Source organism: Neodiprion virginianus, chromosome 7 (genome assembly GCF_021901495.1).
Source record: "Neodiprion virginianus isolate iyNeoVirg1 chromosome 7, iyNeoVirg1.1, whole genome shotgun sequence".
Lineage (NCBI taxonomy): Eukaryota > Metazoa > Arthropoda > Insecta > Hymenoptera > Diprionidae > Neodiprion > Neodiprion virginianus.
Window position 1 is genome coordinate 2,554,802 of NC_060883.1, and position 144,179 is coordinate 2,698,980.

At 37.6% G+C, this 144,179-nt stretch overlaps 1 protein-coding gene and 1 long non-coding RNA gene across 2 annotated transcripts; both read right to left on the reverse strand.

Moving 5' to 3' along the window:
• Positions 1–19,173: 19,173 nt before the first annotated feature.
• Positions 19,174–101,842, reverse strand: LOC124308749 (hemicentin-1-like). Its single transcript, XM_046771762.1, has 12 exons — positions 100,906–101,842; positions 48,945–49,077; positions 46,573–46,781; positions 44,855–45,172; positions 39,823–39,971; positions 39,121–39,396; positions 37,756–37,915; positions 33,639–33,973; positions 32,635–33,001; positions 22,474–22,728; positions 21,472–21,746; positions 19,174–20,638 (listed from the first exon to the last, which is right to left on the reverse strand). Exons 1-12 carry the CDS (start codon positions 101,003–101,005, stop codon positions 20,495–20,497), a joined length of 2,721 nt encoding a protein of 906 aa, XP_046627718.1. The 5' UTR covers positions 101,006–101,842; the 3' UTR covers positions 19,174–20,494.
• Positions 101,843–128,472: 26,630 nt separating this feature from the next.
• Positions 128,473–130,601, reverse strand: LOC124308750 (uncharacterized). Its single transcript, XR_006909079.1, has 3 exons — positions 129,596–130,601; positions 129,174–129,483; positions 128,473–128,577 (listed from the first exon to the last, which is right to left on the reverse strand). It is a non-coding gene; the product is annotated as an uncharacterized LOC124308750 (long non-coding RNA).
• Positions 130,602–144,179: the final 13,578 nt, after the last annotated feature.

The window sequence follows — 144,179 nt, forward strand, 5'->3', positions numbered from 1 at the left end:
TGCAGGACGTTGAATTGGATTTCGTACCCCATGTTTCGGTCATGATAGGGATATGAAAAACTGTCAAACAATTTTCACCCTTTTATATCCTCGAATCGACAACGAGGTTCCATTATACGTTGGGCCGAGTATAATTGAGCCGTTCCAGATTGTAAAACTGGCATTAAACAGATTTTATTGTCGGTTTCTAGATACCCATTCGTCATTTGCTGCCCATACGGATATACATTATACACTTTTCATTGTTCCCCAAAACATTACGTTGAATATTTCGCAAACTTTAATCTCCACGAGATAACTTTGATTTTGACATCGAATAGAATTTAAAATTTATTTAAAACTCGGAGATAATAAAACTTTCGACAATCTGGTGGGAGTTTTAATTTGAATTTAAGTTCGATTACAAATATAGTATTCATTTGAAGATGCTGTCAACAGTTACAATTCCTTTTCTACCTTCATGAGGAAATTTTGTTACTTTCAGTAATTAGAATTGCTTTTTATGTCTATTGAAATAGCAATTTCACTCCGAACTTGACAAAGTTTCAGGCTTCAATTGAAATTCAATTAAAGTTTCCACGTATTTTCCATGAACATTAAATTTTTAGATTTCAAATCAATCGGCAATTGTGCTTGAAGAATTCATTCTCCAATCCAGATTAGAGACGAGGTTGAAATTGGTAACATGAACGCAACGAAACATTCAAAAAAATCATTACTTTGCAATTTTTAAGTGATTTTACAAGATTTGGGTTTTCAAAACATTATCACGTAATGCATTATTACGGCTTAATAAATTTCGGACAATCCTGAAGTTATGAAAAAACGATTATTCCTGAATATTCGTTATTCCGCTAACGTTAATAACTACAAACCCATGATCAAAGATCGAATCCTGGGCAAAAAGTTCAATGCCACGGTTAAAAAAATCGATAGGAATTACAATAAAAATGCAATAATGATAAAAGATGAACAGAAACTTTGAGTTCTCGTCGTATTCACTTTTGCGACCATAATAAAATCGTTGGCGCGAATGAGCTTTTCGTCGTTCTCCTTCGTTGATTGTGACTGTAATGAATTATCCGCGGGTTATTAATGAGTGTTATTACGGGGCGTGTGCGGAGGCACCGGATTTGACTGCAACTGCAGATCAAGCCGTATAATACACGCGAACGCAAACGCAAACACGTAGAGCTAGGGGGGCAAATACGAGCCGCCGCGCCGCGCAAGCTGCGTCTAATTCTGATTTAGATTCACCGCGTAGTAGCTGCGGATAGGCCATGCAGGGGCGGCCGTGTTCCCGGCGGTCCAGGAGCAGCGCGTGTCCTGCAAACCGGGTCCCGCATCCCGTTCAGGAAGCGGCCATAATTTAGCCTCAGTCCGGGTTAATCGTTGTAATTCCTTGATTTAATACCGAGTCACCGCGAATATCCCCCACGTCCGCCGCACCGCCGGCTGAATAATCGTTACTTTTCAGATCACGCTCATGCCCAATGGATGCAGGGTTTGTCTACGACGAGTTTCACCGACTCCCCGTTCCACCGGCCCCCGAATCATCGGGGACAACGGCGTTGACGAATCGCGCAAATAATCACGCTTTGTGGAAAAAAGTTTCACCTGTTCTTTCAAAATTTTACAATATATTAGGTATCGTTAGGATAAGAATTCAAATATTGGTCGAATTGTAACGCAAAATTTGTACAAGTGACATTAAATTTGTATTCTCAGTTAACTATACTTTTTACTACATCATTTATATAGATTCATTGTTGTAGTATTGTCAGAGTATCAATTATTGTAATCTAGAAGAACATCGAGATATACTAGACTTTATGATTATTCATGTAAAGCTCATTTTCATTCTGTCCGCAGAAATGTATTTTTTCATCATTGGGGAAAACGGCGTTGACGAATCGCCCAAATAATCACGCTTTGTGGAAAAAAGTTTCACCTGTTTTTTCAAAATTTTACAAAATATTAGGTATCGTTAGGATAAGAATTCAAATATTGGTCGAATTGTAACGCAAAATTTGTACAAGTGACATTAAATTTGTATTCTCAGTTAACTACACTTTTTACTTCGTCATTTATATAGATTTATTGTTGTACTATTGTCAGAATATGAATTATTGTAATCTAGAAGAACAATGAGATATACCTACTAGATTCTATGATTATGCATGTAAAGTTCATTTTCATTCTGTCCGCAGAAATGTATATTTTCATTGTGGTGAAAAAAATAAAATAAATAAAACAGTCGAAAGAAAATTACATTTACTTTATTATTTTTCAGGAGAATATGAATACTGTGAACGTAAAATTTACAAAAAAATAATCGAAAATTGACACGAAATATATGTAAATTTTTTTAAGACAAGTTGCTGCAGTTTTTAGTGAAATTTTTTTATTTACACTTATAATTGTAACTTGCATTGATACCTGAAATAAAAAATTCATCTAATATTGATATACAACCTCTGAGAAAAGTCTTTCACTCATTTAAAATCCAAAAATCCGATCCAAATCCAATCAAAATCAAATTTCCACTAGTCGACAACGAAAAATAGAAGAACATGATAGGAATGATAATAAAATTATTAGATATACACGTAAAATTGAAAGTTCGATCACATGCTCATTGGCTTGGGATTTCAATTCAACTTCTAAGTAATAATAATTTCATTTGCAGCGTAATGTGAAAAATTGCGGAGCACATAATTAATATGCCTACAAGAGAGTAAGGAAAAAAGACAAATTCAAGTGGTCAGAAAATAACAGAAAACATTTATTTTCTCCTCACGTAAAAAATAAAGAAATGAAATATGGAGTAAAAATGGAGTAACAAAGGAGTCAGTCGAGCGTGTTTCTGCACAACCAGCTGCCCGAACCACGTTATGCGAATTATTATTCCGTTGGTCCAGCATCGCGAATTTTTCCTCGTATCGAGCAGCCAGAGCGCAGACAAACTTTCCTTTAACTTCGCGTTAAGCGGGATTCGCGAATCGCGAAAACTCTCAACCCAGCAGCAGAGCCTACCTGAAATTTTTCCTCTCTCTTTCTCTCAGCTGCAGTCTCTTTCGGAATTCCTGCTCTTGCTGTAGTTGTTACTCATGGTGAACTCACCCAGCTTTGATTCGATCGTTTATGAAAAGCACTGCACCCTTAGCAGAACCGTCACACCGATTTCCAGATTTTCGTGAAACGCGTTTCCACTCATGCGTGTTTCTGTAGTCAAGCTCTTAACGAAGCTCGACGATTAACAAATAAGGAACATCGAAATGAAACCGTACCCTACAAATTATTTGTGAAAAATTGTATGAAAAAAAATTTGATACACTCATTAATTTACGGTAAAGTTTACTCTCCTGATTTTATCCGAATTGTTAAATTTTTTTTTCAAATTCTTGCAATCTTAATTATACAATAATCCTAATACATCAGTATCAGGTATTATTCTTTCAAACTTTTCGTCTCTTTCAGACACTCTTGTCTTTTTTACCTTGAGAATTTCTCTCTGTCGTTACTTTCGAATCAAAATTACCATAATCAATAAGGAGAAAAAAAAATCCGCTCATGGAATGAGAAAATTATCGCAATACTGCAGAAAAATTTCTCTTAGTGCTTTGAAAAATTGAAAAGAATTATAATGCACGTGAAACATCTTTTGCATAGATTGAATTTGCGGAAAAAATTTTACTCTGGGAATGTAATTTGCGAATGGATGTATATAAAATGAGTTGCAGCGGCGAGTGAGGTGAAAGGAAGGGAGCAGGCAGGGAAGAGAGGCTGTGAATCTTTATTCTATTAGCCTTTATCTCTCGTTCGCTACTCCAGGAGAGTTAACAGTCCTGGTTCTGGCGCAGGAGACTCCGGGAACAACATCGAGGACGGCAAGACACTGGTGGAATACGGATAAAATATTCATTATTCCTTCGGCTAATCCGATTGCTGATCAGTTAAGGAAAAACGTTGGGGTCGCCGGGTTAGGCGGTGTGTGTCTAACTTTTATCTCGGGAATTTGTATCCACCGCTTCGGATCGGCAGCCAAGTCAAAGTGCCTCGAAAATGCAATGATTCAAAGTTTACTTAATTTTTTTTCTTCTCATCTTCAATCAAAATGAAATATTCAGATGTAATTTTAGAAACAGTAGATTATTCAATCGTACTCCGTTTTTACATTCTCTCGAAAATAGTAGCAAACACTTTTCATCCAGGAGTGGAATATTTTTAATGGCACTTTTTTACAACACAACCAGAACTTAAAATCCACGGTTTTGTTTGTTGAATTTTGTGAGAAGAGATTCTGAGAATTTTTCGGTCTTATGATGATAGTTGTAATATGGTTCAAACTTTTGTTTTAAGATATTCTTGTTTGAGTATAAACGGTAACTGCGTTCTAATGTTGGTGTCGCAATGCTTTGATATTATCACTCGGAACTTTTGAAATATCCTACCATTTCCGAACACCTCCAACCATCCTATTTACCTATATTACTAGATTAGCTATTATATGAAAAGAGAAGAATTATTCACTTCGAAATGGGATTCTATTCGACGCGCGCTCGATGTATTCCATAACATTAGTATTCCTAATTATTTCAACAACTTTTCATTTGCTCTCTCGATCTTGAATTTTCGTAGGCATATAACCAAAACGCTGTTCTAGCTAGTCGAGAGTGAAGTATCTACGTTGGGTAGAGAAGCAAAATTGTTTTTCGAAAAGTATTCGGATGGAAAAAAATTCAGAGTAACTGTAATACATCACGGATGCGCTAATTTTGAACGAGATGAAATGGATGCTTCGTATATGAGATAGTATTTAACGCTGCGTAGTGATTTAAAGACCTAAAAAGGTGATAGGAAGAGAAAGAACGAAGCTTCTTAACACTTCGAGTGTATTTTAACACACATTTGAAAGATACGAGCAAAATTTTTCATCATCCAACTGTCGCAGAACGGCAGCGTTATCGGCTGACCCGTTAAGTAAAGGATATATCTTCAGTCAACGGCTGACCATCGAAGGGCCTGGCCGCTTGAGTCTGGAATCGGCAGGACAGATAAGGTGTGTATTTCTTGTATGAAATGTGAACACTAGAATCATTATACATCATATCATATCATCATACATCATACATCATACATCGTACATCATACATCATACATCATACATCATACATCATCATACCTAGTATTACAGTTCGAAACCAAAGTTTGAATTTTCGGATGTTCGGAAAGTGACGTCACCAATCTAAAATCGGCTAGCCGAGTTCCTCAGTCTGGTAACAACCGCGCAGTAGAGCGGACGGTTGAGAGTCGCGCTCCGCAAACTTCGAGTACCGGGTTCTCAACCTCCCGGATCCCGCGCTTCGGGTCCGCTACGTATTTCGAGTACCGGGTTCTCAACCTCCCGGATCCCGCGCTTCGGGTCCGCTACGCGGTGAAACTCGACTTCCAGGATAAGCGCTCCGTGGTTCCTGGTTCACGTTTACAATAAATTATTTCAATTCGTTTTTCGCGCAAGCTGAAATTCAGTAGCTGTCAGTCCGCTAATAAAATTTCTCGACTTCCAGGATAAGCGCTCCGTGGTTCCTGGTTCACGTTTACAATAAATTATTTCAATTCGTTTTTCGCGCAAGCTGAAATTCAGTAGCTGTCAGTCCGCTAATAAAATTTCTCGACTTCCAGGATAAGCGCTCCGTGGTTCCTGGTTCACGTTTACAATAAATTATTTCAATTCGTTTTTCGCGCAAGCTGAAATTCAGTAGCTGTCAGTCCGCTAATAAAATTTCTCGACTTCCAGGATAAGCGCTCCGTGGTTCCTGGTTCACGTTTACAATAAATTATTTCAATTCGTTTTTCGCGCAAGCTGAAATTCAGTAGCTGTCAGTCCGCTAATAAAATTTCTCGACTTCCAGGATAAGCGCTCCGTGGTTCCTGGTTCACGTTTACAATGAATTATTTCAATTCGTTTTTCGCGCAAGCTGAAATTCAGTAGCTGTCAGTCCGCTAATAAAATTTCTCGACTTCCAGGATAAGCGCTCCGTGGTTCCTGGTTCACGTTTACAATAAATTATTTCAATTCGTTTTTCGCGCAAGCTGAAATTCAGTAGCTGTCGGTCCGCTAATGAAATTTCTCGACTTCCAGGATAAGCGCTCCGTGGTTCCTAGTTCACGTTTACAACAAATTATTTCAATTCGTTTTTCGCGCAAGCTGAAATTCAGTAGCTGTCGGTGCGCTAATAAAATTTCTCGACTTCCAGGATAAGCGCTCCGTGGTTCCTGGTTCACGTTCACAATAAATTATTTCAATTCGTTTTTCGCGCACGCCCAAATTCAGTAGCTGTCGGTGCGCTAATAAAATTTCTCGACTTCCAGGATAAGCGCTCCGTGGTTCCTGGTTCACGTTTACAACAAATTATTTCAATTCGTTTTTCGCGCAAGCTGAAATTCAGTAGCTGTCGGTGCGCTAATAAAATTTCTCGACTTCCAGGATAAGCGCTCCGTGGTTCCTGGTTCACGTTTACAACAAATTATTTCAATTCGTTTTTCGCGCAACCCCAAATTCGGTAGCTGTCAGTACGCTAATAAAATTTCTGTAACTTTACAATCTTCTCATAATCTTTCTGGTAGATAATATCGATAAAAAAATTATATCAAACCTTACACATTATTTTTGATTTGTTCTTATGCTGAAAATATTTATTAGTATTCGTGGTATAACTCGAGGTGGTTGGCGGTGGTCGGAGGTGGACGAGGAGGAGGACGAGGAGGACGAGGATTTGTGCTGGGTGAGTAAAACACTTTTATAATATTTGATGGCAATTGTAATTATATTTCATCTGAAATATTACAAACTTGTCACGTTCACAATAAATTATTTCAATTCATTTTTCGTGCAAGCACATATTCAGTAGCTATGAATAATCTTATACAATTTATTATATTATTAATTAATTAATTAATATTCTTATAATATTTGATGGCAATTGTAATTATATTTCATCTGAAATATTACAAACTTGTCACGTTTACAATAAATTATTTCAATTCATTTTTCGTGCAAGCACATATTCAGTAGCTATGAATAATCTTATACAATTTATTACATTATTAATGAATTGATCAATTACATTAATCCTTACACAATATTTTTGATATGTTCCTATACTAAAAATATTCATTACTATTCCAGGTATTACCCAAGGTGGTCGGAGCCGGACGAGGAGGAGGACCAGGTGGACGAGGAGGAGGACGAGGTGGACGAGGAGCAGGCGGAGTGGGTCGTGGGAGAGGACCTCTCCTCTCCTCAGAGGAGGGGAGGGGGCGGGGCAGGGAAGGGGGAGAGGTGGGCGGGGAGGGGGAAGGGAAGGGAAGGGAAGGGAAGGGGCGGGGCGAGGAGGGGGAGGGGGGGCGGGGCGGGGGAGGGCAGGAGGGCGGGAGGGAGGGAGGGAGGGAGGGAGGGAGGGCGGGCGGGAGGGTGGGCGGGAGGGAGAGAGTGGAGGACGGATGTCGATGCAAGCCCTTTAAAGTTAATAGAGCAGTACCGCCCCCCTACACGCCCGCCCGCCCTCCCTCCCTCCCTCCCGCCCTCCCACCCTCCCGCCCTCCCGCCCTCCCGCCCTCCCGCCCTCCCCCTCCCCCTCCCCTTCCCCCTCCTCTCCCCCTCCCCCCCTCCCCTCCCCCACCCCTTCCCTTCCCTTCCCTTCCCTTCCCTTCCCTTCCCTTCCCTTCCCCCTCCCCGCCCACCTCTCCCCCTTCCCTGCCCCGCCCCCTCCCCTCCTCTGAGGAGAGGAGAGGTCCTCTCCCACGACCCACTCCGCCTGCTCCTCGTCCACCTCGTCCTCCTCCTCGTCTACCTGGTCCTCCTCCTTGTCCGGCTCCGACCACCTGGGGTAATACCTGGAATAGTAATGAATATTTTTAGTATAGGAACATATCAAAAATATTGTGTAAGGATTAATGTAATTGATCAATTCATTAATAATGTAATAAATTGTATAAGATTATTCATAGCTACTGAATATGTGCTTGCACGAAAAATGAATTGAAATAATTTATTGTAAACGTGACAAGTTTGTAATATTTCAGATGAAATATAATTACAATTGCCATCAAATATTATAAGAATATTAATCAATTAATTAATAATATAATAAATTGTATAAGATTATTCATAGCTACTGAATATGTGCTTACACGAAAAATGAATTGAAATAATTTACTGTAAAAGTGACAAGTTTGTAATATTTCAGATGAAATATAATTACAATTGCCATCAAATATTATAAAAGTGTTTTACTCACCCAGCACAAATCCTCGCCCTCCTCGTCCTCCTCCTCGTCCACCTCCGACCACCTTCAACCACCTCAGGTTATACCTTGAATAGTAATAAATATTTTCAGTATAAGAACACATCGAAAATTTTGTGTAAGGATTAATATAATTGAGTTATTGATTAAATAATTAATTGATAGTATAATAAATTGTATAAGATTATTCATAGCTACTAGATATGTGCTAGCACGAAAAATGAATTGAAATAATTTATTGTGAACGTGACAAGTTTGTAATATTCCAGATGAAATATAATTACAATTGCCATTAAATATTATAGGAATATTAATCAATTAATTAATAATATAATAAATTGAATAAGCTTATTCATAGCTACTGAAATTGTGCTTGCGCAAAAAATGAATTGAAATAATTCAATGTAAACATGAGAAGTTTGAAAAATTTCAGATAAAATATAATTACAATTGCCATGAAATATTATAAAAGTGTTTTACTCACCGAGCACAAATCCTCGTCCCCCTCCTCCTGAATCACCGAGATTACCCGCAACCACCCCTAACTACCTCCAACGAAAACCGCCAACCACCTCGAGTTATACCTCGAATACTAATAAATATTTTCAGCGTGAGAACAAATCAAAAATAATGTGTAAGGTTTGATATAATTTTTTTAACGACATATTTTACCAAAAAGATTATGAGAAGATTGTAAAGTTATAGAAATGTTATTAGCGCACCGACAGCTACTGAATTTGGGCGTGCGCGAAGAACGAATTGAAATAATTTATTGTTAACATGAATCAGGAACCACGGAGCGCTTATCCTGGAAGTCGAGAAATTTTATTAGCGCACCGACAGCTACTGAATTTCAGCTTGCGCGAAAAACGAATTGAAATAATTTATTGTAAACGTGAACCAGGAACCACGGAGCGCTTATCCTGGAAGTCGAGAAATTTTATTAGCGGACTGACAGCTACTGAATTTCAGCTTGCGCGAAAAACGAATTGAAATAATTCATTGTAAACGTGAACCAGGAACCACGGAGCGCTTATCCTGGAAGTCGAGAAATTTTATTAGCGCACCGACAGCTACTGAATTTCAGCTTGCGCGAAAAACGAATTGAAATAATTTGTTGTAAACGTGAACTAGGAACCACGGAGCGCTTATCCTGGAAGTCGAGAAATTTCATTAGCGGACCGACAGCTACTGAATTTCAGCTTGCGCGAAAAACGAATTGAAATAATTTATTGTAAACATGAACCAGGAACCACGGAGCGCTTATCCTGGAAGTCGAGAAATTTTATTAGCGCACCGACAGCTACTGAATTTCAGCTTGCGCGAAAAACGAATTGAAATAATTTGTTGTAAACGTGAACCAGGAACCACGGAGCGCTTATCCTGGAAGTCGAGAAATTTTATTAGCGCACCGACAGCTACTGAATTTCAGCTTGCGCGAAAAACGAATTGAAATAATTTGTTGTAAACGTGAACTAGGAACCACGGAGCGCTTATCCTGGAAGTCGAGAAATTTCATTAGCGGACCGACAGCTACTGAATTTCAGCTTGCGCGAAAAACGAATTGAAATAATTTATTGTAAACATGAACCAGGAACCACGGAGCGCTTATCCTGGAAGTCGAGAAATTTTATTAGCGCACCGACAGCTACTGAATTTCAGCTTGCGCGAAAAACGAATTGAAATAATTTGTTGTAAACGTGAACTAGGAACCACGGAGCGCTTATCCTGGAAGTCGAGAAATTTTATTAGCGGACCGACAGCTACTGAATTTCAGCTTGCGCGAAAAACGAATTGAAATAATTTATTGTAAACGTGAACCAGGAACCACGGAGCGCTTATCCTGGAAGTCGAGAAATTTTATTAGCGGACTGACAGCTACTGAATTTCAGCTTGCGCGAAAAACGAATTGAAATAATTTATTGTAAACGTGAACCAGGAACCACGGAGCGCTTATCCTGGAAGTCGAGAAATTTTATTAGCGGACTGACAGCTACTGAATTTCAGCTTGCGCGAAAAACGAATTGAAATAATTTATTGTAAACGTGAACCAGGAACCACGGAGCGCTTATCCTGGAAGTCGAGAAATTTTATTAGCGGACTGACAGCTACTGAATTTCAGCTTGCGCGAAAAACGAATTGAAATAATTTATTGTAAACGTGAACCAGGAACCACGGAGCGCTTATCCTGGAAGTCGAGAAATTTTATTAGCGGACTGACAGCTACTGAATTTCAGCTTGCGCGAAAAACGAATTGAAATAATTTATTGTAAACGTGAACCAGGAACCACGGAGCGCTTATCCTGGAAGTCGAGAAATTTTATTAGCGGACTAACAGCTACTGAATTTCAGCTTGCGCGAAAAACGAATTGAAATAATTTATTGTAAACGTGAACCAGGAACCACGGAGCGCTTATCCTGGAAGTCGAGTTTCACCGCGTAGCGGACCCGAAGCGCGGGATCCGGGAGGTTGAGAACCCGGTACTCGAAATACGTAGCGGACCCGAAGCGCGGGATCCGGGAGGTTGAGAACCCGGTACTCGAAGTTTGCGGAGCGCGACTCTCAACCGTCCGCTCTACTGCGCGGTTGTTACCAGACTGAGGAACTCGGCTAGCCGATTTTAGATTGGTGACGTCACTTTCCGAACATCCGAAAATTCAAACTTTGGTTTCGAACTGTAATACTAGGTATGATGATGTATGATGTATGATGTATGATGTATGATGTACGATGTATGATGTATGATGTATGATGATATGATATGATGTATAATGATTCTAGTGTTCACATTTCATACAAGAAATACACACCTTATCTGTCCTGCCGATTCCAGACTCAAGCGGCCAGGCCCTTCGATGGTCAGCCGTTGACTGAAGATATATCCTTTACTTAACGGGTCAGCCGATAACGCTGCCGTTCTGCGACAGTTGGATGATGAAAAATTTTGCTCGTATCTTTCAAATGTGTGTTAAAATACACTCGAAGTGTTAAGAAGCTTCGTTCTTTCTCTTCCTATCACCTTTTTAGGTCTTTAAATCACTACGCAGCGTTAAATACTATCTCATATACGAAGCATCCATTTCATCTCGTTCAAAATTAGCGCATCCGTGATGTATTACAGTTACTCTGAATTTTTTTCCATCCGAATACTTTTCGAAAAACAATTTTGCTTCTCTACCCAACGTAGATACTTCACTCTCGACTAGCTAGAACAGCGTTTTGGTTATATGCCTACGAAAATTCAAGATCGAGAGAGCAAATGAAAAGTTGTTGAAATAATTAGGAATACTAATGTTGTGGAATACATCGAGCGCGCGTCGAATAGAATCCCATTTCGAAGTGAATAATTCTTCTCTTTTCATATAATAGCTAATCTAGTAATATAGGTAAATAGGATGGTTGGAGGTGTTCGGAAATGGTAGGACATTTCAAAAGTTAAGGCTGACACCCACTGCACCGCGGCGGACCGCGGCGCACCGCCGAAATATTCCCAACCTGGAACTCGCGAAAAATTGCCGCGGTCCGCCGCCGTCTAGTGTGAACACCTATATGGATAACTGTATGAGCGAAAATTTCGCCGCCGTCCGCCGCCGTCCGCCGCGGTCTAGTCGGCGTCAGCCTTAAAACAACGAAAGAAGAAAAATTTCTAGCAATAACTCGCGTATCGCTTAATAGCCGTCAAGGTTAACCCTGCGAAATGAAGGCCGCACGCGAAAAGCTCGGCAACCTTCGTCATCGTCTACGCAATCGTTGAGCCATTCCTCAACGTCGACACAACTCGATACCGCATTGTTTTTAATTCTTACCAGACAGATCGATTCTCACCTAAAAGTATTTTGTTTGAATTGAAATCGTTTGTCGAGCCTTTCTTGATATTAAAAGTTTTCATTCAATCAATTTTCCCCAATCTTTCTATAATAGTTTGATCAATTTTTTTGTTTACAGCTGTGATCAGTGAAAAAAAGAATTTTGCGATTCTAGTACGCACGAAATATTAAAATACCACGTAAACTCTTAGTTCTATGTAAATCTAGTAAACTGAAATGTGAAACAATTAAAAGAGGAATAAGGAGGAAGAAAAAGTTGTAAGAACAGCGTAAGCGCACTTTTTTTGTATTGCAAGAAGGAAAACGAAGAAACAAATTATTTCGAGTATACATTGACGTAGAGAGGCTGGTGATAATTGGAATGTAAATTAATGTATAAGTTCGAATGAATATCATTAAGCGGGCTTAATTCCGAGCCGACCCCTTCTTTTTCACCCCTCAGCTCCCTTCTATTCTCCTCGCCTTTCCACAACGACTGCGCAGAACTTAATAGCTGGGAGCTCGACAATTAACGGTTGGGCTAAACGGTTGAGTGTATACGTATTGCGTGTATACGCCGAGACCTGTTGTGTACAAGCGTATATATATGCGAGGCATGCTGGTGAGTAAGGGTGGATACGAGCGAGCTTTACTTCGGGCTCGTTACTAATTCCTGTGGGGGAGAAGCGGCGGTATAGCGGCGATTTAAATTAACAGAAACTGCCGGAAAGCTACACCGTTTCGTACTCTATTCGAACGTGTTATCGTAAAAAAAGTACCCAAGAATCACGTTCGGCTAATTTCATTTCAGCATCAGTATCAGTGTCGATGTTTATTAAGGCCCATGGCAATATTGGACGACTTTGAATTATCTGTCTCGAAAAAGTTCAACAAATACGAAGACAAAAGACTTGAACGGGAGAAATTCAATACTTATAGCAAGAGAAACAGAGAAACAATAAACACAAGTACAGCGATAAAAAAGAATAATAATAATAATAAGTACTGAGCAGCGACGAGGCGGAAAGCATGGTAAAAGTATGGAGATGTAGGTCAGGTTACATAAAATATTAAAACGGAAAATAAAATGAAAAGTAAAATAAATAAAACCACCTAACTAAAAATTCAAATTAAAGTCATGATTAATTTCATGATATATATGTATATATTGTAAAATTAATGCTTAAAACTGCGTTCCGGTGCAAACATATCAATATTTACCGAGAGTGAGAATAAAATAACGACTAGCTTACTCCTAATCACTTCAGCCACTTTGGAAAATAGATTTTAGACACCTCGGTTCTGCAAAAATAAACATTTAATCTTCCTGAAAGGATATTTACGACCGTTTCGTTGAATCGATCTCCTCGTTTGATCCTGTTTATGATTGGCCTGCCTTTCAAACCACATTCTGCCCTTCTTCTTCACACTCAAATATTCAATTTCGATGATCACTTTTCGGTCCCAAAGCTGGCCATTTTCAAAGCCATGGCCAAACAGCTGCAATTTTAATTCCTGGTAAATCTTGAACGAAATCACGCCCCAGGTTTATCAAATTTACACAATCTAACCTCCGGTTCTCCACTGCGACTGTGCCTCGAATCCTTGAATCGCCTCTGAAATTGTGAATTCCGAAAATCATCTGATAAGCTGTCATTCTACTTCCCCATCAACTCCAGACGGTTTGCCATCCAAGTTTTACAAATTTACACAGTCTAGCAAGCGGTTTTGCAACTGCAGCTCGTCACATCGCGGTTGCAGAAACGCAGCGTTAATGGCTGCTCCATTAGCTGGGAATTGCAAAACAGTGACTTAAGATTAAGCTCGCCATTCCCTCACTCACCTCGGCAATAACGCGCGCGGGTGTCTACCAACCAACGTTCATTTGTGCATCAATTAAACCTCGGAGAGCAAGAGGAAGAAGATCGGTGTTGTCGTTGCCGGGGCGTTTTACGCGGTGTATAATGCCTGCAGCTTGTTGTAACCCGATGTAATTATTCCATCGAAGTGGCATCCACTTGTATAAATTAACCCTGTATATATACACACAATCTCAAGAGCTAACTGGTACAGATTGAGAGACTGGGAACTCCGGCGCTACTTCCGCTTCCTCTTCTGCTTCTGCTTATTCCGCTCTGCAGCAGGTTGACTTGCTAACAGTATTTGCCGTTCGCCTTATTCACATTCTCCCACCCTCCTGTCCTTCCTGTAACGCGACACTGACCCAACCAACTGCGAAAAACCCTCAACCTTTTAACCCCTCGTTCTATTTCCATTGATCGACTTCTTTTTTTACTCCGCTCGCTTCTATTTTATTCCCCGCCGCGGTTTTCACCCTCCGAAATCTGTACCTGTCTCCACTCTCTGTTCGGACTCTTGTTATTTTTATACATTCATTCCTTTTCACTGGTTGGTGGAATTCGTTCCACGGATTGATCCGGCCAGTCCGGACGCTTTGATCCTGTGGTAAAAAATCAAAATATTCCAAGATTATTCTTACAATATTCTCGGTTCAAACGCGGAGCTTCGAGCATGACAGCCTTTTGAAATCGAGGCGAAATTACAACCTCGACTTCTTCCCTGATGCCGAAGAATAAAACATCTTCGAACGACGATATAATATCAATCTCTGCAGAGAACCTTCCGCTCGAAGAGTGAAAGAGGGAAAGAGACGCGTTGCATGTCGGGCAGGAGTCGCGAAAGGGAGGCTGATGCAAGTCAACGAAGACGGTGCAAAATTCCCTCGATTGTATGTTAATGCAACCTCCAGCTCGTTGTGCATAAATATGCAGCGGTGACTGCCGGCAGCAAGCTGAAATGGAATAAGAGAAGGGAGGATTCCCTCCATTCGAGATTCTCGGTATTATTCTTCTTTTTATTCCGCTTTCTATTCTTCTCTCGAGCAATATTCCAAATCATTATATTACGGATAATAAGCGCTGGGTAATCGAACGCCATCGAGATCTTGTGCAGCTTCTGCTGCAGACCGACGAACCACCTGCAGATCAGCTTCCGTACGGTTACGTTTCTTGTAATTATAATTGCAGGTAGATTGCTTTCGCTTTGTTCCGTTTTCACGTAACAAGAATAAGACTCCGTTAAAACTAAAGGATAGAAAGTAACGGTGCGATATAATTCTACCCAAGCTTGCGGCTACTGTTAATTTATTAACGGACCATGATTCCGTAATATCCTGTGAAAATTGGTTTGAGGAATTAGTTTATTTGAAGGAAAATTTTCATTCTCACTATTCCTCCTCAAGAGTAAAAATCTAAATAATATCTTCGAAATTATTAACCGAAATTTTTTATAAAAACCCCAAATTTATACAGAAATTAATTGGTGGATCTTATTCGTAAATGAATCAATTTGGATAATTGTTTTTAAAGAATATATTTAAACAAAAAGGTTGGAGTCAGATCTACATGAGTCAGACCACCCACCACATGTTTTCTATTCGTGCTAGGCGCAAAAACTGCAATCTCAGTATTTTAACTAATTCTACGATCATTGTGACAGGTCAATCTACAATTCTGTGACAAAAAACAGTATACGGCTTATCCAAATTTCTTCATAAAAAATTCCCATCTCCAGCATTTGGCCCCACTTAATTTTTGTAGAATTTGAACAGAGTTCGATCAGTGTATTAATCGAGAACAATTCTTTTTTCTGCTTTTTTTAAACTGCATTTGTGGATATAATTTGTTCGCTGTTTGTGAACTCGAGACAGACGGTATTCGAAATGTAGCGAGCGAATTGAAGGGTGTAAAATTCCACCACGCTATTTCGTTTCGACACTATAATTTGGGGTGTTCCCCTATCTCCCCTCACGCTTTTTACTCGCGTGGTTTTTTTTTCTATAATTTCTCTCGCACGCGAGACGTTTGCGGTGGATTCAACGAAGTACAACGGAAAATACTGCGGTTTGACATACAGGTAGACGAAAGTATAAGGGGCGCGGGGATGAAGCGGTCGTACGACGGTGGCCGTTTGGGGTGCCATTTGCCCGATCATTTTCAGCTCGGAAAGCACTTTGCCCTGAACGTGACGAATGCAGATTTTACCCCTCCTCCGACCTTCGCACCAAGCCCGTCGCCGCGGGTTTGCACGAATCGTCGTAATTGCGCTTGAGAGCTCAGGCGTCATTACGATAACTCTCCATGTGTTTCCAGATTGCGGAAAGATCCAGATCGCGCTCGCAGCGTGTGCTATTCAATTTGAACGACTCGCTGCGGTCGCTTGATTCGTTGGCTGAAGAATATAACCACGGGTGTACGACTGGGAAAATTTTCCCTACGAGCCGGTATATTCGTCAGTCAACGTGGTAAGTCAACGCTTCACGCATCGGACGACTGAAATATCGACGCAAAATATTTCCTGCACGAACTTGTTGTTGACATGAATTGAAAATTTATTTACAATTTTTTCAATACTTTTTTTATATCAACACCGGCTTGGAAATTTTTAATTTCAAGGCCAGTGGAGCCTGCGGAGGTCGTCTCATTTCCTAACAGTGCGGTAAAACGACTTTGGCGCAGGCGCGTAAATGGAATTCTTGATTTCACGCACTAGGAATTTTTTTTGCGGATGCGCACAACTCGAATGCTCGATTTCACACGCTGGGGATTTTTTTAACGCGTGCGCACGATCGAATTACTCAATTTTACCCACCGCGTTATCAAGCGGACGTTACCTAGCCTCAATTTCAGGAGCTGTCAGTGGCACGTTCCATGATTACCAAGTCAAACTTCCATTCACAGATGCGGATGGGCAACTCATGGCGCAAACTGCACACTCATCGGAAATCGCCCACTTACCGCACTAACACTGTATACTCTTAATACCCCATTTTTACTAGAAAAACTATATTTGTAAGTACAGTAATATGAGTTTACTTGTTATTTCTTTTGAAACGCAGACGTTTTATTCACATCGACTTATTCTCTAATGCGCTTTCGGAATTTCATCAATTTCTTTACCGATTACCGAAGTTTTTTCTTTGTTCCGAACTGCAGCGTGCTTGGGTATTGATCACGCAATCAATCACAAGGCTCGTATAACTTATGTCCGTGACTGAAGTGGAGCCAGCTCAAGAACGTGACAAAAATTACCAATAACCGACGGTCTGGATATTTTTTTGGAACTAAAAACAAAACGTATTCATCTTAGAGTTTTTGTGCAAAGAATTATACGAAAACTTTCAGAAATGAAGGTAAACCAAGTTTTTATACAGATAAACTGAAAGCCAGAAGTCAATCAGGCTGAATTTCGTGTAAAGATTAATATGGGATTCTTCTAAAACTGTCAGCAACTGAACTCTTTTCATCCGAATTTGTCGTTTATAATTTGATTTTATGCCAGTCACAGTTTCTTTCAAAAACAGGCAACTCAATTGAATTTAATTTCGCTACTTAGCAGTTTTGGCTAACTGATTTTTTCGTCGTGCTCGTATAATTTTTTGCACGTATAAGCGATCGTATGCGTGATTGAAAAACTGTGTTTCACCATAAGTAACATCCTCGAATCGAGCTGTGCAAATCGAATTATCTTTACGGATGGATTTCTGCTGTAGATTGTAAACTGCACCGCGCCACAACCCGACTTGCAAATTCCTCAGAATTAGCGATACGCCTGGAGGAAGCCTGCCTCGCGGAATAATTCGTTGCCGTTCTGGGAAAATAGGATGGATAGAAACAGGAACAGGTAAAGAGACGGAGACGGAGACTCGGTTCAACGTTACCGCCAAATTTATGCAAACTTTGTAACAGCGCACCTTGCTGCCGGTGCAACTACTCTAACGAGATTTCTACCGCAACGTACGTTTCTATCTAAACACTCAAAATGTCTCGACGTTTCACGATATTGATAACTGTGGTATTTGTCGTTCGTTGTAAACTTTAGTTAATAACTTCCTTTTCTCGTTCTTAGTTTTATTTCGCATAATCTTGACAGATATTTTCCGGTTTCAAAAAATTTCTCACATTTTTACAAACGAAGGAAAAATGTTGAAATAAAAAAATCAAAAATGGTGAAAGAAGATCGGACGCTGGTTACGTTCGCATGGAATTCCCCATTATTTGCGTTCTGGACGACGACGAGGATCGGCGGCTGTACGTTGTTGGGCTGATCGAGGAGGTGGTTCAGGAGGCCCATCATGCACTGGGTTTCGCAACTACAGCAACGTAATAAACCGTCGGCAATAACCAGCCTGAGCTTCGAGCGAGTGCAGCGGCGTCAATCGCATGCCGACAATCGCAATCGCTGCGTTCGATATTCGGTCTGCACTAGCATTCAGGCTCTAGCTGAAACAGCTCGCGTGTAGAGCGTGCCTAATCGCTTCCTATGCAGGCCGGTCACTTCTGATACAGTAGAATTAATTAGCTGGCCCGGTAGCAACCGATATATCTCCTTTGCTCCCTACGAAAATCCCCTCCCAGTTATAACAACCCTCGTTCAGACGGGTTTAGGGGATGCATATAACGGCTGCAATTAGCCGCTCTGTTATAAATTACTTATTGTTAAATACAATATATTCTACATACCTGTTATGCTCATATGTTGTTTAGCCGCGTTTTACGTGGGAGATGAAAGTTTGCCCCACATGAGCGGATAAATTGATGAACAATATATATTATATCTTATATAAATAAAATAATATGTAATAAATATATAACTAAAATTGTTCCGTGCAAAATAGTTATTCAATTTTCTTTCAAACGTATTACGCAATTGTTTTAATTCTCAGAATACGGATTGATTGAATTTGAAATCAAGTAACGCATCTTATATTATTATAAAGACAAATTTGTGTTTGTATAATCTGTATCTATATTTATTCATTCATTTTGTTTATTTACAATATATAATAGCTTGTTGATTTTGTTATTTATTATTGTTATTATTATTATCATCATTATTTCTTGTATCCGTGATATTTTCCGTTTCTTCGATTTTTTGTTTTTTTGTTTTTTTTTTTTTTTTCTTTTTTTCTTCCACTTTCGTCATTTTCGTTTCTCTTTGTACAAAAATTTCTTTCACTCGTCTATGTATAGTTGTATAATAATAACAATATATGTATCGTATGTATTACGTAAATATATAGCAATAATTGTATAAACGGTCAAGTAGTATATGGGGATTGTTTTTTTAATTCTTTATTCTTTATTCAGGCGTGTAAAAGGGAACGGAAGCAAATTCCTATTTTTCATACACATTTTTCTTCTCCAAATTATGTTTTTGATTTTTATGGATTCTGCGTTTTTAATATTTTTTTCTCTTCACAAACCGCGTCGTCATTGAGACGAAATATTTTTGTTCTACGTGGAACGAATATTATTAATCAATGTTCATAGTATACCTGTGCTTAATAAGAATCGAATCGAATTTCGATGGTCGTACCCCTAAAATTTTTACATTTCCATCATTTTGAACCAATTTGAGGGGTGCGACCATCGAAATTCGATTTCGCTCTTATCAAGGACAGGTCTAATGTACATGCGTATAGAGATACTTCCGTTCCTCCTGTAATTCTTAACTAGGTAGGTACATACCCTTAGCATTTTACTGATAACGTTGGCAATGATGGTTAGATTAATAATAACAACAATAATATTGATAAGATTAAAAAATCGTGTGCAGCGAAATTGAGAGGGAAGAACTAAAAAACAGGTAAAAACAAATACGTCTGATAGAATGATGAATACTGACGACAACAATAATAATATTAACGTAATAATGATAATAACTTTTCAACGAACAACTTTCATTTATGATAATTTTGTATACATATATACTTATAGTGAAAAATACATGCAAACTATACTTTAATATGTATTTATGTATACGTACGGGAAGATATCATGTATTTTTAATTTTACATTTTCTTGCTCGTTACAGAGTGTCCGTATATTATGCAACACGTTCTTTTTTTTCTTTATTATACATAACTTTTCATTTCTATAAACAAGTTTTCAAAATTCGTTTCGAATTGCATCAATAAATCCCGAAATAAGAATAACGGCTACGTTAAGTAATTATTCATTCGCATAGTCATTTTATATAATATGAAATTTCAAACTTCAACGCGCCGCTCAAAAACTATAAATATATATATATATATATATATATATATATATATATTTTTCATGTATTAACATAACATATAACGGCGAAGACGGTGATGTACTGCACTTCACTGTTAAAAAATAACCGAATTATTGCATATCGTTTGTTGAAATTGAAAGAAAAAAATAAAAATGTTAACTAATTTTTTTACTTTTATTCAAAAGTCTGTCTCGTCGATTGATCGAGATATTTATTCTCACGTAGGTGACTCTCATTTTCCACCTCGTATTGATACCACTTTTCGTTGATCGTCCTTATATACAACTTTCCTGTATTCTATTCGATCTGGTAACCACTTCCGGTTGATGAAATTTCGCGTGGGCGGATATCGAGGACGACACCGGCCGTTGGGGAAGCCCCGCAACACCCTTGTTTGATCTCTGCAGGCTGTAGTATACCTGCAGCGCAAAACTAAAATATAGAAGCGAATAGCGTCGACCTCGGTTGTTATCAACAAATCCCCTGCATGCTCGAAAAGCTCCGAGAAATTGCGAGACAGAGAGAGAAAATTGCGGGGAAACAACTTCGCCGAACTCCGAAGCGACGAGCTGCCGCAAATTCTACTCCACCGAACTAGAAAGCTTCGGTGAAAATTTGAATTTCGATATTCCGATCAAGTTCGCATCGCTGTAAGATAATCTTGGTTTCTGGTTCGACGGAACACGGGATGTGTTCCTCATTTTTTTACCTTTCTCCTTTTGCTTCGTTATTACAGAGATTCGACATTATACAACGACGAGAGAAACGGGGAAAAATATTTTTTACATTAATTAACACCGTCGCAGATTAATGACGAAAATTCGGGGCAATGATTTCGATGAAATTGAACGTAGGAAGTTTCTGACGGGCTCTACAACTTTTTTCATCAATCATACAGCTTCTTTTACACCGAAGCTTATTTCTTCTGATCAGAAATAAAACGTGTATTCGGCAATGAAATCGAACATGCGGCAAAATTTGATGTCACGATTTTCTTGATACCGTATACGATGGAAAGTATTCACAAAGTTTAAAAATAAGTAACTGATTTGTTTTTATTTTTTTTTTATCCTTTGCGTAATATTTTCTACTGAAGTTATTTTCGCAAGAAATATTTCCGAGGTATTTCAGAGGTATAGAAATTTAGAAAAACATGAAAGAAACATCAAATTTCAACGACGATTGTTAAAAGAAACGAAACCTGTCTCGATATCTAATTGAACCGATTGAATAAAGTTTGAAAGATACTTACGTTTTGATTGTTTCGCTGATTGTAGGCGTCCATCGCCATCTGTTTGAAGTCAGCCATCGTCGGTGGCTGGGTGTAAGTGTTCTGATGATGAAGAGTGTGATGATGATTCTGAAGAAAATTCGAATCAATCTCGGCGAGTCGTGGATCAGGCTGAAGGTCCACCTTCCGTTGTACGGTAGGTTTTTCATCCGGCAGAACGTCGCCCAAACGTAAATCCTTTCTTCTACGCTGCGGTGGAGTTTTGTAGATAGGCGTATACGTCAAGGGTCTCCTCTCTGCGAAATTGACAACAGGCAAGAAGAAGAAGAAGAAGAAGAAGAAGAAGAAAAAAAGGAAAGAAAAGAATAAAAAAAGAATTGCAGGATGAATAAGCGAAATGAAAACCGCGAGATATCGAAAAAAGTGGGAATCGTAGTAGAATTTTAATTTATCACTAAATTTCAGTATTGGGAAAAAAAAAATGTATTTCAGTTGTTTTGAAAGAGAATTGATACGGTTTTGTTCTTTCATCGTTCATGGTTTATCGCACATTTAATATTCAAGAGAAAACGTGATTTCAAAGTCTGTAGGAATAAAAGATAAGCGTAAAAATATCATGCAATAATGATGTAGCATTTCGGTTCCAACAAATTCTCACCGTAATCAAGCAGACATATCCAAAGAGCAAGACTTTCCCCAAATACTAATAATTGAATCTAAATACCTACCCAGAACCGAAACGAACACCAAAAACAAACCGATCGGTCGATTCTTGTTACAAAAACAGTTAAAATTTGAAAAGTCAAACTATACTTCTCGAGAAAAAGTTATAATTAATCGATGAATAATCCTTTTGGCAAGTTGGAAATACGAGCATGAAAAACCGTGCGGCAACAAAAAAATAAAAATAAAGAAACAAAATTCGCGTATCGCGCGTGCAATAAATTGTTAAAGCAGGAAATTGGTGAAAGTCAATTGGCGCAATGCCTCGGGTAATAAATCATTCGCCGGATTCTGACTCACCGTACTCGTTGGGGATGATGTCGGGGTCCATGTCGTCCGGCGTCTGCTTGCTTCCGGGGTGCATCGGAGTCGTGACCCCGGCCTGGGTCGGCTCCCTGGCGATCGGGGCATGCTTCGGACTCTGCCCTCCGCCCCTTCCGGTTGTGTGCTTCCGGTAGAGAGCTGCCAGGACCCCCGCCACCGCCAGGGCGAGGAGCGTCGCCGTCGCCGCCAAGCCAAGGAGGACCGGACTCAGGATCGAGGCGTCCGCGTTCCCTAGGATCGGAAAGAGGGGAATCGGGGTGAAAAAAGTCGGAGGACACGCGAGGTGAAGAAACGTGAACGGTATGCTGTTTTCAAAAACAGAGAGATGGACGAAAGATTTGTCATATGTTTTTTTTTTCGACGGGATGTCATGGAAATTTTTTCCGGAAAAATAACTTGTACCCGGGATAATTGTTTTCTCAAGATACTTTTCGTCTGTCGATCTTTCCGATAAACTTCCACGATGATCACGAAAACGGCCGAATAAAAAATTTCAAACCGATAGGCCTTGGCGGCCAAATGAGAAAGTTTTGAAAGAAAGAAATGGGAAAAGAAATGGGAAAATACAAACGCTTACTTAGAAAAAGTAATAAAGAGAAGAAAGTAAAGGTTTGTCAATAAAATATTGAAAATCGATTGATTTCGCGATAGAACCGGAAGTTGAAATTAAACGGGACATGACAATTTTTTAGCTTTTTCATCCAGCTGTTTCCGAGATTTTTCTAAGACCCTGTTTTCACGGATTCTAGAGGTTCGAAAGCATGAAGATTCCTTGAAATCAGAAAAAGTGATTTGCGATCGTAATCCATACTTTTTACACATCTCCAAAGGTGATGAGAAGTAAAGAGTGATATACATGAATATTTTTGAATGATGAAGCAATGGACAATTTTTTGAAATAAGATCTAATTAAGGTAGAAAAAGCAGGATTCCTACACTTCAAAATCGTTACACTAATTCGACTCCGCGTATATTACGTATACCACGATTTAGCCGGCGTATAAACGATCTCCGTCGATAATGAACAATTTGGGTATATGGCAAAGAGGAGGGCGAGGATCCTGCGCGTGCTGCAGTTCAGCGCTCGGCTCTTAATTGAGCATTATTGCTTCGGGTCGGGGGTTATATTCGAGTGAATTTCGCAGTGCCGGTAATTGAATGGCTGACAAAAGAGAGAGAGAGAGAGAGAGAGAGAGAGAGAGAGAGAGAGAGAGAGAGAGAGAGAGAGAGAGAAATAGGGTAATGACACATTTCGCAGCTGGTGCCATGCAACCATATTTATATATATTAACCCTTCTTCGTCAGCTGCAGGCGCAATTTTTTCCACCCCCGACACATCTTGCAAAAATTTTTCTAGCGTACAACGGTCAAAAGTCGAACCTAGGTGATTTCTTTTTCACAATTTAATTGTTTCTCGGGATTGAATTCTTTTGCTATCCTCCTTCTTTCTCAATAATATTCATTTTTTTGAACTTTTGCATCGACACTTTAACTTCAAATTTGAAAACACAAACAAAGAGAAAAAAAACAGTGTTTCGAAAAGAGTTATTGAGACTTGTTGACTTCCGTATCTACCAATTTAATCGCTCATTTGAAACGTTTGTGAATGATGATGTAATTTAATGATTCATTTCTTTATTTTTCATCCGTTTTCGCTTCACCGGTGGGTGTTTCAGCCTCTCGGAAAGTGTCCTTTTCAACCGCAGGAAGAAAAGGGATGTATATATGTATACGTATACCGTATAAACCACCAAAATGAGGAATACAGCATCAACGTAGCGCGTGCAAAAGTTACGAGTCAATTCCCGTCCCAAATTCAAGGGAATAAATTTGCAAACGCCGAGAGTTCCGCGGACCTAAAAGCCAGTCGAAACTCTCACCTCACTTTATATTTCTCTCTCTCTCTCTCTCTCTCTTTCTATACATACATATATACAATATGTATGTATTCTTCTTCTCTCTCTTGGCCATTATTTGCGTCGCATAAAAATGTAACGAGCTATTATCGTGCGCCTAACGTTACACGAAAGGAGAAGGAAGTCGCGGTTAAAGAGCAGAGTGCTAATGCCTGGAAAAATCAAGACGATGGTGTGGCCGTGACTCGAGTTGACTTCGAGCAAATGAGAGTAGCAAAAATAAAAAAAAAATGCAAAAGAAATAAGAATGAATCAATTAATGAATTGCTTCTCTTTTCACGGTTTCTTCATTCGTTTAATCTGTTTACTTTTCATTCCTTTTCTTTTTTTGTCATTTCGTATTTCATTCCTTCACCCCGCTGATCCCCCCTTCTTTTGTTTTTGCAATATTTCCACCCTTCGCCTCTCGGTGCGTGATATAATGCGAATATATACTATACATGTACAATATAAGCCGTGTCGTCGCAAGGTGCTTTGATGTTGTATTGTTCGAAAGGAATTTCATTTAAACATCTCGGCAGCAACGAACAAACGAGAACAGAGACACAAAGTATCGCGCTCGGTTCTGCATATTTATTTATATACTGTGTATATACATATATGTATAAGTTGTGTAAAATATATTTACGATACATGTACCGAAATACGAAACTCTTTTTTTCACCCCCCAATCCTTGCCGCCTACCTTCGGCACGTTGAAGTCTAAGAATTTTCTCTTTTGTGTCGTTGTTGATATTTATAACAATTTTTTTGCCTTTCATCTCGAATATTTTCACCTTCACATTGCGCTGCTTTTCTTCATTGGTTTTCGTACGCATGTGAAATTTAGAAATTTTCGGGTTATATTGTAAACGTTTTTCGTCACTAAGACGAAGTAATTTTACGTTGCAACGGAGAAAAAAAAAAATATAATTTAAATGATCGTACGCTCACACTTTTAATTTATGGAAAATTGCATTTTCGTGATTCATTAAATTTCACGCCCGCTCAATTTTTGTTAATTAAAATACTCAATCACTGAGATATGGTGATCTTAGAATTCTGTAAATTCAATTTGCGGTTCATTGAAATATGTAAAATAACAATTCCGATTTTAAAAATGCAGTAAACAATTCATATCAGACAACGAATAAACCATTCGAGAAAAAGAAATGATTAGAATATAAAAAAAAAACGCAGTAAAAAATTTTAATCAGAATCGCCAGTCTCGATCAGCGTTTTCAGGTGAAAACTTGAAGCTCCGGTATTTGAATGGAATAGGCTAAAAAAACGTAGAAAGAAAAACTTTCGCTTGACATTCGACACTCGGTATTTGCTGTTGCTGCTGTTGTTTCTGCTTCCGCTTTTTATGGGATACAGCATCGGCCTGCCCGTGCTTTTTGTTTATTCTTCTCTTTCACATTCCACTGCGCAGTATTCGCTTTCGTTCAAATATATAATCATCAAGACTCGTCAGCTGATGCGAATAATTAATTAATAAATGTGACGTGGTTGAATTAAGTAGCGAAACTTTTATACTTTCATTAGCTCGTGCATACATCGACATTGATCGTGTAAATAAAATATAAAACGACGAATTAAAGGCTCTCCGCTAATTGTCCGTTCAATACGAGAATGAATAAACACCCACGTATAATAATATTGATGTACACATGTGATATGAGAAAATTAATTCCTCCTCTAATTGGATGTATTGAATTTTTTCACGTCTTTGTTTCTCCTCACTCGTTCAGCTTTCATCTGTAATTTACAACTCCTTCCCTTTTCCTCGCTCTACAGTTTCATTCGTTTCGTTTTCATTTTCTCTTTTATTCTCTTTTTTTCCCCTCTTTCCAGATGGTCTGCGACTACAATTGCCAGTGTAATAAATAATTAGCCGGCACGCGTTCTCAGTTGGAACTAGACAACATTAGTCGATACGCATCGCGCTTTCTTCACCCGTTTGATTTGCGTCTCGTGTGTATGTGTGTAATAATAATAATTAAAAACTCTTATTTAATGATACATTAAAGTTCGCTGTGAATTGCGCTTTCCAAGAATCTACATCACTGTTATTAATATCCCGTTTATCACTAGGCTCGTCGTTGCGTCCCTCCCTTTTATAAGTATTATCCACTCGCCAGCAGGCTAATTGCACGCATTAAATCATATTAATATACGAACACGTAGCTTTCTGCTTGCACGCGTAATAATTTTCCACATGCACACTCTAATGAAATAAAACGCAATTCAATTTTTCTCCCGTTCGGGAAGAAAAAATTATCCAATTGGTTTTCACTTCACACAATCATTCTGTTTCTCATTTAAATCAATTACCGTTTTTTACTCCAAGCTTATTACTTTCCTTCATCAGCTTTATTTCTAATTTCAATATCCCACTGTTCGACTAGCTGCGAATAAATTATCAGATCAGTAATAACCTTTGTTCTCGCTCTGTAGGACTTGTTTGCTTAATAGAAAAATAACTTGCCAATTAACCTGAGTAGTGCGATTCGTGTTCCGCGAAACCCGGTGGGTAATTAGCTTTATAATATAGATACGAATAAAATATAACGCCTCTGCGATAAAAATTCAACGATCATTTTATACGCCTCGTTAGAAGAGAAAAAAGGAGAAAAAAAAATGTAACATCAAAAGGAAAAGAAAAAAAAAATCGCACGGCTAATGGCAGGTATTACAGTTTGATCCCTGATTTGAATCGATCAGGTCTAATGGTAACGACATATGATACAGCTGAAAATGTCTAATGATCCGTAACGAATATTCCATGATCCACGAGTGACTCACCGGGGTTGTGATAATTTTTTTTTTTTTTTTTCAGCAAACAATAAGCTCGCCTTATTTATTTGCATATTTTCGGAAGTTTTATTAAAATAGAAGAGAAGTAATTTTTAAATCAAGTGTTCGTTTCGAATTGATTGGTGTTCATTTGTAACCCGCATGAGAGAGTTCAGTCCCTGGAAAAACGGTGAAACAAAAATAAAAACGACAGCGCCAATTATTTGCAAAGATAGATTACCGTTGTTAAATATTTTGCACGGTTAAAGTGCGTGATTTATTTCACAACATTGAGTGATCGATTCCTCAACTAGCTGAACGAAAAATTTATATCGTCTATGAAATTGCTTAATCAGATTCAATTACGCGTCATTTGTTAATTAATCGAATCGATTAAGTGTTGTATGCGTACAAGATTATAATCAACTTTGGATATAAATGAATAGAATATAATTGAGTTTTATGAGAAACATCGCTCGCCAGAAATGAAGATAGATTTTTTCTTTTAAATGTAACACTACGGGGGGGAGGGGGGGGGGGGGGGGGGAATAGAGTAAAAAAATGATTGAATTCCCGAATGAATTTGGATCCCCTTTCATGAAATTTGACAAGCAGATATCGTTGAGAAATATTCCACGTCAGTGACGCGGTAAATAATGTATACACACGGTTTTAATTGCGTTTGGTTCAGAGGCGTAGACGGTTTGTCAAACAATGCCCAGCGTAAATGTTACGCAGATAAATAATGATAGATATCGACAGCTGATAAGTAGAAATATTTATGAAAATAAATAAACAATGGACATGTCATCTTGTCTCCTTGTGTTTGTTTATTTCACTTCCGTTTCCTGTGTTTACACGAAAAATCACGGGAGATTTGGTTGTTTGAAAATACACTGAGTCGTCAAATTTCATAATTGTTAGGTGGTCTGTATGTTTGAATAATTGAAAGAACTTTAAAAGCAGTCGACGAGCTCGAAGAGAAAAAAGAATAGATTTCTTCTTCGTTATCCTTTACTTTTCTTGGAGCATGGATTTCTTTTCCTTTGCTTTTTCTTCTTTAATCCGTACCAGTGTTGGGATTAAATTCATTTATCTTAATAACGAAAATTGAATTGTCACACCTGTACGTACATTATAAATATAGATATACCTACAGCGGGAATTTTAATATCCGATAAATTACTTTCGTCCAAGTGATATTTAATTAACTTTATCAAAGTTTCAGATAATTTAAATACGTACCTCCTGTAGTTTACACGTACATCTCTACTTATTCTCAACGTGTATCGCGTATTATATACCTATGTGCGAATCTCATCATCATTTCTAAGAAGTTGTCTAAAAATTATTGATCTGAAACTTTGCCGCGTCGAGACAATGAAAAGAGAAAGACAAAGAAAAGAAAATGAAACGAAATAAAATGAAAGAAGAGTAAAGAATCGATAATCAGTCAGAAGAAGAAGCGATTCACGAGGATAAAAAAGAAGAGCGTAAATCCTTTTGACTCGTGAATAAGAAAAAATCGAAACTTTTATTGGGGATAGAATATCTTCCCTGCCCTTTTCACTTTTTCTTCACAATGGTCTGAGCAAACAATATCGTCCAGGGCGTCACCAATACCAATAAATTGATAGATGAACAAGTATATTATACACACACACACACCTTCGAAGCTCGGTAGCATCGCCCTTTCAGCTCGCGAAGGTAGTTAAGCTAATTAATACGCGGAAAAGCAAAATTGACGTTCAGTGTACGGGCGACAGGCGCAAAACGACACCCGATAATTAATCGTAAGGCGCGTATTATTACTTGCCGCGTCGCTTTTCCACCCCTGCTACTCGTTTCGCGCCAACCATTTTGCTTCGACGACACCACCTGGTTGACAAATTAAAACGGGCACAGCATCGAGTCGCCATACTTCGGTACCTCGGTACAAGGTGTAAGGTACCAATCCCCTTTTAAATATTAATTTCCCATCCAAAGTATTATAATGGTAATTACACACCGTATGCAATATTGTTTCCATCAAATTTATTCGTCTCAAATAAATGCCCAAGTTTTATGGATTCTTAATGAGGAAGAAGAAGAAAATTTCTCTAATCGTTAATTATAAATATCGATGTAATACCGTTGCTTTCGTAAACGGGAGAAAAAAATTCTTCGCGATTAAGACAATCCCAGTTTTATTCGATAAAATCCAATACCGCTCGATAAGTTCCCACCGTCGGGGCTGTAACGCAAGCCGGTCCAAAGCATCCGCTTCCAACGATATTGCAACTATTCCCGGGCTCGTGTGTGAATGGCTTTAGGATGCAATTCTCACAAAATTGACTTCTGCTTTCCAAGAAATTGAATCAATTTACAGAGGGAAATACGAAACCCGATCTAAGGATTCCGTTCCAGCTGTTTTCGGAAACCTGTTTCGCGAGTCTGTGCCTTCGACGTTCGGGAAGCTCTAAAACGAATTGAAACAAGCAGGAAAAATCAACTGGCTTGAACGATTTCAATATTCGCGAAAAACTCGGAAATGTTTCGACAGATTTTTATCAAAATTTACGCAGTTTTGAGTTCGATGAAGCCTAACCAACGTGCTAAATACAAGTTGATACTTTTTCAAGTTGGTGCCGAGAGGAGGAAAAAAAAACAAAAATGCACATTCGTGCAAATAACTCAGGAATGCCTTGACCAATGTCTCTCAAAATTTGGTAAACTCTGAGTCAAGAAAGACTGTTTTGATCGACATGAAAAAAATCAGAATCTGTTGATTCGTTCTCGAGAAGTGCAGATCGGACGAAAATTGATTAACCCATTTCGGCGAGGTTATATTCTCTGGAGTTCAAAGTTTTTCCTTTTTCCTGAGTAGCACCCGAAGCACAGGAATGCACATTCTTGCGCCACAGACTGGTAAATAGTTTCGACTGAGTCAATATTGCAATTAGTCGATTAACCGCGAGAGAGAGAGAGAGGGAGAGGGAGAGAGGAGAACGGGGGCTGAGTCAGAGTTTGTTGGTCGATACCGAAGGGTCTGCAACTCGGCAGAACCGCACCAGCTGCAGTAACAGCAGAAACCAGCTGCACCACTAACGGCACAATCAACGAAACAAATTACTGTCAATCAGCAAAAAGTTTCCCCCGTGCAGAATGTGGGTGTGGGTCGGAACTGTGCACACGGAGTCGTTACAGGAACACCGTGTTCCTAGAATTGGTTGGTAATCAACGCGCGCGTGGCGTGACTCCGAATCTCTGTGCAGCAAAATCGCCGATCAATTAACCCCTTCGCTTTAAATTATCGTGTAACCCGCTGCTACGATCGAGGAATAATATTTGCACAAAGCTTTTTCAAACGTCGAAAAACTTGTTTCGACTTCGTAGCGCTTTGGGGATCGCAAGATTATTCGTTTAATGTGTTGTAAAAAAAACATTTGACGTATAAGTTAAGTAACTAGATTAACACACGTCACTAGATTTTTAGTGATTTCTTTGAAAACACAGAGAAAATACTTTCAAGGACTGTACGAGACTTCGAGTCACTTAGAAGAACTTCAAGCCTGTCCGGTGAAAGAAGAAACAAACGACCCGAAGAAAGTTTGTATTGCCCATCTATGTACTACTTTGCGTCAGAAGACCAAAACATTAGAATCCTTACAACTGTACAGCGAATCCGTCTATTTAAGTTTAAAATTTCCAAAAATATACAAGCAACGTGATTATTATTGACCTCGCCTTGAGAATCAAACCGTTACCTTTACTTTTTCCTCCTTCATCCAAAGTGACAATATCGGAGCTGGCATATCGAGAAAAGCTGGGTTTACCGAGTCCAGTGGTCTTATACGAATTTGCCGGTGACTGGGAAAACGAAGAAGCGAATCAAGGGATCAAGTTCGGCAGCTTGGTCAGGATATCCGGTTCCGGATACGCGGCTAGAACGGCTGGTCAAGGGAGAAGGAGGAAGGGAGGGAGGGAGGGATTCGACGTAATGGACTCCCGCATCCCTAACTGTGTAATGGAAAGTCATTGGTAACATACGGTCGTCGGGTCAACACTGGGTTAATTCAGTTTACCCTCGATTTCGCAAGCGACGAGAGCTGCTGCCACTGCAGCCCTAGCAGGTATGGCTGCCGCCTGATGCCCACCCACCCCGAAAACAAACCGACTGCAAATATCGATTCCCGCAGTCGAACTGCATCCATATTGAAATTTAGTGGAGGCACCTCGAGCTGATTGTGAGTTAGAGATTGGCCCTCAGACTCGGGATTTCTCGGAAATATATCTGATGGTTCTTTTGCCCTTCGTTATACATCGGTGAAAAAGTAAAGGCAGCACAGTTTTTCGGCAAGATATTTGGTACATGGGCTGATTTTGATTCAAGGATGTGTATTGGCTGTACATTCTCAACCAAAAACTAGTCTCGTTGATAATATTGTATACTTTGTTAACGGATAAGAATCGAAAAAAAATTAACCTACAATAAAGACGATGAGAAAATTAAATTTGAGTAATAACGATGCTTAAAAGTTATCAACAAATTGTTTAAATAGAACACTGTTTAACAAATTTTCAGGGAACGTTTCTTTTTTTGTTATGTGAAATGAATTTCTTGATTTTATTTTATTTATTTAAAAAATTTATTGACGATTTTTGTAACATTATTTTCATGTCTTCTTTATTCTGGTGGATTTTTTCCGATTTTTATCTTATCTCAAAGTATTCAATACTGTCATTGAGGCATTGTATATTTTCGTTGAGAATGTATAGCCAGTACATCCTCAAGGCAATAAGGCAGTTTCGTCCCTATAGCCAGGTTTGTAGAATATCTTGCTTGTTTTCGGTTGTGCTATGAGTTTATTTAATCACTAAATTAGTCAGAGAGTATTAAAGTGAGTTCCCCAGCACTCAATTATTCGCAAAGCACTTTAGTACACTTTGATCACGCGGTCATTTACGTGTAATGCACGTGGCCACAAATGTCCACTACTTCAAAGTACCATTTTCATGTTCTCAGAAACGTAAAACTACATTTTCCGTGACTCAATTAACTTTAAAACGACTGAAGATGGAGATTTGATACTTTAAGAATGTACTCGGTTTATGTTAAGAATAAGAACTTCTCATCCTTGGTCTGATTCAACTTCCAAGATCTCCAAAAAAACATGCCGAACATTTCTTTCGCTTAACAACCAGGTGAATCAAAGTTCTAGGAAAGTATGATTACCATCTTATAGTTTTCTAACGACCTGATAACGTTACCAAATTTCAGGACCTAAACTGGTTAAGAAAATAGTAAGACTGACCAAGCTTCGATAGGACATCCAACGCATTTTACTTACCATCATTGTTATCAAGATCGAGACGAAAACCGGATTTTTCGGTCGTACGGATCGTCGCAACAGATGCACCGATTCCCACGAATGTTTTTCATATAAAATTAAACATGACTCACCAGTGGTGTACATGGCGACCCCCTTCAATGTAACGGGTTCCAAAATCGTGGCCTCGCTTCTGCCCTTGGCGTTGACCGCGTAGAGAAAGATGCGATAGCTTCGCCCAGCGGTGAGTCCCGCGACCTCGAAAATGGGCCCGTGGGGCCCAGCAGGCACGGTTTTGTTCCTCACTATCCACGCGTCGTCTTCTTCTCCGACAACGTCGATTTGGTACGCCTGGATGGGAAGACCTCCGTCGTAACCTTCGGTACACTTAACTGCCAGACCGGAACCCGACTTTGGTCCCAGATCCTCAAACTCTAGATGCGCTGATAATTCGTTGGCCGTGCAATTGTGCAAAGGATACGGCCGCCCTGCTGCTATCACCTGAAATATTCAGAAAAATCACTCACGTAGAGGTCGCAAATCGTTTGAAAGAAACACAAGATTCGGAAAAATCGGCTAAGTGAATAAGACATCAGACTGAAACTGAAATCTTGGTTTCCATTTTATTTACCAAAAATAACAATATTTTGTTGGGATTGATATTCGGCCCAAGATTGATAAGCTTTTTTTTTGCAGTTTTGCCTGGATAAAAACAGCATGGAAAAATTTGAATTGATGTACTTTGGACTTTCTTATTGTCTACAATTCGACAGTGTTTCAATCTGTCTCGGATCGTTATTTGAGAAACTGTTCGATCAAGGTTGCCTGAATAGAACAAGTCTAGAAACTTTAAAATATTTTTCCTTGGATTACTCGATCTCTGTAGCAAGGAAATGTGATAAAAACTGATTACAAGAATTGGATTTAAATGGGCAAACGGAAAAAAGTTCCATCCTTTCAATTGATGAACAACAAAAATGATATTTCCAGAACCCGGTGCACAATGAAACTTCATTCTTTTTTCAATATCTCTATTATCACTGTAGAAAATGTTTAATAAAGTTCAAAAAGAATTATACAATAATATGACCATTACACATTTTCATGAAACATCGTCGCCTCTTGATATTCGACGTACCTGAAACCGGCAGGGAGTGCGCTGCTTTCCGACCTGATTGCTAGCCCAGCAAGCGAGCATCCCATAGTCGAGTTCAGTTGACGGAGTGTAGTTAAGACGGGGTCCGTGAAAGCGTTGATACTCCCTGAGGCTCTCAGCTATCGATGGAGTCCCCGGAGATTGGACGTTGACGTGTTTGGGCTGAGCAACCTCGACGAGTTCGCCAGAGTTATTGAAAGTCCAGTGGAAGGTCAACGGTGGCGGTCGACTCTCGACGTTGCAGACCAGCGATACTGTCTCCTGCTTCAAAGCACCCACGACGTTTTCGGCCTTACCTTCTTTGCATACGGGGGCAACTGAGAACAGACCAAATAAGAAAAAAAATGTTTGAAAATTTTTTCAGGAGATTTTCTGAGCCGGATCGAGGAGTGGATCGGTTTCAAAGAGACCTTGTGTTGTACCCTGAGTTCCAAGTATTCAAAGACGTTACGGGATCTCGGAGAGTCTTTTACGAGACTAGATTTGATACGTGTAAGTCGTTCCGGGACCATGATCCTCGTGGGATTTTGCGGACAGCAATGGACTCGATACGATCTAAATGGTTTCACCTCGTCACCTGGACTCGAAGAGCGATTAACCCGAGGATTGCGAATTGTCTTTCGTTAGAACATTGTTCCGTGGAACGCGAGATGCGGGGTGAACGATAAAGGAGAAACCGGTAGTCCAAGGATGTGGAAAAAGAATTCTCGTGTCTCGGGTGATATTCAAATTCTACACTCGACCGATGCGGTGTGTCGGAGAAAAGTCTTTGCAGTGTTCAGGGAGCAGGAGCGTCTCCCCCCTTTCAAGACTTGAACCAGCTCGTGGACCTCAGGCGTAGCCCATAACAGTATAAATAAGAGAAAGAACGATAAACACAAAGGGGGAAAAAGCGGAAAGAGGAGAGAGAAAAGAAGGGAGCAAGACTCAGAGGAAAAGGTATGAATATATTTTCTCTTTCTTTCAAGGAAACTGAGATGCGATTATGGTCGGTCTCCCGAGGCATTTCTATGTCTCGTTTACTCGACGGCTGTACGTCGACGGCAACGTCGGCGAAGAATTCGAGTCTCCCAGAACGACGACGACGACGACGACGTTTTTTTGGATCTGTACAAAGCGTCAACAACCTCGTGGGGAAATCGAACCGACAATAAAAATGCAAAATGAATAACCGAGTGGCACGGTAGCTAGAACGCGATGGTTTTTTTTTTCACCCAGCCATGCACGATTGGTAAAGTTTTCAATATTCCCAAAGTTCAAAACAGCCCATCAAAACTCTGATCGAAATAGATCCGGTCGTTCTAATGCAATCGAGAAAACAAAACGCACTGTGCATCAAATATAGCTGGAAAATGGAGATGAAACCCGGTCCAGAAAGCGAATGAATAATGATGATCAAACGGTGAAATTCGACTGCCAGAACCGCTTCCAGAATCTAATGGGATATTGTAATTAACAAGCTGCAGATCGACTAACAAACAGTTTTGGGCTCGTACCTCTGGATGATAACCATGCACACTGATTCAAGGTACAACGTGTAACTACAAACTGAAAGCAAATGGTTCGGTAACGCTGTAATTCATTACTGGAAAGCAACATTGGTAGAGGAATTGCAGTAGCTTTGGCCAGCCGGTATACGGCAAAGCTTGGCTCATGATTTGCTGTACTGTCATGCAGAGAGGCGGTGGAAAATAACGAATTACGTGGGTAAATCGGAGGCTTTTGCTGCTTACCCATCATCGCAGGTTAATGCTGGGATTTGAACCAACGCTAGTGGCCGTAGGTACGCGTCGATGATTACGTATTGAATAACCGTAGAGTAGCCTCCGTTCATCCATTCGTTTGTTCGTTCAATCATTCAACAACATGTCATTCGATCTCGGAGTTTCATATTCGCAGTTTAGTAAGCGCGTACAAATTAGTGCTCAAATCAATGCTCTTAAAAAATCAGTGGAAACAGAATATCAGAAATCACCGGTGAATTTCTCTGGCCATGAGTCGAAATTTAAAATGGCCAGAGTCTGGACTTGATACTGTACCAAGTCTCAACGGCTTAAAGAGTCTTCGGACACTGTGTAGCTTAAATTATCCAATGGTCAATATTCTGGACTCCTCTTATTAGGGTGTGAAACAAGAAAATTCAATCGCGAAAACACGACGGACAATTCTGCGTTTCGACCCATGGAAACGATTGGACTCAACGAATTGCGAGTCAATTTGAATGTCTATGGTTCGGAGCTTCAACCTTTTCCCTTTTTTCTAACTACTGCTAACTAGAATCCAGCAAATGACAACACAGGTCAGCAGTAAAAAAAAAAAAAAAATTTCATCTAAACGGGACGTTTTTGGCAAATCTTTCATTTTCGATTGTTCTGAATCCAAAAGCGACTTCCATTTCCCTCCATCACGTACAGTATTCTTACAAAATACAAGATGTTTGCATAAAAAAGCCTGTCGATAATGATAAAACCCCCATTTTATTACACTTTAGGAAAAAAACTTGACCCGATGGAACTTTTTGAGTATTTTTCCCGATTTCAGCGAGTGAAAATCTATAAGAAATAGTATAAAAAAATTTACAAAGTCATTTCATTGCAGACCTGTGCAATCGTTCCCTACTTTCCGCACGGCGTTTTCCAGTCGTTGGTGAAAAATGAGGGGCAATGGATGGCATGCGCTGCCGATTTGACAGATAAACCCTGCATGGCGTCAGTTTCCACCTGCATTTCCAGGTACAATGTAGGCAGGGTTGTCTTATTCGAGGTGAGCTGACCCACCACCCTCACCTGCAAGCTCTGCGTCCTCGGGCATGAATATTCAGTCTGCGCTTTACATACGCTGAATATGTATCCTCCTGGGGTCCTTCCTCCCTCCCTCTTAGGTTATTTACAAGATGCAGATATACGCGGAGCGGAGCGACGGGCACATTGCGGAACAGCCGCATCCTAAGCGACGCGCTGTGTAACGCCGTGCGTTCCCAGGTGGAACAACCCGAAGCCACAAGCCTCTCGAATTGAGTCATCTACCAAAATCCGTCGCGAGACGGTGAGACGATATTTTCCAATTTCGATCGCGTTTTTTTTACGCGCAAAGTCACAGTTGTCTAAACTCCGGATACGATGTCTTTATTTCGAGACGCTTTTTGACTAGGGTTTTAGGTCGAGACTTTTCGAAACGAGAATTCTTGGGAAATCGTCCCTTACATGAGACGAGAAAAAAGTGTCGAGAAATCGAGAAATCGCGTCTTGATTGTACGCGACTGTAGATACTGTATCACGACCGAATAAATAATAACTGTTGATGAATATTAACAAGGTTAAATTTATTTCGCACTTTATTAACAGACTTGTGATTTTTTTTTCATAAGTTTTAGAAGTTTATCGAAAATTTGAGAATTCCCGGTAATTCCTGGTCGACAATTCTCGAGTCCCGAGAAAAAAAATGAATCGAGAAATTCGAAACCTTATCTTTGACATTGCAAACGAGTTTGAATAATTTGTGACGTATCGTCAGGAGAAAAATTCACATATTTATCAGTCGTTTTGAGTGATTTGCCAACAATGTTTAAAGTCCTTTGACAAATGATGAGTTATTTATCACAACCAGTTACAAACATGTTCAGTACACGTCTAAAGTGAATTTCAGATACGTCGAGTCACGCTTTTGACATTTGAAAGGTGCTTTTTAGCGACTTTTGAGTCGTTTCAAGAATTGTTGGTTTTCTTAAGAACCATTTCGTGTCAGTTGGAGTGATTTTGAGTCACGTTTCAGCCATTCAACGCCGTCTGTAACCAGTGTAACCTTTCTCCAAAAAATTGTAACCAAAAAATTCCTCTCCGCTTTTCCTCTCCTTCATTTTCTCGATACGAGTGTGAATATACCGAGTAAGCAGCTTCTGTCGCTACTCGTCACGTGGTTCGCCACCTTCGCGTTTTTCCGGGTCGAGCAGAGGATGAGTGACACGAGGGACAAGATAAAAAGTAAAACCTAGAGGGAACACTTTTCGCCCGGAGCTTTTTCGCGAAGCCTGAATTGCAACGAAGAGAGATAGCCGGGCGTAGGCGACGTGTTACAGGCACATCATTTTTTATTTACTCACACATTATCTGAAGAGGTACAGAGTTGCTCGCAGTCTTTCCCTCGCTGTTCGCTGCCAGGCAGGTGTACTCGCCTGCGGAACTCCGTGTAAGCCCTTGAAGCACCAGAGAGTAGTCGCTAAGAACTACGCCGGCCGTCGCGTTGTTCTTCAGCTCCTTACCCTGCCGAGAACAGAACGAATTGCGATGAATAAATTGAAGGAAAAAGGACCAGGCGAATTATCCGCTCATGCGGTATTTCATTTTGCAATTAAATTCTACGAGGGTTTTAAACGTTCACTGACCAAAGCACCGAAAGTCGTTCGAATACGTTTAAAGTTAATTTATACGAAGTGGAATTATCTTGACTCATCTGATGATTGTATGTAACTTGATTTTATTCGTGACGGTAAGCTAGTCTAAGTTGTCAGTAAAGTTAATTCGAGTGATTTCAAATCTTCGAGACATTTAAAATTCATCCGGAAGTATGGATTAAGTCGGTGTGAGTGACGGTAATTCATTTGATTTTACTTCCAATTTACTGGAGTTCCTGTGAAGTCACTTGAAGTTAGTTTAAATCAAGTGGAAATACCTTTACTCACTTGATTCCTGAACTTGATTACACAAATCAACCTAAATTCGCGAAGTTGTGAGGGAAGTCAATTCGAACGGTTTCAAGTTTTGAAGTTATTTAAATTTCCTCGAAAATCAGGTCACTCAAAATTACTTCAAATTAAGTTCATTTATCTCAAGTCACTCGACGACTGCACTTCATTATCGGATTAAACCTGAACATTGATATAAAGATACTAAAAATCAGCCTGGTCGACAATATTGAATACTTTATGATAAGATTGAAATCAGGAACAAGTCAACCAGAATAAAGGCGATAAGAAAATTGAATTTGAATAATAATAATGCCCAAACGTTGTCAGCAAATTGTTTAAATAAAACGTTGTTTAACAAATTTTCTTTTGTCATGTGAAATGTAAAAAACATTTCTCAAATTTCAATGAATGAGAACATTCTTTAAAAATTCATGTGTATTCATAAACGTTAACGAATTCATTTCACATGAAAAAAAAAAACCCATTCCCGAAAAATTCGTTAAACTTTTGACAACTTTTGAGAATTATTATTATCAAAGTTTAACTTTGCCATCGTCTTTATTGTGGTTGATTTATTTCAAATTTTCATCTCATCACAAAATATTAGTCATTCAAAATTCCCTAAAAGTAAAGATCGAGTAGCTTGAAGTACCTAAAACTTGTACGATTTAGCTGAAAATCTAGGAAATCCGTGAAGTGATTCGAACGCACGTAAATTATTCCTCAGTTCGGGACTTGACGCTTGATCAAGTCTTAATAAGCTCGATGATTGATACTCACGTCCTTGAACCAGGCGAGCTTGTACTCCTTCGGATTCGCCCTGACCTTGCACTCGAAGTAGACGTCGGCACCCTCCTTGATGTCGTCAGGATTCAGAGTTGATCCCATGCGCAGAGTTACTACGGGTTGATACTGAACATCGAGGCGCCATTTGTCCTCCTTCACGCTATCCGGTATCACCGGATTCTCCGCTCGACATGTCAGGTATTTACCGTCGTCGTCGATCGTCGGAACGAAACTCAGTATGCTCAGACTCTGGTTATTCTCCGTCGAATACTGAGCAGAAGGAAAAGGAATCAGTCGTCCGGGTAGCGGGTTCAAATATACGAGTCAATTTTTTTTAACAACGAACGAGGGTGAAGAAAAAGTGATCGCAGCGTCGAGTCGACATCAAATTAATTCGAGTATTCCCACCAGCGCTGCAGCGGATAAAAATTTCTACGATTGTTGTTGAAATTCTGCTGCTAAGCTACTCGAAGTAATGTGTCAGATACTCAAATTTTTTCATATATATATATCGAAGTATTCCACCTCAAACGGACTTACGTCTGACGCTCACCATTTTTTAATCAGTTTTAGATTTTTTGGACAATGGGTTTGATTTTCACCGCTCCCAAAAACACAAAAATCCAATTTTCAAAATTTTTCTTTCACATATATTTCAAAGAAGAAAATCTTCGATCTTATCTTCTTTTCACTCACATTTTTCGCCTTCTTTATCTGCCTGTTTGCGATCCACCACGTGATCACAGCCATCGGTCTGGATCCAGTGCTTCTGCACTCGACGTCGTACTTCTTGTCCGCCGATAAGCGCGGCTCCTTAGTCAGTATCTGAACTACCAATGGTTTGACTGAAACAGGTTAGCAAAGAAAAGGAAAAAAATAAGAAATTGATACAAAAGACAAAATACTTTTCATTCGACTCTTGTCGCAATTTATAACTATCTTATTCGAGCATTTATCCATTGAACCATACATACGATTACACTTTTATTCAAGCAGGAATTGGACTAGTGCACATATACGTACAAAAATGTAACTCAAAATTTCAATTTATAAATCAATTTCTTCTTCCCCTTCGTTTTTTTTTTGTTGTTTCTTCGTTTTTTAGAATTTGAAGCCTTACTGCACGTTACCTACTTCTGTGCTTATAAATCATATTGATTATTGAAAATATAAAAGCACAAAATCACCAATAATTTTTTTAAATTTTTTTCACATTTACATTCGTCAGGTTATTTTATTACACAAAAAAATAAAAAAACAAAAGAAAAAAAAAACCAACACATCGTACAACGTTAAAATTTTATTTTTATTTTAAATTTTCGTCACGCACGATTGGGCAAGCTCACCTTTACGTGCACAGGGTGTTGAAAAAAGGGGTGAGAGAGGGCCGAGGGGGAGGGAGGGTTTTATTCTGTGCTCTTAGTCGTAGATTCCGAGTGGCAGATATCAGCAACGCCTCTTGGGGTCCCGCAAGACGGATCAGTGGATCGCGTGGATCGCGTGTCTGGACGAAAGGCATGCGTTCGAATTCCGTGTTTCAGTCCCCACCCTTCCCGCTTTTTTCTTTTCCCTTTCACCCTCTTTCCACGGCACTCCGGATCAAACGGGGCGAAACGTGGATGCTCGAGAAAACGCGGAGGTGTAAAGGTAACGTTACACATACATAATATACAAGTGTGCAAGCCGGGGTAAAAAGCGAGAAAGAGAGAAGCTGAACGAACTATTCGAATCGACGATAAGACTAATGCAAACACGAGTAAGAACATTACGGGTGCGTATTATTCAGGGGTGGCTTGTAGATTTTATGATATATATGTAGCGTGATATAGACGTTTTAAGTCTACAAAAGTCTACAAGTGATAATATCCAAAATTGAACACGGATTTTTTGGTAATTTTTTGAGAATTTTCGATACGTTGGAATATGGTGTTCAAAAAGAAAGTGCAAAAACCAAAAAAAAAAAAAAAAAATGTAGGAGAAAAATTCGTGTGTCAGAATAAGAGATGAAAAATAAGATATTTGAGATTTTTAAAAAAGAGTAATTTTTAGATGGGTTTGAATAATGATAAATAATTCGAGTCCGAAAATTAACGGATGGAGGGAAAAATCTGAAGTAAATTCAGTAGTGATTTTTTGAGACCCGCAAAATCGTACAAAAATTCGTGAAGCGAATGAAAACTGGTAAGGATTTTTTATTGGTCAACTTGACACGGAAATCCCCGTATGTGTGTGTACGTGTGTTTTTTTTTCTGTCTTTTTTTTCAAAGCATGCAACTACCGCTGAAAAATGGGTGAAAAAAATCTCGCTGTACACTGCTGGAAAAATTGAACTAATCATAACGTCACAGCAGGTCCACTTTGTTTGTTGTGTTATTTGTTAAATGTCGGTTAGTGAATATGACAAACAATTTTGTGATTTTAACATTTCAATTGTCGTATCAACGTTTAATTTTTAATTTTCTGGGTTTTTTTTCACTTAGTAATACGTTAAAAAATTATTAAATCAACCCGAAAATTTTAGCAGACCTGCTGGAATATTTTTTTTCGAACCTTGTACGAGTATACTCGGAAAAAATGTAACTCCACTTTCAAACATTGAAATAAATTATTTATAGGCACGTGCAACGACATACGTGGAACGTTATTTATTTTTTTTTTTTTCTTCTACTCTTGTTTTTTATTTCCGAGGCAATGTTTTTTCGAGGGTGGATACAACTCAAACAGAACGCTTAACCCTGACCACCGTTACGTATAGAAACAAGTTTTTCGAGTCGTTTTGTAATCGTATATTAACCGGCGAATTGTTTTTTTTCTATGAATTTTTCGTTGAATAAAGTTACTCTGGGAATACTTCGTCAGATTATAACAATGATCTGAAAGTGTTATTTCCGAAAGTTTAATAGGTGAATCTTTTTTTCTTGTAGTTTTTCGAACGATTCAGAAATCTTAATCTTCTTGTTATTATTATTATTATTATTATTTTTTTTTTTTTGTGAAAATAATATTCAGGCTATAAATCAGTCTGAAAATATCATTATTTTTCTCTTCTCATTTAAAATTTTTTATTCCGAATTAGAACTTGATTGTTAAATAATACAAGTTAATTAAAACACGCTTCGACTTACACAGAAACGGTTGGAAATAAAGTTCCGTTTCTGAAATTTCATTGAAAATAAATCGAACTCGACAAAATAAAATTTTGTTAAAAGTTATGTAAATCAAAGTGAAAGATTGCGAAATATATAATCCATACGTTCTTTCTTCCGAGTAGAGAATACAACGACGTAAAAGAGGATGAATCGAGACTCGAGATATTGGTCAGGGTTCAATGAAACTCGAGTAGGCATGGAATGCTTGAAAAATGTGAGAAAAGGTGTAAAGGAAATGAAAAACGGAGTCAGTCACGGCGTGTCTTGGGTTTTGCTTCTTTTTCCTTCTGCTTCCGTCACATTTTTTACTTATCTTTCGTTATTGTGTAATTAATTAACGGAAACCTGAATATCTTTACATCGCCTTAAAAAAATTTGATAAATTTTGTCATCCATTATTCCCACAAAAAATAGAAGGGAATAGAAGGATGTGAAAAGAAAAGAAACTAAAAGCTAAAAATTAACTCACCACTTACGAAATACGCGTAGGTATTACACGTGATTCTAATTAACCACGTAACTAATTACAGAGGCACGGAGTGGAGGAGAAGAAAGTCGTAATTACATTCTGGAATAACGGGAGGCTAACGAGCTTTGAAACTTGGTGTAAAACGGTCGGCAAATATTTCGAAACTTCTCAAAATTCTGTGCATCGATTAAAAATCACATAAAATGTTTGAAAATATGTTGCAGTTTTCCAGAAATACTCGAAATCGTGTAAATTCTGTATAGAAATTTGTATAAAAATTATTCTGAAATCAACTGAGAATTTTTGCAATTTTGTATAATCATTATCGAGTCTCTCGCAACTATTTAAAATCATTAGAAATCCAAGGAATTCTTTTCTTTTCTTGCACTTTCACAGAATATATAATAATTTTATAAACATATCGTGTAAATTCGTTTAGAATCTTGTAAAATTTTCGAAACTTACAACGCAATAAATATTCAACGTTATCGTGCGAAGCTTTTTAAAATCTTTTCAAGTTATTATTCTAAATTTCCGAAATGACGTAAAATTTCGATGCTCAGCAAAGCCCTTGAAATATTACAAGTTTCGTGATGTTATATAATAAAGCTCCTTTTCCATTCAGTTTCGTTGGCTTTTTTGTACGGCTTTTGGTTAATTAACTGTTGATTAATTTTTCATCGGGCCAAGGTTGGCATATTTCGTTCGAATTTTCACAGAGCTGTTAAAAGTAGCCAACAGCAAACGGCGTCCGCGATATCGTTCACGATCTAAATCGATATAAAACGCTTGAGAAAAGATGTTAATGCCGATTGTTGCTTTTCCTTTTTCCATTTTGATGTTCTTGTTATTTTTTTTTTTTTTTCTTTACTCTAGTGATTTTCCGTACTTTCCTCTCAATCACTCGCAAGGTGAAATGCAAACCAAATGTGTATAATATAAGAACAACGAATCTTCGTTGAACTCTAAAAACGTCTTTCGAGCGTCTAGAAGCCCTTTAAGCTTTGTAGAAAGCTCAAGTTTAAATTAACTGCACTTCAAACTAGAAGAAATTCAATTCACCGAATAAATTTATCTGCGCTTATACGTGTGTGTTCAATTTAGTATGTATTTATTTATTAAGAATATAAAAAGAGGAATAATAAGTATGTATTTATACACCTACTAATTATTGGTATGAAGGTACGTAAGGATTTTTTTCCAAAGGAATCCTAACGATATCCCGTGGCATAAAAAAAAAAAAAATATAAGATGAAAAAAAAATATAATTTGTTATCTGTCCCCCAATTTCTTTGCCGCAGTTTCGTTCGCGAAACGGAGGAACGAAAAACTTAATTATGCTCATAAAAATGAACTGAAAGATCTTTTCTCAATAAAATTTTCCCATTCGACTTCTTTTCTTTCTTGTCTAAGGCTTCCTTCTTATTAACTTCTTTCCAAACGTCGATATTGAATGAATTCGTACGTTTAACTCAGCCTTAATTCAATCATTCGCTTCGTTCGTTAATGCAACCGTTCCTGAAATTGTTCAATATTTCATTCGTTCACCAATTACGTAAATTCGTCGTAAATTCGTTTATTCGTTCAATTGACGAATTTCTATACAATGTTTGCAAATCTGTGTGAAAAATAACTCATTGTAGGAAAATAAATGTTCCCAAGGGACTAGAAACGATTGGAAACTCGAACTCCCAAGAAAATCGCATTTCCAAAGCGGAAACATTTCACAACTCTTTGAAGGAATGAGCAAAAGTCACAGGGTAAAAATTTTCAAACAGTTTTCTTATAAATTTCATTCTCCTCTCAGCATTATATCCGTGTTTTTTGTTTCTATTTTTGTTTTTGTAACATCATTATTCCTTACTGTAAATGTACGACTATTGTTTCAAAAGAAAACGGAGAAACGAAGTTCAAACACAGAGCGAAACTCACAATGCAAGGTCGAAAAAATGTCGGAAATTTGCGAAAATGTAAAAAAAAAAAAAAAAATGAAAGAGAAGAACAACGTTGAAACCGTAACGATTATTGTAAATTACATTCTCTTCGCAGCATTATCGTTTCACTTAGCCGTCGTCCATGATTTATCGTTTAATATATTTAGGCTACTTACGGTTGACGTTGAGTATCAGAAGCTTCGACTGGGGCTGAACGAGGTTTGTGTTGCTCGCCTGGCAAATGAGCCGCGCCTTGAGGTGCTGCCTGCCAACTTTGGGGTATGACAAGTGGTTGACGGTAACCCCGGTGTCGGTTTTGTAGTGGTAGGACTCATCTATCACCGTGTTTTCGAGGAACCAAGTCAGCCTTGGCGGGGGTTTGCCGCCCCTCGTTTCGCAGATGAGGTTCACGTCGTCGCCCTCGTTGTACGGCTCCTCGATCCTCGATATATCCCTCGTTGTTCCATCGAGTATGATTGGCCTCTCCGGCGCGACTGTTGATCACCGAAATAAATCACGTGCGGTAAAGAAGAACTTCTTCATTGATAAAAATGATCAGACGAGCTCGGATATTGAAAAATTTTTCTACTTTGTTTTTTTTTTTTTTTTAATCGGATTACGAGCTTTTCCAATTTGCGCGACAAATTTTCGAAAATTAAATCGTCTCGTCAAGAAAATTCTTTCCCTGCCGGAGAGTTTATAAGTTTTCGAATGAAAAATTAATTTGGGGCGGTATAAAATATCAGAAAACTCGCATCGATCGGTAGAAAATTAAAACCAATCACCCTTTTGTTAGAAGCTGTTATAAATGTTCTTTATTATCCAAAATTAGGATGCAACTTTTTTTTTTATATCAAAATCGAAAAATACAATTTTGGATAAAAAATAAAGTTCAGTTTTGAAAATTCCAATACTTGTTACAATCCTTCTCGACTTTGTCACTCGGATAACAGTTTCTTTCAATTGTTACAATAATTTTGATGCCGATGCAACAGTAAAAAAATTGAATACCGCAGTAACCAGACAATGTAGAAGTATAATCAATCCAGTTACTCGTATCACATTTTTCTACAATCTCAACAATGTTACGAAACATTTCTGTTACGCCTAAGATAACCATCCAACTGGAATTTTCTAGTAACCGTGACAAAAGAAATTATTTCCGTGTGTACCGTAAGCTTAAATTACTTGGACAATTTTTACCAGAAACAATAATGAATTCCTCGTATGATAATTATTTCATTAGCTTGATTTCTTTGCGAAACGTTTACGCGGAAAAAGGGGTCAGAACCTATCAAACCTATGGAATTAGTTCTCTGCAGAGCAATACCATTTACGTGATTCAAATTCGTTGTACACTTTGCTAGATTGAAATGAACTGCGTTGTTCGGTTGTTCGGAGTGTAATCAATTCATTTCCATTGATCATTCGAGCCTCGATAGGCTTTAATTAGTAATGCATTTTATTTGATTGAAGCGATACCATTAGTTGATGACTACAACGAAAATATTTAATCTCTGTTTGGATACCGATTCGATGTTAAATGGTTTAAGTAAAAGATTAAATTACTATCAGAAATCTTACTTTCGTATTTTTCTCATCGTCGTAACTAATTAGAAACTGTCCACAAAATTTTTTAGTTGAAAAACAAACACGCGAGGATGAAAATAAAGTTGATAGAAAAAAAAAACCTCTATAAACCGGTCGAATATTTTTTTGTCAAAGACAATCGAAAATTAATTGCTTAAACAATTCAACTAATTTCAATTGAATTGTTTATAATCTCTAATTATCGATAGGATAATTAATAATTTTCAAGAAATCTTTTGCTTTTTAAAATTTCAAACTCTTCTATCGCCATATTTGTTGGTATGGAAATAAAAAATGCGCTCACCAATCACGGTTAAATTCATTTTTTGGTTTCTGGTCGGTGAATTTTTGAAGTCGACTCTGCACCGGTAGATTCCTTCGTCTTTAACTTCGAGCCTGTCGATGCTGAGGTGAGCCGGATTAGAAGCGGTGACAAAAAAGGCCCTGGGTCCCAAAGCGGTCGGCGAAGACCACAACGATGGGGAATAAAACTGGCGATCCCGCACATCGAAGCTAAAAAAACAAAATTCGCAATCACACAAATCGATATCCCAAATTAAGGTGACCTTAAAAATAGGTGAAAGAAGCGTCAGAAATTTCAACAAGTTTTACAGGATTCTTGAAACTCGATTTCAGAACTGGACGAATCCCGGAAATGAAATTTTTCAAATTTGTGCAGATTGTGGCGATTTTTTTTTCTTCGTTTTCATATCATTAAAAAAAGTACACGCTGAATGAAAACTAAAAACCGCAACTTTTACAATTCCACGTTTTTACAATTTCGTCAAATCTTTCGGGAACAAATTTTGTTGAATGTTGAATTAAAATTTTCACAATTCCTGTAAGAGAAGCGTTTTTTTCTTTTTCTTTTTTTTCTCTCTCTCTTTTTCCTTTTATCAGAATTGGTCAAATTATAGGGTTAAATTGAGATCTTGACACAATTACATCGCAAAGAGGCTGTGCTGAATTATCATAAATATCTGCAAATTAACATTTTATAAAACTGAGTAATAATTTACAGTGTAACGAAAGGAGACGAAAATTGAGTTCTCGCAGCGCTGAGACGATTTATGGTATAAATTTTGGGCAATCCTTGAGGTGGGATGATTTTTGCTCGGTTTAATTCGAGCACCGGGATGGAAAGAAGAAGGGGGTCGTAGTCACCTGGGGAGTAATCCCCGTACGTGATTGCATATTAGGCATCCAGGAGTGAACTCTGGCCTCTCGACACCGACTAAAAGTTAAATTACGTTCGGCAACTGCGCGGCGAGGCGACGAGAGAAGAGGAGAGGAGAGGAGAGAACTGAGTTTCTGCGAATCTCTCTTCTGCCTGCCCTGTGACTGACTGAGATCACTCACTCACTCGCTCACTCACTCACGGAGCGGGAATAACGAGGTCGATGTATAAACAGAAAAGGAGAGAGAGAGAAAGAGAGGCGAGAGTTCGCGAATTTCTTTTTTTTCTCTCTCTATCTTCCCTTTTTTCGTTTCTCTTTTGAATAGAGGTTTTATTCGGCTCGTACGTATCGTTCGTATAGAAACAAGGGTTCACAGCAGTAACTAAATTGTCAAGCCAATTGAAATTTAAATTGAAACGATTCCTTTTTGATGCGTAACAAAAGAGTTTGAAATATATATATTTAATCAAATTAATATGCTGGTTCGTTATTTGTGAAAAAATTTATTAATCACTGGTTAAAACATATTTCAGTGACGAAAAAAATTCTTATACATAGAAGAATAAAAAAAAAAAGAAGGGAATTCGCGACGACAGGAAAAATTAATTTTTTACGCTATTTAATTGATGTTTATAAAAAAAAATTTAAGCCTCCTGATTCTATTTTTTCCTTCATTTCTTCTTCGAATGGTTATTACATTGCTTCAGAGTAAATATCTTTCAAAGATGGGAAATTAAGAATCCTTCCAGCCAAAATTCTACGGAATAAAAAGTAAATAAACTCGTTGTACCTTACTCGCGTGTAATCTCGATTTTTGCCGATGTATCTTTATGATCGTAAAACGGGGATTTTTGAGAGCAGAGACGGGTGGAGGATGATGGGGATAAGATCGAAATACGAAGAGAAAGAGAGAGACTGGAAGAAAAAAAAAAAAAATAAATACAAAATAAGAAAAAGCAGAAGAGTAATAACACTGCAGAAAAGAAGAAAAGAAAGACGATTTTGCGAGCGGTCGAAATAGGTATAACGTGAGAAATAAAATTGGAACATATTTTACGAGAGCTGAAGGGGAAGAAGAGCAAGAGAAACGGGGGATGGTTTCACCCTCTCGGTTCTTCAGTGCCTGTAGCCGCGAGTTTGTACGAGCTACCATTCGTATTTAAGGAGTTGGGGGTGGATGAGCAAGAAGAGGAGGAGAGAAAAAAGAGGAAAAGAAAGAGAGAGAGAGAGAGAGAGTGGAAAGGGAAATTCGGTGGACCATAATTTTTTTCCTTTCCTCTGAGGCGCTCCATTTTTTCCGTTTTTTTTTTTCTTTCGCTTTTGTCCCTTGGCCCCCCTTTTTCTTCCTTCCCTCTTTACCGGGGAACCGGCGAATCAAATCTCCGAGGGATCCGCGCACCGTAAATCCGTCTCTTTCTTTCTCCCATTTCGTTTCACCCCCCATCACGGCTTGGGCTCGTTATTCTTCTTATCTAAACTCCCCGCCCATGGCTCCTACCTGTATATCGGCTCCATTCCGTCCCCCTTGAACCACAACACCATGAATATTGCGTCGTCCGGATCTGTCGGCTGCACGTCGCACGGTAACTGCACCTTGTCACCCGCGACACCAACCACGTCGATCACCGGTACTGAAAACGAAAAAGGGGGAGATGTTAGACATCGAATGATCATGATTCAGGGGTATTTGCCGCATTGCAGCATTCATTCGTTCGTTCGTTCATTCATTCATTCATTCGTCGAATCAATATTTAGTTCATCTATTCATTGGTCAATTCAATAATTAATTCATCTTTTCATTCGTGAATTCAATAATCGAACAATTTATTTATTCATTCATCAATTTAATAATTGAATAAGTAATTCATTCGTTCACTCATTCATCCCTTCATTGATTCATTCGTTCATTCCTTCATTCCCTTCGTTCCCTTCTTGGTCTATTTACGCTCGAAGAAACATTCCTGTGCTCACATTTATACAATTATCCACTTATTCAATCTGTCACCGAAGCGGTTTTTTTTATTAATTCTCGCAATGAATTATACATTTTTTTACTCATTATTCATTTATAGGTACACCCATTCATAGATTCATCATGCTATTCATTTATTAAGTCACTCGTTTTCTAACTCACTCGTCAATTTACTCAACCGTAATTCATCAATTTTGTGTCTATTCTCGATGTAATTATTTAATTCGTTCACGCATTGATTCAACGTTCACTCGTTCGTTCAAGTAATTCAATTCACTTGTTCAACAATTTTCAATATTCACGCGTTGTCTTCCATAAATTTTATAACTCAATGTATTCAATATTTCAAAACCGTATCAAAAAAAAAATCGACAACGAACCTCTGCAGCTGATTCAATCTCAAGCGCAAAAAAAAAGAAGGATCCAAAATATGCAACTGACTTATTGATTCGTTATCTGAAAATCCCGAGTGAATAAATCAACCTTCCCTACTTCATCCACAGTCCTCTCTTTACGTGCTGTAAATGCAATCATACAAGCAGAGCAAAGTGAATACAAAATATTTATCCACTTTTCCACGTAAGGTAGTTCGGCCGTTGCGCGAAGCGCAGTAATTTATTAAAAATTGACTCGACAACCGCGCTAGGTTGGTTTTACCGCCGGTAATCACTCGACGTTCGTTCGTTCTTTCATTGGCTCGTTTCGGAACTCCTTCGAGGAAACCAAGAGGATAAAACTCCCTGTAGATTTTGCGAACGTTGCCTGGGAGCACCGATGTTGTACAACTACAGTCGAGCTTGCCGCCCATACAAATAGCAATAATCATCCTCATAATGGAACCCGTGTACCATGATTGGCACCGAACACGCCACGTTCTCATCACGGCCATGGGTTGTGGGTTAGTTGTTCCGTCCGCAAACGCGACGATTCTTCAAAGAAAAGTGGCCAACTTGCTTCGCTCCTTTCCACCCCAATTCACCCAACTCCCACTTTTCTCCCGACCAACCTCTCGATCGACGCACACAATTTTTTCTCCTTCCAACAGCTTTCTTGTGTACATACAGGATGTATATGTATATATTCTTGGCATGCAGATTTAACCACCGAAATAAGAACGCAGCAAATTTTTTCAAAACTATTTTTCCTCCCGTATTCCGTACACGGTATAACGATATAACACGGTACAACACGAATTTCTTTAACCATGTATTATAATTCACTGCGTTCCGAACGTTTCTATAAAACGCCGAAATAACGATAATTCCGAAACGTAATCGTAGATCCCCCGTAACAATCACCCTGGACAAAGTACACGCAACTTGATCCGTGGGTAAGTTTGCAGCAGTTGTTTTGCGATCGAAGGAACAAGAGAGCACGAGCGTAACTCCAAGGTTTAAGTACCCAGATGTATCCCAAACCTAATCCAGGTTGAACAGACTATAACACGGGGAATAACGCAAAGCAACGTAACGTAACGCAACGCGGCCCAAAAGCCAAGCGACCAAAGTTGAGTTAACCCCCTGGTTAAAATTGCGGGTGATGTTTCAGGGCATGCCGCATTATCCCTAGCAGGATAGGTAAGGTGGATCAGAAGGTGGCGGAGGCGTCGAGTCACAGAGTGCCTTATCTCGGGGCGATTAGATTTACATGTAGATGGAGTTATCACAATTTAACGAACTCCGTCGCGTCGTATCCCTCCCTTCATCTCCGCGAGCGAACCAAACTCCCCTCCTTTATACGTAACTACGCAGGGGTGTAGCACCTCGTGTATATATATATATATACATTTACACGCACACACACATACATATATGCATATAGGACATGACACCTAAACCGTCGCCGCATAAGCCGCCTTTGTCTCAACACACCTCACTTCAGGTCTTAACTCCTTCTAAGAAGTTCCTTGCTCGTGTATAATAGTTTATATTATGGGCATGGTAAGACGGATATTGTACAAACCGAGGAATGGGGGAAAACTGTTTAGGAATTCGTTTATAAGCAGCTGCTGCAGGTGCCGTAATACGATGTGTTGGTGTTACGATATATTCAAATGAAAGTCTTGCGACGTCGCATTTTTTTTTTTTTTAGATATCAGTTTTAATTGTGCAGGAATTCAATTTGGATATTGAATTTAAGTTTTTAATCCTGATTCGGATTTTCATCAGGATTTAGATACCAATGATGTAGATAAAAATTCGATATTCAATTTGCATTTGGACTGCGATTTCGAACATGGTTTAGATACAGTATCAGACATTTTTTCATTTCTTCGGGTTTTCAATCAGGCTCTCATTTTTTTTTTTTTTTTTGGGTGTTTTTTAGAACCCGATTAAATGCCAATTTGAATCTATTAGCTTCGAGCTTAAACTTTTGGTAACGTTCGTTTCGTTGTGTTAGATTTTTATTTTTCATCCATCACTTGAATCCAGCCATTACAATTTTTCCCAGTAATTCATACCTTGAATCGTCAAGATAATACTTTGTTTCTTAACGCGCAATTTGAAAAGAAGAAAACCCCATAAAAACCATTGTTCGAAGAACGAATTCCGAGCACAGGCTCGGGAGAATCATCAATTTCGTAGAACACATCATTCCAACGCCCCCTACATCAGGAAGTTAAGCAGCGTTCGATGCAAACGTGTAAATTGTGAAGCATAATTTTTCCAAGCAGTCGATTCAAAAGCATTGAGCAGGTTTCAGAAAAGGGAGCAACAATTCATCCGAGTGTACCAAAGAGCGACGTATTTCCGCTCGCGATTTTTCCATTCAAGAAAACTGTCGACGAAAGCCCGAGTCACCCGCGAGCTTTGGAAGTTGGGGCGCGATTTTTGTTGAACCGTTTGCCAGGTTGGGGGTGTAATTTATCGGATAATGTGGAACGGCGGCAGCAGCGGTAAAAGTGGAGGGGGATGCGGAAGGTTCGCCGCATCGGCTGGAATTGCCTCGCTGCGCGAATGCCGCGGTTCGTCAGGAGTGGGGGAAGATGGACGGAGGAACGGCGGAACTGTGGAACACGGGAATCGGCGTACAGCGCCCTCTTCCCCTTTCCCTCCCCCCCCCCCCCCCCCCCTCCACGTCGCCCGAGCGGCCGGATTATAAGTTCGCATAAAGTTCGGGCCTCGGGTAGGCGGGCTTCTCCCTCATCCTTCTCGGGGCGAGGAACCCGCGGAACAATTTCATTTATCACGAGAAAAATAGCGGTTAAACTCCGTAAGCGAGTGTACTATAAACTTTCCCTCGAGAAGCGGAGAACGCGTCGCGTCGCGACGTTACGCGACGCGGACGCCCCGAGGAAGAGGGATGAGAGGGGGGGTAACGGGAATAATAAGGAATAAGGTGGAGGACGAGCGATGGGAATTCGGAATTCCGTGCGCGAGAACCAGTCGGTAGAAAAGGCTACTCGGAATCCCGAGGGAATTGCGTCGCGCCCTTTTCAACCAAATCGAGTGAATTAGAGCGCGTTTTGCCTGCGGGACACTTTTCGCACCTTATGCTTTATGCACAATTGAACTTAAATTGCGCCGTTTTTGGTTCAGGCAGAAGCACGAGTACTTAAAACTGTAACTTCAACTCTTTCCTATCAGAAATCGAACCGCTTGACCCTTTCATGCGTACATTATTCTTTACATGCGATTCACTTGAAATTTGGCATTCGCGGAATTTTGGGGTCACTGATTACGAATCCGAACTCGAAATTCGAAAATTCAATATGGTAGACAAATAAGATCAAGAAGTAAAATTTTGAAAGAATTCTGTACAATTTTTTGGTGTGTATTAAATTTTTGTAAAAACAGGTATTCGGATTTTTATGGTTGATTAGCAGAAAAAGTACGAATTTCGACCATTTGTTTACATGTGCTATGTTTTCAATAGATGAATAAATAAATCTTACATTGTTGTTTGGACTTTCAAATATTTCAGAGGCCATGTAGAACGAAAAAACTCGGCGGTTGTTATCAAAACAGTAGTTTAATAAATAAAAAGGCGGAAGGTTGAGCATCTCAGCGTGAATTAAAGGAAAAACCGATCAATTCGACAAAAATTTCGTGAAAGCTCGACTCAGAATCCAATTCAATATCTTCGGTACAATTGGATTAATCGAAAAATGGTTGGCATAGTGTAAAAAAAAAAACATTGAGCACTAAAATTCTTTCAAAACCGTTATACCAGTATTTACAACCGGAGCAGCAGATCAATGCGGAAGTCAAGCCCAATGCGAAACAGCTTTGCAGCTTTTTGCGAAAGCGCTGGACGTTTGCGACCAGTTTTTCGTTCACTTTTTCTCCCTCGTTCAGCTTTATCCCTTTGCTTGAAAGAGGGAAAAATCGTATCGTAAAAAAGTATGTTGATGCAAGAGATGGCGATGTAAAAAAAAAAAAAAAAATCCACGAGGGACGTCACTAACGGTTCGAATCGCTGAAAGAAATATACGGATTCTGCACGAATGCATGCATTGGTAAATCCACGTATACGCGAAGGTATTCAGATATAATCCATACGTGAGTTACACGTTTTATTTTTTTTTAAATACGGTGTGTCATCGTATGTCATAGAACTATATTTTTCGATCGTAATAAAAAATGAAAATAGTTAAGGACTGAGCGGTAACCGGAACTAAAAATTTCTCTCAGTGTATTCAGTTACTGAAATATTTCAGGGCTTAAGACAAACTGCAAAAGTTATTAGAAATAAGAGAATTAAATGTAACTGTCATGGCGGATTAAATAATATGAGCACAATACGTACTACTTCGTAGGATTGATATTTGAAATCCGACGTATATGTATGCAAAAAAAAAAAAAATGATATCACACATCACGCGTCGATCGATCCAAATATCGAAATAAAATTCAAGTATCGATCTCAATATCCAATGACTAAAATTGTACATTCTACGGTAAAGAACCTACAGAAGCCTCGAAGATATAAAGGCTATGGAAGACCTGTAAAGGTTTCAAAAATCTCCTACTCCGAATCTAAACGTGGAAGAAACAAAAATATCGGCCAAATTTAGATCTAGAATAGGTTCTCTTTTCGGTACAAAGATAGTCCTACCACGTCCTGCGAAACGCAGGGCTTGCAGGCGTACACGAGGGTCTACGAAACTTCGACTCGGGGCTGCAGCATGAATAGCCTTTTCACTGGCCGCGCCGTATCCAGTGGACACAAATCAACACCGTCTATACAGCGAGACGTTTTTTCTTTTTTTCTTCGTTTTTTTTTTTTCACCAGGCTCCATGGGGATGAAAGTTTTCTCTTTATTTCGACTTTTTTTTCGTCTTTCGCTTTTAGCGTAGCTGCTTTTTCCTCGCTTCCTACCCCCAATTCTATTTTATATCATTTCCTGCTTTTTTTTTTCTTCGTATTTTATGTTTCTCTCTCTCTCTCTCTCTCTCTCTCTCCGGTTTTTTTCATCGGATGTAACGTGTATAATGTCCCTTCATTCTGGACCCGACGTTCAGACTTCGTTTTCCACCTGGCACACTCGGCCAGCAAGTCCATTCCATTCATCGTCTGCAGTGGGCGGAGAAATTTCTTTTTTTCGTATCTTTTTTTTTCTTTTTGGGTGTTTTTTTTCTTTACCATCGGCCATTTTTCCCCGGATTTCCGCATTTTTTTTCTCTCTTTTCATCTCTTCTTCTCACTTTATTTTCTGCTTCAATGATGAATAAATAAAACTGAGATGAAAATATCAACACTCGAAGTGGTGGATTCCTATCTTCATATTCGAATATTATAAATAATGGATCCAACATAACGGACATCGGTATCAAAAATTTCGAAGATTTCGTTGTAATATCAAAATCTGTAGATACAAGGACGACGTCCAAAGTGTGAAATTGAAATTAAGATATCGATAAAAAAAATCCATCGAAATGAAATCAAGCAATTCGTTAGTCAGAATCAAAATCTTCTGTATCGTGTAGCGACTTGAGAGTTTTTTACTTTTACTGTAGCTAATGAAATAAAATTTTCATTCAATTTTTCTATTTCGTGGGATATGACTCGTCTCGAATTTTGTTAAACCAACACCAATCCGTGAGGTTTTTAACCGGAGTACGACTTACAGAGTGCGAATTACGGGTACGGTTTTATGGTTATTACAGAGAACAGCTCGGTGCAGTTGCCCTGTTAAAAAATCAGACTAAATTCCGCTTTGCAAGTAAAAGCAGTAAAGCGAGTAAGTGAGTCAGTAAGTAGGTAGCGATAATCGGGTCGCGTTACTGATTAGCTACAGAGTCGAATTGCGCCAGTAAAGTTGAGCTGTACGAGTCCATTGGTTACGAAAATTGACTGACTTCTTCATTACACTTTTTTTAAACCGACCCCTGATCGTCAGATGAGTTCATTTCGATACATGGACATGCCACGAACAGACTGGCATAAAATGTGACGCGGTGATCTGTAAATATCGGAAAAATTCCAGAATCCCTTTCAGCCAATTTTTTGTCATAGAAAAAAAAAAAGCCAATAACGTTCACTGAGAATAGAGTTTACATTCAATGTTAAGAAACACGTGTATTTGGTTATGGTGAAATAAATTTTTCGTTGTTATTATCAAATTTTTGAAAAAACTATTAACACGTTTCGATCGATCATTGTTTAGTTCATCCAAAATTTGATAATAATAACGAAATATTGACATCGCCATATCCAAGTATACGTTTCTTAACACTAAATAAACTCGTTTCTCAGTGTTGAAGAAAAATCTTGAGTTCTTGTGTTCATTCCGTATTTCGTTATATTTTTATGATACGTATGTAAGTATTTTTTTATAACAACTTTAATCATGTAACGAAATGAATTTGTGCAATTTTAATTAACTCGTGCATGTTCATGCGAATAAATTCATCTTGTAATTCCGTAAAAATTTAAAACAGAATTTTTAATATACAAGCCGTATGGCAAAGAAAATATTAGAAAAACAAAAAAAAATAAAAAACAGAATCAACCCTTGCACGATCATTAATTCTGCATGAATGTAATTACGACGCGTGTATTTTTTTTCTCCTTTTTTTCTTTTTCATTCCACCGCGTTACTGCCGTTATCATACCGTTATTTCACACACATATATAACTATAATATACGCAGATGCTTTTGAAAGTTATACCCAGGCATATCTGTATCTGTTGGTTTGTAGGTGTAATTAATATATCAGGATCATCATTCGACGGTATAAATCGGGTTTAATTATGTATAATATATCGCGGCGTTAGATAATACAGAATTTACACGCGTGTCGGAGTGCATGTAGAGGGAATTTCGGGCCATGGAAAGAGGTCGAGTGAAATGGTGCAGGTGGATGGGAAACGAATTAATTATGGCGAAACAGCAATTATAGCTTTCTGCCCAACGGAGGCGAAAACCGAACACGCGAGAAATTTAATTCCACCAAAACTCACCTCTATAATTCCTTTATCCCTGTCATAAGTTGTTCCACTTTATCGGTTAATTCGATTCCAATTCTATTCTCACGAAAATGGGTAATAATATAAACAATTTATTGCGTAAATGTGTCTATTTTTTTATTTGACATTAAAAAAAAAAAAAGAAAAAACATAAAACGAAAGAGTAAAATACGAGTGCCAACGACAAACGAAAATTTGTAATCGGAAGATGAAGTAGCGTGAACGAGGAGATAAATTAAATGTCGCGAAAAGCTCAGACTGTAACTTTCTTTTTTCCTTCGACAAAAACTGAGGGTGAGAAAAAAAAAAAAAGCTAAAACGGATGCAAAGGAAAAAAGTTTTCAACAAAACTGAATAAAACGGAGACGAAAAAAATTAAAAAAAAAAAAAAAAACAAACAAAATGTATAACTGCAAATGTTATCTACGTACATCTATCTGGCGGGCAGCAGCGGCGCGCGTAGCTCTGGTTGCGTATACGAGTATACGTGAATATATATCTATATACACAGATTGAACGGGAAGGGGGAATTTGGATGGTGGTGTAGGTTTTTTTTTTGGGTGGGGGGTGAAAGATCGAGGACGATTCCGAGCCATTTTGCCGAGGAAATTTATGGCTGAAATAATGTGGAAATAGTGGAATTCTGAGAGAGTTGGCGGGGGGTGGTGTTGGAGGGTGAGGGGGGACGATATGAAAGACGAAAAGAGACGAGGAGGAGGAGGAGGGTGTATTACGAGGATGCGGGCGAAGCCCGGCGCCTTTCACTATATATACCTATACATATCCATCCGCCTCGCTGTATATACAACGGGGAAAAAGATGATTCAGGCGAAACAAGGGTTTGTCTCTCTATACGGCAGGGGAAAAGGAGGGAAAGGCTGGGAGAGTAAAGGTAAAGAAGAGGGAAGCGGCGGAGGCATCGGTTCTTATCTCTCTCGCGGCGAAGAAAGTGCGGAGAGTAATGTACAAGAGCGGCGTGAGAGCATGAGAATTACGCGAATGACGGAGATTAACCGAGAGAGTGTAAAGGGTGAGGAGAAAAGCGGCAAACCCCGGCGAAACGTCGTCGGGTCAAACGTTCCGCAGACTCGATTTCTTCTTTCTTGTATCGTCGGGGATAAAGTTCAACGTTTTTCAGCGACCCGCAGATCATACGACGAACAAACGCCGAAGATATATATCGCTTATGCGACGATCGATTCTATCTTTTCATATTTCTTACTTCGTCTCGATTCGGGAATAATGCAATTTATTCTAGGATCTCTGCTTTTTGTCGATACTGTTGAAAATTATTGTCAATTTACTCGCACGTTTATCCTGCGAAAGATTCGTCAATTTACGATATCAGATTGGAAATTTACAAAAACGTTACAGCGACGTAAATTCGTTTACTATGCATTTGTCTTAGATTTACAATTAATAATTTTGAATTTGCTAAAATTGATAAGGAATAAGAAAAAAAACTCATTTGGATTCACTTAATTGTGTGGTAAAATTTGTTGCGTTTGTTAATTAAATAAACAGTTGATTTTTTATGTCCGTTGATATGAAGTCACACTGAAAATCGGTGCTGAATATTTAGATCAACCGTTATTTTCGAAAGTCTATTTGTAAGTAATAACTTTGGCGACACTTTTCAGAAAACTTATGTTCCGGAAAAAAATTGCCGTCAAATTATACGAATACGTTAGAATTCAAGGGTGGTCTGTATAAGAATACTGGTCAAATAATAATACTAGATAAAAAAATCGGTATATCTACGTTTATAAAAATTTATATATATAATACACCTACTCGTGGATTCAAGAATTATGATGTTCGATGTCCAAAAATCTAAATTAAAATCGGTATCAAACTTTATTACTTATTCAAAAATCCAAAAACTTGCATTCACTAACTAAAAATGAAACCAAAAAACCGAATTAAAAATCGCTATCAAACTTTATTACAAATTATTTAAGAATTAAAAAATTACTGTCCGCTAACTAAAAACCGAACCAAAAATCGGCATCAAACAATTTCCGCGTGTTAGGCGATCTGATTAAAATAAGTGACAATGAACCGAGTATCTTGACAGTCCGATTCATTGATAACCGGTCTTTGAGAGATTTACGTGTATATCGGCAGGCTCTGAAAGGGGTGTAAAAATCAATCCCTCCCCCCATTCTTCCGGCGAAAGGTGCAGAGGCAGCGGTTAGAAATTATTTAGCGTACGTGCGTGCGTGCGTGAGGTTGAAAAGAGGGGGTGTGACAAGAGGGTGGATGGGAGTTATAACTCTCGGCGGGTACCGCACGGTAGATATATATATATATATATATATATATATATGAATATATATATGTGTGTGTGTGTGTGTGTGTGTGTGTGTGTATACACGGGGCGAAAGCGATAGCCGGGGGTTTTTGCCTTGTGCAGGGAGTCGCGGGGGGAGGAGGAGAGCCGGGAATTCACGGGATGAAATATCCCCCGTCGGGCAGCATCCTCGAGGATTTGTCGGCCAGGAATTGATTTAGGTATAACGGGTAGGACTTAATCCCTACGGGGTCCGCTCTCCCGGATCCGTCTCACTGTTCCCTTCTTCTTCCTTTGCGCCTCGGATCTGGCAGGAAAAAAAAAGGAGAGGGAACAAGAAGAAAGAAAATAAAAATAAAATAATAATAATAAAAAAAAAGAATACCGCCGTTAACGCCCTTGGCTGTTAATATTGTATCACATAACGCAATACGCGTGTAACGTGATTCAATCCAAGCTTAAACAACATCCGGAATAATGATGTTCACGAATAAAATGCATAGTTAAAGGTGGAAATAGATTTTAGGACTACATTTTTAGTGATTTTCATGAATGGTTTTTTTTTTTCAACTTTTTTTGCAATAAAAAAATACTTCAAACAATGATATTTCTCCACATTTAGGTTCACATAGAAGAAAGACATGTTCTTAAAGTAAATTTGAAACCCTATTGATTTCAGATGAAAATTGTGGCCTCCAGAATTTACACATTCTGACGGTGACCTCCGATGGATGGCGACTGATATCATCTATATTTTCCGAGAAAACACATAAAAAAAATCACGATATTCATTTGAATATACGTATGAAATGTTGTCAAAGTTTCAATAAATTATATACTTGCCTCTCTTGCCAAAAAATTCATGAAAATCATTTAAAAAGCATAGTCCTGAACCTATTCCTTCCCTTAAGCTAGATGATAAATTTTCACGATCAAACTTGCGAAATGTTATCAGTTAAGGAATAAATCTGAAAAAAAAATTCTACAATCAATAGTATCTCATCGAATAGTTATATTTCACACCAATGATGATTCGTAAGAAAATTTACAAGATTTTTCATACACCTTGAAATGTTTTTCAATCGATACTTCGACAGTGAATACAAATAATTTTCGTTGCAAACACAGCAAGAAATGTAGAATATCATAATAATGATCTTGGTACGAATCAACTGGGTTTTATAACGAGGAATTGAACCGGTCATTAATCGGTGTGACGAGGTCAATAATATTGATAATAACGATAATAAAAACATTGAAATCGTAATTCAAACGCGATACTCAAATATGTATAATGTAAACTGATTTTATATGCAATAACAGGGAATAAAATGTCTTAAAATGTTTTATTTTTCCCTGAACACGTCGAGAGATCCGAGTTGGTGAATTTACGAGGACGTTGGTCAAGAGTCTTAATGGACCCAAAAAAAAAAAAAAAAAAGAAAGTAGAAGAAGAAGGAAGAGAACAAGAGGTTGTTACATACAGGGTATAAAAGGCGAGACTGTGGAAACAGGCAAAAGTTAAGAATGTTACATCCCCCTTTAAACGTGGCTTAATGGCCCGGTTTATAAGATATTGATTCAGTTCCCGTAAAGCTTTACCCTGTGACATAAATAATGTACCGCTGAGCCTATATAATTATTGGATATATATATATAAATATAAATCTTGTACGTGATACGCGATAATGCGTGCTCGAAACACCGCGATTATTATTACCCAGTATAAGAAACATTTTTGTCCTTGATTAAATATTTATTCGAATCGATAAGTTTGCTCGTATTTTTCTCGTCGATTTTTATTTTTTTTTTATTCTTTGTAACCGAAGAATGTTTGAAAAGCTGCTCGCGTATGAACGAACTGGTCGACGAATTATATTAAAATATCTTATCGATCCGTTTTACGTTGAAACAAAGGATAAAAAAAAAAAACCAAAAAAAATTGATGGTTGAGATCATTTGGATGGGTAAAAAATTCAATTTCTTTTTCCAAGTTTTACGACGAAACTCTGCTTTCGTTAGGAGATTTCTTGTAGTTTGTGATCACCGCGATGGTATAAACGTTGTGCTTCGTCAGTTTGTGAGACGGGTAATCTCATTATCATCCTCCCGTTAACGGGATTCATTGTTTAATATGTCCAATATTCACCTCGTTAGTGCTTCGAAAGTATGCATTACTCGGATACGTTCAGGGTGCTAATATCGCCCACCCAAATTAACCTGACCGTACAATAACTCGCGTTAGGTTGGGTCAGGATGGGCTACACTTGAAGGTAGATTCGGTGATAATGTCGAGGAATTTGGTGAAAGATTAAATATAAATTAATCGTAAGATTCATGGAATGATGATCCGAAATATCAAGTCGAGATTTTTTTTTTTTCTACAGAAGCACAAATGAAGTTGAAACAAGCAAATTTTTGTTTTCACACGTTTGTAAAGTGTCCAATTCGTCAGGTAAAAAACTTACGAGTATCACGTTCAATTTAAATTTTCAATGGGATAAAAAATGTCATGATCAAAAACGTCTGGAGCATTGATGATAAAAATATATCTTACGCTCTGTAAAATTTTTTGCATTCAAATACCGCGATACCTCGATTAGTCAATTGCCCGAGGAAGGGATTGAAAGCGGAAGCGACAGCCTCAGAATTAAATTATGATTGAAAACATGAATTATATCATCCGGTCCGTTCTCATTCCGCCAAGATATCGCATTTTCCGTATCTTGAGGAGCAAAAATCACAAAGTGTTCAAGCATAACTTGACACTACCTCGAATCAGATATTTTTTGGTAATATCACGTTTGCAAGGTACACTAATTACCATCACCGTTAAACGGTTTAAAGAAAACGGTTAGCCTGAGACAAGAATATGATAAACGTTCAGAGAGCGTACAATTATGATAAGAACCACGATAAAAACAGGAATAGAATCATTTCGGTGACACAAGAATAAATATATACTCGCAGCGAGGAATCTTAATTACTTTCCATCACCGGCAGTTGCGAGTATATAAGTAAGAGTAGTTTTTTTCATTGTTCATCAAGCAGGTGACTGCTGGACGAATTAGTAGTGGTCTACGCGTCGAGAATCGGACGATAAAAATGAAGGCTCGCAACGTCTTCTGGGTAATCGTATGTAAAAAAATAATTACCGAGCTGTCGGATAAAAAGCGTGTAGACCAAAGAAAAAACACTTCGGTCACAGTTTTTTGTGTTCAAAAGGAGAGGATAAAAACCCAATGAAACTCGAGGAGAAACCTCGGGACTGAAAGGACTTCGTTTGCCTTGGCGACTTTGAAATGATTTCACGCGTGTAACTTTCGCCCAAGATTTCGTCACTTTTACCCTCAATTACCGTTCTAATTATTTCATTCTCACCCAGTGTTCAACGTGATCGAAAACAGCGTGGAAAGCCCTTGGAACTTAATGATGGACGTTTTCATCGGCTTCGACGAGCTAAATAATACCGTTGAGTTCAATCTTTATACGACTTTGAACCCGAAGACGCCCGAGAAATTGTACTTCAACAACGATTTAGCTCTGTCCGAAAGCCATTTCGACGCCATCAGACCGATACGATTACTGATCCACGGGTGGCGAGACGATCGCGAATCAGAAATGTGTGTATTGATCCGAGATGGTGAGTACGCGAACGTTGAAAGAAAAGAGGGTGCGAAAATAGTGAGTGGAAAAGACAAAAAAAAAACAAAAAACTTGAGATCCGGGATCATTTTTTTTTCTTTTTTTTTTTAAAAAAAAAAACTTAATTTTCGCATTCTAGAGTTTCGAAAACCGCAAAGGTTCGTTGAATTTCGAAAAATTGATTCCTGGTATGGCGAAGGGTGATAAAAAGTAGAATAAAAAAAAAAAAAAGAAAAAAAAAACACACCGATCATAACATCGCTCTCCATTATCCAAGGATTCTACACCAACGGCGTGACCTTAACGACCCCGCATCAGCGAGGCAAAGTAATCCAGGCCAACCCCCGCCCCCCCGAGGTAAAACAGCATCAAGAGACAAGGGCGAGGGCCTCGGGTTGTTCTACGGACCGCAGAGCCTCCCTTAACACCCAGATGCGCTCTCCTCTCCGCCCCCTGCCTTGTAATTAAACAGCTGCGGTATCCTCCACCTTATTCTACGAACAATCGACATCAGCACGAAGAGGAAACACACGAGGGCTGCTAGCAGCAGTTCCTCTCCTTCAGCACTTGCTCGACAGCCGTGGTGCGAGCTTTTATGGTTTGCCGGACCTCCATAAAGGACACATTACCCCATTAGGCCCGCCCTCGGAGTCCCATTTATACACGTATATACATGTACATATTATATATAGGCTTGTAAGGACCGTTACTATGATCCCCGCGCCTCCCTCTCACCCTCTGCGGAACAAGAATGCTGACGCAATTTCGTCCCTTAGGTCCAGTTTCACCCGGGATGCATCGTCTCGGAATTTTTCAGCCTTTGAGATTTATTGAATAAATTTTATTTTATTTTTTTTCTTTTTTTCCACCCCGAGCTAAAGCAGTGTTTTAAAATCTGCCGGAGAGACGACTTTGAGAAAGTTTGTTCACCGGAAATCTGTACGTTGAGTTACCTGTTGTTTAATTCTCACGATCGTTATTGGTACGAAGATATTTTTAAACTTACAATCAATGTAGAAAACTGTTTGGATATCGGTATCGAGTCGCTGGAAAATTGTTGAAAATTCACTTTATTACGCGATCATTCATTTTATCCAAAATACAGTTTTCTACGAATTGTCTCAGAGATTTTCATTTTTCCGTCATGTTAGCATTGTTGAATATTTGATTTAACAATATTTCACTGATGTTAACTGTGATCGACAAATGGCAATATTGAATTTACCTTTGGAAAAAAAAAAATAAATAAACCTGTTCCGGTAGAATCTGTAGAAAATGATCTTCTGAATAAAATGAACCATCGTCAAAGAAAATCGAGCGAATTTTTGAGTATTTTTAAAAAAAATTTTTTAGTAAAGTAAATTCAAAAAAAAATACTGAAAATTGCACAAGCATCATGTACTAAGATTTTTCCACTACGATTAAACTTTTCAAAATCATACGAAATTCGCTCGGTTATCACAGAATTTGCAAACGTTTGAACGCGCGATGTTTTGTCACCAACTTACAATTGTTTAATTACGTAAATAAATTCTCGGTCAAATTGCGAGGCAAACAACGAAATTGAAATTCTTTTCTACGAGTGTTTTCAGTCCTTCATTTTTGATATTGGTGTTTTCTTGTATTTTTTTTTTTTTTTAAGTCTTTTTTTTTCTTATCTCGTTTCATTTCCAGAAGGAAAGAGTAGCCGCCGGTAGCAGCCTGCGGATACTCTATTAATTAATTCGAAGCGTGGCCGTTATTGGAGCACCGACCGCTCGGAAGAGGAGAGGAAAACCGATTTCAAATCGAAATGCCGCGTATCTCTAGCGTACTTTCGTTTCCCAAATTTCCGCGCGTACCGCAGGAAATCAAACTGCGATATATATTTCGGTTAGCCAGAGGTATTATTATAGATATGCGATAGATATTGTCTCTGCGAGAGACAGACGTGGACGCAGCTATCCATATGAAACATGGACAGTAGCCGAGGAATATTAATTCTGGATGAGGTTTTTTTTATACGGGAGAATTTCAATATCGTTGAATTTGTGATTCTGCGGGTGGATAATCCTGAAAAACTTTGACTCTTTAGGACTTTAACCGTGCAGAGGTTTATTATTGTATGAAACTCTTTGATTCGTCAGATTTTTGATTTTTCGGAACTTTGATTCTATAGAATTTTTATCTGATTGCACTTTTATTTTACGTAATTTGGAATTCTCCGGAACGTTCTTGAAAATTTTCATTAGCTAGAACTTTGATTTCGTATGGAACGTTACTCCATCTGTAGCATTGGTATTTTATAAAAATTGAATCGTGCGAAACTTTTATCGTTGCTTATAATATCGATTTCATTTCAGTTTTAATTTTTTAAAACCGTAATTCTAGACAATTTGTTATTGCACCGATCATTAATTCTCTGGCAAATTTCCGTAGAATTTTAAGACAGCAGAACTTGAATTTTGGAAACTCTCGATTATATGGAACTTAAATTCCGTACAACTTTAATCCTACATAGATAACATCAACGAGGATTTAACAGTTAACTGTTTGAAGGATATATTTCTCCTTGCAGTCAAATTAGTACGAGCGATTTGGATAAATTTTTATATTTTGAGTCCAGTATATTGGATCAGTTATTTTGAATTTTCAACTTTTGTCCTCGGATTCGTTTTTATCAACCCCAAAAACCCAACATTACCGAGTACCACTTTTCTAGTCCCCATAAACCTTCCCAAAAACAACATTTATTCTGTATAAACAGGCATTTTCAAAACTTTGTTTATTTATAGCGCTCACTATATTCACGGAATCCTAACAATCTTTCCTAAAACATGAAAAATTGAAATCTCAGAATTCAAATCATGCAGAAAAAACGTGACAGCGATATTTCAAAAATTGAAAATAAATCTTAAATAACCGATTCAAATAAGGTGCCTCACATACGAAACGCTGTGTCGCAAAGGGTTAAATTCTGCAATCCTAGCTTGCGTGATAATTTTGTCGTACTTGAACCGTAGTTACTGTAGAATCGATGCCCTCTGTAATAAACAGCCACAGGACGAAGGGCAGGCGCGAGGGTGTAATCGCGAATTATCGCCCGAGAGCACCGAGGAGGCAGGCAACGGCGGCAAAAGCCTTCGGGGCAATTCATCATCCTGACGGACAGGTTTCCTCCGTAGGTTCTGCGTCCCTGTACTTTACACGGACACAAATTTCTGGGATAGATAGAGACGCGGTTGCGCGAGTGAGAGTCTGGATCTGAACCGAAAACGTCGTCGTACATCCGTGGCTCGTTAAGGCGCAAGGAGCGAAAGGACCTTCAGGATCCCCTGCTAATATTTATCTTTCCGAAACCGGGACGTTCTGTCCGCAGGAGTCGTTGTCCCGGAATTCGGTATTCTTGCCTATTTTCGGCAAACAGGATAGATAGGATACACGTCACGCTTCGCGGTCCCTGCCCTTGATCTTTGGGGTCAGGATCGAAAATTCTCACAGCGCAATTTTCCACCGATGTATAATACATAAGACGAATTTTGGTAAAGTTTCCCGTCGGCGTTTCTGTTGAATTTGCATCGTTATGACTCGAGCTTGTTAGCGCGAGGTTTACTCGAAAGGAAAAGACAAATTTACTCAAAACTAGAGTCAAAGTTTTCGTAGAAGAAAAAAACCCAACAAATCTTTCATCGAAATTGTAAACATTAATTCGTTCTCTTACGGAAAAGCAATCAGCTGAACTCACAAAACAACTTTTTAATGAAACTATTTATTTTGATGAAAATTCAACGGAATTAAAAGATTTCGTATTTACACGTTATTAAAAGGTTTTCGTAACACTGAATAAAATTTGATAAGAAAAAAAACAGTAATAACAACAATAATTACTTTTTGATATTTCTTTGACGTAAAATTTTTCAAAATTTATATATATATGTACGTATAAATACTTGAATACAGAAATTGAAAAGAATCCTGTCTAAAATAACACGAGTTTGAGTCTTTTTCGTCGGATGTTATACGAGAGAAGAATTTTGATCGTTCACAAAAAAAAAAAAAAAGAAAAAAAAAAGTGGAACAAATTTCCCTGACAAGGAAACGAGACGTACAGAGTATATACACAACGAATAATTGTCGAGGTGAAGTTTCGCGTTTCAAATAATTGGAAAAAGGGTGGTGAGGGGAATTTTCACGGTGATCGTTTGCCACGCCACGGGTTATGTACGTGTATATAAATATATATATATACACGTATACATACATATGTGTTTTGTACTGCGAATAGGATTTGACGACTGAGCCGGGGTAATCGAACTTTATTAAGCGTGTACGAAACAAAACGAGTTAGTTGAAACAATTGTTCACCCTCGCAATTCACCCTGTGTTTGTATACAGTTAGAGGGGCATCCATGCGTGTATGTATGTATGTAAATGCGTATACCTGCACGTAGGATACATACTGCAATAACCCCCGGAGTCATTCATTCCCTGATCTAATTTTATTTCACCCCTTTTGGATGGATCGGCAAGCGTTGTGTCGAGGCTTATCGACCAAAACGTCGCCATCACTTATGGGGTTTGTTTGTTTGTTTTCTTTTTTTTTTTTTTTTGTTCACTTTTCTTTTTCGTTCCTAGTTTCACAAACTTTTATTTCGCAATTTTTTCCTAGCCCGTAGGATTGGATTTTCTATACTCGAATAATTTATTCACGCTTAATTTTGGTTTTTGTCGTTTCAATTTAGCTGATTACCAACACGAAAGAGACTTAGTTGAAAAAACAATCAGGAAATAATGAAGAGCACGAAAGTAGGAAGTCCACGGTTACAGATCGTAAGTCACGAGGTCATCTAGTACGCCTACTTTTACCTACCGAGCAAACTCATCCTTTTCCTTCCTATGTTAAATACACAAACTAACTGCAAGGGTTCAAATTTTTACGGTGCATCGCCCGTTTGTAGCAGAATCCCCAAAAGTTACTCATATCCTGAAAGTCGTCAAAAAAACGTATGGTAGAAAAAAAAAGAGTGAGTTTGCTCGGTCAATAAAGGTAGGGGATTACTCCCTGACTGTACATAATACAGAAACGTATTTCTTTCAGAGATTTCCGCGGCATAAAAAATTCCCACATTTTTCGTAAATGGTAAACCACCACGGAATCAAATGAGCAACGTATGCTGGAATGACATAAATTTTGATTCTCAATAGAATAATAGTTATTGGAAACGTATGACGATGTTTTCTTAATACATCTTTCTTCCGTTTCCTCTTATCCCTCGTCTTTTATCATTATTTTTTTTTATACTCTGACACGTTTCTTGGAATTTCACATTACGTTCTACGTGTCTATCTGCAATGTTATACGTTTGTTTTTCCCTTTGCTTTCCTTACATTCGCCTTCCAGCAGCAGCAGCAGCAGCTCTTTTCGCGCGGTTTTTTTCCGCCCCACGAAGCGGACATCTTGGGAAAACGTGGAGGACGATGTGTTTCCATCGCGATACACACGCGTGTGTTTTATGTGTATTTATATATACGTATTAATATATACATATGTGTGTGTGTGTGTGTGTAATGTGTATGTGTGTATATATCTTGTCGCCTCGCCAACTCGCGGTTCCCGAATGATTCACGATCCCGAAGGCGTACGTGCCCTCTGGCGTCTTTTCCGCTACCAGGTCTGGAACCTGAAAAATCTTACAGTAGCAATTTTTTACAGTTTTTTTTTATTCTTTTCCCCTTCTCTCTCTCTCTCTTTTCCCCCACACTTCTTATCACCCGGGTCTTCACCTCTCTATCTTCGATAATGCGGCTTGTCATCACGGTCGTTAATCACGTCCCGAAGATCGTGAACCCCTTACTTCCCACACTCGCTGGGAAGCTACGATATAAAATATATCTAATTTTGATTTTCCGTTTTTGGTAAAAAAAAAAAAAAATTCTCCCCTCTTCACTCCGTAATTTCTAACGAGAAATCAGCAAAGAAGATGAAATTTACTAGCATGAAATGAAAAGTGTAATAATTCAACGAAGACCATGAATTGAAAGAAGAATTTTGGTACGCGAAGATTGTTCAAAATCGTTAAAACACGTGTCTTTTATTTTCGAGAATTTTCAAAGCTGCCTAAATGATTAACCGTATAAGGTGAGTACAGTTGTTTAAAAAAATTTCCAACGATTTCTCAGAATTCCGTTACAAATTTTATAATTGTTTCAAACAACGTTCCAAAAAATTTTCTCATTTCAATGATATTTCGGAAAGTTTCAAACGAACAAAAAAAAAAAAATATGTATCAAATTTATTTTTCTTACACTTCGGTTAATCATACCAGAGGGAGGAAGAAATAATCGTCAACGACGTCACCGCGCATCGCTCGGAAAGATTGATCGATGCGTTCGGGTAAAATCGACGCTTTTGGAAAGCGTTGAACCCCCTTTTCGACACGGCGGCGTAACGGAAGGGACCTTATCTTCAACTTGCTCGTCGTTATTCCCGAGTTCCGTGTTCATCGCTCGTTAATTACCCTCAGAGCCGGTCGGGCGAACCCCGGGACGCAAGGTCCGAGTCAATTCCTGCAGACCGGAATAAGTAAACTGTCCCCAAAACCAGCCCTCAAAATCCCTTTAAGTAATTAGAGGCCTCGCGTATTACACACTCGTTCTAATGTCGCGGTCAACGGATTCATAACTGACCTTATTCAACCTTCGCAAAGGCTTTGAAATGAAAAATGACACGCGATCCGGTTCATTTTCATTAAATAGAACGAAGATTCCCGAAATATCATGTTTTCATTCCGAAATATACAACGATGTAATTTTTGATGTGAAAATTGTTTCGTACCAATCAAGTATCGGTGACGATTTATAAAATCTTTGCGGAAAATCGATTTCTTACCCCGAGTTATTCGACTTTCCAATAAATATTTAACGTCATCCGTTACGTTGTTGTTTTTTTTTTTTTTTCTTTGCAGGTTAAATAGATTTTGAAAAAAACAAGCTTGGAAATTGATGATCCTGAATGAGACACACAGCAAAGCGTGTACAATACGCAAACAATTTTTAATTGGCAATCATTTTTTACCTCAAAACCAATATTTGTAATTGAGTAATTAATATGAAAAAGTAGGATGGAGTTTTTTTTTTTTTTCTCCTCCTTCTACGTAAAATATATCGGACAGGTTTTAAAAAGCTGATTTATATTCTCTCTTTCGTTCAACCGTGAAGAAAGTTAACCGGTCAATTCTTCGTAAATGATCGAAGAAAGAGAAGGAAAAAGAAGAAAAAAATTAAAAAAAAAAAAAATTGTGGCCATCTCCGAATTTTTTTGTCATTTACCATTTCTATTCACAGTAAGATCGTACAGGTTATTTTGCAAAAATTATTCTGCCAGCTCGAGTCTAAATGAAAGGCTGCGCCGTAATAATCGTCAAAAAGGTTCCTCCCAATTCTTTCACCCTCACATTATGGATAATAAATTATCATATGTAATACGGTGAAGGAGGAAAAAAAGAGAAATGTAAAAAAAAAAAAATAAATCAAATAAATAAATAAATGCATAAATCGGTCTGCGAGAAACATAAAAAAAAAAAATATGAATATCGAAGGGATAAAATTTGATTAATCGAGACGATTCGTCCGTTGCAGCTGGGGGATCGAGATTATCCGCGTTTCGGTAGAAAATTATTCCAATTGGAGGTTGCTAACGGGGGCGACGATTACACCGAGTATTCCGATCGTTTCCAGAGGGTGTTTCTCTCTCGGCCTCCTTAATTCCTCGGCAATTCAACTTTTCCCCAAAGTTGGATTTTGGCCCGACGCGACGTCGTCATTTCACACCGGGTTACCACCCTGTCGCATCGGCTCGCTCCTTCCTGTACAGCTCTTGATTAATCCCCGAAGGATTAGAAGAATATATTCCTGTCACTCCCCCCCCCCGCCCCTCCTTTAAACGATTACACGACCCCTCAACGACTTTTATACTCGTTCTACCAAGGCCATGACTAATCGGGATTCGAACCAACGATGAATCAAAATTGCGGATGACCCGATGACAAGATTACGAATTTGTAAGAATCGAAGAAAGGAAAGTTATTGGAATAAAAGATCAGTTTTCTCAGAGTTTAATTATATAATGTCAGATTTCGTGAGAGTAATTTTTACTTTTATCACAGGGTTTAATCACTGCTGCGATTTATATCATTTTTTTGATCTTTGAAATACTCCGTAATCGCTTCGTATTCGTCGTGTGTTTCTTTGTATTTACTCTTGAAATCCTTATCAACTTTGCAATCACTTGTATCATTTGTAATTACTTGGTAATTTTTTTTATCTTTTTTGCAATCTTTGCAATCTGAGCAATTTTATTTTTCCACATATTGTAATATTTTTGTAATCTTTGTAACCGTGTAACGAAAATCTCGGCAACCTTATTCTTGCAGCTCTTGCAGTCATTGTAAAATTTTCGTACTCTTTGTAATCGTGTAACCATCTCGGCAATTTAGTTTTTCAAAATTATTTTGCAATCTGCGTAACATTTTTATAATATCTTTGTACCCTCTGTAATCAAGTTTTGAATCTTCGCAATCGTAATCGTGTAATCAGTGTAGGCGATTTTTACCCAACAATTGACTCCTCACAATCACCGTTTTTTAAGAAAATAAGAAAATCAGTTTCTTTCTTACCGCGTAAAAATGATCGTATGGATTACGCACGAAAATTATCGTGATTGAGGCTACTTTTTTCAACAGCTTGTGTGAAAGACTGACAAATATGGAGGGTCCTCGGTCGACGGGGGCTGCACCCAATAAATCCAGCCCTGCGATTTGAAAGCAGCTGAGAATGAGGGCCGGAATAATTTCGCCTGACGCACCTGAGTCCGCCGCACGGTTGAGGCTCTGATTATATCGCTGGAAACTCGTCGACTACCCCGATCAATTTTTTTTTTTTTTTTTTCTTTCTTACAAGGGATGAGGAGGGCCGCGCCTCGCTTATCTGCAAATGGAAAATCGCTAAGAGTCGAGCCGCAGGCGTGCGGGACGCGACACGACACTGGGACGGCCTTTGTGCTCCTCCTGTTCCTCTTCCTCTTCCGCCTCGTTCTTGGTGCGATCACCAGACTGACGAGTCAGATATCCTGGTGCAGCCCCTCGCTTTAGGGGGTGTTTTCTAAGCCCCCGTTGCCTCGGGCCTGTGACTCGCTTCTTTTCCATCTTTTTATAAAGCTGATTTAATGCTCGAAGCAATGTTCGAGATTTCAATTTATATTTATGTTGATCGTTGATCGTGGTTTGAGTTCTACGTTAGAACCGTAATCATGTGGGCTTATTTTTTGAAAAGTAATTATATTGTCAGTCACTATATTGCGAAATTCAAGAGGCGAGAATAAATATGATGACGATGATAAAGAAGCGAAATGAGTAAAAATTGGATTTTAATTACGAGTAAAAAACAATTTATGGATGCACAAAAACTGATTTCAGTCATAAAAACTACTCAAATCAGATAGTGAATTTAAAACAGACAAAGAAGCACGAACACCATGAAGAAGTAGACAGGTCTGAAAACTCCCTGAAAAACAATCGATAGTCACGACAGAACGAGTAACGATATTTCTTCAAACTGGTTCATGTTTTTGAAAAACGGTTTCAACTTTCTTTGTGATTCGATTCTCCATCATCTTAAGATCATTGGATATCCATAAATCATCTGAATCATGTTGTCTCAATGTCAGTTCAGCTTGAAACTATTTTGACGTTACGAAGTCCGAGTAACGATACTTTCTTGAAATGGTTCAAGGTTTTGAAAAGCGGTTTCAACTCGCTGTACTTCGATTCTCTATCATTTCAAGATCGTAAAATTTTCATAAATCATCCAAATCACATTGTCTGAACGTCAGTCAGGCTTGAAACAATTTTGAAACGTTTAAATCCTTCGACCGGACCACCACTTCCAATGCACTTCATCTTCCTCTGCTACCTGGGATCGTTTCTCGCCCGTCCTAACTATCCTGTGAAAAACCAGTATTCGTCGTAAAAATAGTTGAAATTAGACCAGTTCAGGTCACCTGGTTAGCAACCAACCGTTGTGTCTGTTCAACCCGAGTGATCTGAATACGGTGTGTACCGTGTACACTAGACCCGAACACTTTTCATACCCAATTCGAACATCAGCTCTTTTCAATACCAGCAGCGGTGCCATCAGTGGACCAATTAACACACCCGGAGTTTTGAATGACGTTGCATCAGTGAAGTATTCCGTTGGGTACCCGAAGATCGGAGAGTCCCAAAGCAAACGTTACATCGGCCCGACTTCACATTTGTGCTCTCCAAACCGGGACCAACACGGTGCTGCTAACGCAATGAAGCCTCTATTCAAACATGATCTCTTCACCGCGAGAGTCTCTCTCTCTCTCTCTCTTTCTCTCTCTCTCTGCAGCTGCAGGCCACTCAAATCCACGGCAAAACTGTAGGCGCACAACTACAGAATCGCTCCCGGTTCCTGCGGGAGTTACTTGAACGGGCAAAGATTATTATACGAATCGAGCTTTACAAACTCTCTACCCACCGATTCGGTACTCACTGACTTTTACCAAGACAGACACCTGCTGCCTTCTCATTCCATCCCTGAAGCGCACCACAGCTGAATAAACTACTAATGATCATAATCCTCCTAAACTCCTCGGCAAATGTGACTTCTTTACCTTTTTTTTTCTTTTTTATTGCCTCATTATGATTTTTCCTCGTTAATTCATTAGTGTCCTTCTTCGAGAACTTCTTCCATAACTCATAATTTTCTTTCGGCTATCAAACTTGGTCTGATCCGAGTCACTTTAACCGTCCGCGTTCGATGCTTGATCGAAAATATTCACCGTGATAAAATTTTCAATCGTTTATACGATTGGGTTATTTTTACAGTTATAAAATTACTATTCCATGCCACCCAAATTTTTAATTACCATTTTGTAAGTCGACGCTTGATTATCTTGCAATACTTTTTCGTTCAACATTCGAATTCTACGATCTGTCGTTGACCGTACGATCGATTGAATATTATCGAGCATAGAAGATCGATAGGTCGATTCAACGGAAAGCGAATTCTCGGTAACGTAACATGAATATCCGTATCAACGAGGTTCGAATCTCCCATCGGTTCAATAACCAATCAGCGTGTAACTTATTGCGTAGATTCCGGTCTATGGATCGATTTATTTGATAATAGCAAGTGTGCAGACAGCGAGATAAGAGTGTAAGAAGAGGAAAAAGAGAAGAGAAAAAAGTTGTACAAATGAAAAGGTATTGATTTTCAATTTGTGTCTTGAACTATGATGGGCCGATGATCGACGGCGCGTATCGAAGTTCATCGGCAATTCATTCCCTGCGCACCTGTTTCCACAAAGTGTAATTAATTAAACGAATAATGAGGGTCAGCCCTGATTGTGAAAAATTTCATCATCGCTGTTCGACGAATCGGTGATGAAATTTTGACATGAAATTACTTCCTTTAACGTCGACAGCGTTCTTTCATACATCTCTGAATCTATGTTTGTGTGTATGAGAAGAAAACGTTCAACGAAACTCGCTGCGAGTTTCGTATTTCCATGGCACGTCGGTAGAAGCTTCGAATTCTCGTTTTTACGACCCTCACTTTATAATTTCTCTGACACAGATCATCCCACTCCGTGCTGTATATATTAGCGGAAGACTTTTATTATTTACCGCATGGTTTATGAATACACTGAATTCCGGCCCGCTCGCAAAGCACAATTTTCGAAATTTAAGGATGCACTGGCTATAAATTTTCAACCAAAAGTGAGTCTCAACGACAATATTCAACACTTTTTAGGATGAAAATCGGAAACAAAATCAACCACAACAAAGACGATAAGAAAATTAAATTTGAATAACAATAATGCCTGAAAGTTATCAATAAATTCGGTTCATTTTTCCCGATTTTTAACTCATCATAAAGTATTTTATATTATTGACGAGACTTACTTTTGGTTGAGAATGTATAGCCAGTTCATCTTTAAGTAATATTCGCCTGACTTAAGAGCGACGGAAAAAATTTAGAGGGATGAAAAAATAGAAGTGTAACAAAGTAGAAGTTTCAGGAACGCGGAAACAAACTTCATCCTCTCTAAATTTGAATCAGTCAAAATTTATGATCACTGAAAAATAAAAAATCAATGAAATGTCAGTGTATGTGCGCAATTTTTTTCTATTGGTCACTTATGACAGTGAGTACGTTCGCTAATTTAAATTTATCAAGTAAAATTACAAAATGTAGAATGTTCAAATCCAGAAAGGTCAAATATATATTACATTTCGAGATACGTGCTATTGAACGGATCGTCGCTTTCTTCAAAAATTCCTTATAACTCATCCGTTCTATCTAGCGATTTTTCTAAATTTCCACCCATTGCACTTTCATACTTGAACTTTCCACATTTTCAATTTCCTACATTTTGCCTAATTTAATTTTGTGCAATCTCATTCCACGTTGTATCGCGATAAAATTCAATATTGTGTGACCGGATTTTTCACTCCCAACCGGCGTCTGTATTTGAATTCGAAAAACAGAGTGTAAAAAAATACTGCGAATCCAAAGAGCGGCGTAGAATCTAAATCGGTAAGGAAAACGTCTCCCTTTCCTCGTCTCGCGGCGTAGAAAAGAAAGGTCTGAGGATGAAATCCTTGAAGAGTGGTTTTCGACAGGCGTTCGCTTGTCCCCAGGTTCTCCCTGAATTCTTCAACGTAGTCCATCACCCGAAACTCGTCGACGACACGAGCAACGTCACGACGGTTTTCGCCGTTCCATGCAGGCGTGACGATTCTCGGCATCAGAAGCACCAGGATCATCCTCGCTCTTAGCTGAGATGTTTCTTTCCGCCGTCTCCGAGGGCCCGTAATTCATTTATCCTCAACTAAGAGGGGCGGACGACGTCGAGGTTCACGAGGGAAAACGAGTTCTTCAGGTGTTGTCGCTTCGCGGGCGTCAACAGCGCAAAGTGCATCACCTTCCTCCGATCCGTTTACTGATTTTCATGTTTCGAGGATAGGATGAAGAGGGAGGGAGAACGGAATAAAAGCGGGGAAGAGGTTGAGGGGAATAATTCCAAAGATGACGAGGAAGAAGGAAAAGAAGAAAATGCTCGAGAAAAATTGAACTATTACAACGAAAATCGGGAGGAGGAGGAAGAAGAAGAAGAAGAAGAAGAAGAAGAAGAAGCTGAGGAATGACGACAAAGGGTGATAAATTATGGCGATAATAATGCGAGAGAAGAATAAAATGTGGATGAAGTGTCAAATTCAAGGAATTATGAAGTTCATAAATAATTACGCGGACTAGAAGCGTGAACAAGAATAAAATGTCGATGATCGACGAGAGTGAATATTAAAAATGAACGTTCAAGAAGTGAGTGAAAAAGTGAAAGAAAACAAGATGAATCAAAAGATCTGTGATATTCAAATTCTGAATTCCCAAGGAATTTGGAAAATTTGATGAACACTCTAAGACAAACAAAACAAAAGAAACATAACGTGGACAAAAATCTATCCAAATTGCCAAGAATTTGACAGATGAATGTTTTCTCTTAGGAATAAGAAAATGACAATAAAATGCGGTGGAATACCAATTCCTCCATCCATGCTGAACGAAACAAAAAGAAAAGGGACAAAAAAAAAAACAAGCTAGGAGAAAAAAAGAAAATAACGTGCAAGCAAAGAAGAATGAAAGCCTGCCGTGGTTTTCGCGACGGGGTCTCCGGACGTATACATAGAAGAGAACCTGCATCATCATCAGGGTTTCTGAGTTGTAGTGGCGAAGCGAAGGGGCGAAAGTTGGCACGCGTCCGGCATATATTTACAATACAACCGTACTTTTCGTGTTAAAAAGCTGGGAAACGACAGCATGGCGGAAAACACAGGCAGACTCACAAAAGAGACGCCAAATGTTACCAGCTGTCGAGCTGCTTTCCTTTCCTTCGTCTTCTTCTTCTTCTTCTTGTATGCACAACGAATACGCGATAGCGTCACGTGGCTTGAGCTTCACAAGGTTTCAGACTCGGCTCGTAGTTGGATGACACGAAAAAACGAGAATGAAAAACCTTCGATCTGAGGATAATCGAAAAATTACTTTCTTTGGAGATTTTCTAATCGACGATGAGTGCGCAAAATAGTACATTTTTACACTAGTGCGGGAATCGAACGAAAATATTTAGTCATATTACAGGAAAAGATATTTCGATGCGCGCGTTAAGTGCGCAAAACTCGATTTTCCGTACCGAAATGATTGTGCAAAATAGTACATTTACGCACTGGTGCGGAAATCGAATATCTATTTACTCTACAGAAAACGATATTTCCATTCCATTCCCGTACCAATGAGTGAACGCACTATTTTTCGCACTCGGTTAAGAAAAAAAAGCACGCGCGACACGTGCCAAGCATTGAAATACGCGTATGTATCTTCATTTCCAATTATCGTTTTGCAGCCTTCGCGTCGCGATAAAGAACTGAGAAAAAAACGAAAAGAGAGTAATGAAAAAAAAAAGAAGAAAAAGCGAGACGAGGATACGTAGCAGAGGAGAGAACATAAAAATAAAAGAAAGAACGGAAGGAAAAGAAAAAACTGAACACTCGAGTGGCAGCAGGGGCCGTAATTACTATAAATCGTATATTTAATTGCCGGTACAATTAGCGTCGGGGAAAAATACACAAAGTAGAAGATAGGGCGAAGAAGAACGACCGCTGGGGGTGCCGGACGATCGTAAATATAAGTGTCTACTCCGAGTACCGCAGTGTGTAAAACTTGCTTCCGGTCTTACTCGTTACTTCTACATCATGCGGTATTTTGTCCCGAGCATCATTCACCGTGAATAATCCCATGCTTTTCCCAGAATCCGGTTTTCTCGCTTCGGAACATCTCGAATCGGACAAGAAATCGACTTTCTTGTCATAAAACTTCGCGTTCTCTGACATTCACAGAAATGAATCGAAAAATATATTGACAATTCTGCAATTTTTCTGCAATTACAAAAATAGTGACGCTACATTTTTTCGGCTCAATTTGAATTTCGCGTAATCAAACGATTCTGAATCGTTGCTTTTAGAAATCTATAAGTCATAATTCTCGACTGTATCGAACGATTATTGCATTTGTATTTTGGAAGTTTCTATAAAACGTTGTCGGAAAAGAAAATTTATGAAATTGGGGGGTACGGAAATTACAGTTGGTAAAATAGACTGAAGCAAAAATAATTTTTCAAACTAAAGTAAGAAAATAGTAGAAAAATTATTTACTACTAATTTGTTCAAGAAATCGGTGTGAAATTTGAAAACCATCGATCCTGAATATGTGCTGAAGATTTTTTTTAACCAAAGAAAAAAAAATAACATAAAATCGTGTGGCTATCGTGCAGATTTTTTCCACGCGATGAGGATGCGAAGGGTGGAAACGACGTGCGATAAAAATGATCGTCGAATCGTTGGTTTGGGCTTCGAGTATGAAGCAATCGAGTCGTTATCGTTGAACACGCATCCGTTATATTCGATCCCCATCACAGATACAGAGATATACGTGTTAGGCAGGTTTTCACGCAGCCAGTTATCGTTCAATTTTATTTTTCCCACACGATTTTTGCAAAACAATGATGGGATTTTCTCCTCCTTGTATTTCACCCCCCCCCCCCCACCCAATCCCAACGAACGACTTTCGAAAGAAAAAGAAAAGAGGTTTCTCATTCTCAACGTCTCTGAGAACTCTGAATACTGAATACCAAACACGTGAATATCGATCTGTCTTCGCAATTATCTCGCAAATCTTCTTTTCTCTCTTTTCTTTTTCCTATTTCGTCTCGTGTATCGGTAGAGAAAAACACTATCGAGTTTTGAAGTCGAAAGAGCACGAAGAAATCAGAAGGAGAAACGCTGTTCAAAAAAAAAAAAAAAAAGAAAACAAAAAGAATTGAAAGAGAGAGTGAAAAGAAAGTAAGTAAAAATACGGCAAGAAAAGCGAAGTTGGGACACCGAATTTCCCGCTTATTTTCTGCTCAACTTTTGTTCGTTGTATATTTTTAGAAAGTTGCCTCTCGGGTAATTTGAGGACAAGCAAACTTGCAAACGTATATAAGCAACTTTTTGAAATCGTGTTATTCTTGCTTTCTTTCTGTCTTCTTCTTTTTTTTTTTCTCATTTTTAAATCAGAATTATTCCATCCTTCGTACAGTTTTCACAATCCTTCACACTCAAAATTCTTACTCAATATTTAACATGCTTTTCAACTATCTTATTTACCTACAATTTCAATTTTCGTTATTTTCTTTTTAGTGACTTTCTGTGTTTGATTAATTTTTTCCGCTTAGACTTTCGTAATTCAATTTACCTCTCACGAGACTTCAAGTGGTTAATTTCCATTTTTCAATTCCCCACCGTCACTGACATCATTATTAACCCTTACGCTGAACACCAGCGTCAAAATTGCTATTTCATCGTAAATTTCCTGTTAAAAATTTAAATAAATAATGAAATATTGTAAAAAACGTTGGTTTATTTATTTTTTTTTTTTACGAAAATTCAACATTAATCACTCAAATAAATAGCTTTTTCTCATCGTGCAGATAACCCTTGTTTTTCTTCTCTCTTGTTTTCTCAAATATCCGTGTCTTCAGAATTACTCAGTCAATTTTCACCTCAAAATATGTAAAATTCAATGAATTATAATTCTTTTAATATCAATGCTCCAATTTGGGGTACTTCATTCTTTTCTGATTTATTTTTATTCGCGTTTAAAATATAATTTTGCCAAAGATAATCAATTATCTTCAAAATATCACAGTTGAAGAGTGTTCCACAATTTCTTTCAACTTCATGTGAATAAATTTCTCCGTTTCTACGCAAATGATTTTCGACCCCGTCTAACTTTGCGTTTTTATTTCATTATTACCGCAAGGACACGGCAAGGATTCAACGACGCCGCAACGTCTCGCGGGACCCGGCTGAATCTTTTGACGCGTAAAGTAATGAAGGCTAATGGTTAATTAGGCGCGTTGGCTAGCCGCGATAAGGTTTCACACCTTCGGTCCACCAAGACTAGTCCCTTGAACCCCGTTAAGCGACAAACTTCTCCATTAGCGGTGCAGTAATAAACAGTCAGACCACCTTGAAACTTCCCCCCCTCCCCCTACTCTGACCCGAAATTTTCCCTAATCCAAGAATCTTCAGTTGTACGTGATGCATGCTGAGAGAAATTTTTAGTTTCGGTTACCGCTCAGTCCTTAACTATTTTCATTTTTTACCACAATCGAGAATTATAGTTCCAGGTAGAAAATGAAAATTAGTTTCGTAGCGGTTACCGGAAAGTTTGGTATCCGTTACTATTCTTTCTCATTACGATTATTGTTACTATATTTTCTTGCAACTGTTGCGAAAATTTAATGCTCGTGCAACGATAAATTGACGTTAAAGCCTTGCTTAAATAAAAAGGTATAGTAAACCTCAGAAACTGAGTTTGCGTTGCAATAACCAAAAAAGGATCGACGATAGCGCAAAATGTTTACGCGTACCTCGTTTTTCGTCATTCCAACAATATTAAAACACTTTTTTTTTTAACGATACCTGTTTTGCTGAATTTTTCTAGTTACTATAACAAATGAAATTTTTCTCAGTGCATAGTCCGGTAAAATCAGGAGATAGAAAACAAAAAATGACAAACAACAGGATCTTCTGTAAGATACGTCAGTAAATTTTTCTGTATTGATGGTCAATATTAAGTTATTAATTCATTAATTATACATGCGACCGTATCAATCGCATTGATCGATTTTGTTAAAGCGAACTTGAGGATGATAAAACAAAGAGAGAAAAAAAAAAACACAACAACATTGAAGCATCTGCGAATGAATTTGGAGACATTAAATGAAAAGGAAAAAATTTTCCCATCCATAAATCCGTAAAGTCTTTCTCTTGTCGAATAAAATCCTGATAAGGGTTGAATTTTACTCTTCAAACATGCGCCCAAGATTTTCAAATCCGATAAAGCCGGAACGAGGGAAAGAATACAAAAAAAAAAAAAAAAAATTAAGTAAAGAAGCGAACTAAACGTAGAATAATAATAATAGTAATAAAAATAATAATGAAGATATGAAATGGCGGTTGGATTTATTATTATATATAATTTACTCACTTGTTAAATAACGGTGCGAGTATACGAAACGTATGTATAGTAAAAGGGGGATAATTAGCCCGTTTTGCAGAGGGGCGTTTAACGTGTACGTAGCAGCCGGGCAGGCGGGGGTTTCGGCTGCGGTATAACGAGATTACAAACTTTAATTATAATTTATATTCATTACGATCATTAATTGGCCCCTTACACATTATTATACGTGCGAGCATAATATACACACCGCAGTTTGCGTGTAAGTCTAACAAACTGATACGACAAGTGCATTACAAAGTGAAGTATAGTCTGCTCGTCTGTAATGTAAATGTATATAAACTGACTCGACTGATGAAAAATTTCAAATTTTATGTACAAGTGGATACAATGTGTAAAAATTTTTGTTATAAAAAAAATTATTCTCCTAATAGATTCTCTTTCGGGTAAAATTTATCATCTACCCTAATTACTTAGCCGTTTCTCGCATATTTATATTCACAACTGACGAAAAATTTGATTGATATTAAACGCGATCATCACCTAAGACAATGTATTATTAATTGTATTCCTGAGACCTGTAATCGAGTCTAAAATTTGCGTTACGAAATAAAAATGCATGTTATTTGTCAACTGAAAATATTTTCTTATTCAAATTCTGACGAATTGTTTTGCAAAATTCAACTTATTTCGCTTATTCGACCAGCCTTGTTTCTATTTTATTCCAATTACCTATTCAAATTCAGAATGGCATTTTCTTTCAGCTACTTAACTCGATATTTCTTCTCGTTGGCATTCTGACGGTGCAGCTATTTTCTGTAGTATCGAACGATACTTTCTGTCTTCCAGCGCCTCCGGCGCTTCGAGCCAGTTTTGTTGGGTTTTGGCGCAGAGAAAGAGTGAGAAAGAGAGAAACAGACGGAGATAGAGAAAGGCGGCGTGACGGGATTATTTTCTTTATTTGTATTCACGTCTCGCGTCTAGCCAAAGGCTGCGCAACGAGGGGTTGGAAAAGGGGGCGCGAATCAGGCGAGCAAATAATTGCAATACGAAAACGAGAACATCGATACTGCTTCTATGCGCACGTCTGTCTACGTATCTATATACAAATGTACGAACGGCGGTAAGAATGAAGAAACAAACGAAATTTTCCACCCCGGATTCAACGTTCGTATAAAAATAAAATAAATATGGTTATAACGTGTATGCATGAAAAACGGAAGTAATAATTCATTATATGTTTGCAAGAAAAAGGTAAGAAGAAACGATAAAATAATACCCAAGTACGTGAGCTGAAGCGAGTGTTTATGAATTGAAAATCGAAGGGAAAAAGAAATTGAATCATGAAAAACTTACAAAAGTAGAGACAAATAAAATATATATTTGGTTCAATGGGGAAGTTTTGTAGAAAAAAAAAGGTCCTTGACGTCAAATTTCAGAGACTTTGAGATTTTGTGTTTAGAATTAAGATAGATCGTCCGTACTTTCGAGAAAAATCTTATATTTATTTGTTGGGAACAAATTTGATGTTCCTCCTCTGTCGAATTTCGAAAACAACCCAGTGTTGAAAATTTCGTTGCATTCGTACACGGAACAGTGAATTCACCATAAATTTACCGTTCCTTAAATTCACAAATACATTAAATTTACTACGCAAATTTAGTAAATTCAAATTACTTGTTTTTTTTCTGTTTTCCCTAGAAATTTTAGTAAAATGAAGAATTTTGATTGTAAATTCAAGACGAATATACACTAGTAAGTAACTTACGTCACCGCTCCTGATTTATAAATTTTCAACCTGATTTTCGTAAATGGAAAACAATATTTTATCAAATACCGAACTCGTAGTAAATTCACAATAATTTTTTGACATTGCGCGTTACGTCGAGCTTTGCGGTATCGTACAAATATTTACGAATGAAAATACGGTGGCCGTTAATATTCATCAAAGTTGAAAAAAATACGAGCGGTAGAGCCTAAGGGGAATAAATAGACACTAAAAATACTAATCCAATAACGGGGAACTCGCATAGCATGGCATGGCGGAGCAAGCAATAGCGGGTGAGCGAGTGATTGATAGAACCCACCCTCCCGCCACCCCCTGCGCAATACGCGAATATACCACCCCGGGGAAAAAGTTTGACTCACTCAAACGTCGGTGGTCCAGGGGTCCGACCGCCACCTAATGGCCCTGGTACATCAATCAGGCCGATCCCACGCCCCGGCCAAACCGTAGGTATGTACCTTACACCTACCCAACCTACTGCCAATTTTTCGCCAACCCACCACGATTCTCGTTTCATTGAACATACACTGAGAGAAATTTTCAGTTCCGGTTACCGCTCGGTCCTTAAATATTTTCATTTTTTACCACGATCGACAAAACATGGTTCTAGGTAGAAAATGAAAATTAGTTTTCTAGCTGTTACCGGAAAGTCTAGTATCCGTTGCTATTCTTTCTCATTACGATCACTGTTGCTAGATTTTCTTGCAACTGTTGCGAAAATTTGATGCTCGTGCAAAAATAAATTGACGTTAAAGCCTCGTTTAACTAAAAAAGTAGATTAAACCTCACAAACTGATTTTGCGTTGCAATTACCAAAAAAGAATCGAAAATAGCGCAAAATGTTTACGCGTACCTCGTTTTTCGTAATTCCAACAATATTCGAACAGTTTTTTTTTTACCATACCTGTTTTACTCAATTTTTCTACTTACTGTAACAAATGAAATTTTTCTCAGTGCACGCTCGTTCTGTTCACCTCCCTTCCCCCTGACTCAGGTGCTTGAATTTTCACCTGCTGTTCGAAATATTTTTACAAACCTACAGCAGAAAGGTTTCGGAAGGTAGAATAATTTTTGGTACCATTTTTGTTCTCTCTCTTTTTTTGCCCAAATTCTTCATTCATTTTCACAATGATTACAAGTTATCAGTTTCACGCTTTTACTAATCTTTCTGGCCGTTTCGTGGAATCTTGGATTCGAACTGTTTTGGAATTTTTTTGTTACACGCATTATTACGTACAGAAATTCCAACTTTATACGTTAGAATATTATCGATTGTTTCTTTTTTTTTATATCTTGTATTCTTTTTTTTTTTTTTTTGTTATCGGTGAACCAAACAAAATATCAAAAAATTATTCGATTACCTGACATGTTCCCGTTAAAATAGCAAAATCCTGGATGACTTTCAGCCGGTTAAATTCGCACCGAATTCACACCACGGTGGATTATTTCCGTCAACGGAATGACATTCGCGATTTTCTTTTTTTTTTTTTTTTCATTTTATTTAATTTTTTTTCTATCGTCATTCTACTTTTTGTACTTCCATCTTGATTCCTCTCTATCTCTCTCTCATGTGTATATAATACATAATATATCTTTATACACACACGTATATGTACGTATGTATTCTATTCGGCTATTTCATTCGTTTATTTTTTATTCCGTTACGAATTATTTTTTTTACCTCTGGCCCCTGTGTCGAGGGTTAAATAAATTGAAATTCTTTTTGGCCCTCTCGCATTCTCTCTCTCTCTCTCTCTCTTTTTTCCCCAACGCATCTTTTCACCCGACGTCCGCTCGTTTTCAATTGTATTTTCAATTGTTTTACGGTCGTTTGATGACGCGATGGTTATACGCGTTTCACCCGATTAAACCTACGTGTAGGTACGCGGGGAATTTGATGAAAAAAAAAGAAAAAAAAAAACGTTGACAAAAAAACTGTCTTGCTTTAACCTCAGCTTCACGTTTTCACTCCGCGTCTGATACCTTGGCGGAAAATTCAGCCCTAGAAAACCAGTGTTTTTTTTTTTTTCTTATCTCTTGTCTTTTTCTTTTTCTTCTTACGATTAGATATCAACGAACATACGGATCTGCACAAAAATTCGAGAACTGAATATAAATACAGAAATAACTGTGCTGAAGCTGTGTCAAAAGAATTCTGAATGGAAAATCATGAATCTTGCAGAATTCTAATGCAAGAATCGTCTTTATATCATTTTACAGTCAGGTTTTTTTTATCATTTGATAAAAATCGATTTTAAACAGTCACGTTATTTCAGAGTTGTAATAATTCTCAGTATACTTAGTCACTGTGATTATTTTCATTTTTGGAATTCAGTTTCATTTTCAAAAAGGAAAGAGTTCGAGCGGTATGAAATTCTCGCATAATATAAAATCGCGTCAAAAATTTCTGAAAAAATATATTATTGACGTTCGATTCGCTAATAATATTGAAATGGAATAATGCGTATTAATATACGATTCATGTACGAAAGTAAACTTCATAATCGATTCTTCAAAACGGCAAGAATTTAATTTCTGAAGAAACCTAAAAATCAACCCTGATTCAAATGACTTCCTAAACCGAAAAAAAAAGAAAAGAAAGAAAAATTATTTCGAACAAACGAAAGTTTGCTTGTAAAAGACAAACAAAAAACTTTCCCCATTTAAATTATACACGAAATATAATAAGAATCAGCTTACGAGTAAGAAGAAGTAAAAGAAGAGAGAGAGAAAAAAACACACACACGCACAGACGGTGCAAAAATTCAATTTCCTCGGATTTAAAAAAATTCGATTAAACGAATCTCGAGCTTTTCGAATAACGTATGTTCAAAATTATACATCCGCACTGCAGTGTGAGTATATTATGTTCTTATAAATTGTATTCGCGAAATGCGACACGCGCGCACACACAAACGCTCACAGATAAATTCTCGTTCCTTTATCAACTTTTTTCCGCGAAACGATATCCGGGAACACAGATATACAAGGTACGTAGCACGTAACCGGATGGATGGGTGGACGGATGGATGAAGCGATCGGCTCGGATCGAATCGAATCGAATCGAATCGAATCAATGGCGGAGAAATGAACTTTCTACTCCTTATAGAAGTGTGTGTGTGTGTGCGTGGTATTTTTTTTTCTTTTCTTTTTTTCTCTCCTTGCTTCCGTTTGTTTTTTTTTTTTTTTCCGTTTCCTCGTCTCGCGGAGAAACGAAAGGACGAAGGAAAAGTTTCTTCTTCTTGTTTATTTCCAGATCAAGATCGAGAGATGTACTCCCACGTCAAAGACACGTGTGTTGGTTGTACGCGACTCGATCCTCGCGAGTCCAGAAAACGCGATTTGGGACTTCGGAGAGGCTAAGCGGCTCCCACGATTTTCACTCCCATTCACAGCCGCATCCTTTTTGCACACACACACACACACACACGCACATCAGTTTCCCTTTCAGCTATCCTCGCATCCATCTTCTATCGGATGCCGTGTCAACCGAATCTTACCGATTAAATACGCTTCGAGAAAATTAACTATTTTTTTTTTCTTCGCGTTTTGTTTATTTGCCATCTTTTTTTTTTTTTTTCATCCCTACCCGTGATGAAAATACAGAAAGATCAAAGCATCCGATGGTCACGGTATCGAATTTTTAACACTTTCACTCATAGCTGCAAGTATTCTTACCAATTATTTTACATCCATTTTTTTGATACTCGGAGAACTTTGAGAACATATTTCTTTGGACTTTTTTTTCTTATTTCTGATAGTGTACTAATAAATTTTCAATGCTCCAATGTAAATCATTGCGGTGTAATGTAAATTATTATAGTTATGAAAAAAAGAATTCATTTACGAGAAATTTACCCCTCTGGACACATTCATGATTTACATAAATTATAAATTTTTGGGGTCACCGATTTACGAATCTGAAATCGGATTTTAAAAATTGAACATAGCGGATCCAGACCATAATTTGCATCATTTCTTCTTTATTTTTTTTTTTCTCTTTTTCTCTTCTTCTTCTTCTCAGTAAGAATAATTTTTCAAAGAGGTAAAAACTCATTCTGTTATAAAGATTTCTTCCGGTCAGTTTCGTTTGAAGAAAAACGACGAAGCCTTGACGAATATACGATTGACGAATTTTCCCCCCACGATCATCGCTATCACAATTTTTTCATCCTTCTCTTTCCGTATTCCCGAAGCCGCGGATCATTACGCGGCATCATTCTAATTACTTGGGTCCATTCCCAGCGCCGGTGAGGGGTGAGGGGGAGGAATCAGTGATATACGACACTATAAATGCTATCTTCGTAAATAAAAATGAGCGAGACGGAGAGTCGAGAGAGAGAGAGAGAGAGAGAGAGGTGGGTGAAAAAAAAAGGAACGAGAACCTGCGGATGAAAAAGTGACTAAAAAATGTTGGAAATAAAATACTAGGCGATTAACGACGCTCCTTATTGGCCGTTTAATAACCGGGCAGCATGCGCGGCAGGAAGACGATCTATTCGGACGTTTGTAATGGTAAAGATGGAAAAATTCCCAACGTGAAAGCAGCGCGAAGCCGGCGTGAAATAACGTAAAGAAGAGAGGGATACTCGGTGATATAAGTCGATACGAAACTACCAGACTACCTGGATAGGTGCGTTTTACCAAAGCGACATCTCGAGTGCACGTATAATGGATTTAATTTACGTCTCGGGGGCCAATTTCGACGGGTAGGTATATTTTTAAATCGTAACTCAAGCGCTCGTTTCACAATACCGAACGAGAAATGTGAAGAACGACGAGGATGAGAAGTTGGTCACGTTACTGTAAGCGGCGCATGTTTGAGAAAAATCGCCGACATTTGACAAACCATTAATAAAGAAGAGATACTTTTATTTTTAAAAGCCAACTACTTTGATAAACATTTTTTACATTATCCAATAATGATATGTATGTATATATATATATATATACATCAGCTGACGGAGTGAATGATTTTTTTCTCCTTTTTACAAATCATTTCACATTCGTCGTAAAGTTTTTCCCGAGTAATTAATTAACCTTAGAATTTGTTGTACACCCGATATTCGTAATTTTTATCAAAATACCAAGTTTCCGGTTTTTTTTCTCCTTGTTCAAGCCAGAATTTTTATCTAGGATTTTCAAATTTTTTGTTCCACAAATCATCGTGATTTTTTTTTTTAACACGAAGTGAAAATTTTCACACGCTATGAATTATCCATTTTTGCAGAGAAATCAAAGTTTTTGTCAAATCTCGTCTGAAAGTTTCAACAATACCGATTATCGAATAATTCTAACACTTCTGTCTACAAGTTTTTAGCAATTTGCTATCGAAAATCTGTTTGTTTTTTTTTTTTTTTTTTCCACGCACCCAAACAATGTTTCAGAATTTTCTTGGATAAGTATAATTGAATCGTTCAAGAATATTGAGGTAAAAATTATCCACGATCTTCCTACAAAAAGCATTTTCTCTGTGCTACGACAATCGGTTTCAGATTATTTATTTTTTCTTCTTACGATGTAAAAATAATACACAGAGAAAAATGTTTACTCGTTTGGTAGAAAAACAAAAAGAAATTCTTGACGTAGTTTGTTAGAATCAAGTTGACTGAGTGCGAATCTGCACAAATTGTAAATACAAGTAACGTTAAACAATTTTGAGCCTAAAATTGTCAACTGGAAACCGAACAAGAACGTTGATTTAAATTTGAGAAAATCCAGAGAAATTAAAAGATCAAAACTGAATAAATTCTTCTCTTTGATAGAGAGATTTTTGAATTTCACCAAAGGGTTCGATGTTTTTCCCTTATTTACTTTCTCGGTATGCATTTTTTATAATTTCATTATTCTTTTTCCGCTAATTTGTCGAGTGAGTTATTAAAAGTATAAAATCCCATCGGCGTTGATGAACTCGAGAAGTGAAGGAAGTGAGGTGAGGGGTTGAAGTATAAAGGGGAGCCGAAACATGGATCTCGAGGCTACAATTAGCAACTACATCGTTCCCTCGTTGTTAATTCCGTAAAATGTTGATATTTTGTTTTATCTCTACTCTTTCCATCTTTCTCATACCTGCTTCAAGCCAGAAGGCCATAAGCAACAAGTATAACTGATGAATATAATTAGTCGTGGAGGAGAAAAATCACCGTATAGTGCATTTTGTGTGATATGATAAAAACAAAACAGTTAAAAAATATACCTAACAGTATGACGCGTTAGAATGGAAGAAAAATATGGGGAATTCCATGGAGATTCTGACCCTCGTCATTTCTGATTTTACTTTAAAAAATTTCTGCAATTTTCCCAACTCTGAAACAGCAGCCTGAAATTTTTCAAATTTTCAATTCAACGGCTCAATTATTTATTCATATTCAGAGTGATTTTGAAAAGGATATTTTGTAGAATTCTCAAAAACTTCAGAAACTGTATTTTCTTGTATTTTCTATTCCGAACATCCCACGACCAGGTCATTTTTTTAAAATTTTTTTCCCAGTCATTTGAATTTGCTGGTCAACTAAAACATTCTTTGAACGATCTGAAAATTTACGAAAAATTCTCAAACCTTCAATTTTTCACTCCTTAGAATATTTCTAGATCGATTCCATTATACATCGATTTTTGTCTATTTTTAGGCACATTCGACTTTATTTTATCAACTTCGTAATGAAAAATAAAAGTTTTGAGAATGATTTGAAAGCTTTCAGACCGTTCAAACAATGTTTAAGTTGATCAAAAAAATTAGAAGCATTGTAAAGAAAAAAACGAAAAAAAAAAATAGCAAAAATAATCGACCCATCTTGGCCCCGATCTTGAAATGTTTGTAAAAGAAAATACAGTTTTTGAGAGTTTCAAAAAAAGATCCTTTTCACAATCACTCTCAATATTTATATATATATATAACAATCAACCAGTTGAATAAATAAAATCTGAAAAAAATTCAGGGTACTGTTTAATAGTCGGGACAATTGCAGAAAAAATTTTCAACAATATTAAAAAAAAAGGTAAGTTGAGTTTCCCACGGAATTAAAAATTGTTGCTGCTTCCGTATTCAAACAATTTTCCAAGCGTATCATTTCTTTTCTTTTTTCTTCTCGTTCCCTCAAACCTCAAATAATTCTCCTCTTGGCTTCTGCCGGCTCGATTTCGTGTTCGAAAAAGAGCAGAGAACCAATAAAAAAAAAAAAAAAAAAAAATTAAAGGAGAGTATAGATACAAGATACGCACACTTGCATACCTAGGCTCGATATAACGAGTATCATTGTTTTTTCGTCACGGTACGTAATCACTCGAGTGACTGGCACCTTGTCCTTCAAGTGAATGAAATGCGGCCGGATCGGTTACTGAGGTCGAGTTATATGCATATATACGTACATACGTGTATAATATATATATAATGTATACATATATACACGTACGTATTATATACGTCCATATCTTATACGTTGTACCTACGTTACAAATCAGAATCTTATTATACACGCGAATGAATGTTGACGTGAAACGAGTGCAATGCAACGGTTGGTCGTTGTTACGGTACAAGCAATTTGTGTAATATCCGGGACATTCCACGCCAATTCAGTAACGCGGTCGTCAAATCGTTTTATACAATTTATGAAACAGTTTTTTTTTTTGTTATTTTCTTACCTGTGCGAAATATAATATTATCATTATTATTATTATTATTATTATTATTATTATTATTCATAGGTACGTAACGCGTCTACGATTTAGTCACCGATTTTTTATTTTATTCAAAATTTTATCCTCCAACACTGTTTTGAGTTATGATTTTCTTCCGTTTGAAGTGCAAAGAATGATACGAAAAATAGAAAATGAGAAAACTTCTTTCCTTTCACGTTGATAAAAATCAATTTGGATCGTGTGTTTGAGATGGGTCTTACTGACGTAGGAAAAATCCTTCAAAAAAATTGAGAACTATCATAGTGAACCGTTTACTAAGTTAACTTGGAATGCCTCATACACTCGTATCTGTTAAAAGATTTTTGCAAATTGCATTTCACGTATATATATATATATATATAAAGAAGCACAAATTCACGTTTAACGTCTGTTTTTTTCGGTAAAAAAATTCATATAATTTTATTCTCAACATTTTATGAGTACGTAGCTTTGTTTTTTTTTTTTTTTTCACAAACCGTACACTCAGATCTAATCGTTTTAAAATGTCACATAGATTTTCCCCGTACGATCTGTTAATCGAAGTGTGAAATTGAAGTTGCAATTAGATTTCGTTACATTGAAATAAGATACCTGAAACTTTGTGTTCGTACGTTGTAAGATGTAATACAAGTGTAATGAAAGTAGAAGAAGAAAAAAAAAAACCATTAAAATGGTTTAAAATAAAAAAAAAAAGTGAAACGAATACTTGGTAAGATGAAAAATAAGACGAAACGGAGGAGGGGGGAAAAAACGGTAAAAATGAGAGGAAGTTGAGTTAAGAAGAGAGAGAGAGAGAGAGGATTACGAAGGCACCTGCAGGGTCACTTTGTCGGCGGCGGAATTCGGTGCGCGACTTGGGATTAACGGCTAATGCAAGGTAAGTGGATTTTCGGACAGTGTGCCTGATACCTTTCGTGTCTCTGTACACAGAGAGGTAAATGTAAACGTAAACGTAAACGTAAACGTAAACGTAAACGTAAACGCGGAGTTTGAGTTTAAGTTTAAGGCCTTCCTGCCTCCTCCTCCTCCTCCTCATCTCACTCACCCTGCATATCATATTGCTCAAGTATTACTTATACTTTGCGGAGTTTGGCTTTCGTGTATTCGTATAACTATAATCTTATACGTATGAGGTATTCCGTGTTAACTGAGAGGACATTTTCCCTGACCCCCGCCAATTTGCTTCATTATTTTTTATACGATTCTAGAACCTAAAAAAAGCACTCGCCATTTTTTTCAGATTTTTCGTCCCAAACCATTATTTTTTAAAAAATATTACAAACATAACATGTGTTTTGTATACGTACAAAATAAGAAAACTGATTCCTATAAAATAATATTTAAAAAATACAAAAAAACAATTCTCCACCCTGATCTATGGCTCAAAATGTTTGTTTTGGGACCCAGAAATTATGTGAATTTTTGGAAAAAATAAAAAATGGCGTTCTTTTTAGGACCGTAAAAGAATTTGTAACATTTTTTAAAAAAGAATAGTTGGGAGGAAAAATCTAAAAAAAATGGTAAGAGCTTTCTTTAGGTTGTAGAATCGTATAAAAAATAATGAACCAAATTGACGGTGGGAGGGGAAAATGTCCTCTCAGTCGGCATGGAATACCTCATATATTGAGGCGCGGATCGTGTCTTACATTAATATATGCTCACTGCATTCCTCTACGTATTAATTTGTAGATTCAGGTATTATACTTACTAGAGTAATTAGCCGTCGGGCATATGCCTCGCCTTATTATTATACATATATATTATATGTACCATACTCTTACAGCGCGTAATTCCTGCGTATGACGGTATTTATTTATTTATTTATTTTATTTTTTTTTGCCATTTTTTCAATTTTATTTTTTTTTTCTTCTCGTACTTCATCTCCTAAAGTTTTTCGATGATTTTACTCGGACCCGACGTAGGAAAATTTTTTACATCGATTTACAATCGAAACGATGGAAATACGTGGAGACAATTAGTCGGAAAATGAAAATGAAACGCGTTTACCGATTTCCAAAGACTTTATTTTGCTTCGAACTGAAAGATCGAGCTTTTCATTTCGCGTTTGAAAGTATGAAAACTCTTTCTATTCGTTGTTGAGATTCACGCTTTTGAAAAACAGGTTATGAAAAAGTTGCTGAGAAACTGGGAAACAATTAATATCTGCCGGTATCAATAAAATTGCTACAAATAATATTATACATTGATTAAAATTGGAAATAAGCGTTTTTTTTTTGTTTTTTTACCAAATTTTTCGATTTCTCTGTTATATCTTTTTTCCTTCTTCCTCTGGTTACAATTTTCTTATACAACTGCAATTTTATTCCGCACTTTGATCTCCATAATTATTATATCACGAGTCAATTAATGAACCGGGGGGCCCGATTGAAGTATGAGAAACAAATTGGACAAGAGAGAGAGAGAGAGAGAAAGAGAGAGAGAGAGAGAGAAATATCGAAAAAATAAAATAAAATAATGAAAACGGAAGAAGGAAAGCAGCAGCGACAAGGCAAATTACGTAATTGGTTGGCGCTGCTTCAGGCTGATACTGGTTTTCATTTTCCCTTCATTTTATTATTATTATTATTATTTTTTATTTTTTTTTTACTTTCCTTCTACCTCTCCACGCCTGACAATATACAATATTTACGTAAAATTGAAATGTATAACAAATACTGAGTTGAAACGTAAGAAGAAAAAAATAAATAAATAAAAATGTATAGAATATAATACGTAAAAAGGAAAGGCAACAAAACTGTGAAAAAAAAAAAAGAAAATAAGTAGATAAATAAACGAATGAATACGTTGCCCGGTAAAACGGAGACACGGATCGTGATTCGGTGGTTTTTTTTTTCATCCTCCATTCATTTTGCACCCTATTATAAAATAACCCAACGTACGAATAAAGGTTAATACGATCTATCTTGAACGAGTATAAAAGAAAAAACAAAAAACCCCCAGGCTACAAACTGACAATGAGTGATAAATGAAGTACATGCTTTATTTAACGCTGAAATTTAAAATAAGTAAAATATTATGAAATATATATTGAATTTTTTTCGAAACAGAGGGAAAATGTTGATTGGGAAAAGAAACGAATCGCGATTAAATTGTATACAAGCAAAGACGCGTAGATTTGTGATGGTGTTTGAAATCGTCGTTCTAAATGCGAGAAAAACATCAATTTCTCGTTCTCAAACCTCGGCCTTAATCTCGCATTAAAAAATTTTTTATCGCTTATTTATATATTCTCATCTCGTGAAGATACGCGATCGCTGCTGCGATCCGGTTTTAAAGAACTCGTTCTTCGTTAATTATCCCGCCGCGACGAACGAGAATCGCAAAAATATTTAACGAGTATACGACATGATAAATAACAATGAGAAGATGGAAAAAAATATATACATATACATATATTTGCTCAAATTAACACGAAGGTTTATAATTAGATATCGACTTAAATCGTAAAAATATATTCTCTCGTTATATAAAATTTAAAATCTAATCAAAATTTTCAACACATTTCAGTCCATAAGTTATCAATAATTTTATACTTGGATTTTTTTTTGTTTTTTCTCACCCTCAAATCAACGATCAAAATAATTTTATAAATTCCGCGGAAACGAGTAAGCTTTTCAACGATAAAACTACTCGCTGACCGCGCATCTTGAATGAAACAGGATTAATAAAAGAGAGAGGTATAAGAAAAAAAGAAGGGAAAGGAAAACGAATTTCTTAGCCAGAAGACGACGCGACGTCTCGGCAAACGAACAGGTGATTTTTTTCTCAGACTTTCTGCCTCCGAATTTTTCCGACCCTCGACTGCAAGTTGATTAACTTTTTGCGTGCTTTCGCATGTGTCGGATTATACAGAGGATCGGTATCACCAGCCTCGGCTTTGACTCGAATTCGACAAAAGGATCTGCTTTCGTGTATCTCGTGGATAAACGAAAATGGAGCTTTTAAATCCCCTTCTCCTTTGTCTCCGTTGTTTTCATACAATTCCGATAAAATATTACTCCCAAATTTCAATTTATCTCACGTATTAAACAGGCGATTTGGAAATAAAAAAAATAAATAAATAAAATACAAAAATCGTAATCTGCAATTTTCGAAATATTAGAACGTAACGTTTTATTACAGTTTAATAAATTTTGGACAATACTGAAATTGCGAATAGATCATTTTTCCTAAATGTACCTTCAAACCTGTTTTCGTTTTTTTTTTGCTTCTCTTATATACATATATATCTGTATACAAAAAAGTTGATTTAAATGGAACAAAAGAGATAAAAGTGAAAGAAATCAAATTTTCAACTAGGAATGAAAACTAAATTCGTCAAGTGCGGAAAACCATTTCTTCATTTCTTCATTTCAAAGTCATTTCTTTTGAAAATTGTATTTTTATTACACGACGATATTTGCATACATCGTGCAAAAAAAAAAAACAACTAGAAAAGAGTTCTATTACTTCTATATTTCAAAACGGTTGATAAACTCGTCTAACTAACAGATACTTCGAGATTTTTTTAAAAATCCGTCAACGTAAAAGCAAAAAATCAGGATTGACTTCGACGACATTTATTTCTTTTTTTTTCCTCTCCTGACATCGACAAAATTTACAAACTGTTCACGAGAGAGAAAAATCTTTGTCTGCTTTCTTTTGGATTTGAAACAACAACGTCGAATGGAGAGAATTGAGGGAGAGGAGATGGTAGAAACGTGTCGTAGCTTAAAGTGGGAATAACGAGATAAAAATGTACGGCGTAACGTATAAATAAATATATATATTATATATATTATATATATCATATATATATATATATGGAATAAAAGATAACGTTTTTTACGAAATCGAAACACGTTTCTAATAACGGTCCGCGAAAGTAAACGCGCGGCGATCACCTTTTTCCTTTTTATCCTTCTTCCCGCTTTTCATTCTCTGCATTCCGTCTTATTCTATTCTCTTTCTGATTCGTCTTCCTTTCGTTATTCTACTTTAGCCGGCGGGGTTAGAGAAAATAAACCGCGTGACAACGGGTCATGGTTCTGTCCTCTATCCAAAACCGTCTTAAGACGAAACTCACTGCCCTTTGTAAACTTGTCCGTAAAAAAATACAAACAAAAATGAGTACAGGGAAAGTTATTTTTCCCGAAGAAAAGCATCTGAGCGGTTTGAACCTATAAGTGATTTTGGCAACGAGAAAAGCTGATGCCAAAAGATAGAGAGAGAGAGAGAGAGAGGGGGAGAGAGGGTTGAAACGACATGAATCAACCCCAAGAACTTGGATATGGGACATTCCACGTGAAACCAACAGATCATCGGCCTGTTTTCAATTCAATCCAATATTATTTTCATAGAATTGTTCATTTCAAAGAAAACGAGAGAAAAGTGGTACCTGTAATTTTTAAAATTATTGAAATATGATAAAAAATTACGTAATTTCCCTAAATAAATTATGTATTTTATTTAAAGTTCCTGTTGAGTGAGCTTCGATTATTATTGTTTTATTTGATTTTTTTGCAAATAAAGCAACGTTTCGTTCGTTTTACTCCGATTTTGGAACCATGACATAACGATATGTTTTCAAGTCCCCGATTTTACGAAAAAAAGTTTCATCGATTCAAAAAATGTCCATCTTCATGTCAAAAATATTTCCTCAGTTCACGAGGTCACCAGTGCTTTTACAAATGGGCGAAAAAATTTCGCTAAATTATTGGTATTATTTTTGACCGAAACAAACCAAAAATCCCAGAGGATCAGGCTGATGATTTGAACCGTTGGTTTGACATGGAATGCCTCATAAACGTATGAATATCATACACATCCTATCTGCGTACGTTTTTTTGTATGTAATATACGATTCGTTGATCGTTCGTTTCTTAAATTTGTACAATAATAATTACTCGCAACTCGAGATCCTCTCGAAAACAGCTGTTCTTGATCGTTCGAGTTTTGCAATAAGAAAAGTGAAATGAAGAGTAGATAAAGAAAAATAACTAAATAAAAGGAAACATTGGAACAAATTGTTAGATTACGAAACAAGAACATATATAAGTATATATGTACGGACACATGCATGATTTGAACTTCTTAGATAAATCTTGATCAGCAATACGCGCTGCGCAGCAATTAAACCGACAGTCGATGATACATCGTTCGATCTATCTATCGATCGATCGATCGTTTGCAGTTCGTATAATTATAATTTTAAAATTTTGTTGTTATAAAATCGGTTTGACATTTGAATAAAGAGAAACTAACGATTAACCACGATGAAAGTAATTCGCTAAATTTTATTTCTACAAAAATTACAACAACATTATTTAATTGTTGAAATTTTTTATACCACTGTGTAAAATTTTCCATATATTTTGCTTCAAAACGCAAGGTTAAAAAATCAAGCTGCGTAATATGAATAAAACCGCCTTCGCTTATGGTCGGATCGTTTGAAGTGCGTTAGGAGAGAAGAGTGAAGATTGGGAAAAAGAATAGAGAGTAGGGAAAAAAAAAATAAGTATACACGTACTTACTACAACGGACCGGAAAGACAAAGAAGAACGATAAAAATCTAAAGGGTCTTTATGTAACAGCATTTAACGTTTACCCAAACTCGTTCAAACTTTCTCTGTCTCTCTCTCTCTCTCTCACTCTCTCTCTCTCTCTCTTGTGAGTTCCTACTGCTGAAGTAGCAAAGGAGCCCCGAGTGTCTCCATTAAACTCCTGCCTGCATTCAAGATGGATGAATCTCGCCTTTTTCTCTTCTCTTTTCGCTTTTTTTCTTTAATCAACAAAATGAGATGGAAAATAAAAGGGCGGAAAGAGAGAGAGACAAAAAAAAATTCACAAAACTTATGATTATATACGGATGAGTAAAAATAAAAGTAAGGTAAGAAAATTACCGAGTAAAAGAAGAGGAAAAATAATAATAATAATTTAAAAATAAAACAATAAATAAATGGAAAGATGATTCAAATGAGATTGATGATATTTTCTTAACTCTTACTATTTATTTATTTGTTTCTTTCTCTCTCTCTCTGTCTTTCTCTCTCTCACTCTCTCTTGCTCTTCTTACGTTATAAAAATGCCTGCCGCGATAAAAGATTCAGGATCACGTAATTTCTGATTTGTCGAAACGTTTGTACATGTATAGACAATATGATATACATACATACATATATATTCTTTGCATTACGTATTTTATGAACATTAAAATATGATAACCGAACAGCTTTCATTATTCTTCGTCATTGTCGTTTTCGGGTTTTTGTAGATCGTGCTTCGAATTTATTATTTCTCAACGTTGAGGAACAAGAAGAGAAATGAAAAATAAAAAATTTCGTCACGGAATCACGTACGAGACGAATAATAACATCTCGTTCTTGTACGATACAGCTGAAGCAGTTTTGATGAAAAATTTAACGAGAATATCGAATAACCGTAAGAAAAGACAAAAAGTTGATAAATAGAGTATCTGGAATATTATCTTGTTTGATTTTTCCTTACGTATTAAATTCATCAATAATTTAATTAAAATCCATGCGATTCAATTCAATGAGAGATAGAATTTGTGAATTCTGAAAAATTCGATGGCTTCTTACGTGTACAGAAAGAAAAAAAAAAAACAGTGTTTTGCGAATTACATGATTAAAATTTATCTAGAATCTAGAATCAATCAGTCCAATTTTCATCCTTCTTCAATTTTAAAACTCAATTACTGAGACCGATTTTCCTGGTTGCTTTGTTTACAGTTTTAAAAATTTTCAAACAAATAAACAAAGGAATGACTAAAACAGTCATTGTGTCGATTCTATGAATGTTTGTAATTTCGTATCGAGTGAGAATAAGTAGAAAATGAAGCGAAATCATACAAGGATCAAGCATTGCATGTAATTTTTGGTCCTCTCCCATCCGGCGCAGACGCGTTAACGAGCAATTAATAGTCGACTTCCTCCAACGCGTTGTCGTCTGTAAAGGGGTGGGTTTCAGGGCTGGCGAAGGTGGCTGCGAACGTGATCAATGAGGGTTGGGATCGGAGGAAAAGGTTCAAGAGTAATCGTAAATTTCTTCCGGAGGTACGCACCCGCAGCCTTTCAGCTTGTCGACGCGACATTTTGGGGCTCCTCGGTCATAATGCCGCATGAGAAAAGAGCCTCGATATTAAACTCGGAAAATGTAACACACGTGTGCATTAAAAACCAGGTATCAGGTTGAGCCCACGCAACCGGATGATCACAATCGGGATAAAAAAAAAGTGAAGCGATGCAGTTTCTTTTTTCTTTTTTGTTTGATTGTGATCATTTAGTTCTATCAGCTTAATAGACGTTTCCAAATCCTGACCAAAGAAATCGGTACATCGCGACGAGTTGTTTGAATTATTTCCCGAAAGAATCCGAGGAGTGGAAGCTTAACGAGAGAGAATAATAAAATTCGGTATGGAAAGCGAGAAATCACGCAAGGCAGAGAAATATAGAAAATTTGATGGCAGAGATGGAAATATTCCAATGACATATGAAAAACTTGCGATGGAAGGAACGAGGAAATTAATAAGCGAGAGCAGAAGTTTATCGAGAGAGTTTTGAAAACATGGAGTACGTAAGAATTGAAAGAGAGGAAGAAGAAATAAAAATAAAGAAAAATAGTGACGATCAGAGACTGGAAAATGTATTGAAAAATTCAATTTGAAAATGTCGTACAACAACATTTTAGCTAGAGATGATATTTATCGAGAGAGTTTTGAAAGCATAGAGTACATAAGAATTGAAAGAGAGGAAGTAAAAATAAAAATAAAGAAAAATAGTGACGATCAGAGACTGGAAAATATACTGAAAAATTCAATTTGAAAATGTCGTATTACAAGATTTTGTCACGACTTGTCAAAGATTTGAAAGCTAGGGTTAATTTCGTATCATTACGCGTGCGAGGTTATGCACGATAACGGCGAGGCAATTAACTCGTTGTACATTAAGTTAAACGTCACGTACGTAGCGCGAAGCTAGGCAGGGGTAAGATGTATGTATTATATACATATATACATATACATATATATACAGACGTGTATTGCGAATAAATTGTTATATACCAGAGTCTGCGATAAGGGGTAAAAATTGAGTGGGTAGGTAGACTAGGTACCAACATGAGCAGCTCTGCATGCATGCGGCAACGTTCAGGGAGCAGCATGGCTTGCAAGTAGTAACGGCTCGACACAAGGAGGAGCAAAGCTTACGCTGGAGGCAATTATACCGCTGCACACTGCACCTCTTGGCGAACACGTATGTTATTATACTTCAGCGAATAAGGTGTTATACGGGGCAATTATCACCGACACGTGTGTGTGTGTGTGTGTGGTTGAACACAGTTGTTCATTCCTCCAGCTCTCGTGCTCGAGTCGCATTTGTGATCAGGATAGCCAGTTATCCGAGAATTATCCCGGTTCCATTACGTTTCACTAATGTGTGAAAAAAATTGTCTGTTCGTATTTTCGAAAAAGTCGAAACTTAAAAAATTATTTCTAGTAAGCTGCACAGCATCTTCGAATCGATGCGAATTTCTCAACGATTTCAGTTTTCACGGTGTGATATATACATATATCAGGATAAGCTAATTCACACGGGGTTTGAATAATTTTCTGGGGGATTCGAGCAATGATTCGGACAAATTCGATTAATTCTGATGTATACATTCGGTGGTATTTCATCGTATTGAAGAAAATTTTCGTCGAGGCTAAGTCATATTTGAACTAAATTCGGTCAAATATTAATACGAGGTTGTCGTATTTGTTCGTATTGCGTTAAAATTCGGTCAAGGTTCGGTCGTATTTAAACAAAATTCAGTCGAATATTATTATCACGATTCATTCGTTGTCAATCGTATTTTATTATATTCGAGCGAAATTGGATCGAGGCTGCGTTGCATTCAAATAAAATTTGATAAAATGTGTTTGTAATTCAGTCAAATATCCTCAAAATATATTTAAAAAGTATAATCTGATCAAGTATCGATTGAATTCTAACGTATTAGAATATACGGTTAAACTTAATAAAGTCTCGTCGAATCCTCCGTGAAATCTCGTTTGAATACAATTTAGATTTAGTCGATATCATAAACTCCCATTAAATATTTCTGAAAATCACGTTCAACGGCTTGAAAAATATGACAAAAAAATCAATCAAGGTACATCAAGTTTCAAAAAAAAAAAAATCATTCGAATGACGAGTGAATGTGAAAACAAAACAAAAAAATCTACTTTCCACAATGGCAGACCGTTTTTACTCCCGTTAACGTAGGTACACCGCAGACGGATGACATTCTCGAAGTTTCCATTAATCAATCTCACCTCGAGGGCATGAATCACGATTGCAATAGTCTGTAGCCGTCGTAACGACAATACGCCGTCGAATCCGAATCCAAAGATTTTCACCCAGTCACCGCAAGTGTGACGCGAATAGTTTCCTCTCATACATTTGTAAACGAACTCGAACGAACATTCACGGACAGATCGACCCGTGCCCGCATAAGCGAGATAATAATCACCATAATATACAACTTACTCGGCTTATCCAGATCCGACAATATATCATCAAGCTGGGGGTAAACCTCGGTAGATCTTAACACCAGGATAATCGTCGTACCAATTACGCACCACCACATTTTCCCTCCTTTGTTATAAGCTGCTCCTAATTTTCGTATCCTTGTTGTTGTTTTATTTATTTATTTATTTTTTTAATTTTCAAATTTTCTCTTCACTCATTTGCTTCAATCTATTCTCGTTATTCTCGTCGAGCCCCGTTCAACACCGACCCTACGTCACTCAACCACCACCCGCACCCATCACTATTCGTTCACCTTCACCCCCTGCAGCAGCACTCGGCTAATCAGCGATCGTCATAACCGCCCGCCTTGTCTAATCAACCATTACTCCCGCAATTTCTAACCCCGCACTATCGTCGTCGTTTTTCGCTCGCGCACCTGTTGGTCGAATTCGTTCGCAATTCACCAATTGCCCATCTCTCATCCCTTGCTGCCGCCGCAGATTCGCTCCGCTCCTGCACCCCGCCACTGTACGCGATATATTCGCACATCCAACTCCCCGCAGCGCTGCTCGATGTTTCAAAACTTTCCTACCTTCCGTCCCCGGTATGCCATTTTGTTTCTGTCTGGTATTTACCCTCTTATCGGAAAAATATATACGGGCTTTTCAAGTTGCGTCTTTTCTCTCGGGTTTCCGGAGCCTTTCAAACTTCCTGACTCACAGTTTCTTTACTTCAAGGAGTATCCAAAATTCACGCCCTTGTTAATGGGTTCAATTATTTTTTTTATCGTTGTTTCGTTTTCAAATATTTTTTTTCTTTTTTCGCTTCAAATATATTATGTATTTTTTACACTTGACGGTTGGTACGTTAAAAATTGTTTCGGTCAGTGAATTATTTTATCAAGTATACGAAGAATAATTATCTCGTTCACCAAATGAAATTTTTTCGAAAAAAAATTACACTGCACACTGGATACCGATTATATATATTCACCCCTTTTAGTTTAAAGTCAATGATACATTTTATAAAGATTATTTACTATATTTATATTATCTATGGAGAAACGGAGGGTCAAATCTTCTTCAATTATTGACAATTTTTAACAGGTATAAAAATATACGTTCAACACATCTTGCGTAACTTGACCGAAAATTTATTAAAATGTTCGTTCACTTGTGTAAGGTTCATGACAATTAGTTAATTGATTGATCAATAATTAGCGTTAATTATCATTGATTAATAATACGATCGATAATTTTCACCGATTCTACGTATCTGTTGTTTATTTATTATAACAATCGTTATCACACACACGGAATATTAATTTTCAACGCCAAAAGAATTAGCGAAATTTAAGAAACAAACATCAAAATTTTTGCAGTAGAATTATATATATTTTTTTTTTATTTGCTTATATTGGTATTTGAAAAAAATCTGGTAATTTGTTAACAAACAATATTGAACGAAATGTGTACCGTCGATTTGAAAATTGCGCAATAATTTTCCGGGCAAACGTTCCGGCGCATATCACGCACGACGAGCGACGCAGCAGTTGAATGAGAGGAGGAGGAGGATATACGTCCACGTCGAGTCCTGACCCGGCACGGCTCGGTACTGAAGCCATTGAAATCCGCGGCGACGGTTCGCGCCGTGTTGCGCCTTCCGACGCCCGACGCCCGCCGCCGCGGCGGCGGCGGCGGCGGCGGCGGCGGTCTCTCTAGTAAACGCCGCCGCGTCGGCCAACCTCGGCAATCATCGCACGCCCCTCGCCGATGCAGGCTGGACCCCCCCAGGGCGTATTTTCCTTACCTACGATTTACTAGCCTCTACGGTTAATCATCCGCCGCGTCCCTCCTCTCAGGTAACCGGCCAGCGTGCGATCTGCAACCGATCGTCCTTCGATCGCCTCTTTCTTGAATACGCTTCGGTCGATCTGAAGTTTGATCGGATTCCGAGCCTGTTTGCAGTCTAACGTGTCGATTGAATACCCACATGATAGGTAAAATATCCTGGGGATAGGTTTTTGGATCTGGTGAAATGGTTTTTGAAAACCAACGTTTTGCAATTGTTGACCAAAATTTGCCGGGTTCCGAGCCTACTTGTAGTTTAGCGTGTCGATTGCATACCCACGTGATAGGTAAAATATCCTGAGGATAGATTTTTGGATCTGGTGAAATGGTTTTTGATAACCAACATTTTTCAATTGTTGTCCGAAATTTACCGGATTTCGAACCTGCTTGCAGTCTAGCGTGTCGATTGAACATCCACATGATAGGTGAAATACTTTGGGAATAGATTTTTGGATCCAGTGTCACCGTTTTTGAAAAACTAAATTTTTATATTACAGGATATATCATATTCCGTTGTCGTTGTCATTGTTATTTAAAAGTGATGTGATCGAATAGTATTGAATATAGAATAAAAAACGACCATTTGACCCAGTTCAACCAGTGAATGCTACCAGTGAATAATACATTTTTTTTTAAATTGTCCACATCGTATTACTGTATAACGTTGATCAAAATAAATGTTACGGTTTCACAATAACCACAAACGCGCTGATAAGTACAAAAGAAAGAGAAAAAATGAAGCAAAGAAGAGAGAGAGGGAACTGGACATCAGCAAGGAAACGTTGATGGGGGAAGCTTAAGGATTAAGCCAGGAAGTCAGACATCGATCCCTAAAGATCTTCAGGTTTGATAATACGCCAGGGTTCATGACTCCTGGAAGTTTCGGGTTCCGTTTAGGATAAATTTTCGGACCGTGGTTTGGCACGGTGTAACTGAAGAGAGAGAGAGAGAGAGAGAGAGCGAGGATATCGGGGAAGGAACTCGCCGCTTTGCAGCCTTGTCCGTCTTCCGGTTATCAAACCTGCGGATCTTTGCCTCGACCGAAAATTCTCAGGCATCGGAGATTATACAAGTTACAAGACGCGATCAAAATCGCGTTTCTGGAAATTCGGTAACAGGGTATCAAAAATGTTTGAAAATAAAGTAGACTTTATTGTTGAAGCAAGAAGACGAGAGAAAGCAAACTGGTTCGATATACTCGGAAATAGGTTTGAAATTTTAACGAATTGCACACGTTACGTTCGAATTCAATGTTTTCGATTCCAAGGAATTTTTCTAAAACGTCGCTGTTCATTATTTCACATCTCTTTCGCTTGACATAATTTCTGTGAAATTGTACGAAAGAAGTGAACATAACCTAGAATTGATACGGTAGGCAAAATTCGGTATTCCGTCCAATTAGGATACAAGAAAATGAGAACATGAGTGAAGAAAAAAAGGCGAAAAAGAAAAAAATTTGAAAAACGTTTGATCCGTCATTATTTCCACCCTTTGAAGAAGGAAGGGCAACAGCGAAATGAACAGAGGGACACGTGTGTACAGTTTCAATAAAACCATTGGAATTTTCCAATTAGTCTCCACCTCTGTATTTGTGCAGACGGATGACGGAACTGAGACAAAGATTGTCAAATTGGTACTCGAAATTGAACCGTCCCCAGTGTACAGTAACAGATAGCGAGCGATTGCAATATCCTCATTTCTATTTTACCCGTTTACGCTTTGACGATTAGTAACCTGCGGTCCGTCGATCTTCAAAGCGAACGGTTTTCATCTGCAGGTAGGGTATAAATGGCAGAAGCACTGCGGTGGTGGCATTACAGGCGCACTCGCAAATTGGAAGATTAAACGAGAACCCGTTATTGAAAAATAGCAACTATTATAATTATCGAGCAAATTGTTGTACGACTCGTGCAAAAGATTTCGAATAACACGTTGTATCCGTTTTTAATGAGACACGAAACGCGTTTCTCCCTGTTCTCAATTTTTTTTTTCTCAACGAATTGCGATGTACAATCTTGTAACAAACAAATTTTTATTCTTCTGTAACTGGCTCTCGCTATAAGTCCGCTCGTTATAAGGCTGTTCAAACTATTCAGCATGAACCGCATCGTTCTTTCAGCAAATGCGAATATACGCTCTCAGGATATATGATTTTCTATTCAACCATTGTTATCTCTTGTTATAAGTCCGCTCGTTGTAAGGCCACTCCAGCTATTCGACTTTTGACGCATAATTCCTACAACTTTTTTGCTTCCTAAGCAAATAAAAGTATCGTATCCTTTCTCAATAACACGTTCGGACCGTTGACAGACGTCTCTCGATATATTGCCGCTCGTTATAAGGCCGTTCCAACCGTTCAGCACTTGATAAAAAATTCTGCATTAGAACCAAAATGTGAACCTTTTCAATAAATATATTTTCTCTGCAATTGAAGCCATCTCTCGTTATATTGCCGCTCGTTATAAGTCCGCTCGTTATTAGGCGACTCGAATTATTCGTGATCTCGTAACGAGGAAACCGTAATGGGTGTGGATGCGGAAGGAGATCCTGTAATCCTGAACCTTCCCTCTCCTCTCACCAGTTTCGTAAGCCTCTTAAGTTTTCCCGGCGGTTCTCCGCACATATCCAGAGATTTCCGCAGGCCGCAGTGCAAGCGGGAACATCTCCCGTCCCTCCGGCACTCCCGTTTCATTTTCAATAAGGATTTTCAGGTAGCTTTCCTCCCCTCCTTCACCATCTCGACGCCGCCTTCCCCATTCGGAGATTATACGACATTCCAATCAAATTACACCGGCTTATATAACCCACCATCCACTTTTCCCTACGCGCCGAACAGCTCGGCGATGGAAGCTTTCGGACTTTTCTTTACCCCTCCGTACATGTAACCTTGCCGTTTCGCTTTTTCATTTTCTTCATCCCTTTTACGATAACGGGGTCTCATATGTTGCATGTGATAAATATTGTTTAATACAGGCTCGCATCGATCATAACCTTTGTGCTTTCATCCCCTCGCCCTTGTGTCTTCAGACCTCCATTTTCTAATATCTGCATCGAATGTCTCTCGATATTTATATACGACATACACATTTTTTATCATCTAATAAATATCAAGACCTGTGTTATCTGATCATCAACTGATATCTGTAGGTATATATCTACAGATGAGGTGAACCGTAAAAGAGTTTGCCTGACCTGAGCTTACTCAGAGCTGCTCAACCTGATCACGGTCTGCTGGGTCATCAGGCTGGCCTGATAAAATTTCAGCAAGAGACGGATGCCCGGATCATGGTGGCGGAATTTTTGGGGATCAATCCGAGCAGCGTGTCTTCTTTTTTCGGAAAAAGAGAAGTCGGGAAATTTACATACAACCGCCAATCCATCCATCGTCGATACTGCATCCGTATTGTACCCAGAGTTAGTCGGCCACGCAAAAAAGCTCGGAAAGTAGAACAGACTAAGTAAGCGCCGAAAGGGAAAAAGGGAAGAATAAGTTCGAGTAAAAACGAACAACGAAGGGGGGTGAAAAAAAAAATAAAATAAAATAAAAATAAGCACAAACAAACTTGGAAAAGAACAGCTCTTCGAAAACAGTCGATTCTCTTTCGCTTCGATGAACTTTATTAGGTTTTGTACATACATAAACCTCGTGCAAAGCTTTTGTACGCCACACGAACTGTTGCTGCCAACCGGCCGCACGATTCCAAACGTGGCTTTATGCCGTGTAATTCGCGTTGTATAGAGGGTGAGACGTTTTCAAATGGCTCTCATCGATTTTGACGCAATTTTTTTTTTTAATATTTCACCCTTGGAGGAGGAAAATCCGCCCTGATATTGGACTACAATTTTGTACAGGAGTGGAAATACGATATTTAATTGTTTTGATAATTAATGTTCTTCCAGTGTCACGGAATTTAAATACCTAGTCGAATCTAATCGTAAGGAAAGTTGATAAAGCGATTTCTTTTTACTATTTTTAACGTGCGCGTAAAATGTCAAAACGTGCTACTCAATAATACGTCAATTTCTGTTTTTATTCGAAAATGTTTTTCTTTTATTCTGACCGTCTTTTTCAACATTCGACAGAGAACTGGAAGCAACAGTAAACTTAACCCCTGGACAAAAAAGAATTGACTGCAAAAAACCGTGCAGACAGAAAACAGTGATAATATACTGGATAACGAATTACGCGAAATTCAGTGCGGCATTAAAAAAGAGAAAAAAAAAAAAAAAAATTGTAATAAACTAAAAAAATAGCTTCAACGTCTATCAGTGGATATAAATTGATTATATATGTATGTACGCGCTTATGTATATAATACATGTGCAGAGAGAGAGAGAGAGAGAGAGAGATAGAGATAGAACGTTGTGCCTGCGTTGGCGTTATTTCGGCCTGATGAATTTTTAGTTAATATCCACAATTCAATCTGAAAATGGGAAAAGCCTGGAAAAACGGGGAGTTTCGAGTTTCGGGCAGCCACAGCAGCTCGATCCCTCTCCATTTTATCACCCGTGGGGGCGTTTTGCTACCCAATAGAGAAATTTATAGCTCGTACATGATTTCCTGACTTATGCCCGTGTATGTTATGTACATATACATATATACATGTGCCCACGTATATGTTTATATAGATTATACCCATCTACTTTGTACGTATCGGCGAAGTCGCGTGCTGAATAAAATTACGGTCAACTTTTCGTTACAGGCTTAAATTGAAGAGGATAATTAAAAAAGGCTGTAAGTCTTCTTTTTTGTCAACGAAAATCTTATTTATTTTGTCTTTTTTCCACAAAGTATGAAGGTACCGATAATGTTATTTGAATAAAAGAAAATTTTTTTTTCCAACAACGGCACTTAAAGCCTTTTTGAATTCTCATATGCAATTATGATTTTATCTGTATTGAAAAAAATTTTTTGCTAATATTTCGCAAACTTATTATGCGATCTGCTGCAATGTAATCGACGAGTTACGACAAAAGTTTTTACGTGACAAATACTTTTCAAACTAAATTGTTTTGTTTCTTATTTTATTTTATTTTTTATTCCTCTCCCGACTATCACGAACGGTTTTTAAAGTCATTCAATCCTGCTCCATCAGCCTCTTTTGAAGACTAAAAATTAAATATCATGTATCACAGATTGTTGCACACCTTTACATTTATTTACAAAGTACCTTTACCTTTATCACCATTTGAAAATTCGATATATTCACTTATTGGTCAATAAAGTGACTCGACAATAACGATTAATAAAAATATACATAACGAAGCTCAGCTCAGTTGATTTTTAGTATCAATTTTCAATTTTCGATCTACTTTTTTTTTCCAGTCTGTCAGAGATTCGGCAAATACTCAACGTCGGCTACGTCGATGCAATGATTTATTATTATCATTGTTGTTGTTATCATTATTATCCCCGCGTTATTTCACACAGATTATACGTACGCATAGATTTATATACCTATAAATAAATATGTTTCGACCTCCCGGTTGATGCGGCATCTCCGTCACGTTTTACAATTTATCTCTCTTTACCGTCGACCCTTGACGCGTGAGCCCTTTAATTATGCATGCCTACGCGGTTTTCTGTACATGTGCGCGAGTGTGCGGTGCATTAGTATGAGGCATGTAAATTTCTAACTTATATACATACATGCCGGTTACGTATGGTTAACAACATCATGCGTGATTCAGCTCACGGGATTGCTCATCAAATGTCGAATTTCTGACCCACGTTTCGATAATTTATCGATTAAATAACCGGAGAATAGTATTAGTAGTAGTAGTAGTAGTAATAATAGTGATAAAGTGTATCAAAGTGTTATAAAATAATGCTTCATTTTTTTTTTTTTTTTCCAATCATCGAAAAAAAAAATGAAAAGAAAAACGTCTACAGACGAAAGAACGATAGATGAACGAGGAGAAATCGAACGGCGGTTACAAAAGTTGAAAAAAAATATCGAGTAAAGCTGATTCAAATTATTGAAAAGATAGAGCAGAGAAACAAGAAAGAGGGAGGAAATAATAGCTCAATAATTTGAATAAACGAAAAATCAGAACGCTAGAATATTATATAAAACAGATAAAACCTGTTCATCTTAACGCAATCAATATATTATAACGTTTCATCGCGTACATACGTATATATCTATAATATATATATATGTATTTTTTTCTTGGGCAATTTGGTGGGGCATCGATCGATTGATTGCTCAAAATCGTGCGTGAAAACTTAATTGCGTCTCGAGCCTGCAGCTTTGGGTGAAACTCAGTTATCGAATGTACGTAACGTATACATATGCATACATGTCCACACACTTATATATATATATTGTAAGCATATGTATGCAATATGTATGTATTTATATCACGAATTTCATTCACCGTGTCCAATTGCTAATATTAGTACACACGCAAGTGTATTCATATATAAATATATACATATACATTATACTAACTCAATGTCGTGAAATTATATTTGGAAGATCTTGCATGCAATATTGGGTCATATTCTCCGTTTTAAATTTTGCTTACCACATATGCCTTTACACACCGTGATTTTACGCAGCATACGTTATTATCATTATCATTGTTATCATTATTATTATTAATATTATTATTATTATTATTATTATTATATTAATAATAATTTTGACAAGTCTCTCGCGATATTTTCTTTTGATTCGGATCTATTTTTTTTCCTTTTTTTTTTCTCACTAACTGAACGTTAAAGTACGAATCTATTTGGATGATCCGCGAAAATACAACATAGTTTCGATGTTTAATTTTTGGGAAACAAAATTTATTTAACTCAATCAACGATCAATTTTCTATCATAAATGTTGTGCAATTACAAATTTTTATATATATACATATATATATATATATATATAGTATATGACTTGATGACTCTGAATTTCATAACAATTTGTAATTGCACAACATGTATGATAGAAAATTGATCGTTGATTGAGTTACATAAATTTTGTTTCCCAAAAATTCGACATCGAAATATATATATAGTTAAAAAATGTGTATTCGTAGAAATATTAATTTTATTATAATAATCACGATTTCGTACGTTTTTCATTTTCTAAAAATCAGAACTGATCATCCATCTTCTCACGAATGCCTGGCGGTGGAAAATTACTTGTGAATTGTTGATAAATATCGAATATCGGGAAAAAGAAAAGAATATGAAAAAGATTAAAAGAATGAAATAAGGGTGGTTCGATTTACATTTGAGGCGCTTCGTCTTTCGTTTAATTACATTTTTTTTTTGTCTTTCTTCATTCCTTCTTTCTCGAATCGAATTACTCGAGTGTCTCTACGTAGCTACTTTGCGTCGTACAGTTTCACGATCGGATCGTACTTTCTTTTATGGGTGAAATTCACCTCTCATACTTTGAAAACATCGTCCGCTGCTACTCTCGCCCCCCCCCCCCCCCCCAAAAGTCCAAGTCTTTGATGACGGACGTGCAGAGAGGCTGTAAATATACGCGTGTATACGTATACTGCTTTTTTATTATCCCATGTATTATACGGTGGATTTGTATAATTTAAGGAGCCCGATCTGCCTACAGACGATTATAAATTTTCTTAATACTCTGCTCGCCCCGCTCGACACAAATATAATATACACCCATCCTCGTTACATCTGGATGCATGCCTCGAGATATACAAGATCATCGGTTTCGGATTCTCACGACGTGCGGAAGACGATGGAATGTTTTATTTAATTTGCGTTTGTTACGAGAGGAAAAAAAAATTGCACGTTTCGTGAAAACACACTGAGAAAAATTTTATTTGTTACAGTAACTAGAAAAATTCGGTAAAACAGGTATCGTTAAAAAAAACTATTTGAATATTGTTGGGATTACGAAAAACGAGGTACGCCTAATCCTTTTGCGCTATTGTCGATCCTTTTTTGGTTATTGCAACGCAAAATCAGTTTCTGAAGTTTACTCTACTTTTTTAATTAAACAAGGCTTAAACGTCAATTTATTCTTGCGCAAGCATTAAATTTTCGCAACAGTTGCAAGAAAATATAGCAAGAATGATCGTAATGAGAAAGAATAGTAACGAATACTAGACTTTTCGTTAACAGTTATAAAACTAATTTTCATTTTCTACCTAGAACTTATATTTTTATACATATATTTTATATATATATATATAATATTTTTCGATCGTGGTAAAAAATGAAAATAATTAAGGAGCGGTAACCGGAAATAAAAATTTTTAAAATATGATACATTTTCCTTATAAAATCTAAATTTCCAGAATACGATTAAATCCTTTACTTCGTCCTCTTCTCGGTGAGGCAAATTTACTTCCCAAATTTTTCCTGAGCCCCCGCCCCCCTCCCCGTTTTTTTTAAACTACATTAAATCAACCAAATAAATTTCGCAGCAGAGCCTTTGCGACAAGTTCGTTATATATAAATTAATAATACAGTTAGAGTTGTGACATGATTTCGTTCGCGGTAATTCGATCGCCTTCGTTATATTACATCGGAGATCAAAGAGTCGAGAATTGTGGAACAGCTATATCTTGTGTTAACAGATCGCGCAATATTTCCTAGTCATTTCCCAATAATCATTCGGCGTATAATTATCACGATCCTTCGATGAAAAGTACAAGTTGCGGGCCGATAAACCGCAAAACCGCAGTTAAACTTTACGAAACTGCAGAATCATATCAAGTCTTGCGATCTCTCGAGGTGCTTGCAGAAACCACCTTGTCATATTCTTTCCTCTTTTTTCCTTATACTTATCCTTATTATTCGCAGGATTTTCCGTACCATTATCCATATGATTTGTACAATTTCCGTGTCCTTATTCATATTATTTTTGTTCAATTTTCTTTATTCTTATCCTCATCACGCGTACGTTTTAATTGTCGAAAACTCTTACAAAATTAAAATGAGCTTACACAACGGATGACATTTTCATCGGAAATTGAAGATTTTCATAAATTTGTTTTTCATATGTGGGCCACGACAAGGCGAAAAAAAAATTTCAAGCTGGATGCATCAATTTCAAGAAAAAGAACAAAGGTTCAATAGAAAATAGAATTCATTTCAAAGTACACCTAACCGCATTTTCCGAAATTTCTTTTCTCAAATTTACTGATTTAAATTTCGTCAATTTCGTTTTTTCATCTCCTGTAAAATTAATTTCATCAAGCAAATTTCAAATTCAAATTCACAATAATCATTGAGAATCTTTTCTCTTTTTATCCTACATTTCAGATGTAAATTCAACTGTTTCTTTCACTCTTGAACCGAAATTCGAATACCAGCTCAACTATAGATACGTATGTATATATATATACAGGTATAATAACGGAAGTCGAACAAACTTTCGTCCTTAAAATTCTACTACATCCTATTAACTATCGGGATTGTCGCTATTAACCGACCAATATATAATAAAGCTCGTTGATTAACAAGATGATAAAAAATTTGTACAGGCCCAGAGCGGCTAACTCTACCGCATCCGTGTGTGCGACGATAATAATCAGATAATTAGAAAGCGGAATTAGGGTTCGAATCCTTTCGCGGTGTGCGTTTATCCATGTACATTGTACAACTACGTGTATAATATACATGAATATGTATATTTTATATACCCTTAAATTGATTGAAATGTACAAATTGACTAACCGATTGAAAATTCTCTTGATTAAAAATCGTTGTACTTCGGTGAGTTCGTTGAACTTTTTTCCTCGGGAGAGTCGAATTAGATTTTCGCAAATTGTGGAGTATTTTTTCATCAACTGGTAAGTAAACAAGAAAATACGACTTTGTTAATTTTTAAAGAATTCATTTACGATCAAAACGAGCCTTGTTCGTTAAAATCGTTTAAACGATGCTATTTTTTCATTATATTTATGATTTGCTCCCCAGATTTCAGCAATCAACGATAATTCTGCTTTGACAGTACTTAAAATTTATAGTTTCTTGACATTTTTTCCGTTCGAAAGGAACACTGTTTAAATTAAATTCGACCCAATGAACTTCGGTTGCATTTTCGAACTTTCGTTGTATATTTTTATCTACTTAATTCTTGTACTGGACTGTACGTTCGGTATATTCTTAAATTCCCTTCTGTCACCTTCCTTCTTTTACTTTCTCTCTCTTTCTCTCTTGATACCCGTTAACGCGAATGGGATGTTTATACACGTATCAGTGTTCGGCAGCTGGTTCCAACCGGCGAACGAGGCAACGCTGCGATTCTAATCTTGGATTCACGAAGTAATAAGTACGAAGCATAATATGTATGGGGAATTCCATGCGAACCGAACCAACGCCCGACCCTCGCAATTTTTCACTTTGTTCAAAATTGTTTCTGCAATTGTTCCAACTCCGAAACAACCCCCTGAATTTTTTCGAAAAAAAAAAAACAGCTCGTGTGAATTTAACTACACAAGTCACGTGGCACATGAGGGTGAGTTTGTATTTAAAAAACGTGTCTGTCAGGCAGTTTTGTCATAGTTTTGAAAGTAGGCGTTAGGATTGATCGGTATTTATAGACGTAACAGTATAAGCGTAGCAATAAGTGCAGTGAGCAGTGGGTGGTTCACTCGGTTTTCAAACTGGTTGAAGTTTAGACAGGCTGAACGTTAATACCTCCTCTAATCTTATTGCCTTCTCTGCGTATCTCTACGGTTGCGTTGTCGCATCCGTATATATATATATATATATATATTGGAGGTATAAAGCAGCAGGCTGATCGTGAGTATCGTTGCAGGATTTATACGTATATAATGTAGGGCTTGATATCTGATTGTTGTTATGGGCCAAGTTTGGTGAAGGAAGAAGCTGAAGGGGGGGGGGGGGGGGAAGAATAGTGCATCTGATTATATACATATATACATTGTATAAATGTAAATGTATACGTGTACGAATATGAGGGGAGGGGGGCGGATTCATCGTATGATCTAAAGCTATAAACGGATGATCGTAATTTTTACTTTCAACGGTGTTATAAGTTCGAAAATATACTATTCATATTTATTACCACCTTGTTTGTATAATAAATATATTATACGGAGCCTTATATGTACGTATGTATATATATATATATATACACGTAATTCATTAATTTTGTTGCCAGATAATAATTCTTGAGTAATAATATACAATAAAGTTTTAAGCTACGAGTATTTTTCGGACAAGAGCTCAAGTGCGGTATGGGGAAAATATTTTTAGAAATTTTGTATTGATAGAACTTTCAGTTTTGTTTTGTTTTTTTTCTTTATCATCCTTATCGATTAAATCATTCGTCAAAATCGTCGAAAAACATCGTTTCTAAAAATTACGGCAGACTTATGGAAAAAAACTGTTCAATATTTGTTCACACTGGAAATTCAATCTGGTTAATTTATTCACGTTCTCTGCGGAAATTCGAGACAATTCACGAGCTAAGAATTCGTTCTGAGGTAAAGAAGATTCGTATTGGAAAAAAGAGAAAAAAAAATAAAAAAAAATTTTACACAACCAGTTGAAAATAAGAAATAAATATAAAATAATCTGCAGCTGGTTTAAACGTTATACAATCAAGTGAGCGTGGAGTGTATTTTTTTTTCTTTTTTTCTTTCAGTTAATTCAATGTCCGTACCCACGTCCTAAGCACCTTTTCTCTTCAAATCTCAACAAATCGAGGCAACGAATACCTGAAATACCTGAGCGTGCGAAGCACCGCGTTTGTCAACGAGAGTATTGAAAGAAAAAAAAAAAAAAAAAAGAAAAATTTGTCACGTTTTTCGACGATAATTTTTACCCGAATGAGTAGGAAAAGAAAAATAATATACACGTAGAAATATACATATATATATATACATGTATGCATACATGTACGTAAGAAAAGGATGGGATATAATTTGGTGGTGGAAGTTTGTCGCGCAGCTGCAATAATTCATCGGATCTCCGCGGTTTGTGGGTCGCATTACCAACCGTATATACCGTATATGTGTAATATATAAATTTTAAATTTGCATTAGACGTGAGAAACCTTTTTAACGCTTCGGTATATTACCGTATAACTAATACATGCAAGTGTTTGATACGGGTGTGCACATTTCTCCGATTATAGTCGTAACGCCTATACGTAGAGTTTGCCGCTGGTGAATTAATATTTTTCTAACCGATCCTAATGCCATTAACATGTTTACCTTCCTCCATTATCCCCACCGTATTTTATACACGCTGACATGCCGCAATGCTACCGCTGATCCTGCCGGCCTGAGTCGAACAAGAATAAGAAGAAGAAGAAGAAGAAGAAAGAGAAGGTTGGAGAGGAAGATGACGTCGTAAATATGATAATCACATTACGAGTTTAAGTATATAACAAGTACATACGTACACGGGTATGTAAACAGGTATTTATTTAGTGTGTATATTTAATTATTTATGTATATATATAAACATATATATTATTATATATATATATATATATACATATGTGTGAGGCAGGTGTTTGACTGAAACACCTTCGTCTTCCACATCTTCCGTTTTTTCCGAAATTCTCACACTCTCTAATTCTCGTATATGTGATTCCTGATTCTCTCCAACTCCCTGCTGTGAGAACTGTGTCCGTGCAACTAGATATATTTGTCTGTAATTTATTCTAACCCAAGACCCCGAGTATAACTGTACGTTTTATTTTTATTTTTATTTTTGTAAGTTTTGAATTATTTGAGGCACGCAGAGTTGTCAATTTCTGATAAATTAATTTGTGAATAATAGGTTTTAACAACTGCGACTTTTATACGTTTTTCGATTTTTTTTTCCCATGTCCTCTGCTTTTTTTAGTCACTCTGTTTATTGCCCAGTTTTGTTTTTACTTTTCATCATCGAAAATTGATGTATATTTAAGGAAAATATTCGTTTCGGTAGAAGATCACTTTTTTTTAATTTTTATAAATCTTGACGCTTTCGAATCTCTCGATTCCGAAAAATACAGGTTTTTCGAAAAATGTCGGTGTAACGGCTTGTTTAAAAAAAAATTCTCGCGATGATCTCCGAAACGGCTGGATGAAAAAATTTGAAACTTACAAGATTTTACAATCGAATGAAATAAAAATATGAGAAGAAATGAAAAAACAAACAGACAAAAAACACATCTTTTCTACTGTATTTTTTTATATTTTTATTTTGAGAATTCTGTTCAATAGCCGGATAATAATAAACGAATTTCTTCGATCTACTCAATTTCTTACATTCACGAGTTGAAATAATTAACCTTTCCGTATTAAATTGTTCAATCTTTCTTCCGGTAAATCTATTAATAATTGACCCTGAACAACAAACAGCAAATAAATAAATGATAAATAAACAGTCGTCGAAAATATGTAATCAAGCATTCTGCCGTTTCCGTTTCTCTTTCTAATCGATGAAAATATACAAACCAGAGATGCAAAAGCGAGATGAAATCAACGACTCAGTTTACACATATTCTCCCCTATTCAAATACCTACATCCGTGGTTAAACATAAAGGCGTTCGAGATTTCTCTGAAAGATTGCTTTCCGCCACCCGGGAAGGTGATTAATTTCGTATATCTTAAGCCGTACGTATAAGCATCAAGCAGCAGCAGCAGCAGCAGCAACAGAAGATCAATTAGTTGTGCATAGAATGGGAATTGAGTCGGCACGCTGTAAGATTAAATCACTGTATAAGGTAAATGTATAAACTCACTTTACGACAGTCGTCTTATATCCTCTCTTCGAAATCATCGTTTAATCAAGACTTTGCTGTAAGGTTGTATTATATATGGTTCATTCTACGCGGTAATTCGGTAAACTGTTCACCGTAAAATTTTTCAACTCTGCCAAGCATTTTTTCTACCTTAGTGCGACTCCAGAAAAGCTTCCAAAAAAATTTCCACATTTTTTCAATCGCTCGTCTTTGTCCTATGAATTTTTAAAACCCATCTCGAAAAAAGAAACGAAACATTTTTACGCAATATTCAGAGTTCGGGGCCGCGTTTTTTCTATTTTCTTTTTTTTTTAACCTCTTTTTCTATTTTCATACCTGCTAGAAATCTATTACAATACATGCCGCATTTCCGATTTGATGGCTGAATTTTTTTTTTTATCTCTTCTCTGGTTCTGAAATACACTCGCAATTTTTGTTCAAAATTTTATAACAAATGTTTAACAGGTATGAAGACAGAAAAAATCGATTTAAGCAATTAGATAAACATGATTTAAAAAAACAGAAAAAAACAAAAACGAGGCCCTCGGTCTTAATCTTGCGTGAAAATGTTTCATTTCGGAAACCAAACGTTTGTGTTTCATGTTTCATAAAAATGGATTCGGCTGTTTTTGATACGGGTGTAAAAAAAAAAAAAAATCCTAGGGTAAATACGAGTGATGAAATTTTTTATTTTTTTTTGGAACCTTTACAAAGGTCGTACCAACGTAGGAAAAATCCTTGGTGACATTAACAAATTTCATGGTCAACCGTTTACCGAGTTGGCATGGAACGCCCCGTATAAACATAGATTTTTTGTATAAATTTCGATTTAGTCTCCATTGATACGGCTCGTCTCATTTACGTCTGGAGATATTTGTTTAGTTTTTTTTTTTTATTCGTTTGTTTGTTTGTTTGTTTGTTTGAAACGCAACGATGAAAAACACCAGCTCTCAGAGCGTATCGTTGCAATCACGTCGGCATACAGCGACCTTAATTATTCAGTCCCAGGAACCCGCAGCTCACGGTTCAAAACCACCTTCCCTTCCTTCCCTCGGTATTTATAATTGCCCACCTTGATTAGCCCCCATGAATTTACCTCGAGCCATCCCGTCGCGTCGCGACTTGAATTTTTTCAGGTGAAAACGTATATTCTATACACATATACATGTGTGTGTGTGTGTGTGTGTGTGTGTATATGTTACAGAAAACACAAACGCGTCAACGAACTGGTTTTTTTGAGCCCGACCTTCTTCCTTTTCTTCTTCCTCTTTTTTTTTGCTTCCTTTCCTCCTCACGATTACATTACCACAATTTTTATCTTCCTTATATATATATATATATATATGATTCCTTATATATACATTTTTTTTTTGTAATTTTTCTTCTTCTCCTCCGACATTAAAAATCTTTGAATTCCTTTATTCTTCGACAATTTAACATAATAAAAAAAAAAAAAAAAAATTGACACGGTCGTCAAGTTTTTACGGTATCACAGTTCCTATTAATTTCTACTCGTGTAGCCCCGAAATCGGGAACTTGTGAAGCGTCTATCGTACGTCGCACGAAGGATAAACGTATCATTGTAACCGTGTAATGTGTGTGTGTGTGTGTGTGTGTGTGTATACCTGACGTGAGGTGTGATAATAAATGCGATACCGTGTGTAGTGTAACGAGATCGCGGTGGAATTGAACTGTTCATCTCTGCGCCGAAGTCTAACCTTAAACCCGTCACATTTACATGGAAATTGGGCTTAATCTTATTTAATTACATTCAAACATATTCTCGGCATCAACGGCAACGCCGCTACTGTGTATATATATATGTATGTATGCACGTATATAACATATGTATACGTATGTAACGTGGCAAAAAGTATACCTTGGACTTATATACACCTGATCTTGAGTATCAAACGATGGGAAGCCACGGATGATAATTTCAAACCGTCCAAGTAACGAATATTGAAACACGAGACGACGATAGTAAAAAAAAAAAAAAAATAATAGACATTCAAACAAATAAGGTGAAGTAAGAAAAAACAAAAACAAAAAAAAAGAAACATACACTAGTCAAATTTTATCTCAAAAAGCGATAATCTTAAGCAGAGTAGCTATCGAATTTCTTCTGTTGTTGGATAGAACGACGTGAATCGGGAACAGAGTTTAAAAAAAAAAAAAAACACATGATTTAATGTTTGTTCCTATTTCGGTTGTTAAAATTTTTTTATTTTGCATTTTACAGATCGATCAAGGTTACAAATGCTTGTATAAATTTGTTGAAATCAGTCTAACGGAAAAATCAAAATTCAAGATAAAAGAAAAAACGACAAACACATCAAATGAACGGGAATTATGAATGAAAGATGAAACTACTAAAGTAATAAAATTCCATGGTAAAAAAAAAAAAAAAATAAATAAATAAACACATAAATAAATAGAAAAGGATGAAAGTAGATGAAACAAAAATATCGACGCGAATCGAAAACGAGAACTAAAGAAGTCTGTAAGTATTATTTTTTTTTTTTGTATCGAAATAAAATGGCACTGTTACAGCATTTTTTCAATACTGTTCCTAAATTTTTAATATTTAATTCGTCAATCACGTGACACGATTCGTGCCTTCCGATGAAACGCGTACATGAATTCACGTCGTGATAGAAGCTGGGTTATGGCATGTGTATTATATAGGTGGATATTTATTACACGTTCATATGGGGCTGCAAGTATCGATTGCAATCGGCGAGGTTGCCTCGCGTAATTCACACTCGGTTCTTCTCGAATATAATTACTCCGCACACCTTACTTATATGTCTGCCGGTTCACACACGATACTTTCGATTAATAAAACCCGGCTCGATTATACAGGGTGTCTCTGAAGTAAGTGACCGAATCGATGGGGGTTAATGGAAGGATGTAGCGATGGCGAGTAAGCTTAAAATGATCGATCGATCCATTATGTCATATTATTTTTAAACTGTGCATATGGAACCAAAATTTCGTAAATTGCAGTACGTAGTCTTAATGGCGGAAAAGTATTTTTGATAATTTACAGTTTCATTCAAGATATTTTTCAATTTCAGGTGAAAATATTCGTTTAACTTTCACGTGTTATATTAAATAGGTACTTACAATTAGTAAGTAAGACAATGATAATAATTGACACTCTAATCGCATGAACTGATATTGTATTGCAAAAAACAAAGACCGATTAGAAGTAAAAAATAATCGAGTCGTTCGATCGATCGAGTTTGAAAAATAATCGATGATTTTCGTTCATTCTTAAGAGAAGGTTGGCTGAGTAAATTAAACCTAAAGAAGACTTGATAGCCGAAATCGCGTTCGTGAGATACGATTGGTTAAAAAAACGTTCTGTGACGACTGATTTTTTTAATAATATTCGATATTGTAAATCATTTCTTTTGAAATTCTTAAATTTCATTTGATTCGTCTTGTTGATAAGCGCACTCGATCGCTGATGCGAAACATAAAGCTTTGAAATTTGAGAATCGCAAATAAAAGTATTTCCAATATCAAAATTTTATTGCTAAAACCAGTCGCTACAAGACGATTGTTTAACTGGTCGTATTCAAGTTAATTTACTCGGCTCAACTGCTTCTATTACCCTTCTGAATCTGGTCACTTATTTCTGGAACACCCTGTACGTTTCAAAAACTAACGACATTATGTATACATATATACACATATGAGATATGTGTGCAATTTATATCCACTTTTATTCCATACTGTATATACTGCCAGATGCTGCAACACTCTGTGTAACAGAAACGAGTGACAAAAAAAGATGAAAAAATCCGGTATCCAAAGGTGTGTGTAACGTATATCGCATATAAAATACACCGGGTATAACTTTATGAATATTTTCAATGAAAAACAGAGATAAATAAATAAACAAACAAGGCACACCAATTTTGAATTGCAAGAGAAACGCAACTGCCTGTGAATTGGTTTCGTTTAGTTCGATCGGTATTTAAAAATGAGAAGATTTCATTCGAGTTTCTTTCTCATACGTGTCGTTAGGAGAACGGACACCCGGTATAAAACACTTACGGTACACATCTTACCTAATAGAGAAACTATCAATGATCTATACACGTGATATTAAGGTATTTATCTAACAGCGAGGAATGCCTTCGTGATGCTGCATGGGAAAAAAATTAGACCGTCCTCTGACCTCGTGTATCACTTCGATCCCACCGCTGCCACAAAACGTTATTTGTTTAACAAACATTCGCGAATATCGTCAGTTGCGCGTTAAGCTATTTCGAAAAAAAAAAAAAAATAGATAAAAAATTTGCTCCTCTTCCAAACAGGTTCAAAAGTTCAAATATAAAAATACGCGTGTTGAAATTTGAGCTCTTAATATTAACGTAAGGAGATTGTACTTTTCTATTTCCCGTAAGATTAACACGGGAAAAATGGTTTTTGCTTCTTCTGGTTTTTATAACCAGCTAACAATGCGTCGTAAAGAAAATTCGCAGAAATATTTTGTTGTAGAGAATTGAACGATCTTGCGCTTATTTTTTCGGCAATTTTTCGTTGAAAAAAAAAAAAAAATATAAAGATTTCAAATGAAAAAACAGCTTCCATAGTAAGATAAAAAATATTGTGTCGAAATTTGAGACGGATAGTTTGGAAATCATTCCTTTGAAAGAGTGTCCACCGTTTTGAAAAATCACTTACCGAGAAAACCGTTGAAAAAAAATGTATAACAAATAAAAATACAACGTTTAAAAGAATCATTTTTCAGTCTTCCCGAGTGCTTCGATTCGACGTAAAAAAAAATTTGACCAATCAGCGTATTTTGACCATCGGAAAAAAAAAGTTCGCAAAAATCAGTTGTTTTTGTGATTCCTTAATATTTCACCGAACTTCGAAGGGAGAAATTCTTCGATTTTCTCCAAATCGGAGATCGAAATTTATTCGTCGACCAAATTGTCCGCCGCCATGTCTCCGCGTCCTGATATCTCGATATTCCGATCCCTTATCGGGATCTGTATCTCCGAATACGAGGATCCAAACACCTGCCTTTACGGGCGTGGCGTCGAAGTCTCAACGCCTCTAATCGTATAATCTATGAATCGGTAGGCATTACACGTGCTTACGATTCTTGTACCTACCCGGTGAGGAAATATCTCGAAGTTGTTGGTAACGCTGCCGAGGTGAGAGGATCGGTTAAAGGTACCGAAGAAGTATCGAGTAAATAATTGGTAAGACGCGAAAGAGGAGAGAAGCAAAGCGTGGTTGTGAAGTGGAAGAAGAAGAAGAAGAAGAAAAAATAAATAAATAAATAAATAAGAAAATCGTAAAATCGTAAATATTGAGGAAGAATTTCAAAAAATGATCAAATAAATGTATGAATGAACGAACGAACGAACGAATGAATGAATGAGACGTCAGCTCTGTGACTCATTATAGAAACGCAGCTGATGGTATTTGCTCAGCGCGAGGCTTCCTCGAGATATTATCGTTAAATCAAACATCGAACGTATGTACGAGTCGAAGTGGCGAAACGAACCTAACGAGAAGAAGAGAAAAAGAGAGAGAAAGAGAGATAAAAAATGTGAATAAGAATAACAAAAAATTCATAAGCAATTTGACGGAACTCAGTTCTTGTTTTTTTTCCTTTTTTTTGTTCTTTTATTTAAAGCTATTTCCGTAAAGTTTCCGATTTATAATTTGTAAGATCGAACAGCGTCGAAGAAAATTCTTCTGTCTTTTATTTTACTTCGAAATTGACGGAGAAGATAAATTTTTACAAGTTACACGTTTGAGATAAGGAATTAAATCTCCGATGAAATGAAGATGGTACATAAAATGCATAATACATTCGTAGATCGTAATTAAGATGCGGGAAATACATTTTTTTTTTTTCGTTCTTTCTTGTCCTGTCTTTCTTTTCTTTCCGATCATGAATAAATACACAGATACATGCATATTAATATACGTGTATATGCGTAACCTTGAATGCGATACGGGGAATAAAATTACGGAGAACTTTTGAGAGAGCGATGCGCGAAGTAAAAAAAAAAAAAAAAAAAAAAAAAACCAAGAAATAGAAATAAGAATCAAAAAATAATTAATCGAGTAAGTTTCAAATTATTCCGTTGTATATATCATGGTTATGCACGCTTCTACCCTAATTCTTCATAATAACCATATACAGAGGCTGCTTGCACTTGGTGCATTTCGATTCACCGGAGGCTCACCGCAGGAGTCAACGAATTAATGATGATTACACGTTGAAACCAATTACCCAAATCGTACCCTCATCCTTTTGATCCTTTCAAAGTCTCCGATTTTATACTTAATACCAGTGTTTTTTTTTTTTTTTTTCCAATGTCATTCTTCAATTCATGAAATTTACGTCAGGCGAAAGATAAATCTTCAAGTTTAGTTTTTTCAAATTTTAAATTCCTACACGCCCCCCCCCCCACTGTACAAAAAAAAAAAAAAAAAAAAACAACAAAGTAGTCAGCAAGAGTATTTCACGTACCTGATAGATAACAAGTCGGACAAAAATCAATTTTATATTCCATTTCTGTTCGAAATTAATCACATATCAATTTTCTCATTTTTCGATAATTCTTACTATCAGAAATTTTATTTCTCTTTCCGATATCACGATACGTGTCAGGAAAATTGAAAATCTCTGTAACCTCTGGCAATAATTATTGTGCGGTAAGTTTCTACATTTTATTATCTGTCATAAAAAAGTAAATGTCTATGCAGTGTACTGAAGAGAATTGCAAAATAGCAATAAATCTGGTACGAATGAAAAAACTAAATAGACCAAAGAAATAAAAATAAAAATAAACTAACACACGTACGACTGAACGATCGAGAGAGCATTAATAATTTTTTGTACAAGCTTCGCTTACACGAAATAGTGGTAACATTTTTTTTTTTTTTTTTATCGATCAATTCGCAGGCTATATTTAGTTTGGACGCCGTGTTGAATATTCGGTCAGGAAAAATTGAAAATATCGCGAGTAAAAGTATTTTAAATTCCAAATTTATTCGTCTATCGTTTGATTTATTTGTTTTCTTCTATTTTTTTTTTTCTCTTCTTTTCGCAAATCGTTACAAAACTCAAAAAGATGAAAGTTTGAAAACGAATAAAACCTTATTCTGTAATCATAATAAATAATAAAAAAAAAAATTACCGGCACTCTTTAATAATAAGACAGAGTATTGAAACTTTGAGGATCTTCTTTTTACAAGGTTAACTTGAGATTTTTCATCTTGGAGAATAAACATCTTTTTGAACGATCAGTCTAAGGTACACGCATATATATATATATATATATATATACACGTAGATGTAGGCCTGCGTGTGTATACCTATACATGTATACGTATAAATTGGATACGAACACCCATCGAAACGGTGAATAAATAAACAATGGGGGATTTTATCGGGCCATTAGCCGGGCGGAGCTTCGCGTCTATTTCGAATTTCCTCGGTGGATCGATTCATGCATCTTGATGCACCAGAAGAGGAGAAAGATAAGACGCAACACGAATCGGCAATTCTGTTCGTGAGAGGAGGAATTCTCATCTCTCTTCTCGATTCTCCTTCCAGTATCTGCTACTCAACGATTCGCGGTACGGCGCCACTTTCGACTCGTTAATTATATCAAACCGTTACTCGAGGGGCGGAAGTGAAATTTCGAATTTAAAAAGTTTCGAAAGCGCCAAATTCCGATTTTTTTTTCGTGGCGAAACTTTAAGCGAAAAAATCAAAATCTGACGAAACGTCCGAGTTTCGAATCGTTCAAAACTCGACGAATCAAAGTTCCGAAAGTTTAAGTTACGATTGAACAAAGTTCCTAAAAACAAAATGAAAGTAATCTTCAAATTTATAATATGCGTGGGGAATTTTACGATTTGATAAAAAGTAATCAGGTCTACCATAAATTCATCGGTCGAAACGAAAGTAAATTGATTTCGTATCGCGATTTTTACTGAATGAACGAATGTTGCGAAAATATAATGATAAATTTCTATTTTTCTTGTTGTTATTATTACATCTTCTTTTTTGGTTTTTCTATTTTCAAATTTGGGCACTTGTATTTCGATTCGATCATAATATTGCCTGTAAAGAAGAAACGAGTTTCTTCAAATGCGATCTTTCAGAACCTCGTGCATATCTGCAAATTCAATTTTAATCACTGATTTCAGAGTAGAAATAAAATTTCAATAATTGGAAAAAAAAAAAAAAAAAAACATCGCGGTATAAAATAATGCTTATAGAACAAAATTTTATACATCGAGAGGTAAAATCTTTACACCAAAAGCTTGTAAATAATGTCCCAAAATAACATTTCTCACAATTTCGGTCAAATTTTACCGGCGTTATTGAGCTTTTTCTTTATGTATTTGTTTGTCTTGTCTTGTTTTTTTAATTTTTTTTGTTTCCGTGTTTATTTTTTCCATACAAGCGAATTCGCGCAAGTGGAAGCGACGATATCACGGATCGCTTGCGCTTCTCGTACCTTCCATAAAAATCCACGACCCCATATACGGCTGCACGCGTCGTTTCCGCGTCGCCTCGAGGCGCCGGTTTCACCGCAATCATGACGCCGATTATCACGCGTTCGCGCCCAAAATATTCACTCCGGAATATCTCTGGTGTTGAATCCCTATCGCGTCCGACGTCAAGGAGGAACCGGATTTTCCCGATCCCTTCTGGCTACGCGCGGTCCTCGGTAATCGCCCCTGTTTGTTTTTTTTCTAATTTTTTTTATTTTGCTCTCCGCTAACTACGTCGAGCCTCGCGGTCAGTCGACGATGAAGAGACGACGACGTTCGGGTGAAGCGGTTTTGTTTTGCCTCTCGTAACGAGGATCCAGATTGTCGGAATTCCGTTTTTTAAAATGTAGTTTTCCTTGACATTTTCCCAGTTCCATTAAGTTACTAAAACCTAGATCGTTCAGCTTGTCAACTCTATATTCGGTTCAAATTCAATTCTAATTGACGAAAAATATGATGTACAACAAAATTGAGTACAAGCCAATTTGTTTTTACGACGAAAAAAAGGATATTCCATTACCTCAAATAATCACTTCTAATTCCCAAGATATAAAATTGATATTTCCAGTTGTTTCCACGACCAAATTAAAAATCCCCTGACATTTCCGAGTTTTCCAATCTTTACAGGCGTTGTAGCCTTCACCCTGTATAAAATGATGGTTACGATACTAAGAATTCGAAAAATTTTCCAATCAAATTGTCGCAACTTTTTATTTCCTTTTCGGTCCTGGGGAGGAGGGGGGGTTATTTCAACCAACGACGTACAGAAGCAAAGCAGAAGGTGCGAAAAACAAGAAGCAGGGCTTCCTGAATTCCCTGAAACGCGTTGAGCCGAAAAAGAGAGCGAGGATGGCTCGCTTCGCTTCCTCGCCTCACCCTTTCCTCCCTTTCCCCCTTACGCCTGTCTGCCAAGCTCCGTTCTCTCACCCATTAAATCTCAATTGATCGAATGATACGATGCCTAGCCGGCTAGCAACCCTCGCTGAACGTTCGTCGTCTGCTGGATCGGAAAATGGTAATTGTGGGGATGAGAATATGAGAATGTGAAAACTCTTCCGTTCTAACCCCCCTCCCCCCTCAACACGATTTCGGCCACGGTGCGACGAAATTACCAACGAAATTTCAAGGGACTTCATTGCCAATTTATTGTCTTTACCCTTACCTTACATATAATTATCATCGACGAATTGAAAACCGTTTGATAAAACTATTGTCATTGTTTCTTTTTTTTTTTTTCTCTTGTCTTCATTCAATCGATACAAGTCTCGAGGCTATGAAAAAGAATTTTTTCAGCAAAATATGAGGTCGGGTGGTGGTATTTTTTATTTTTTTTTTTAAATCCTTTTTTTGTGAAAATTTAAGAACTTGGGAAGAATTGGAAATCTAGGACGGAAAAAAAAAAATAAATAATAATAAACAGCAAATACCGGGCCAATATAATGTTAGTTATGAATTGAAATAAATGAAAATTTTCCAATGTTGGATAGATTTTTTTTTCACAATGGAATAATTATAATGTTTTCGTTAAATCAAAATTAGACTAGAACTAAAACAGAGATTTGCGATGGAAATTTGAGTAAATTCTAAAGTTATCTTGATGATCAATTCTTTCACTATCCTAACTATTTTTGTTAGTAAATAAAATTTAGCTGTCCTCAAATATCTTCCTGGAAATGTTCCACTCTTCGAATTTTCTCGCTTCAAAGACTAACTAGAGAATTTGCAATACTTAGTATATGAGGCATTGCTCGCCGACTGTACCAATGTTGAATATCAGACTTTTTTGTATCATGCACTACAATAAATTTGCAAGTCGTCATTCATGCGACCGTCTACGACTCACTTCTTCCTCAAATCAGTATATTATATCCCGAAAGAGGAATATACCTAGTCTGTCGACTCGCATCCTCCCGTTGGCAATTTTAAAAAATTTACACTCAAGAGCTGAAGTGTCTACGAAGTACGTCGAGTGTGAAAGAACAAATAGAAATAAAAAAAGAAAGTTACGGTGAAATAAATACAACAGCTAGCGGCAACAGCAGTGGAAAAACAAAACAAAAAAAAAAAATCCCCAGCACGTTATGCTAGTTGCCCCGAAGCTGTTCGAGGCTGGCTTCAGAAATGCAGGTTTACCCTTTTCTCGGACGAGTAAAGGAGGTGCAAAAATAAATATACCAAGAGAATAAAAATGCAGAGTACGAAGTAGAAGGAAACAAAAAAAAAACATAGAATTTGAAAAAAAACGAAGGAGAAATGGCAGAGCACAAGACAAGGGAGAGAGAGAGAGAGAGAGAGAGAGAGAGAGAGAGAGAGAGAGAGAGAGAGAGAAAGGGTGACTGCTGCACGCGTGCAGCGGCAACGCCTCGAGGTCTCCGTGTCGTTTTCTCCTTCTTTCCTTCTCTCGCATTCAAAGAACACGAGCCGTGCTTCGAATAACGTTATGCCCCTTACTTCAGAGCGCGCATTCGCAGGTATGTATAAGGTTTATACCTAGATGCGAGAGCGACGAGACGCTTGTTCCCTGTTCTACGGTTCAATTTTTCCACCTTTTTATGTCGTAGTTTTTTTTTTTTTTTTTGTTACTATTTTCTCACTCTCGCTCTCTCTCTTTCTCTTTCAGCTCGCGGCTTTTCCATAAACAATTCCCACCGTGAATTCTCACCGGATTGCACTCTCTTATATTATATACATGTCATGTATATGTGCGGATGTACAGGATCAACGTGGCGAGTTGAATCGCATCGTCGTCAAACTTCTGGCTGACACGATTTTGTACATACATATACGTATAAGGTGATTCGTTTCACATTTCTTATTCGCAATTATATTTACCATTCTTCTTCTTTGGCATCTTGTAGAGGGACAAAATATAATCCGGACAAAATTGCGGTACGTAGTAGTTGTTAGTTTTCACAGTTTTTATCAGGTATAAAAAAGTGACGGTTGAAATGGGAGGAAAGGGAGAAAATTATGACAGACATTCAACTGATCTATGAACGTAAAAATAAATCGAAAGTTTCCACACGATGATCAGCGGGTGGCTGAAACGGTTATTCAGAAAGAGGCTGAATAATCAGCGACGAAAGGTTTGCTATATTCTGACAAATTTTTAAAATCAATCGATGATAAAATTGCGGACTAAATCACATAAACCAGAGTTTCGGTTCAGCGCCAATTTATACCGAGAATTCTTGTTTAGTTTGAAAGCATAGTCAACTTCGGAAAAATTTTACACGCATGGTAGGTAGAGTGACCGATGCGTAGCCGCCTACCATGCTATTAAAATTTTTACGACGTTGGCTACGCCTATAAACTAGACGAGTGGCAATTGTCGAGAGAGTCCTTGCTACAAGAATTCTCAGTACAAGCAAGCCTGCAGCAATCCGAACGAGCAAGGAACGTGCAAAATACCGTGTTGGCAAACAAATCAAAAGCAAATTAATCGTACCGATTGGCTCAACGGTGAAAATTCCCACGTTGAAATCGACACTTCGCAGCTCAGCATCCAGGGCCTCGTTTCTGCGACGTTTGGAAACTCGGAATCTCGGAACTGGTACCACAATTAATCGCTGAACGTGTCCCCTCGTTCCTGTGAAAAGCATAGAAATCGATTAGTATCGTCGTTTAATTTACAGGCCATCCGTGCATATCTAGTGAGGCAAGTAAGAAAGGCGTCTCAGTGTTTTATAACGCAGGTTTTATTACACAGAACAAAAAATCAATTTTGGACGAGGTCTATTCGTCGGTGAACTGCTGTAATATCTGACTGCAGTGAAGAGAATTTCTCGCATTTTCACAGATTCTTATCGGTGCTTTTCACGTACGAAGCAAGAACGTCGTCCCAGCAGAAGAGCGTTAGGCTCGAGCAGCTCGGATGTTCAGGGTAAACAATTGCAGGCAAAACAGCGTGAATCTCGGTGTCGATCTACTGAAGTTTGTTCGTCGCAGAGATTCTCGTATAAGAAATTTAGAGAGAAATATCGCCGTTACATTGACCTTTTTCAGTCTGCTCCTCTCGTTTATGAGTGGTAAACGACGTACAGAATATGTTATACAAAGATGCATGAATTTCGCAATGAAAGGTTGTCGATGTTTTGCAGAGAATGTGAAAACCATAATTCTACACATACATGGCATAATAATACACAGGAGGCACTGAAATCAGGCGAAAAGACATAAACTTACACGTTATTGCGCCGTATCGCGTTCTCTTCGGTTTGGCGTCTTGTTGTGAGTGAAGTACGCCGTAGCTGCAGTCGGCCATTTTGTGTTGTCGCTGACATTCACCATCCGCAGCCCCGAATCACAGAAGATAATTACCGGCGATTGTTCTCGCACCTTCGACAATCCTCTACGACGTACGAAACGCGGTTGATCAGTCCGAAGTATTTTTCGGAACGTTGCGACTGCCGAAAGTGAAGAAACACTCCGTTTGTCCGACAGACGCGAGCATTTCCGTTAGACACACGATCAAGGGCAGCGCCACTACACGGGGCTGACAGATTGTGAAACAAGCGGCGATGTTATTGTAGAGAGGATAATCTCCGAGCGTCGTTCAAGCTCGACACGTCACTCGGTTTAAATTGTACACGTAATTGTATTCGTACCTGCGATATGTTCGATGTTATTCCATCAAATTTCTCGGAGCGATGCAACGCCTCTCGATTCTCCTCCGGCATTCGGTGATGAGTGAAGTACGCCGCGGCTGGCCAGCCGATCGTCAGATTTTTCTCAAGCCACGTTCAGCCTCCCCGGTAACAAAACCACGGCAGATACCGACAGGTGAATTTCCCAGCTTCGAGAATCTTCTACGATGTGCCAAACGCGATTGATCAGTTCGAAGTCTCCTTCGAAACGTTACGACAGCCGGAAGTGTAGAAACTCTCGGTTTGTCCGGGATACGCGAGCATTTCCGTTAGACACACGATCATGGGTAGCGACGCTACACGGGGTTGACAGATTCTAAGACAAGCTACGACGTTATTGTCGAGAGGATAATCGCCGAGCGTCGTTCAAGTTCGACACGTCACTCGGTTTCATTTGAACATGGAATTGTTTTCGTACCTGCGATGTGTTCGACGTTATTCTACGAAATTGTATCAGAGCGTTGCAACGCCTCTCGATTCTCGTCCGACGTTCGTCGATGAGTGAAGCTCGCCGCGGCTCGCCAGCCGATCGTTAGATTTTTCTCGAGCCACGTTCAGCCTTCACAGTAATAAAACCCTCTTCGAGAATCTTCTACGACGTGTGCTAAACGTGGTTGATTAGTCCGATTGAAAGTGAATAACGTCCCCATCGTTACGCGTGATAAACAAACTCGAGAAGAACTGACGACGTTGTTATTGAAAAGAAAATGGCCGTGTGTTGGTGAGACGCGACACATCATACGGCGTGATTTGTTCTGTATGTCAAGTAAGTACTTACGCACCTGTGATTCGCTAGACGTCTTGCCATTGATTGTGAATTAGGTCCCGAACGTGCTCGGAGTCTGGTGTTGAATGAAGTGCGTCGCGGCTGGTCGGCCAATCTTCACATTGTTATTCTCGTGTCACATTCAGTCGCTAGAATCACAGCGGATACGCACAGGTGAGCGTTCTCACACCCTCGATAATTTCTCACGATGTACGAAGTGTAGAATTGATCATTCCCTGTGTGTTAGAGTTGGTGCATGGCATGTACATGCATATTCACTTGAGCAAGCAGAACAAATTACACCGTGTGATGTTTCTCGTTCAACAGCATGCGACCATTTTGTTTTCAATAACAACGTTGTCATTTGCTTCCGAATTTGCTTGTCACGCTTGTCAACGACGGGGATTTTATTCACTTCCAGCATCCGGTGGACAATTTCAGATTAATCAAACGCATTTCGCACGTCGTAGAAGATTCTCAAAGATGCTAAAAAACTCACCTGTCGGTATCTGGTGTGATTTTGTTACAGTAGAGGCTTAATTTGGTTCGAGAAAAATCTAACGATTAGTCAGCCAGCCGCGGCGAACTTCATTCATCGCCGAACGTCGGAGGAGAATCGAGAGGCGTTGCATCGCTCCGAGACGTGTTTGGACCTGCATTGATGGCAAAACGTCGAACTCATCGCAGGTAAGAACACATTTACTAGAATAAATTAAACAGAGTGATATATCGAGCTTGAACGACGCTCGGCGTTTATCTTCTCGACAATAACATCGACGCTTGTTTTGTCGTAACGGCGCTGCCGTTGATCGTGTATCTAACGGAAATGCTCGCATATCCCGGACAAACCGAGAGTTTCTTCATTTCCGGCTGTCGCAGCGTTCCGAAGGAGACTTCGGACTGATCAATCGCGTTTGGCACATCGTAAAAGATTCTCGAAGCTGGAAAACTCACCTGTCGGTATTTGCTATCATTTTATTACCGGGGAGGCTGAACGTGGCTCGAGAAAAATCTGACGATCGGCCGGCCAGCCGCGGCGTACTTCACTCATCACCGAACGCCGGAGGAGAATCGAGAGGCGTTGCATCGCTCCGAGAAATTTGATGGAATAACGTCGAACACATCGCAGGTACGAATACAATTACGTGTACAATTTAAACCGAGTGACGTGTCGAGCTTGAACGACGCTCGGAGATTATCCTCTCTACAATAACATCGCCGCTTGTTTCACAATCTGTCAGCCCCGTGTAGTGGCGCTGCCCTTGATCGTGTGTCTAACGGAAATGCTCGCGTCTGTCGGACAAACGGAGTGTTTCTTCACTTTCGGCAGTCGCAACGTTCCGAAAAATACTTCGGACTGATCAACCGCGTTTCGTACGTCGTAGAGGATTGTCGAAGGTGCGAGAACAATCGCCGGTAATTATCTTCTGTGATTCGGGGCTGCGGATGGTGAATGTCAGCGACAACACAAAATGGCCGACTGCAGCTGCGGCGTACTTCACTCACAACAAGACGCCAAACCGAAGAGAACGCGATGCGACGCAATAACGTGTAAGTTTATGTCTTTTCGTCTGATTTCAATGCCTCCTGTGTATTATTATGTCATGTATGTGTAGAATTATGGTTTTTACATTCTCCTCAAACCATCGACAACTTTCCATCCCGAAATTCATGCATCTTTGTATAACATATCCTGTACGTCGTTCATCACTTATAAATGAGAGAAGCAGACTGAAAAAGGTGAATGAAGCGGCCTCGTCCAAAATTGATGTTTTGTTCTGTGTAATAAAACCTGTGTGATAAAATACACCTTTTTCACCCCCTTCACCAAATATGCAAGGATGGCCTGTAAATTAATGCACGATACCAATCGATTTCTGTGCCTTTTACAGCAACGAGGGGACACGTTCAGCGATTGATTGTGGTACCATTTCCGAGATTTCGAGTTTCCAAACACCACAGAAACGAGGCGCTGGATGCTGAACTGCGACGTGTCAATCTCAACGTGGGAAATTTCACCGTTGAGGCAATCGGTATGATTAATTTGCTTTTTATTTTTCTGGTGATAGGGTAGTTTGCACGTTTCTTGCTCGTTCGGATTGCTGCAGCCTTGTGTAAATTGGCGCTGAACCGAAATTCGGGATATCAGTGGTTAATATGATTTAGTCTGTAAGTTTCTCATAGATTAATTCTAACAAATTTCTCACAACATCGCAAACCTTTTACCATTGATTCTTCAACCTGTTTTTAAACGATCGTTTCAGCGACTTGCAGATTATCACGCACGTATTATTTATGTTTCTTCTCCGAGTCAATTGAGTATACATAATTATGTCAACCCTCGGTTCTTACTTCTTTTTTTCTGCATAGTGAAATTATGCAAAAAACAAACCACAAAAAACACAACCCCTTGTTTTATTAAATTTCTATGTCTCTTTATTTAGTTATTTGTTTCTTCAACGTGCGGCACATGAAACTAATGCCCGGAGTACTTTTCTTCTTCTTCTGCTCCCCTACTCGCAGTAGGAAATAATTTCTGCTAAAATAGCGTACACGATAGAAATTACCAAGTCTTCCATGTACATAATAGCAACGGAATTTCTTTTTTAAATTGCATCTCGATGCACTTTATTCACACATGTAAGTCAGCAAGTCCAATATCAGTGCATATCAAATTTGACTATCGATCAACCCCCTTCTCTTTTTGAATCTGTTGGTAATATTTTAATACATTCCTTAGGACAGAGTTACTACTAGGTATTTTTTTCATACCTTTATCTCGAACGTATTTTGCGATGTCAAATTTTCATTCCCTACGATTTTAGCTGCAGAAAATCTTCTCAAGTGTGTATAAATAATAACTTCTGATCGTTAAATCCTATCGTCAAAGTTAAAAATTCAAAGTGTCACTATTGAAATGCACTTTTTGTATAAAATATTCGATTTACAATCTACAACGAATCTTTGCATCAAGGGTTGATAAAATCAAATTCTTTCATCAAAGAAAGTCAGTCATTTCGCACATATTCCTGTGAAATCTAGGCAGGTTTTTTACCATCTCGTTTCATGGAGAGAAAAAGTAAGATGCATCGATATAAAAAAAAATAAACAAAGAAACAAAAATTCTGCATCAAATTCCATAAATCAAAACGAGAACTGGTGAATTCGTTTGTTACTTCACTTCTCTCCATTATTTCTGCCTTCAAAATTTTCTTCAAAGCTTGCAAGCCAAGCACACAAAGCAGGCTGCGATGTTTCACTCAATTTCTTGTGTGTATCTTCGGCGTCCAGAAGCGCGATTCGTGATTGCTTAGCCTAAACCGAACCCTTAGCGAGGAAGTAAAACGTTTCGTTCCGGGTCGAAGAGGCGAATCGAAAACCGGGAGAACGCGAGACGTCTGAACGTAGCTGCCGCTCCGTATAGCATTAAGCGTCTTAATCGTTCGCTAATCCTAAATACACATCGCCGTTTGCTCTGAAACTTACTGACAAGGATCCCTCGCCTCCCATCTTTCAAAGGAACAATCTTACGCTGACTAGCTGGCACGCTACTGCACACCGAATAATTGATTCAAGGCTGGCCGAGCCCGGGAGATTCCTACCCAAATACCAAATACCGAATACCGAATACCCTATTTGCGAAAATAACCGAGGTGCTCGACACTTGGATAATTCCTAAAGGTTCACTCAGCCCTGAATATTATTTAATTACAAATTTCCCTGTTCTCATGTATAATTTAACGAGGAACGTAGAAGTTTTTTAACATCACGTTTCGATTTTTTCAGAAATAAGATGGAAGTTATTTTGTGGTTACACCGAGAATGAGAAGTTGACAAGTTGAAAAAAAAATTTATGTTCGACGATATCTCGAAAACGAGTTAAACGGATTTAAATGAGTTTTTTTTTTTTGTCGCAATCGACGGGAGTTTTCCAAACTTAGAACTGAATAGATTTTTGCTTTGATCGATTCAGTTTTCAATACTTAAATAACAAAATTCCTAAAAAGTGAATAAAAATGATTATATCTTGAGGATAGATGAATGGATTGGAATGAAAATTGGTCTCATATGATTTTATTGACTCACTGATCACGAGTCTTAAGTCAGATTTGCAAAATTTTAAATTTGCGTATTTCAATAGGGTGAAAAAAAATTAAAAATATTTGAACTTGTTGAAAATTGATATTCGAAGGTTTGTTGGGTCGCTGATCGCGAATCTGCGGTCAGATTTGAGAAATCCAAAATGGAGAATCGAAATAAAATGCCAATTAATTTAAATCTTGATTTTGAAACGATTCGTGAAACGTTGTTCAAGTTCCCAGAATATAATTGTCGTATTTTCCAATTTCTGAGAGTAAGGTAATTCAAAAATGCATTTGATGGTTAAATTTTCTTCTCTTTTTATTCGCCGTTCTATGCTTCAACTTTCCATCCCCAATAAATTTTCTCACTTCAGGGGATCTGTGTTAATAAATAATTTGTCCATCCACCTCGCAAGGGATCAGATTCGAAAGATTGTGCGACGTAGCTCGTCCAGGAAGGTCTACCGACTGACCGCGGTTCAATCTTTCGTCAGCGAACTTGTGCATAATATATCCAGAAAGCCGTGAACCTTGAGCTCCTCCTTTTCCTGACAGTAACCCTCAAGCCCCTCGGTTTTCCCCGTCGGCTTCTCCTGAAATTTCCTTCTAAACTATGCAGCAAGAAATTTTAGTCGCGGTACTGAAATAAACAAAAGACTGAACCTGAAAAAAAGAAAAAAGAAAAGAAACTGGTGCCCGAGATCAATAGACTCATCTTTGTTTGAAATAAAACAAAAAAATAAAAAATCATCAACAGAGAAAGATTGATTATTTTTTGATTTTAAGCGATACGAAAAAGGATCTGCATAAATCCTTTGAAGAAAAATATTTGATACGCGCATAACCCGTGAATAAATTGAATCAGAATTATTTCAGATTTTTAGCTTGTTTTGAAGGGGTGTCAAAATCGATTTGCAATTTGGATAAAAAAAAAAAAAGAAAAAGAAAATGCAGTGCGGTAGGCTCTGAAACGCTTCTCATTTGTCAAATTGATTTCCACCTCATATTTCAAGTTCGGAATGGAAGGATTTTTTTTTCAAGTTTTTAGTAAGAATGAAAAAAAATGAATTATATTAGAAAATAGTTTTCTTCTTTCTTACTCAACAATTGCGATTTTTCGATTATGTTCATTTCTTTCTTCGTTTACTTTCAATTTCAAATCGATTTCGGCACCCTTTCGAACCGAGCAAAAAATCTGAAATAATTCACACGCGGTTTCTTCATGATCATCTATCGTTTCCGGAGTTGAGAAGTTTATCTTGAAAATGACGATCATCCCCTTATTTTTATACATATATGTCTATATATCGCATGCATCATCTCAGAGGGTGAAATATCTCGGCGACAACGAGAATGGGTGAGAATTTGGGGGGTTTTTTTTCGCTTGTAAATGATACGAGACTGTTTCGAAACACCTGGGGTTCCGTTAACTGGCTGATATAAGGAGGGAGAGAGAGAGGAAGAGAGAGAGAGAGAGAGAGAGAGTTTGGAAACGAGGGAGGCAGAAACGGGGGCGCCTTAATTAAGAACCCCGACCTTGAAGCGTGTAATTTATTCAGGATCTTGTATATGGAAGGTAGAAAGGAAGGAAGGAAGGAACGAATGGGAACTCGAACTCGAACCCGGGCAGAGAGGCATCCGATATGTCTGAAGATCGGAGAGAAACTTTTCCTCCTTCTCCTTCTCTAACGAGACGGATGAAAATCAGGCATCTTCGTACGCGCGGAGCAATATTTCTGTTTTTAAATTTCGCTGATACAGTTGGGGATACATTTTGTGCCACTTGAAGATACACCGGAACTTAACTTTACCGGTTTACTACCACGTGCGATTCTTATTTCTTATCCCTAAATTCTCTCGAGGAGGTTGGAAAACAGTCTCGTTTATCGGAATTATTCAATTCGAAGAGAATTAAAAAACAGTGTTCAAAAATTATAGTCAAATTTAAACAGATAAGAAAATTTCTTTGCCTCTTTTGACAAAAAAAAAAAAAATGAAAAAATTCCCGTTCAATAATTTTAAATAGACAGAAAATTAGAGCAATATATTTAGAAATAAATCGGTAATTCGATCTTTGTCTATTAGATTGATTTTCATTTTTTTATTTATTTTTTCTTCATTCGAAGATCGTACCTGTATAATTATTAGAAAGGGATTCAAACTTGTGAATAAAATTCATGACAAAAATATCTTGTTACAAGCACAGATTTTATTATCAGTTCAGGCTTGGATATGGATATCTATTAGGCAGAGAATTTTCATTTCTTTTCTCCGTTTTATTTGCAATAATGCCCATTTCATTTTCAATTTTAACAATATTCAAATCAGTCATGGATTAAACAGATAAAAAATAAAAAATAAAAAAATACAAGGAAAATTAAAAGAAGAACGAAAGTGAAAAATTGTGACGATGCTTGTTTGAACTTTTTCTGTTGGAAGTATTTCTCAAATTTTTACCATTCACGCTCTGAAAATTCGGAAACTGTTTCGTTCCTGATGTTTTCGACTGTTTTTTGATTTCCTTTTATGATTATTTATTTTTTTTTTTTTTCATCCGATGAAACTTTCAATTCGCGAAACAACCGAACAAATAAATAAATAAATAAACAAATAAAAAATAGACTGAATGCATCATATATATATATTATAAAAGGTTGATGCACCCCTGAAACAAGCGTGTGACTCTTCTCTCAATACAAGCAAGAATGTGTTACGGGGTGCATAACAGGTATAATGAGGTATACATCAACATAAAAAAGTAGAAGCGTGTGCTGAGAATGCGAGAAAGAGAGAGAAAGAGAGAGAGAGAGAGAAAGATAACCGGCTGGTTTCTCCTCCGTCAAGGCGTAATAAATCCATCAATGCTTCTTTTTATTCCACTTTTTCTTTCTCCCCTGGTTGCGCGTTTTTTTTTTTTTTTTCTTTTTCTTTTACTCGCTTTTTGAAGTTGCGGCAACCGCATCAGCATCAGCAGCAGCAGCAGCAGCACCTTGCTCTCTCAGCCTTTATCACCGTAGGAATATTATTCTCTTACACGGAGGTTAAACTCAAGGCGTGCGTTAATCAGACTTGGATGAACGGCTTGTAAAACTAAGTGAGTAACAACAGGGGTTAGTCGAATAAATTAATGGATACTTGCCTGTTTTAGAGGAAAATAGAGAGGAGCGAGCGAATGCGATGTAGAAAGATAAAAACATCGTATCACGTAAACGCGAATGAAAACAAAATAAAGAGAGTGACAAAAAAAAACGGGAATGTCTAAGTTGAGTCGATGATTTTTTCTTTTTCTTTTTTTTTTTTTTTTTTCAGCACCAATTTTATTACGATGATATAATTTTACAAACCGTTGTAATCGCGAGATAGGAAAGGAGTTTTTTTTCCGTATAACAAAAATATTCTGTAGAATATTTTGTCTGTAGAACTGATTGCTGTATAATCGTACACCATTCTCAGTTTGTCTTCTTTTCTTATTTCCCTAATAATTTTACGAGCAACAGCCTTGCGTCATCATTGACCAAAGCATGATGAAAAATAGACGAAGAAACGTAGTTTCTACTTATCCGCCATGCGTAGTAAAGGCACGTACAAACGATGATCAACCGTGGACGAAGAAACTCAGAACGGAAGAAACCTTTTGCGGAACAAGATACGTAATTTGAGTTATGTCCAGCCCTTTTTTTTTCTCCGAGCAACCCGAATTGATACTGATATCATATTGATACCGAAGGGCTCGCAAAATAAATCGCCACACGGATTTTCTCTATCGGATAACAAATTTTATTTATCTCCGGTCCTTGGCCCGTTTTTCATCTCTCGTCCGTTCCCCCATTTTTTTCTCAATCAATGATCTCGCCGATCAGCTTGATTTTACGAAATCATGCGAACGTCCTTTTCCGGCTCTGACATTGTGTCCAGTGATCTTGGAAATGTCCTCGATTTTGCTTGTTCTTCAAAAGTCCTGGAAACTATCCTTGAATTTTGCTTGTGTCCGAGAGATATTCTATTTTCAATGTTCTTGAATAACCTGAAAATGTCCTGGAAATTTCCTTGAATTTTGCTTGTTCTTCAAAAGTTCTCGAAACTATCCTTGAATTTTTCTCGTGCCCTGAAAATATCGTTGAATTTTGCTTGTACTTTATAAGTCCTGAAAACTGTTTTTGAATTTTGTTTCTATCTTGGAAATATTCTATTTTCAATCCTTTTGAATGACCTGAAGTTGTCCTTGAATTTTGCTCATCCTACAAAAATATCAAAAACTATGCTTGAACTTTTCTTGCGTCCTTTAAATATTCTATTTTCAATGTCCTTGAATATTTCTTGTTCTTCAAAAGTACTGGAAACTATCGTTGAATTTTTCTCGTGTCTTGGACATATTCTCTTATTAATTTCTCAAGTAACCCGGAAATTCCCTGAAAATACCCTCGATTTTGTTATGGATTTTTTACCGGACTCCACAGCTCTTCTTTTTCACTTGACCTGCATTATGCCTACTTTCCGAACCGGGTTCAAGTCGCCCTCCGCCCTTGTCTCGTTTCCCAAACAACACTGCAGAGATCAGCTCCCATAATTCTTTGGTCGTTGGTCGAGCGGTTTGGGAAAAGGACGCGAATCCCACTCGTCGACGCCGGTTTTGAGCCGGGGTTCGGATCCTCGATGCCGGTGGCATTTGCCAGGTGATAAATCCTCAGGCTTGCGGGGTCTGTAAATACAGATATCGCCCGGACGCCGACGATTAATAACGCCCTCGTACCCATTATGTAATTTCACTGTACGCCGGCTGCCCCTCGATCCGCCCTTTCATCCTTTTTCAATTTCGTTCCATCGCCGAATTCGTCCTTTCGTGAATCGGACCGCGAGCACGTTCCGAATCGAGAGTTGGGCGGATGGAGAAAACTGGGTGAAAAAAGATTATCTAAAAGTATTCTTAAAACACCGTCGAAATATTTGAGTAAAATTTGGAAAATTGTAAACAATTGTAGAAGTTATGGAAAGTTTTATCGAACTGGTGCGTAAATTCATCCAATATAAATACACGCAACGCACGAAATTGGATACTGAACTGCGTTCAAAGAAAAAATGTCAAATTTGATATTCGAAAAAAAATGAATCGATTGTTTTATGAAAAAAATATCGATGTTTCGGTCCATCGAAGCATCTTAACGAAGCCTGGTCGGTAATACTTGAGGCAAAATACTCTTTGTGAGAATCCTGATTCAATTCGGGAGGATCTGCTGATTAATTCAGAGTCATGTAACCATATCAATGGTTTACCCGATCGGTTGAAATTCGTTAAGCCTCTCCGCTTTCATCGAGTACGAACGAAAAATGAAGGAAGAAGCAAATTCGAGAAGGACTTTAAACGCTCTCGCTGCGGTATCAACGGGAACAATAAAACGGCGCGTATAACGAGGCTTCGGTGAAAACGTTGCTTGCCATGGCGAACAATGGGGCAACGTTATTGAATGCCGGGGTTGAACTTATGCCACCGAGTTTGCATCGCGGTGGTAGAATAAGGGCGAAGTTTGCTGCCCCGTTGGATATACTCGAAGCTCTTTGCCGCTCTCTGATCGTTATAACTGTATAACTGGGCGATTCTCCGCGGTTTCTTAACCCCGGTGAGGATAATAATATGCAAATTAATAGCTGCACCGAAGCTCGGATCGGGGCGCATCTCCCGTTCGTTTTACTATCTCGGTCTCTTTCTCTCGGACCCATTCAGCTACACACCCGGAGGGAACGAAGTCACGGCGAGACTTGGAAACCGGAAGTTGCCCGCGCTGGAAAGGGACCGGCCACCGATAACGAGAACCTTAGATTATTATAACCGTCGCGACCTTCTTACTAGGGAATATTGTTCTCGGTGTAATGATTGCCGATCGGTAAGGAGGAACTCTGCCGAAAGGTTTGTGGGCTTGGATATCGTTGCGGGGAATTTGGATGAGGCGGGTCGTTCAGGGCGGATGAAATATAAGGTGGGGGTGGAAGTGGGAAGAGATAGGGAAATGGAAGGGGCTCAATAACGATTTTGGAAGACGCCAAGATTGATTTGATACCAGTTTTTTTTTTTGTTTTGTAATATAGAGATAAGTGTTGAAGCATGAAAATTTAAAAAGTAGTTATTCAACAACGTTAAAACGAATCAGAATTTTTTATTTTTATTTTTTTTCTTCAACATCGAGATTTGAAATGCCGGAACATAAAAATTTAAAATGCAATTATATACAGAAACGTTAAGACGAAGACGAATTTTGACGATTTTGAATTTCGTTTTTCTTTACTTCACCTTTCTACATGTCATTGTCTTTTTTCTCTACCTCGACATTCTATATTTCTCGAACACTCTGTGAGATATATTTTTCAGTTATTGAAAATTCGGTATTGCACTTGAAAAATGATCGATTTAATTCGAAAATTGATTATTTTTGGTCATTCCTACATTTTTATGATTATAAAATGACTACAATTAAAGATGTTATGAATACTGTTTTAGCGGCCAATCCTTTGAAAAATTGTCGTTAATTTTTTTGACCCGTATTTGAATAAGTATCGCCTCGTTTTTAAAATAAATTACTCGAACTTGTTCGAGGCGATGAGAATAAAATGAGCGAAACGAAGAAAGTGTGAATGCGCTTACCAACGGGAATCGGGGAAAGCCCGGCGTGTAACCGATGATTATTTACACTGCAGTGAATATCTTGGGGTTCTGGTTAGATTTTTTTTATCTTTAAAACGTTTCCTCGCGGCGCGGCAGCGGCAGCCTTTGGTTTCCACGCACGTTTGCATTCCGGTTCGCATTTGTGATTTCTACTACCGCACGGAGTAACGAGCTGTCCAAGATTTACTCGGTTTACACATCCTGGACAGGATCGAAACGCGCGTAAAACTCACTCCGTTGGGTGAAAAATAATATACCTACCAACTACGGCTACGTTGAGAGAGAGAGAGAGAGAGAGAGAGAGAGAGAAAAGTTGGAAGAAAGAGGAAACCCCGCCAGCATCCTTATAAAAATATCCAGTAGTTATGTATCTGCTCAGCGTCCCGACGCCATGCGTTTCCAGATTATTCGTCTTCTCCCTATTTGTTCTTTATCTTGTACTTTCTCCCATCCTTCGACTCGTCGTTATATTATCATTTGACGATTTATACCAGAAATCGTTGAGAAATTCGGTCAGACTTTTTTTTGACCAGAATTTTTATTTACCATTTGTTGGTTTTTTTTTTTTCTTTTCTTTCATTCGCCGGATTCCGAGGAAGTTTATCGAAAACCATCACAGGTACCTTACTTCTTGTGTATATATACCTTGAGGGCGATAACTCAGGAGAAACTATAACCGAGATCCAGTATTTTCCTGTACCTATGTCGTTAGAACTGATGTTTAACGGCCTGCGATGTTAAAGATACGGTCGAGTTGAAGGATAGAAAAGAAAAAAAAAAAAAAAGAAAAAGAAGAAGGGGAAAAGAACGGAACGTAACCTCGGAGAATGAGACAAGCGACAAACTCAAATCAATTCAAGTCACATTGCAGAATTGATTCGATCGATCGATTGATAGGTTTTTATTTCATTCACGAAATTCTCTCTGAAAGCAAAAAAACAATTGATTAATTTCAACACTGTCTATTTTTTAAACATTACGCCGGCTTGGAGAAACTTTTGTCGCAGAATTAGATTATAAACGAATTGTCGACGAATGATTGTATAAATTGTTAATTGTTTCAGTTTGACATGATTTGAAAACATTTGAAAATCGTTTTCTCTGTATCTTGAGGAAGAATAAAATGATAAAAAATAAGGTAACGATATTATTATCGATGAGAGTGATTAATTAGAGTTAGATATATCTTAAAAATTAGCAATCACTGTTTGAAAATTTTCTTTTCTCCGTCGACTTGCCAGATTTCAAAATCGTTTTTTCTACACGTTACATTTTTCACGTACATTCATATTCGTTTTTTAATCGGACTGTACGTCCGACACACGGGCGTCTTTAATATCCTATATGGAATAGAGCTCTCTGCACCGGGCTTGAAGTTTCATTGGGTTTGGTTTGGTTTCGAGCAGGTATCTAAGAGGAACAAATTTAAACCGTAAACATTTACTACCAGCGAGTTAGAGACGCGCTCGTTCGGTTCTCCTCTCATTTCCTCCTCATCTCCTCCTCCTCCTCCTTCTCCTCCTCCTCTTCTTCTTCTTCCTATTTTTCTTTAACCACCTTGCGGAGAATGACGGGCGTCTCAGCTTCGCCTCCGCTATCACGGACCCATCAAAATCTCTTTCCTCCTTTGTATTACACTACACTCCAAGGCCCCGGTAATTTTCTCATTATTTATCGACGCCGTTACCATTTCTTTACTTCCTTTATGCGACTAGTCGCCCGTTTCTCCAACGTATTCCTGCCTTTATTCCTCCATAATTCTTGCCCTTCTCATTCTACTTCTTTCTTTCTATCATTGTTTCTTATATTTGTCAGCGTCTCGATCCCATCGCGATTATATCGTTCAAAAAGGAAAAAACGCCAAGTCGTATTTTTCACGAATTTTGGAAAATTCGGTCGGACGAATTGCTAGAATTTTAGTACTTTTTCACATGTATTCAACGTTTCGAATTTTATTCTTTCAATTTTCAGGAAAATGTGGGTCGCTAAACACGACGTCACACGCGATGCAATATGTCTAATAATCCCGATAGAACACGGCTCGATTTTATCGCAGGTATGAATTTATATAAAGAACGTGCGAATGTTGCATTCCGTTTGTAAACGCGGCTTGTCGAGCCAGGGGAAGAGCTATGAATTTCAAATACTTTTCCCGCACTTCGCCTACTTGCTCAATACGCTTTTACTGCTGAAACCGCGAACGCGGAGCTGCCCATAACCAACGGAAAACCCTTTAAAAGAGGATACGTCGCCTCGTAACTATACCTTTCTCCAGAGAAAAATGAACAGATTACTTACCTCGAGTAACCCAGTTTTACTTCTGTACTTGTATATTTTGCACAATTTTCCGCAAGATTTTAGTCGCTAAATCGCTCGTTAAATATTCTACAAAAATTTTTCCTCCAGCTATTCGCTTCTCAAACTCTGCAGCGAGATATTCGTAAAAAACAGTCGAAAAGATCCCTCGTCGTTAAGAGGATTTCGAATTCTCGAAAAAATTGAAAGCACAGTTTTTTTTTGGAGCGGGGTTGAAGTTCAAAAATCGTAAAGTTCCGAAAGCGACACGGTACGAATTTTTTTTGTGTCGAAACTTAAAGCGAAGAAATCAAACTTTTGACGAATTATCGGAGTTCCGAAAGGGCATAAATTTGGAAAGTGCGAAAATGAGTGAATTTAAAAAACTGAAACACAAAAATTCTTAACGATTAAAGATTTTCAGTTTTGTGAATTTATGGCTAGGTGAAATTTTACCTCTTTGATGTTTCTTTGTTTTGGATTTTCGATATTTTTACGTTCGAAATTTTGGTCATTCTGATTTTTTATAGCCACTCATCGAGTAAAATACGCCGTGCTGTTATATTTTAATTTTCGTAATTGAACTCTATCGAGAGTTCATTTTCCGTAATTTTTATCTGTCGGAACTTTACTTTTCGTAAATTGAATTTTCGGTACCTTCAAAGTTTGATTTCTCAACTTCAAGTTTTCCCCACCAAATAATTCCATTTCTGCGCGCTTTCGGAACTTTTCAAATTCGGAATTTCA

Excerpts from the sequence above, each read along its gene's own strand:
- LOC124308749 (XM_046771762.1), bottom strand. The coding sequence starts at position 101,005 with ATGTGGTGGTGCGTAATTGGTACGACGATTATCCTGGTGTTAAGATCT. Across the intron at positions 39,397-39,822 it reads AGATAAAGAAGGCGAAAAAT|TATTCGACGGAGAATAACCA; the intron begins GTGAGTGAAAAG and ends CCTTCTGCTCAG. Across the intron at positions 33,974-37,755 it reads TGTACCTCTTCAGATAATGT|TTGCCCCCGTATGCAAAGAA; the intron begins GTGAGTAAATAA and ends GTCTGTTCTCAG.